At 40.4% G+C, this 127,302-nt stretch overlaps 3 protein-coding genes across 3 annotated transcripts; 2 read left to right on the forward strand and 1 right to left on the reverse strand.

Annotated features, from left to right (window-relative positions):
• The first annotated feature begins 56,111 nt into the window (after positions 1 to 56,111).
• Positions 56,112 to 65,386, forward strand: DDX18 (DEAD-box helicase 18). The gene is made up of 14 exons (XM_084208920.1): positions 56,112 to 56,273; positions 56,388 to 56,576; positions 57,549 to 57,683; positions 58,208 to 58,343; positions 58,654 to 58,754; positions 58,852 to 59,051; positions 59,139 to 59,253; positions 60,082 to 60,221; positions 60,419 to 60,580; positions 61,444 to 61,596; positions 62,256 to 62,369; positions 62,805 to 62,861; positions 63,873 to 64,050; positions 64,689 to 65,386. Exons 1-14 carry the CDS (start codon positions 56,156 to 56,158, stop codon positions 64,829 to 64,831), a joined length of 1,941 nt encoding a protein of 646 aa, XP_084065046.1. The 5' UTR covers positions 56,112 to 56,155; the 3' UTR covers positions 64,832 to 65,386.
• A 5,766-nt stretch (positions 65,387 to 71,152) lies between these two features.
• Positions 71,153 to 79,260, forward strand: LOC311156098 (5-hydroxytryptamine receptor 5B-like; the record flags this gene model as incomplete). Its single annotated transcript, XM_084209795.1, has 2 exons — positions 71,153 to 71,926; positions 78,652 to 79,260. The coding sequence occupies 2 exons, from the start codon at positions 71,153 to 71,155 to the stop codon at positions 78,982 to 78,984; spliced, it is 1,107 nt and encodes a 368-aa protein (XP_084065921.1). The 3' UTR covers positions 78,985 to 79,260.
• A 3,984-nt stretch (positions 79,261 to 83,244) lies between these two features.
• Positions 83,245 to 115,994, reverse strand: CCDC93 (CCC complex scaffolding subunit CCDC93). Its single transcript, XM_084209204.1, has 23 exons — positions 115,836 to 115,994; positions 114,714 to 114,827; positions 112,951 to 113,045; positions 110,356 to 110,467; positions 107,795 to 107,893; positions 106,669 to 106,725; positions 104,504 to 104,604; positions 103,367 to 103,406; positions 101,869 to 101,961; positions 101,351 to 101,401; positions 100,356 to 100,442; positions 97,225 to 97,341; positions 95,762 to 95,824; positions 95,516 to 95,589; positions 94,880 to 94,961; positions 94,454 to 94,525; positions 93,282 to 93,353; positions 92,904 to 93,012; positions 90,308 to 90,390; positions 87,236 to 87,273; positions 86,269 to 86,353; positions 85,493 to 85,606; positions 83,245 to 84,330 (listed from the first exon to the last, which is right to left on the reverse strand). The coding sequence occupies exons 1-23, from the start codon at positions 115,875 to 115,877 to the stop codon at positions 84,277 to 84,279; spliced, it is 1,854 nt and encodes a 617-aa protein (XP_084065330.1). The 5' UTR covers positions 115,878 to 115,994; the 3' UTR covers positions 83,245 to 84,276.
• Positions 115,995 to 127,302: the final 11,308 nt, after the last annotated feature.

The following is a 127,302-nucleotide window of genomic DNA, read 5'->3' on the forward strand; positions in this document are numbered from 1 at the left end:
CATTAACAAGCCCAATTAAGCACAAGTTATATGCCACCTCACTTTGTTCTTGTTATTACAACCAGCACCACAGAACTCCTTTATAACCCCCAGTTTTCTCTCCCCATCCTCCTACTTGAGTGTATTTCAATAAGCATTTTTCCCCAATCTCATCCTGAAAGCTGCACACACACATTCCCAGACTGTTTATAACTTTGTTCAGTGCCAACAGTACCCTTTAATTTAAGCACTCATGTCCATTTATGATGTTTTAATCATGTTCTACAAGCAGATGGGAAAATGTACAGTCAGGCACAAAGGAAAAAAAAAAACCAAACCTGGCCATTCCAGGTACAATCTTGCAGCCTGCAAACCTGACTTGGCAGTGGATGCCCAGAGCCAAATCCTGCATTGTGTTCCTGCAGAGGCCTCACCAAGCACCAGAGCATCCCAAACCCTCACAGAATCACTGGGTTGGAAGAGACCTTCAACATCACTGAGTCCAACCATGCCCCAACACCTCAACTAAACCATGGCACTGAGTGCCACATCCAGTCTTTCTTTAAACACATCCAGGGATGGTGGCTCCTTCTGTAAAAAATCTTCTCCTAATATCCAACCTATGGAAATATCTCTCCTAGCTCATCCTCCTGCTGCATTTGTCACCATCACACTGGTGTCTACTGTGTTTCTGTTAGAGCTCCCAGCTTGGACCAGCAAGTATTAACCATTCCTTCAGTAGACATGGCTTTGCCTTCTAGGCTGCTGAGTTGGATCCTGTTCTTGCTGCTCTCTACTCCAAGGTCATTCATTTCCTTTGTAGAGACCCTTTCTTGGAATTCAATCACTCCTTTTCAATATGATCTGCCAAGAAGTTTCATTAACCTAAATTTTGGGGAGTTTTGGTGGTTGCCAAGTTTATTTCATTACCAAAGGAAAATTGAAAAAGATCATGGAATGGTTTGGCTTGGAAGGCATGTTAAAGATGAATAAATTCCAATCCCTCTCCCATTGGAAGGGACACCTTTCACTAGACCAGGTTGATCAGAACCCCATCCAACCTGGCCTTGAGCACTTCCAGGCATGGAGCATCCACAGCTTCCCTGTACAACCTGTGCCAGTGCCTCACCACTCTCAGTGGGAGAATTTCTCTATAACATCTAATCTAAACCTCTTCTCTTGCAGTTTAAAGCCACTCCCCCTTGTCCCTGTGCAAACACAGATCTGATTTTGGTGTTTTGTGTAAGAATCAGCTGAGCCCTGGCTTGCTGAGAACATTTAGGCATTTATACAGACTGTTAAAATAATCCCTCTAAGTAGTACAGATGCAGCCCTTAAGTTCAAAATAAATTAAATTTACATGTAAAAAATGTAAGTAAAGACTAAACCCTGGGGTGCACCCCCACTACCTAAGAAACAAAACAGTAAGTTGTCCCTCATTTTCAGAAATCTCCTCTACACAGTATTAATAAAGGACAAATTACAAGGCGTATTTTACATGTGCTATTAAACCAGTAAGATTAAGTTTGCACAAAATGTAATTGCCTTTTGATGTGAGTAAAGCACAAAAAGCCCAGTCAGACACAGCACAATCTAATTTGTGACACAACCCCAAAATTTTTTGGTGATTGGTGCCACAACATCACAATTCTGATGTATTACAGTGTTAAGAGGTACATAGCCTTGACATAAATTATTTCACTTTTCCCTCCCGTGCATCTGAGGTGACAGACTGAAGGTAAATTTCTTCCTGACCATTTAGACAGCTCATTATTTCCCCAGAACTCTCCTGTGCCATCACTAATCTCTGCAATGTATCATCATTCATTTAAAATATCAATTTTCTGCAACCCATGTTTAACAGCACATTTTGTTTTCTAACTTTTTAATATTTTTGAGGACAACTTCCCAACTGAATTCTGCAAAGACTGACAAATGGCAACTCCCAAAACCCCGATGGCAAGACACCTTTATGAACTGGTTTCTCAGGTGACACAAGCTGTATTTTCTCTACTGCATGTGTTACATCAGGGCTTAGACTGGTTCTTGCAGTAACCAAGGGACACAAGAGCCAACTTTTATTTGGTACAAGCTTAAGGAACTATCAGTTTCTTGTTAGAAAAGGTGAAAGGTCTCTTCACCCAAAAGCATGTGCCTAATAAATGGTAATTCTTGCACCTACATTGTGAGCATCAAGTATGAGGTTCTGCAAACCAAGATGCAAATATCAACTTGCACGGCAATGGAAAAGAAAAGCCAGAGAAGAAAACAAAGCCTCAAAATAAACTATTTCTAGAAGATTTCTTCCATTTTTTCTTCTACAAGGTAATCAGTGTTGGGTGGGCTCAGATTCCATCAAAGATAACCTCATTAGTAAGTTTGTGAAGCAAAGGATGCAACAGGCAGCTGCACCCAGTGGCAAAGTTACATCATGGAAACAGGCATGGAAAAAACTTCCCCATAAGCATGACTTAAGTTATCCTATAGGTTTGCTTGATTTCACTGACAATGCAAAGAATTCATTAATTAACACAACCTGAGCAGCCTGAAGAACCATTAATTAAAAGTGAGGAGATCATATAAACTCTGTTTTACCTAAACTGCTCAGGTCTGACTGAAAATTCCTCCCTGGTAGAAAACCTTCACTCTTAGACAATAATGTTCTGTTTGAGCTAGGATTTTTGTCCTGAACAATCGCTTTAGTGGTCTACAAGGGTCTCCTTACCAGAAAGTGCCATCATAAATACATGGACTTACCCAATTCCAAATTAACAGGTGAAGCTCAGTTTTAAAAATTTATTCTACATATCAGAAATTTTTCCCATAATAACTTGATTCCATTGATATCCCTTACTCAGATGAGACTGCTCCAGCAGTGTTCTTGCAGTTACTTAGGGTTCAGATTTATTAAGTCTGAATAAACTGTCAAGTGTGTTGACTTAATCTCCACACTTGAGAGCAAAAAAAGTCATACCAAATATTCTTATTTGAATTTATTCCATAACTGCTATTTAAAAATGCAAATCTTGACTGTTTAAGAAATATCAGAATATCAAACTGATGTTAAAGCTTTAAATGGGGAGATTTATTCAATAATCAGCTGCCCAGGGTAATACATGCTACATCTTCCAGGCCAGAAACTGCTGTTGACCATTGTCATAGCAAGCTTGCTTTTAAGGAGAGTGAATTAAAATAAAGGGAAATAAACTGAAAGAAATCACATCTGGTTTGCTTCCTTGCACCGAGGAAACAGAGAAAGGTAGGCTGCAACCAAGCAGTTAGAGCTGACTTTCAATAAAGAGTAAGTTTTAAATTCAAGAAGAGCCTGGAAGAAGGAAAGCTTAGCTTACTGAGCACCAGGCACAATTTGCCAGCAGATATCAGCAAGCTCAGAGAAGCAGCAGCAGCACAGGCTCGAGGGGTTTCTCCAAGGAGCAGCAGGAACCCCCACTAGCACAGCTGGGGAACACAACACAGATAACTCACTTTAGCCATACCCCCAGGACTTTGCCAGTGAGTAAAGACCATTTAGTTCACAAAATCCTCTGTTTTCTTTCCATCAGTTGCTATATGTCCCCAAAGAATAAAAATTTGAAGTGCAGTAATCGGAAGCTGAAATTTTGCCAAGAGCGCGGCTGAGCACGAGGCAAGTCCTGGAGATCAATACTCCCCTGCAGGTGCCTTTCCCCAGCTGTCCTGCCAGGGAGAGCAAGCATCAATCTCTGCCCAGCAAACCTGCCCACAGAGATGTGCACAGAGAGTGTAATTAGACCCATGACAGCTCAAAGGGGGAAAAAAAAAAAAAGAAAGCACACAGCTCCAAAATTCAACTTCCAGCACAGTTGTTCACAATCAGGTGTTCAGCTGGGACTGAGCTGAGAGGTTTTAAATAAGCTCCCTGCAAAACTGAAAGACTTGAGCCATATTTTGAGCTACTAAAACAGGTGGGTGTTTTTTCCTTTAACAAGATACTCAGATCTGCAGGATTGAGCTTTTAAATCCAAATTTGGCACCTAATGGAGAGCAACTCCCCTGCCAAGTCAGAGACCAGCCCAGCAGCACAGATACCCCCCAGGAGTTGTCCCTTTGTGCCAGAGCAAAAGTCTGCAGGCCACACAGCAGGGAGGACCAAAGGGAAAAACACAGCACAGGCATGCAATTCTGCAAATGGATCCCCACAATTTAAAAATAAGTTTATGGCACTTCAGTGCATCCAAAGGATAGCTGCAAAACAGACCCTCAGGCAAAACAGCAATAAGAGAAGCTGATAGAGGATCCCCTAAGAAAATACCATTACCTAAAGGCAGCTTTTCATCTGGTAAGAGAGACTGCATCTCCTGAGTACATTACTATTTATGTCATATGCACACCAAGCTCACAGAGAAGAAACAGCAGTAAAAGAAATTAGAAAATAATATTTGAACCAAAAGGAGACAAAAATTCAAGAAAGATCAGAATGTGGTAACAGTATTCCTAGACAGAAGTATTAGGGAAGAAATAATGTTCAAGTCAGTGCTGAAGTTGCCAGAAAGTCACAGAAACCCAAGTTACTTGATGTTTCTTCACTAGCATCTTAGTATTTGGTACAACACAGCTACCAGTAATAGCAGCTTCCAGCATTAGCAATTTCTATTGCAATAAATCTTGGAATACCCAGTTATAAGAAAAGTCTTTAGTTAAAGCAAAGGTGAAATAGCTGTTGGGGAAAGAAAAGGGAGAAGTATGGCCTCAATTATTTTATATTTTGTACAAACAGAAGCAAGAACTCCTGTGGGAGATCACAGAGTCATAGGTAATTTAAAAAGGTGTAATATCATTTATTTTGTCCAAGAAAATAGTTTTATTAGTTTTACTATTGAGGTGAAAGGAACAAAGGAATCAATGTAATAATCCTAAAAGAAAAAAAAAAAAGTTTAATGACAAGCTGTAATGCATGAACTGCTACAAGAGAGGCCTTCAAGATGGTAGTTCTGCCCCAGCTTTTTACAAGATGTGGCTGGAAGATTATAGAGTGCATTTTACACTGGTTTCTGCTAAATGGTTACAGTAAAATTGTTCTGTTCTCCATTGTCTCTCTGGCATGCCACTACATGAAAATGGCTTTTTTATTAAAGTTACCTAATTGTGCTAAAAAAATACCATTGTACCTGCTGAAACACCAGCTCCTCCAATACTTTTAATTACAAAAACAATGACCAAAATTAATGCAAATTAAGGCAAGGCAAAACCAACAACTATTCACACAAGGAAGGTACTGGACTGAATACAATGAAACACTTTACTGTGCTGCTGCTAAGCAGGAGTCAGCAGAAGAGTTTAAGTGGTACTTTTATAGGTAAACTGATTAAAAAAAAAATCACCTTACTGCACTTATTTCCTAGCTCTGTCTTGGTCCCTTGATGTATAAACTTCCCCTTGGACTGCTGGTCAAGGCACCAGGGCAGAGACAAGCAGATGCCAGAAAAGAGAGGGGAGCCCACGCTGAGGCTCTGCCCCAAGACCATCAATTCAAAAAGCACAACAATTCACAAAGGAACTCCCCAAGCCCACTTGTTCAGATGAGGTTCAAAGATAACTTTTACCAAATCCAGACCCAGTGGCACAGCCTGGAAGCACCTCAGCCCCTGGGTCTCTTGGTTAAGTAGATTCCTTCACAACTTATTGATGCATTATGCAGTACTCAGCTGTTCCAGCACCCCTGCTAAATCCTTTCGTCCCAGCAAGTTAAACTTTGTGTCATTTGTCCCTGCTTGAGGGTGCTTGGCTCTCTTTAGATAGGCTCTGCATGCTTACAGTTCAATCGCTAACATACAACCTACTTTGTTCCACCTCTGAGCTCCAGAAATAGAACTAAACACCAAAACAGACATTTTACAAATAGACAAGGTAGCTTGTGACATCCAGCAAAAGACATATTCCTGACCTTGCAGCAGGCAGCTCAACAAGCAGCATTCTTCACACTCCTTATTAACATGGATTATTAAAAAATCACCCACAGCTCTGGGAGAGCACTGTAAATCCAGTCAAACCTCAAACACCATTGGTCTAAAGCAAATCCTTTATCCTGCACCCCTCCTTCCAAATGTCCCTTCCTGTAATGAGCCTTGGCCAGCTGCTCCATCCCACCCTCTACATGATGCAGGTGATACCCATTTTCCAAGGCAATTTGCCTTGAGGGGCTCTAGCTGTCCCTGGGGCTGGACACCAGAGACTCCTCACATGCTTTTAATCTATAGGATTATAATCTCTGCCTCATGGTTGTGCACTCAGCAGCACCGTGTCACAAACAACGGGAATCCTCATATCAGCCACACCTGAGGATACAAAGATTTGCCAGGGTGCTTAAGAGAAGTTTAAGTTTTACAGCAGGTGAAGAGCAGAAGTCCTTTGTTCTGTTCTCTGTGTACTTGGAATTGATATCACTTAATTTCACGCATTTGGGGAAGAAAACTATGCAATTATTACTCTGCACAGTTTGTATTTTGAGGTTTTAATATGCCTAGAGGAGAAGCTTTGGCTATTCTTGTTGAACAAGCACTACTCACTCAGCTATCCTGAGCAACATGCCAGGGCCACTAGCCTGAAGAATTTAGCAATCCTGAGTTGGAAGCCTCAGAACCATGAGATTTCAATTAAAAATTGCAATTTTTTACTCTTTGCTTTCTGATTTTTTTTATCATTTTCAAGGTTGAATCAATACCTACTTGCAAGTTTCCTCACAAACCCAAGAGCTTAAAAGAAGCTGAAATTCTCATATTAATTGCCAAGAACTGGAAACTGATACCTTAAGCAGGACAATAAATACTGCAACAAAGGCAGAAGTTGTGAAGTCTGAGAAATTCGTATTTCCAAAACAGGCTTATGACTAAGCTTGTGGAAGTTCTTAATTATTTACATTCAACACAGGAGACTCAAAGTTACTCCCAGGGTTATCAGAGTTGCTGCAGATTTTGAGACCCTCACTGAACATAACTGGCAATTCATATTATGACTTCAGTGGAGTTGTGTTGACTGATACCAAAAGGTGATCTCAAACTTCACCAAAAAGAGATGTTATTTTCAGTAAAACTTCTGTTCAGAATTAAAAGGAATCTTGGAGGTGCCATTTTTACCTATTAAACAATCTAAATACATCTGCACCTTGACCATGCTTGTATTGAAATATTTCAGCTTTCTTTGATGATATCAAGTTCCAGTACTTCAGAAATACGTTTATCAGTCCTTCTGGTTTTCTTCTCTGGTGACCAGCTTTTTCCTTTGATCTCCATGTAAGAGTTTTCTCCTCCATGGTCTTTGCTCCCACATTTCTGGTCTACTTCCAAGTATGAAACATTTTAGTTTTCCCATTAGCTTTTAACTTTTGTGGATTTTGCTTTATTGGAACTGGCAACATGGTGCTATTTAAACACAGCTCCATCTGTCAGAGTCGAGTCCTGCAGGTAGGGGTGTCATGTTTGATTTCATGTTATCATTTGTTGTGCAGTCAGAGCTAAAGAAAAGAAATGTTTACTATAAAACAGTTACCTTCACAAATTCCTTTGAGAATTGAATTAGGTTCATAAGGACCTACTTTTGTCCATGTGAACACAGCCCCTTCTGCACTGCCAGAGAGAAAACAGAAGGGATGTGCTCAGCTTTACTTTGCTCCTTGTGTTTCCTCCCCTCTCCTGCTTTCCATGTGTCCTAAGCATGTATGTGAATTGGAATGGCAGCATTACAGCTGATGGAAAACAATGTAGGCTTAAAAGAAAGCTGGCATTTTGGAGATTGAGTTTTCAGATTTGAAAAGGAATCTACTTTGATTGCCCAGCTTCAGAGCTGCTGCCTGGTATGAGGTTACATCTGACACTGAAAGAAGAGATATGGTTGGTTTTTATCCCAGCAGGACAACAGTTGTACTTCACAGTCAGGGCTTCCCAGCCAGAAGGGGACTGGATGGGAAGTAAAAACTTCATTTCCTGGAGCCTTTCTGACACGCATATCAAATAGGTCTGGTGAGTACCATTATTTCCTTGCAGCCTCCTAGATTGCTTCCTCTGTTCCTTTTTCTTCCCAAAAAGACATAACCTCAAAACCAGCAAAAATGTAATGTTGACTATAGTCCAGAGACACCACAGCATATCTGGGAAGCTTTGCAGCCCAATAGAGTGCTTGTCTTTTTTTTTCCACAAACAATATGTACATCTTGCATACAGGTCTCAATGATCCCACATTAAACAAAAGCCTTCATTTTGCTTTATCCTGGGCACTACACCATCATTGCCATTTTTTAAAGCCAGATAGAAGTAGCTATTCAGGTGTAAGAGCTTTCCTTTCTTTCTTTTCCCTTAAAACTTTCTTTTTTTTTTTTCCTTTCAAACAGCAGCATGACTGTTTCTAGCCTGACATTTCTGCAGGTGGACCTGCAATTCACACCATGCACAGCCTCACCAGAGCAGTGGTGCCCCAAGGCAGAGAGCGTGGCCAGCATCTCTCGGGCTCTCCCCCTTGGAGAGACACCACGGTCAAGTGCTGGCAGACAATCCATGTTCCAACAGGGAGAGAGCACTTCCCAAAGGACTGACATATGAGTCCTCCTAATATTTAGGAGGAGCTTGAGTGCTGTGAGGCTGTTCCCTTATGGGGAATCAGGCAGTAACTGGCACTAAGAGGGGTGAAGAGGGAGAGCAGCTTTCCTGCCATCAGGACCCAGCAGAGCTGAGGGGTCAGAGGGGCTGGAAGTGTAAACACAGGGAAGTGGGATGCAGGTGGAGGGCTGGGTGCAGCTCTCACAGATGGCCCTGCTGGCACAGACACCTGCCTCAGCCACAGGAGCCTGGCCTGACTCTGCACTTAGAAAAACAAACAGCTGGGGAAAGGCCATGTCTTAAACAATCAAAGCTCCTGTGCTCAGTAAATGTGAGCCATAAATCTTAGGGCTTACACTGACATCAGCACAGCTGACCCAGTGCTAGGCTGCTATCACAGGATCTGTGCTTTTAGTGCAAATAAAATACCATGTCAGGGGCAGGAATCAGCTAAGCCCTCTGCTATTTGCTCTGTTGCCATTGTAAGCACTTTTCCAGGAAGTGCTGCTGGAAGCAGCTATTTCAATTCACCCACAATTTGTTCCAAAGCAGATGGGACCAGATTCTCCAGACTGATGGAATGTAAACCATCACAGTGGATGCAGAATGTCCAGAACTGAGGATACACACACAGCCTCTCATCAAAGGTTGTAGTGAGCTGGGGATTTGGAGAGCACTGGTGTGCTGGACATTGTGCAAACAGCACAAAAAAAAATCATGTGCACTATGTAAAACTAGAAACAAAACTGCAAACAGATAGCTCTTATGTGACTTGTGCTCCAATTTAAACCAGAACAGTGCAACCCAAGCCCTGAACTAATGCATTAGAGTTACATTAACATTGCCTTTGCTGAGAAGGCTGCTGGGATTCTTGGGACTCTGTTTTCTGGTGCAGTAAATTTATCCACAGCCATCTTCCCTCTCAGTTATTTAGTGGCTGTCCTGCACACATGGGAGGAACAGGGGATAGCTGAAAAGCCCTCACCCTGCAGCAAACAGCTCCCAGAATCTCACTGCTCACAGTCTGCAAGGGCCCCAGAGCCTGAGCCTGAACCTGAGCCTCTCCTTCTAAACAACAGAGACAAGAGCAAACCCTGGATCATGTACAGCTCATGAAATAGGCCCTGAAGCTGACAGTACAACACTGGAATTAGAGATCTTTCATTTTGTTTGCCTTGTATTTACAGCTGCAAACATCAAAGGCTGGCTCACTGCACAGACCAACAAGCCCTTAAGTACCAGGCTTTGCAGAACAGCTGCTGCCTGACCAGGAGAACCACCCTTCAGGGCCACTGTCATTAACAATTCTGTAATTTATACTGATGGCAGTGCAGGGAAACAAAACCAACTGTTGTTCAGGCACCAGAAATCCTCTGCTGGACAGCCTGTCTCTCTCCAAGGGTTGTATACAGCCTGCTCCAGTTTAGGGAAGGATGGAAAAATGGAAGATGCTGCTGGTCACAGACATGTTCCAAATACCTGTCCCATCCTTGGAGCCAGCAGAGCAAAGGTGATCACCAAGGCAGACCTGGCTGCACCAGCACCAACCAGGCTCTTTTTGAGAAGAATTAGAAGTTTTAGCTCACCTGTTGCTTGCTTTTAAATAACATGGGTGACAAGCTGATTCAGGATTTCTGTGCAGTGATGTGTGAGCTTCTTGTGCCCACATCAAGCTGACATGACTGATGCCACTCAAGAAGACTGTGACACATTTGGGACCAAAAATCCTGAGCACCTTCACTACCATGATTCTGACAGCTACAGACCATGGCTTCCCCCCAGGGCTCTAAATCCCCGCAGGGATTGTACCACAGCAAGCAGAAGATTTCCCTTTAAGAGTTGCTTTCTGATTGTCATCTGTACCTTGTTTTTGTTTCTCTGTATCTCACCTTTTCCCATATTGGTATTTATAGTCTCTAATTCTCTAGATGCTTCTGTTTCCAGGCAGTGATGAGCTCCTCCTCACAAATCTCTTTTGTCTCCTCTTTGTCTGCAGCTTTTAACACTGCGCTGCTTAACCAACATGGGATTGAAATAACCAGAACTGAGACAATGATGAAATGCTGGAATCGTTTTTAAAAATAATGAGATCAATAAAGCTAAAGCCACGTGCATTTGGAACTGTGGCAAGACTCTGTGATGTGAAGCCTGAATGTGAGTGGAGAATTCCCATTACTGCAATTGTTCACTCACGTGCTCACTTCACTAACTGTGTTGCACACCCAGAAATTACACTGCCACAGGAGAAGTGCCTGCTTTAAATATTACACCCATCAATTTTACAAGTTAAAAATGACACAATTTCTCTTTCTGCACCAGGGTTTGTGCTTGGAGCAGCAATGGTTGGCTGGTAGCAAAAGGGAAGTGAGTGGGACCTGGGACAGCGGGGCAGGAGGGTGGAGGGACCTGGCTGAGCAGAAGGAGGGGCACTGAGATGGAAGTATGGGTCAGAATCCGGCCCAGAGGCACTGCTCAGGGTCTGCCTCAGTCCCACAACCAGTGGGGAAAACCAGAGGGACAAGGTTCAGGAAGCAAAGTCAAGACTGAAAGCTCTCAGGCTGTGCTACCACATTTACACCACACACTGCTCAACACTAAACCACTTAAAAACATTATCCATTTTTTAGGATTATATTAGTTTGCTATTTCAGAGGAGAATAAATTCTTAGCTAAATTTACACTGGTATTGCAAAAAAAAATTTTAAAAAGAGAAAGGAGGAATCAGCACCATACTTTGAGAGCTGTGACTGTGCTTCCCAAGTGCACTAGATAAGAGCCACGGAGCTCTTGAATATTGATATGCATCACAGATATACTAAAATAGAAAAGAGAAATCCCAGACTCCTCAAGAATCCACTGTGAGGACAATTGCCTGGGCTGTAAGAAGTCCAGGATTAACTCCCTGCTGAGCCAATCTCCCACTTCCCACAGGTAAATACCTTAGCTCAGAATGTCATGACTGCTCTAGGTCAGAAACCTCAGAAACCTTCTGCCCTGAACAAAATTACCCAAACTTTTTGTTTCAGGAAGAGCTTGCATTTCCAGATAATTTCACTTTTAATAAATCAGGGATGTTATGAGGGACAGTAGGAGACACTTTTTAAGAAATCAAACACTTCAAAAGAAAAAGATTCTGATGCAGTTCTAATTCTTACACAGCCTGAATGGGCAAGACCAATGAGAATAGTGGAAAGAATAATTATTCCTTGAGAAGAGGAAAACAGGCAAAGTTGCTTACCCAAAATAAATCTTCTGGGTAACCATTTAGTCAGCACCTTACTCAAAAGGCTATTTCAGATATTTAAAATGCATTCCTCCCACTTTCTGTCCCGTATAACAAACACCAGACAGATGCTTGTATTCTCATAAGTGTGAATCTTTAATTCTTCTTCTATCATCTGTTTTAAACAGCAGAGTCTGATCTTCCTGTGATAGAGTTGTGGAATCCCAATATATAAATCTGTTTGTGGTTTGTAAATGTCGGTACATAAGGTACTTGGGCATTTGATTACTGGCTGCCTCAAGCATACAAACTAGCATATTAAAGCCTTGGCATTCTTGTCAGAATTAACTAATCTTAATGCTTCTGAAAACAACTCTCACATGCAGAAGTAATTCCCTTCAAGGTTTTTCAAATATTCGTTCATTTAAGTTGCTCTACTTGTCCTTGTAAATGGCAGAATTTGTTTCAAAAAGACCCAGTTGATGACAAACTCACAGGGTCACATGGGCAAAGTATTGAACTCCTTTGATTTTAAGGGACAAATATGAAAGAAGCAGAAGCCTAAAAGTCTTCAAAGTAATCCCAGTCAAAGCCATACACCAGCACTGTATGCTGCTCCCACAGCTGTGACTATAAATAGGTATTCAGACCAAAGCTGTGAAGGAAAAACAAGTGAAAAAAAGGTCCCTAATTCCACCTGACAAATTTTCAAATATTCACAAAAATTGTAACAAATACCATCATTTCTCTGCTGACAAAAGAACTGATCTCTCCTCACTTATCCATTTCTGGCTCTTCTTGTCATTTAATGGAGCCCCCTCATCTTTCTTACTCAGATTCTTCTCAGTAGAATTCACTTTTGCCTTCTTGTTGCTATCACTGAATGACTTCTCTAGCAAAGCTCTTTTTGGTCCAGTACAGATGGAAAATATACATCATTTTCAGCTCCAGCTGAAATTAGAGCAACCTCCATGCTCAAAGAATGTCCCTTCAGGAGCCATGCACTGCCACAAAGAGATGCAGGGCAGCTTGAGTTTCAGTGCCAAAGACAGAGGGACAGATAAAGCACCTTCCCTCTAAAGAACCTGCTCTGCTCCATCTGTTCCAGTCTGTTCTGCCCTTACACTGCTCAAAGACATTTGTAACATTACACAGTGCAATATAATACACAGGTATGCAGTATAATGTTAAACAGAAGACTTGATTTCTCTTGTCTAATCAAGACTATTTTACATATTAGAGTTTAATCCTGTTTTTCTCCAAGCTAATTCAGTAGCATGAAGATTAAGCACTAACTGATGAAGGTGAAAACATACTTAGAACCTAAATGTTGCACTATGTCCATTAAGACAATCACTCGTGGATGATTGTAAAAGTATTATTCAAAAATTTCTATTAAAAAGCTGAAGAAAAAAAAGCCCTATAACTCCCAGGAAGTTACTCATTGTATTAGTTGGTGGGTTGGGTTTTCTCTTGTTCCTGAGCTTTAATTTTGAGCCACAGCAAAGCAACCCCATTTTCCACTTAATTTAGAAGTGGCAGCATGACACACCTCCAGAGAATCTTGCCTACTGAAAATGCTTGGATTTTATGCCAAGGGTTCATTTTTTTCTAAAAGAAAGTAAGGGATAGTTAACAGTAAAACAAAGTGTTAACCATTTGTCTAAAATTCTGCAATTTGTGGAAGCCTCACTGTGTCTCAGAAGACAATGGTAACAGTCCCTTCTATTCACTTTCAATTAAATGGAAAAGCCATAGGAATCCTACTGTTCTGACATGGGATAGTGAAAGGTTTCCATGGTCAGTGCAGCATGCAATTAGTGAAAACCATTACTTTGGAGTACATTGCCAGCACCCTGCAGGGAGAATTAGATCTTCACAGCTGCCACTAAGCCTAATTTTTCACAAGGTGCGTGGAAAGTTTCCTGCACTGAGGATTGAAGTGAACAACAAATGAGAGTGACTTAACCTGTGCATATTTTTATTCTGTTTTTCTGGTTAAATTAGAAGTAGGAATTGCAGTGAGATGCAATAATAATGAACACATCCATATAGATGTTTAACTGGCTTACAGAAGTGAGTTATTCCTTTGAAAACAAACCACAGGAACATTAAAGCAATACCTAAGGACTCAAGAGGTGCAGACATACCTGTCTGTCCAGCCATGGACTGGGTTTTCCACAGGAGGCTAAGGAATTAAATATCTATTGCAGATGGGTTTGATCCTAGCCACTTTGTGTGCCTCAGTCTGCTTCTTTAAATTGTGACATCCTCAGTCCACAAGGCCTCCTGAACATTGCAATATCTTCCTAGGGTGAAACAAAACATTCATACCCATCAGAGACCTCCAGCCACTGAGAACTCTGAACACTCCCACACCAAACTCCTGCAGTATCCCCCTCCCTCAGTTGTCACAGCAAAGGGCACCAGCTCAATTTGGACAGGCTAATTAGAAGGAGGGAGTGGGAAGCTGAGGTGTGTCAGAGGTGGCTGCTCTGAAACCTAATCCTGGAGCATTGCAAAGCCAGCCAGTAACACCAGTGATCCTGCAGGTCCCTCATGCTCACAGTCAGGGCACAGTAAGGCCAAGCTTTGCTCGCTCCCTGAAATGAGGATCTGCTGCAAGTACCCAAGCAAGAGATTTAAATTACAAAAAAATTCAGAAATAAAGCAAAGTGTCTCCAAACTCCTGCTTGCTCTCCCAAGGGATGCAGCACAGAGAGCCAGGTATGAAGTAGCTGCTGTGTGCTAAATCCCTGAGAGAAGAGAGCATTACACTGTAAGGACAAGTATTAGATATCCACAGAGACTTGGGTGCAGCTCTAGTGATGGACAGGGTTTTTGGCACCCAAAAGGAATATTGAATCTCTGTATAACAAAAAGACAAGGGCTGAGTTTCTGTAACCTAGGTGCTTTTGGCAATGCAAAACTGACTGTCTGGATCCAGCACACAGTCTTGCTCTATTTTCAAGGAAGTGCTGATGGTTTTGCTTCCCTATTTTTCTTGCTAGAGCTGGGACAAGCCCTAGAGAAAGCCACACTATGATGAAATAACTGGAGAAATTTTCTGAAATTTATAAGATTATTTAGAAACAGAAAAGTCCTCAGGTAGCATGACACACCTGAGAACTGTGAGAACTATGTTTGTCTGAAAAGTAAATAAATATGATTGAAAGCAGAGAAACACATTTCCACTTAATTACTATTTGCTCAATACCTACTTAAGACACATTTGTCTTTAGGAAATTAAATTAATTGTTCAACTCACCAGTGAAAGTCTACACTTGTGCATCCTATGATTATAGCAATCTCAAATTAATGACCCACTGATTCCTGATTATTAAAGTTTAATAGTTCTGTGATTAGCATTAAAAAATACAATGCATGAAGCTGGCTGAGGCAGCAGCACTGTTTGCTGTGCATGTGCTTGATCTACAAGTGTGAGTTATCACTTGCAACTCATCAGGAGGAGTGACACAATCAGGAATTAGCCACACACTGATGAATTAAACCATGATATTTCAGCAGGGACTTTTTAAATTGTCACAGACTTATAATACACAGATCCCTAGTTATTAAAGGTTGATGCACATTAAGCACCAAAAAAAGCTATAGACACAGCAACTCAAGAAAGGACTCATAACACAAAAATCACTGTTTAGACAAAATTTTAAATCCCTTAAAATCCCAACAGCCTCAGGAGGCTGGATCTAGTGTGCTTGTGGTGTTATGGAAAACCTGCAGTATTATCTGTTTCATGTTGCGATTTCTTTTCATTAAGGGATAACATGCACTGTGCTTCCAACAATAAATCTGGGGAATTAATCCTTGCTTCCTATGAGCTTGAATGACTGTAACTTCTTTTTAAACATCACAGAGAGTAGAATTCCCAAGAGAGAAAATATCTCTTATTTCAGTGAGGACTCAATTTCTAGGACTTCACAAATCTGTGATTCCTAATGTATGTCCTATCAATTTAGATATTTCCTTTCTACTCTCACACCATATCAAAGTAAAGTTTTTGGTGACATGTATGCCATGAACTTCCACTGGGCTCTGGAAAGATAATTTCATGATATCTATCAGCCATTTTTATGGCCAGTCAACACTAGGCAACAAATACCAGCTGTGTTTCCTACACTGGACAGAGGCTGGTTAATAGGGCACGTGGCACATTGAAAAACCCTGTAGGACTTTCAGAGAGGAACTCTAATCAAATAAAGCTCATTATTAAGGCCAGATATTTTAGATGTCATCAGTAATCCTTCTGTGTTTACATAAGACTTAACTTACCCCTTATTTGCACCGAGTCAGTAGCAGTGAGGCTCATTCACATGAAAAGTCCATTTTAACATAAATACTAGGAATATTCACAGAGATATTGATCTTTGATTTAGCCCTGCCCCCATGTGGTCTCTTATGTAGTTTTCTTTTATTAAAACTGCCACTGCCAAATACTTAGTAAAGTCAAGATATTTCTTGCCACCTTCTATTGTTATTTTTAGCTTTCTCCATCCACTTGTTCTACAATTTCATCATGATCTACCTGTGGCCTTCACTTCCCATTTTTCATTCTCTTTCAAGTCTTTCCAACTGACTGGCCATTTCTAAGTAGGTCCACACAAATCTTCCCATGATCCACACCCAGCTGTAGTGTACAACAGAGTCACTTGATGTGACTCATATTGGTTGAGCAGAGATATCTGAGCACTAAAACTCAGAGGAAACTACAATTCACAGACATTATACTGGGCAGGAAAAAGAAGAGACACAAATTCTCAGGTGTGTTTCTGTAGATGAGCTCTGATCTCAGGAATCTCTTTCCTTCCCCATAACAATACAAAGTAGTGCAACAATAATCCCATCAATCTGGGAAATTCTGAGTAATACAGTTTATTTTCATTTAAAATGAAAGGAAAGGTTGCTCTTGCAGTGGAATTTATAGCCTTTCAAGTTACAGGTGGGCATTTTCAGAAGACATGAAAGGAAATTGGGACAAGGAAGCATTATTAATAGTTAGCAACATGCTCTCTTGCTCCCAAATTTTCCCCCTTCCAGCAGCAAGTTGGCACTGTGAACTTTGTTTTATCAGAGAATGTTTTTTTCATCTTGGCAGAATGGATGGCAGGTTAGACTGAAGTTTAACAAAGAGGGATTCTGCTGATATACCCTAGTTGTGTTCTTTTCTTCACAAACTCATCTGGCAAATACTGTATGATCTTACTCAACTCCAGTTCAGTTCAGTGAAACTCCTGAAGTTCAGTACAGGTTCCCTACATTCAAAGACTGCATTCAGACTTCTCTAACCCATTTCAAAGGGTTTTGATGTCATCATCTCTGGAGACACCATCCTTGCTATAGCCCAGTCATATACCAGCTGTATCTCTAGTGGTAAAAGTTGTTCATCCAAGCAACTTTTCTTTCTCAGAATATGCAGAGCCTTTTTCCAGACACCAGCCTGGAAACACATTCCTGCCTTCTATCTTGTCCTCTTGACATCAGCTCTAAAAACACAAGCCTAGAAGTAAAAATGCTGCCTGTGAATTTTGCTGCCTTCGTACCCTGATCACCAGAAGACAATCTTTCCTTTTTGCTAGCAACATGCCCCATTTCATCAGGAATTTGAAAACTTCCTGTTGGCTTGAAACAAGCAAATCAGAAAACGCTCCCGTATGAAACAGAGCGTATTCCATTCCCCCAGGCAGTGCAATGCCCTGTGTAACCCCAGCACCAGTCAGAAATAGTTATAAATAAGTACTTATGACTACATAAGCTGACTTCTGGTGATAAACTACTTAATCATGAGCTAATGGCTCTCTTACAGTCAGTTACTCCAGTGCCAGAGTCTGCTGGCTCAAGTTGCCCTATATGCCCTTGTGTTAATTACTTTGACTAACTACAGGAGTGACTTATTAAATTTACTGATTGCCCTGTCTATAAACCAATATTTTCCAATTCTTCTGCATCTATAACCAGAGTACTGCTCTGTTTAGCACTGATAATTTTTCTTTGGCCTATGTTGCTTTTGTAGAAATTCAGTGAAATTTCCCTCTGTTTACAGGGCCAGATTCAGTGATTGTTTTGTTATAGCCCTCTCCAAGGGCAATTTTTCTTCCAACTCCAAGGTTTTAACATTTTGCAATCAGTAAAATAGACAAATATCATATGCCTTTGATATTAAGATATATGGGACCTCATTCAATTTACATCTTCTTCCAATGCTGCTGAAACATTCTTGCAATTTTCAGAGATGCTGGAGCAGTTCAGGCATTATTAGCAGAGCCATTTTCAATTTCTTTCAAGAACAAATTAATGTCATTATCATCACTATGCATCAGTGCCCCACCTGAGCTGACAATTATGAAAGGAAGAACACCACTGGAAAAAGTCAGAGACTTCCTCAGCATTACTAATTGTAATGCCAGGGTGCCTGTTAGTCTGCATATATATATCAGGCAATAAATTATTTCAGTCTACTTTTACATTTCCCATCCTCTCCCATCAGTAAATAGCATCTGAAATTCCTGCTTATTTTGGTCTTCCAAGACCAGAAATTTAAATATCTTTGCTTAGTGTGTCTTGAAGCAGACTGAAAAGGTCACCCTTCTGCTAGGTGCATTAAACTTGGCTCTCTCAGGTGCAGAGTTGGTGAGCACCTTGCTCCCCTCTCAATTAGTATAATTACTTATCACTGTACTTCACCAGTGGCAGAATCCAGAGCAGGCAGTGACACAGCATTGCCTCTGGTACTGTGGGGTAACAATGGCAAGGTCTCACATTTATTTGAGACGACCTGAAGAACAGAACTGTAATTTCTGGTGTCTCTAATGCATTACCTTCTGTACATGTAATTCCCTTCAGCTTTTCAGAGTTATCTGGATTTGGAGGTCGTGTGGCAGCACAGCAGAGGCTGCTCAGCACAGGAGAATTAAGGACTCATTAAACACCTTGGTACCACCTCCTGGAGGGAGTGCAGCTTAATTAGGATAAGGACCCAAGGCTTTCCGAGGTACAGTAGCTTCCCCAAACTGTTTTATGGCATTTCAGTATTGCCTAGAATTTCAGCAGAACAGGTTTATTTTTTTGCAATTCCCCCCATGCAGCATTCTGCATATATTGCAAAGGAATTTTCAGAAGACAGCACCTGATTATACCAAAGACAACAGACTATTTCCCTGGTCAAGTGACAGACTCCTAGGAGTCATTACCTTTATTTGGAGTAAGGAATGTAAAGAAGAGACAAACAATGTGGATTTCAGACCTTCTCTGTATAATAAAAATTTCAATACATTTTAAAAAATAGTATCATTATTTATATTAAAAATATTTATCCTGTATTCCACACATGGGAGCCATTGTAGAAAAATAAAACCAAAAAGCAATTTAATACATTTCAGGTTTGCCACTGAGCTGCTATTTTACCAGGCACTAGAATTTAATAGTTACCCTGTATCATCATGAAGCACAAAGTTTTGTGAGTCCATGCTGTTCTGGAAGTAAGCCAGGCAATGAAATAATGAGGGATTTGGACATGAGTCAGAGATAAATGACTCTGAATATTAAAGAAGGAAGGAAAAAAAAAAAGAATAAGAAATATAATTGACCACAACAGAATAAAAATCTCAGTGTTTTAGAAATCATTGGTCATTTTTCTAATGCTGCAGCCAGAAAGATAATGAAGAACCTAAACCCAAATGGCTTTCTTTTCAGAGATTCTGAGCACTCTTTCATGCAGCTGGAAGGGTTTCTGCTCAGTTTAAATGCTATTTCTTTCTAAAAGAAGTAATTTCCAATACTACTGTCTGTCACCTTTCATAGTGTTATGACTACAAGCAGTCAAAGCCTTATGGTGACACAGACTTCTGTTGAAAAAGACAATTAGTTCTAAAAAAATAATGTTTCATGGTGAAGGCTTAGATTTGCAAATTTTATAAAGCTTTTCTACTGGAAACCTGGGTCAGACTTTTCAACTTTGGAGTACATTCAACTTGGAAACATTTAAAATATTGCTCCCAAGGAACCAGAAGCATTATGAATCCCACTGTGAATCAAAGAATTTAGGGTCAAGGCAGTGCTTGGCACTTCACAGATCTAGTTTCTCTGTCACAAAATTTTGATCTTTAAAATTACCAGCCTTCTGTTCCAAGATGATGATATTAAATAAAATTCAAAAATCTCAGGCTACCCAAAACCCATATTTGCAAGTGTGTAAGATCCAATTATTCAGCAGCCCAGGTACTTTTTGCAGACTGAGGTTTCACCTAAAATGAGACAAATTACATGGCTTTGGTTCTAATCTCTTGGAGATCACAGGGAATACATTTCATTTCACAAAATGAAATCTGTCATGTGTCATCTATAAGCCTTTTTCTCATTTTTTCTGGACTGCAGCTCTGGACCTAACATAAACAAAATATATTTTTAAGTATGGGAAGTTAAGACTCACAGCCAGCTTTAGACAGTGAGATACCCAAGGACCATTTCTTTACATTTCTATAGAGCTCCTTGGGACCTCTTACTAGAATGCCTAAAATAATCATTAATATAGCAGAGCAGAGTTAGAGGGGTCCCAAGACACATGTGTAACTTGAATTGCAAAGAGTAGAAGATGAAGATTTGTGCCTTTTTATTTATTTTTTACCACAAAGACAAATCACCTTTTTATCAATCCACACTCCAAGCAGTAAATTATGTGTTATGGAAATTATTGATAAATATAAATTCATATTCCTCAAGTAAGCCCTTCCACTCAATGACACTCCAAGAATGGGGAAGAAAAAAACCCAACTTCTCTTGATACAAGGCACAAAGGATTGATGGGCTTTAGAACCAACTATGAGGAAAAAACTCAGAAAAACTGATTCCTCTTCCCCAAATCTACCTTGCTGAAAAGAATGAAAGACCCACTTCCTAAGTTCCCTTCCAGATATTCTCTAAAGCTTCCTCTACTTTACCTCCTTGACTGTTTGATCAAACCTATTTGCTAAAAATAAATAAATAAATAAATATTTTTTTTAAAAAAAGGTTATTGACTTCTAAAACCTTCTCACTACAGATGGATCAATAAAGCCTCCAATGGAAAAATCAGCTCATATCTCATTGTCCTTGCTGCATTTGCACTGAGAGTGATCAGAGACACGGGGGCCTTGCTGATCTCCTGAACTTCCCAGGATGTGTGCTAGAGGGAATAGAGTGTGTGGATGGATGGATGCCTGTACATCAGAGACTACCAAAAACACAACATAAAAAATTTAGCTAACACACATCCTACATAGGAGAAAATAACATCTTGCATGCAAATTTTGTTAAGAAGTCCTGAGGATTCTTTTCTGAAAGTGGTTTCAAATGTTATCAGTGGATTTCTCTTTTCCTGCTTCTCACTAATCAGCATTGATTGGCTGGGCTGTGTACAGTGTTGTGCATGCAAACCAGGTACAAAACTGTTGTTAGCACTGGAAAATCACCTGCCTTCAAGCTGCACCCTGTAGATGCAAATTTAGCCTGCTTATAAATGGAAAGCTTGAGAGGGGTACAGTATGCCCCTACAGCAGCTACAGCTCAGAATATTAATCAGTTTGAAATATATTTAGACTGGATGAGCTGGGATTAATAACATCTCAGAGATAATAGATCTTTCTTCTTTACATCATCAATCCAGGTTTTACTTTATTACTGTTTTATAGCAGCATGATGGCCCCTGTGAAACAAATTGGAGGTCCTGACGTTTCCGAGTGAACAGCTTTGCCCACATGTCAAGGTCTTTCATCTGAAGCAGTATTTGTGGTCCCAGTAGAAAGGTGAAAGCCTGAGTGAGCAAAAGTAGCCCAGACTGGGATTTTCAAAGGCTGGATCAGGGCACTTTGTCGGACTCAGAAAGCTCCTTTCTTCCCCTACCCACCTCAGGGTTAGAGAGCTAACCAGGGCTGGAGAGAGCTGCTCCTCATCACCACCTCAGCACTGCCAGATTCTCACTGAACACCGGCATGGCTCCAGCAGGGAAGGCTGAGAGGGAGGATTCCTCTGAAATGCAGTGGTTACAGTGCTCTCCTGGGAAGAGGAGAACACATCAAACATTCCTCTGCATCCAAAGGAGATCTGCTGAGCCACATTTCCTGGTGGGTACAGCTGGTGCATGAGGTCATAGGGCTCCTGTCCTCTCTTCTTCCTTGACAGGAAATTCAGGTCTCAGAACAAGAGGGGTCCCAGGCACTGGGTGGTACCAAACATAGTGCAGCACTGCAGCTGTTGAGTCAGGGATGGAAGGAAAGACACCAGTCTTCAGGTGGATTAGAAGGCAAAAGCCAGATAAATGAAAGTAGCAGGTCCTTTTATAATGTGACTTGCTAAGGTGAGACTTGATTGGACTCAAAGTAAAAAGCTCTCACACTATTGGTGAACTGTGAATAGCACACTCCGAAGAGCGTGCTATCTATAAACATATCTATAATCAAGGGTTACAGAAAGAGAGATAATAATTGTTTTAATTCTTTTCTCTACATTTCCCACAGCTTCTCCCAGTTTCCCAGGAAAATCCTGGGACAGCTATGTCTCTCTCTGTTCAGAGAATATGTGATTACCACACAGCACTGTAGCTGTGCTGGCTCCCATGAATAAATCCAGACTGCAGCATTCCTGTCTCAGAGTTGAAATCCAGCCCCACCATCTCCTCCTGCATTTTAGCTGTGTGCTTCTCACACACCCTGCTCTGACTGGCCTTATCCCACAGAAAGCCAGTGCACCTTCCTAAGCATAAGTGCTGTTCAGAAGACACATTGAATTAAGACATTAGCAGCCATTGAAACCCTTCCCCAAATCCTTTTTTAGGTCTGAATCTAAGACTGGAAGACACCAAATTCTGTGTCCATCTAGGTCAGGCAGCACTTGAGGCTGGTCCCCTTTTACTGTGTTGAACTCAGCATTCCTGAACCTCCTGCATGCACTGGGCTGTGTATAAGGATGTCCATATAAGCACAAGCTTTGCCATACCTGCAAATCAATACAGGTATTTTCATGGATGCCTCCCATTGTTTACAGCTGAGTCAGGAGCTTAAATATCTCTGAAAATGGGATCCTGCAAGTCTTCTTTTTCTAGCCTCAGCCCATCAGGCTTTTGTTCCCTATGCTAGGAACAATCATTTTTGGTTACAAAAGGCTTACACTCAGACCTTACTGATGACCTAAATACAGGACTTCAATTTCTGAGAAGTGATTTTGAAATTAGAGATAAATACGGCACACCTCTTCTGCACCATGGTTTCCAACTTATTTTACTGCTGAGTATCAGCCTAAAATGAGATTTTATACAACCCAACCTAAAAATGGAAGTCTATCATAGAACTGCTGATAGACTCCGTGTAATATGATATATTCCAATGCTTTTAAAATTCCTTACCTACAATTTAATTTTAAGAAAAAGAGCAGAGAAGAATGAAATCTCACCACTAATACAGTCTTTTCACTCTGAAAAGATCTTAGGGTATTCCCATGCTTTACCCAAGGGTAATTCACCTTTCAGTTGCTAGGAAAAAAATTGCCATCTCCATAAAAAGAATTGCCTCAATGAACTTGACAAAACTTGAACTATTCCATTAATGAGATTTTAATGAGTTACCCAGTAAAGATAAGGGAATTTCACAAGGATTTTTTTTCCCTGTTCCACAACTACAGTTGTATCACAATAGACTAAACACATCTCCATGAAAACATTTGTCATTCTTCCCGGTTTTACAGAAGGGCTAAATTAGACCTAATACTTCTTGTGGCAGTTCTGTAGTGCTAGTTACAAAAACACCTTTATGCTTTTCTACCAGCAGCAGAAACCTTGTTATTCCAAGCACTGAAAGTTGACCAACTGGATGCATCTCCCAGGCCACGTTTTGCTAGTCTTGGCAAAATAACCTCAATGCAGAATTTATTTCTTCTAACATTGCATTTATTTAAACACTTCAGCCTTTTGTCCCAGAAACAAAAAGGGATCAACAGTCTCATCTCAGAAATTTCAACTAATACTCATGATCTAGATTTTTCTGGTGTTACTTCAGGTCATTATCAGTATGTTGGGTATTTCCTTATGTATGAACTCCTCTGGATGTTTGTTCTGCATCATGCAGATCCCCTTTCCATAGGATCCTCTTTTCCAGTTGTATATCTGTGGCTGTCACCAGCATTTCTCTTCTCCAGCTTATTCTCTGCACCCCTGTACCCAGGAAGGAGGATGGGGTTGGACAGCTGTGGGCATTTCCCAACACAATTACACAAAGATCTTACTTGACAGCTATCACACCTCCCTTAAAAATAGAAGGGGAATCCCCACAGTCACTTCATTTGCAGTAGGGAAAGAGATAATATTTATAATATTTTTAAATCAATGGAAAAGGAGAAAGAAACATTTCTTGAATCTAAGCTATTCTTGACAGTTACAGCTTTTACATACTTTTAATTCCAGATCCTCTCATCTCCAGCAGTAACAAATTTTTTGAGCAAATAAATTACCACAGAAGTAGAAGAGTGCCACATACTAATTACACTCATAATTTGTGAGGAAATTAAATTGTTGTGATCACTGACAGGGAAAACAATACCCAATACAGTATTTGTTCAGAACAAATATAAAAATAAAAGCCAAAACCAAGCAAGAGTAACACTTCTCTTTGAACTCCTAAATTGTTTGTTTCAATTAGAAACTAACAGGCAGACACAGCAGAAGCTGACCACCTCAGAGGGATCAAAAAGGACTTCTTCAGCTCTCCCTTGAGGACATTTGCAATTGCAAATCAGGCCATGGAACAAGCCCAGAGCAGTAACAGAAAGCTCTTCCAGCCTGAATGTAATCCAGCTCTGAGACACTAGTGAAGCTAATTTATGTATCCTGGTTTAATAACCCCTTTTACGATAAAAACCACAATAAAGAAGGTTTAACTACTAATTTTTATAAAGTGTCTTAATATTAAGTTTTTGGGTAAGTTTAGAAATTGGGCTTGTGTTTTTTCCTTCATTTTACCAAAGGCTACAGCACAAGAGCAGCAGTGTCACCCCAGGTGGGTTCCAGCAGCAGAGCTGGAACAGCAGTGCTCAGCTCTGGGGTATTCAATGGTCCCCTGGTCCAGAAGGCAATCAGGAAACAGAGGCACCACTGCCCCCTGACCACCAGTTTGTCCAGAGGTGCTATTTGTACCTCTGGAAGCACTCCTGACCAGATGGTCTGGAGGGTACACAGTGAGGAAGCAGAATCAAGGATCATGTTTAAAGTTCTTATCCTGAGCACCATAAACCTCTTTCACTGTATGTCCATTTTCCCTTTACATTAATCTACAGATGCACCCTGTTCACCATTCTCCACCTCAATCAGGGCATATGCATTACTCAAAAAGTCCCAATAAAATCCAAGTGTGGTTATAATTTTTCATAAACTGTAGAAAATCAGCTCCTTTTTGAGGTGACACTTTGTTTCAGTGTTTGGTTTCTCCACTCCCACACAGGTTTCAGATTGCCTAAAATGGCACAAGGACTCTGTTGAGCATGATTTATTGCCTTGATTTATTGAACTGAGCAATGACAGAGCTCCCACTTGACAAGTTTTCGTTTCTTCATGGCAAGTAATTAGCCTTCATATTGCCAAAGGGCCCTTCAGCTGCCCTGTCAATGCTGCTCCAACCTAATGAAAATGCATCATCTTATCATGGTAAGACATTTACATTATTCACATGCTGCTTTCCAGTAGCCTCTCATTAGCTCCAGCCTGCTGGTTTATTTGTAGCAGCAAAACAAAAAATACGATGCTCAAGGAGGAAGGGAATCACCCAGCTGCAACTTTGCCTCTCTGCTGGGTTAAAATGACGTCTTCTGACACCCCCATGCCAATGATTTTGAAGAGAGAATGCGAGGATCTACACCCCAGCACACATTCCTGGCTATATATTTTCTTTTTAGCCTTCACAGAGCTGCATGCTGTCATTAGGCACAGTCACAAATAACAGGTAGTGTTATAATCCTCACTTCATCACAGTCATAATCCCTCTCCTACCTCTTCCTCCTGACAGGTGCTTTACAGCTCTCTGATCCTGATACCGACCTCATCTCCTGCCAAGCTGCCAGGGCTCCAGCAGCAAACAAAATCTATAACCACATCCCTGCTTCTTCCCTGACTGCCTGGGGGGAGGATAAATGTCAGTTCAACAACCCTGCTAACTCTTTCAGGCTGGGACCAAGCCCTGCAGGCAGGCAGTCCAGCTGGGGAGGAAGAGGAGTAGTGAGGGCATGTGCCCAAGCCACAGTGCTGCCAGGGTTATACACATGGTCTGCTGAGAAACCCCATAAAATCACACAAACAGTGATCCCCCTGGAGATTTGCAAAGTACCTCAGCACCTTAGCACACATCACACACAGACCCACCCAAAACACTTTAATACAGCCAGTGCAGCTGCCAAGAGCAATTCTATCCAGCAGCAAAATCTTTAAGGGTGTACCAGACCACCTTGGACCCCTGGCTAGGAAAACAGATTGTGCAAGAAAAATCACCAGGTGAAAGTGAACAGACAAGTTGCCACAAAATATAAATTCAGCCAGGCTCTCTTATAAACAAATCATGACAGATCTTTTCAGAACTCTTTTAGCATTCCAATCCACAGATTAGGACTTTAAGGTGCTTTCTCCACCTTGCAATTATTTTGTTCCTATTTCTGGGGCAGGGAATCTCTTCCACATCCACATAGAACTGGTCTGTCTCTTGATTGGGAGTCTGGACTGCCAGAGGGAGAAATTAGAAAGCAAGGCATAATTATTAAGAAAAACTAATTTCCTCATCTGGAATGGATGCTGAAGGAAGATGAATTTTACCTTGTAGACTTCAAAGTTTTCAGTGAATTGCCTAATCTATAGCAAGCATTTTCAGTCTGCCATCAGCACATATTAAGAGGGATGAATCCTACTAGGAGACAAGCACCTGGCAAAGGTACTTCTACAGAAAGTTGCTCTCTTTGCAGAAGATACCTAATGGCCAGTGAAGTATTTACGTAGTTTACATTTAAGAAGCCAACTTCCATCTGGACTGCCAGAGCCCTGCTTTGGTCATGCCAGAAAACTGTCTAACCCTAGGTGGATGCAAAAGAGTAAAATAGGCAATAAGGTCCCCATAGCTCTGTTAGACTGTGGCTTGTGTCTTTCCTCAGACCTTGCCTTCTCCAGAAGACATAAAAGACAGAAAAGAAAATCTCACCAGCCTCTGCTTAATCCTATCAGACAAGGAAAGGGAGGAAGAGTGAAGTACATTCACGGTCTCTGTACTCCCACTGGATTGCACACCTGAGAAATACAATTGGAAATATTCATGAACTGGGCATATTGCTCCCAGCAAGTGAGAGATAACAGATAAAACGAATGTTCTCTAAATCCCACATTCTTCCCCACAGACCCATTGGGGGATGATAAAGACATATCTAACTCCAAGTTCTGGTTTTCTGCTTCTGCCTTTTACTGTCCATAGAAGGAATGCCTCATCATCAATCTGCTACTTACTCTCTTGTTTTACTTCAACTTTCAGGACAAAAAATTCCCTGATGTAAAACAACTGTCCAGTAGAGCAAAGTCCAAAATAGATGTATTCTTCTGTTTGCTTGTGTTTATTTTTGCTGATATTGCCTTTGATACTGACAGTGTATCTTTCTTTCAACCTTCAAAGCACTTGGAACACTTTCTACTACCCACTTAAGAAATATGAGATACTCATAAAACATTACTTGGGAGTCACAAAAATTGAGATGTCCTACAGCCATGTATTCTGACCAAAAAAAAAAAAAAAGTTTGATTAAATTCATGCTATACAGTTTAAGTGTTGCTATTCCAACTGTGAGCAACTAGATACTTCATCCTGAGCTTGCTTTTCAAGGCAATGCCTTAGGAGGGTCTTTAGTCATCGTTCCCTCCTCATTTCAGAAGTTTCCCCATGCCAGTGCTATTATGCATAAACATCCTTGGAAGCTGTGGCAGAAAGCAGATATTGGGCTTCTGCTATTAAGGCCAAAGGCTGCAGATAAATAAGGTTGTGGGGACCCAAGGGAATATGCTGTATTTCTTCTAATTGCTTTTTTCATTTTCAATCTGAATGTTCAGTGACAAAAGCCTACTGAAATTTCAGGGTAGGGGAAGAAGGGTAAAAACAGAAGAATAATCACTTTTTCAAGTTTCCTTGAGCCCTGAGGAAGATTCAGTGTGAAGGCTTGAAAGTCAAAAAGTAGGTCCTGCTTTTCCATCTGAGTGATCAGAAAAAAAGAAATATGCTGAATTTGCGTGATAATTAAATCCTAAATGGAAAAATGAAAAAAAGGAGCAAAAGCTGAGAGTTGAGAGAAAACTAAAGTACATTTGTAAGGATTTTAATGACAAAAGAAAATCCACCTTCTTTTCTTTCCTTTGACCCACTTAATATCAATTTTATTGAAATCTGGCTGTGGGTCATGTAAGCTCCAATTTCTCTCCTTTAAGCAGTAGGGAGCTTTCTTGTAGGCTGAGGGCTGTATGGCAGATAAACAGGCTCCCTAAGATGTGGGGGCTTTTCAATATCATTGATCCACTTCTGTCTCCCTATTCTGCATTTCCTTATGAAGCCTTGCTATATATCTGCCAACTCTGGAATTCTTATCTATCCACCTTGTTTGTTTTTTGTTGTTGTTGTTGTTGTTTCCCACTGACACTTTTCTTTCCTTTCTCTTTTCTTTTATGAGAAATCCCCCTAATATTTCATTATTTCTTCTTTGGTCACATCTCCCTTCCTCAATTCCCTGTGGTGAGGGGATGCTGTCATTCCCCGTTGCATGTAACCCATCCAGGCAATGCTGGCATTTCCCTCCTCAAAGTACATTCCACTGCACAGCTCAAAACCAGAGAGGTTTGCATCAGCCCTGGATCTGGTTTTCTCACAGATTTCCCAAGCCCTGCTGAACTGCAAAGAGCTGTCTTCAGAGATGACAATTCACATGCGGACAGCTCATCTCTGAAAAGCTTTCTGTACTCACCTTGAGGAAGACCTGGTGAGAGCAGGGGGAAAAGCTGTGTATCAGGGATTCTTTCCTGGATTGAATATTGTTCAGTGGCTCTGAATCTACAGGCCAGTTTGCAAAGGTGGGGTGCAGCCAAGATGGGAATGCAGATACAGATGGCAGCAGGAAGGCAGTGGCAGGGCAGAAGATGATCTATTGTTAGATCTTGACAAGCTGGCACCAAGTCCTACAAGCTGCTGAGTTAATGAGTTATGAGGACAGGACTGGAATAAAGATGTCCCTCAAGATAAAACTGATGTCCTTCAGGCACTGAAGCAGAGGCCTTGGAGAGAGGCTGGGTCAAGAGCAATTACAGTTAATCAGTACCAGCTCTTCTTGCTGCAAAGCATCCACAAATCCCTTTCATTGTGAGTTACCACTCTGCCCCTCAGAGACCTTTACAATACACCTTTCTCAAGCATCCTCAAGCAAAGCAGATTCCTCCACAGAGCCCTTAACTACAATTTTCAGCTCACCAGTGTATTACAGTCCTTTGTGTAACTCATCTGAGTCAAAGTAATACAGAGATTTTGCTTGCAGCAACAAAGTAAACACTAAATCTCCTTTTTAATTCATGAAAGGCTTATGCAGAGCCAATAGGTTTTTATAGCATTGCCAAGAAACCAAATATTCTGCATTTCTCTGCTTCTCTTGGTCTTGCAGAGTTCCTCCTCTTTATGTGAATTTTGAAGACTAAACTAGACACAACTGAAGGTAAAAAAAACCACCAAGGTTTAAAACTTTTCAGCAGTGTTTTTCAACATTTTACTTTTTTTTTGTTTTGTTTAAAACTTCCAAAAGAAAAGAGTTTTTTTAAAAAAAGAGGGGTTTGGGGGTGGTGATGTCACAAGCATGATCCAAAACCTAGTGGCATAGAGACTGTTGAGATGCACACTTCTCTAGTCCATGCACCCCAGTGAAGGAGTCCCCCAAAATGCAATAGAAAGGATTTCTGCCCTCTATTGCTGCATTCTCACAGAGAGGGGGAACCCAAGAACTCTGACAAACAGAACAAAATCAGAATGGAGCATCATAAGGGCTTCAAGATATTACCTCTGATATCCTTTTCTCATCACTTTGTCACATCTAGATTAGATGTTCAGCATGTAAGAGGTTGCAGAAGCTACAAACAAGAAACATTTTTTTATCATATGAAAAGAGATAGCAGTAAAACTGCCAAATATTATATATCCAAAACACCATGCAGAAGAGTTAATAGAAAACTCACTTTAGTACACATAACTCCCTTATCTTCCTCACAGACCTGTCACAGAAAGTGTATTAGCAGAGTAAAAATGGGACTCTTGCTGGGTGACATTACTTGTAGCACTAATGTGATTATGAGAATAAGAAATTGGGGGTATAACCTACTTCTTTTTCTTTCAATATATTTGTTCAGTAACAGAAATTTCATTAGAAAATAAGAAAACTGGGGTGAGGATGCATCTCATCAATGCTTGGGTGGCAGAGTAGGAAAATGATGATAACATGACAGGTCTTTTTTAAATAATGAGATATTAGAGATGCCATCACAGAGTTTATATAAAGTGTACAAGACATAAAGTGTATAAGACATGTACAATTGCATCTAATCTGCGTGTATAATGTCCATTTAATGTATATGCCAACAGTCCCTATTTGAAATGGCTGATATGAAATCCTTACAAGAGTTAACCCAGAAGATTCCATGCCTGAAACTCCACACAGAGCGGAAATTACTCACAGTTAAAACAAAGAAGGGTGAAAGTGGAAATTACTGATCCACACACTGGACAGGATAACAGAGAGGGGACTGAAGTATCACTCTTAAAAGTTTAAAAGTTCTTCTGCAGAAGGGAAGGGCATATCCCAGTGTGCCTCTAACACTGGGACTCTAACACCTCTGGGAGGTCAGTGTTCCTCCCAGAAGCACAAAAGGCAGATAAGTGCTCCCTGGTGGACTCTGACCACCCTGATCTGTTTTGTGCAAACCCTGGCTGAGCTGTCTTTGCAGCTTTTGAAGATCCTCATATCCAACTAAGAATTTTGGCATTACAGATGCCAGCCCAACATTTAAGAGGAAAAAGATACACTAATAATACAGTACTGGATAAGAGTATTTAAAAGGGTTTTTTCGTTTCAAAAAGATCAGCTAAACTTGTTTGCACCTTCTAATGAGTTCCCTATGTATTCAAAGAATACAAATTGAACTAGAGGAGATATTATACAATTTTTATATAATTTATTAAAATAAATCATAATTAGTATAATATCATCTGTTGATTCTTGTTATTTGTTACAATTAGATGAAGGAACAAATAAAAAAAGGTATTTTAATTAGATGTTTCTTCATTTTAATATTTTTATCAGTACTCATTTCTTAACAAATGCAAGGCAACCATGTCATTTTAGGAAAAAAGCCTGGGAAATAATTACATCCTTTAATAAAATTCAAAAACTCTTTATCCTTTTCTTGTTGTTGGAAGGTGAGAAAACACATAAAAAAATGCACAAGGGTACAACTGCTCTGGTGCAACCCCAAAGACTTCTGCTTTCTGCAGGTCATGTTAACAACACATTTATGTGTCAAATCCAAACTGTCAATGCTTCAAAGTGCCAAGAGGGAAAAGGGAAGCAATACTGGAAGTAAAAAAACCAGGGCTCACAGGGACATGGCAAGTTATTATTTACAAAGCAAATTTGGGGGTTTATTCTCTGATAAGGACTTCAGTTATCAACTTTGGTGAGCCATTTTAAGAAAGGCCTCAGTTCCACAGTCCTGCCTAATTTCCATTTAAGCAATGCAAATCCAAATCACAGTCCTGAGTGAAATCATGCAGGTGACTTCTTTCCCTGTCCTGTGTGCTCTCTCCTCCACCTGCTGAGCTCTGCAAGGAAGTGCTTGACTTCCCCCACACCTTCGAGGGGGACAGTCGATGTCTGGCTTAGCTTAGGTCACAATGTCCTGGGTGAAGTGATGAGCAGTAATTTTAAAGCCAGTACAACTCAGTGGCAAAGCTAAGCTGAAGTGTGGGCCAGAACTCTTGGGACCCAGGCTTTGGGAATGAAATTCCAGGTTGATGCAAACACAGCCCCATCATTAGGGAAGGAAGAGCTGGAAACTGAACTACTACAGGAATGTGACCTCTAGAAACTGATAGGTCCTGACAACATCCACTGAGGGTAGTAAGAGAGTGATTGCTGGTGTTGTGAGGCCATTCTCCATGATCTTTGAGAAATAATGAAGGGGTCAAGAAAGAAACTGTTGCTGTTTCATTGCCACACTCCATGCAGACATTCATGACACAAACATTGCCTTATTGACTTCAGTAGCCACAGGACAGCTTAAGACACTGAAGAAAACAGTTTTAGGAAGGCAGAAGCAATGGGTCCAGAGGGAAAAAGGGTTGAAATACAATCCTCAGCTTTTGCTCAGCTACAGCTGCCCTTTCTTTTAGCTGGGCTGCAAGGTGTGTGTGAAATATTGACAGACACAGGGAGAGTGTGTGTGCATAGGCAGCTAATGTGGAAGATCTTGGCCTGTAAGACTGTGTTGATACACAATCTTCAAGGGGTGGAATGCAAAAATTCCCACTAACATAATAGGAGCAGTTAATTAAGAACAGAAAAAAGGGAAATAGTGTAGGGAAAGAAGAAAAAATTCAAAAGAAAGAATACAAGGCATATTAATCCATGCCTGGCCTGTAACAAACAGAAGGAACCCCATCAAAAAAGTTTAACTTCAGTGGGAAAAACAACCCAAAACCAACCAATTTTAAATAAAAGTTTAAAAAGGAAGAAACAGAAAAGAAATTGCAATTTCACCTTCAGATAAAAGCCACTAAGAGAAAAAGAAAGTACAGAATGTAAAAGAGCATTTTCTTTAAAGAAATATTTTACATATTTCAATTCTCATGTTTCCCTTGGGGTTTGCATATTTCAGTCACACAGTTATCCAATTAAAATGAAAACTCTGCATTATCCTTTAGGCGAGGACAGCTGCCAGCTGCTAAGTTTTATAAAGTCTTTAATCTTGTCCATAAATATTTAACAAGAATTGGTTGGTACACAAACCAAAGTAAAGTAAGAAATCAAAGGCATGAGCTCTGCAATAACCTCTGTATTGTCTGAATGGAGATGAACTACTTGAACAAAATCATGACTTTTCCCTTTTTATGTTAAAATTATTATTAAAAAGTATTCTGGCAACTTTTCTGATCATATTCCCATTTTCTCCTCCTCATGTAATGTAAAAAAGAGAAAGGAAGAACTAAACATTTCAAAATCGAGATAAATCTGTCTTTTCCAAAGAGAGATTACAGCACAGCAAAGCACCAATCTCTGCCATTTTATCCCATGTCTTTAGGTGTTAATCAGTTGTTTCTCAAGCACATCTTTCACTAAAGGGTAACATCTTCTCATGATGCAGGTGCAATGAGCCTGCAGGTGCAGCCCACTCCAGGTCTTTGCATCATCAGCACCAGCACACCCTGGCACGTGGGATGCTGTGTAAAGCCAGCAGCGCTCACAGCTTTCTCATTTCCACTGATATGCACCAGGCTGGCAGCCTTAGCCACACCCAGGAGCAAGGAGAAGCCCTGGGATCTCTGTGTTTCCATGGATCAGGTGCACAGCAATGTACCTGGGAGGAAGGAGCCTCCAAAGGCACAGGTTTGAGGAAAACAGGGATGCAGCAGCCCCATGCCAAGCCAGGCAAAACTGACAGCCCTTGCCTGGACAGAGAATATTTCAACAAGTGCTGAGCTGAGGGACTTGTACATTTACATTTTTAAGGCTGCATGCCTTACACAGCCTCATTTTCCCAAGAAGCAGAGGAATGTTCCTGTTGGCTCCAAGGAAATGGTGCCCAGTGCTCCCTGGCAGGCCCAGGCCTCCAGCCCAGTGTTCTGTCACCAAACCCCACTGCCATGGCCTGGACCATCATCCCCCCAGGATTTTACACCTATGGCACTAGGGAAAACACACAACACAAGGAACAAGGATGAAACAGCACCTTCCAAGTCCTCTCTACCAGGGATGGACAATCCATGCCCAAGACAGAGAATAACAGCTGCTGACTCACACTTGTAGACTCTTTTTCCAAATGTTTGCAAACAGAGTAACATATTTTTGTGTTACTGTTTATGTTTTATGTGTTTAAGTGGATTGAGCCTGATTTCACCTTCACCTCAGGGAATTATTGTAGTTGAATTTTTGTTTGGATAAAATATATACTGCTAAGTATAATCAAACTGAGAAAAGGTCCTTTATCACAGCCTTCAAAAAATAACCATCAGAGTGACCAATTTCTTGCCCATTCAATTATTTGGCCTATAGAAACTCAGAATTGAGAAACAGCCCTGAGAGCAGTCCGAGTTTAATAGAAAATACACAGCAGCAAGCACTGCTCCTAATACTATTGGTTTGAGAGCAGGTCTTCAAATATCACACTATTTCCATGGGAAGAATATTGAAAACTGTAAGCATAAGCTCTCCAAGCACAGGCTACTGAAGAAGAGGATCACCCAGATGACCTTATGGCTCTATCTCTGTGCCAAAAGCAGGTGTCTGTCAGCTGTACCCAGCTCAGGTGAGTCAGAGAGATGTTCTTAAACTGATTGGTTTTACTAAGGCAGCTGCAGCAGATATTAAAAAAATATTAATTTTAATTTCCATAAAGACTGCATCACTTATAAAAAAAATAAAATAGCCCTCTGTGTCAGAAAGTCACCCTTGTTGTAAACAGTTAGATATTGGAACTTCACTCAGAAAACCACAGCTGCATATGCTATAAATTGGTTATAAGGCACTCCCTGGCACAATGGAACAAAGCAGGCACTAGAGCTTAATCCTCCTGCCTTCAGAATCAATAGAAATATTCTTCTCAATTTAGCAGGACGGGATGAAAACACTAGACTCAGCTTCACAGAACTGGCAGAGTGAATTCTGAGGAACACTGGAGATGAAATTAAATGAAAGGGGTCATTGCCAGAACCTTTGTGAGTGACAGGTGCTTTTCAGAACTTTGCATTTTCAGTTTTAATCTGAAACCTGGAAATAAAGAAGCCTGACTTTTCAAAACAAGATCTTTGACCATGTTATTTAGGTGGGAGGCTGGGAAGAAGACAGGCAAAGGAAAAGGGTTCTTGTGAGATTTCTGGAAATTAAAGCCTTGATATATTCAAAATCACCAGTCATTAATGAAAAAATATGACACATTCTCCCATCTCTGTCACTGATGAATCAAGAAAGCTTGAAAAATTATGGCTGGAAGTGCAGGTGACTGCAAGTCTCTCTGAAGTTAATGAAAGCTGCAGAGACTAAGCACAGTTGGAAAAGTCAGGTTATTAATATCCCTGCACTAAAATTTCACATATTTAGAAGTAATTCTGAGGCAGTACTGCCTTACCTTCTTTGAGTAATTAAAACCAAAACATATCCATGAAAAAAATGCTTTAATTCTTCTGAAGACAGACTCAAAGTACAAAGCCTATGGCATATCCAACCCAATCTGTGATTAAAATGCTATTTGAACTTTTGAGTCCTTCACAGGACTGTGAATTATTGAACAAAAGAATTCACTGCTGTGGTCAAGGTGAACAGAACTTGATAAATATTTTCATGGAGGAACTTATCCTCATAAGAAAATTTCATAGCAGAGATTCATCTCTGACATGTATTAATTATAGATGAGGGAGCTCAATGCAAAGATAAGCTAGGTTGGGTAGGTACCAGGAAAGACTCAGAAAATTTGCACTTAGCCTATCGAGCAAACCCACTTTGGTCAATGCAGAGCTCCTCAGGCTCACAAGCCCTTAGGGCAGAGCTAATTATAAAGTTCAGACAGAGAAGCAAGAAGTGATGAGCTTGACTATTCCTCTGATAAAGAAAACAATCCAGGGGATACCCATGGAAGGATGAACATAATCAACCTGAGATGAAACGTATCAAGACTGAGGAAAGCCATATGAAAATCACTGATATCTGGGTGAAAAGAACTGGGGTAAGCAGGAGGCAGTCCCATACTTTGCAGTGAGGGACAGACAAAAGCAGGAAGTTATTTCTTTTTTTCTGTTCAATGAAAACTTTTCTCCAGCAAAAACACAGTTTGTGTGCCAAAGGGCAGTGTGACTAACTGAGCCTGAATTAGCTGTACAGAGCAATAAAACCACACAGAGCTGCACAGAGCAACCAAACTACTGTTGGGTGAAGCCATGGCTCTGACAGCAATGCTGTGAGTGGATGAAAACATGTGCAGTTCAGCTCTAGAGGCTGCCAGGAGCACAGGGTGCCTGTAAGCTGAAATGTGTCCCACAGCCACTGTGGGACAGGGAGGAGAGAGGGAGTATGTCCCCTTCAAGGTGAGGAACTGTCCAGCAGAGCAATATTTGTCTGCCAGAAGAGAGGCACAGACACCCCTCTCCCATTTTGGATCTCCCCTGTAGACACTACAGATAAGACATTGTACAAGACACAAGCAACTGGAAGTGCAGGACATATTGGAATTCTATTTTCACCTGAAGCTACATTGGAAAAGACTACAATTAGTCAAATAGGAACTTCCAAAGCAGCACCAACTCCCCTTAACTGATACTATTACTTTAACTGATTCCCTCAGCAAATAGCCAGCAATTGCCTTTATTTTCTAGGTTCCTTCCCCACAACAGTAATCGAATCCTTGTTAACAATTTTCAGGAGGAAATCTGAACAAACTAATCTCTGATAAAGTGCCTCTGCTCACAGCTGTGCAAGCTAACGTGTTTCTGAGAGAGAGACATATTAAGCCTTGAAATTCTTCCATTTGCTATCCTCATGCCAATGAGAAAATGGAACATTTTAATTGACTTTTGAAAGACTGTTTGCAAACTGCTGACCTAGAAGGAAAGCCCTGCAAATCATTTGCCATGGATTTCTTACACGAATAGCACAAAATCTGTCAGGAAGCAAAACAGCCACAGCCACAGCGAGTGAGTAGTGCATAAAGATCAAGGTAAACACTGTTTTTCATAAGCCTCAGCCAGAGCTAAATGTAGTTTTGATTCAGCAGCAACTGAAGCATTTTGCACCACAGTGTCATGCACACCATTTAAGCTTTCCTTGAAAAGGGAAAACCCAGGAAAACCCAGGGAAATAGGAAAATATAAACAGGTACAGATGATCTGGTTTATAGTGTTTGCCTCTCAGTAGAAATTCAGGTTGCTTAAGCAACTATCTGTTTGTTCTCTGATTTAGAAGGACTCTACACAAATTATCATAAAACCTAGAAACAGAGCAGATAATCTCATCTCATTCTGATAAGAATTGTTTCAGCATAATTCAACTGCCTTGAAGAGACAGTGCAGCACACCACCATTAGGCAGCACACATAGATCTGCTCTAATGTGAACCTTCTGTAATAAATTATTTGGATTTCATTCTAAAACTACATTTCTGAAAATGAAATGTGGTACTATGCTCAGGGATGCTTACAGCTGCAGAGAAACACTCATCAGAGCCACCAGTAAGGAAAAGCATGGAATGATACAAGCCACACTCTTGCACTTCCAGACCAGGGGATTACATTTTGGGTTAACTTGACAGGCTGGATTGCAATACTTCATATTTTCAGCAGAGCATTCTTGTAATGGTTCTCTTCTTCTCAGCCCTGATGAGACACATCTGGAGTCCCATGTCCAGATCTGGATTCTCCAAACAAAGCACATGTGATGCCATGAATCTGTGATATGGTGATCCAGCCAATCAACAAGGACTAAAAAGGGCTTTTAGATACAAGTAGAAGCTGAGAGAGCTGAGGCTGTTCAGGCTGGAGAAAGGAATTCTCAGGGTGACCTAAGCAATGCATAATAATACCTGATGGGAGAGTAAAGAAAACGGACTCAGACTCTTCTCAGGAGTGCCCAGTGATCAGACAAGAGGCAATGGCCACAAACTGAAATACAAATATTTGTATAAGTAACAGAAGCTTTTTCACTCAGAGGGCTCTCATGCTCTGGAACAGGTTGAGAGGCTGTAAAGTGTCCATCCTTGGAGCTATTCCAAACCTGACTGGACAGGATCCTGAGCAATCTGCTTTAGCTGCCTCTGCTTTCAGAAGGGCAACAGGATTGGATTATTTCCTGAGTTGCCTTCCACCATCAATCATTCTGGGATTATGGAATTTACCATTTTGGTTAATTGTCTACACATCTTTCAGTGAGATAGTTCAACAAAATTGTGAGAAGCCTATTATTTAATTTAAGAAATGTGTGTATGCCACCAGGCAGGACACATTTGATGCTGTGTTTGACAGCTGCAGTCAGGGAAATGGTTTTGAAGTATACTTTATACTGCAGTGCATTAGTGCGACTGCTCCTACTGTCCAGGGACTGTTATTAGACAGAAGTACCTGAAAAAATGGATGCCATTGCTTTTTCCAAAGTAATGTGTCTAGGAAAGAGTTCAGCCTCTTTGTTAATGCACAAAGAAACTGTAACTCATATTTTATATATTTTAAAGCTTCCATATTTCAAAGATACCAGCACTTACATGTTATTGATTATACTAACAGCTTCTAAGTTCTGGGACTTGTTTCTCAGAGACAAGGATCACCTTTTTTTCCCTCTAATACATCCATATTTTTCACTGAAGAGCTGCTTCACTCACAGGCAAACACTTGTATTCAGTTGCTGCTTCACAGCAACCACTGCCTCTGTTTTTCCTCTTAGCTTTAGTATGATCTCAACAGCAATTCTGTACTGATTGATCTTACTTAAATGTAGTGTATATATGTCTCAAATAGCACAAATATTGAATTAGAAAATGCCACCTACCATTCTGGTATTTCTCTGCCTTGCTTTCCTTTCTGAATCCGCTAGTCTCATCTATAAACTTTTTGGATCAAGGAGCATTTCAACTAAAGCATTCAGGTGGACAGAAACAGTAGGAAATATGAACAATAAATCTCTCTCACTGCATGCTGAAAGAAGGTCTTGGCTTCTCTCTGCATGTGCACCTTCAGAAAACAGATTGAGATGACTGAACACAGGAAGACTTTGCTATGGTGAGGAGGGAATACAATCAGGTAGGACCTGAATAAATATATTAAAAAACAAACTAAAAGGAAACAAAGTTCCATTTTCTCTAGAAAATTCAATATCATGACTAGCCTTCTCCATCGATCTCCTCCCTGTCAGAAGTATTAAATGCTGATATGGTGCCAGCTTAGCTGGTCAATAGTGAGTGGCTGGGCTTGGGCTTGGTGTGGTCTCATCAGCATTCAGTAGAACTACAGCATTCTGCAGCAAGAATGAGACAGGAAAGGGGAGGGAGAGAAGGAAAAAAGGATTAGGACAAATATTATTTCTTAAATTACACAGTAGGTTTTTGTGTGAATGGATATCCCCTTGCAGACTTCATGCTAAGTAAAGAAATTGGCTTAGAAAATACCAAAGAAACAAGCATGATTATTTTTGGTGGCTATGCTTTGGCAGGAATTTTGGCAGCTTTATTCCACACAGTATTGTAAACATATCCTTCACTCTGTAAACAAGCCTCCATTAGAGCCAGAACAACTTCTACTATTGTTCTCTTCTCTCTCTGCTCCTCAGACAACACCAGCTTTTCTTGAGCGAAGAACACAAATCCAAGGTCTTCCCAGAGCCAGACCTTTCTTTTTGGTGCTATCAGATTTTTTATATATAATTGTATTGTGTTCTTTTTGAGGATTATATGATTTTATTTTCACCCTTAAAGTTTTTTCAACAGGGCTAAAAATTTGGTAGTTTATGCCTTTAATGAAACACTAAACCTCTTGAGCAAAAATCCACCAGGCTTAGCACGGAGCCTGGGCTGTTGCCATGAACAATCCCATGTAGAGCTGTCAACCTATCTCCTTCTGCTCTTCTGGCAGTCCTATTATCTAGAGTCTTCCTAGTCCCACCCTAACCAGCTGTGCTGGCTGCTGGGGTAGGATGCAGTCACAATCCCAGTTTCATCTCCCCAGAGTCACATAAAATTTGGTAGGTGGGATTAAAAGTACAATTTCTTCTTAAGGATTTATGGGAAGTGCATTCACTGCAGCAGAAAGGAGAGAGATGGAACTGTGATGAAGATATGGGTTTAAAGTTCCAACTTGAAATTTCATAAGGTGTTACTGTGAAAAGAAAAATTATTTCCATGTAAGCCTCCTCTCTCACTAATATTGCTGCATATATCAAGAGATTTCACTTTCAGATTTTGTCACTTAGTAATTTATAGACACATCTAGAGCTGGTTCTAATTGATTACTTCTACCTGTTTCAAACACCCTACCTGAAATTTTATAAAATATGTCAGCAGTTTACTGCAGATCAATTAAAAGGCACCATAGATTTCTGATTCCCATTTGTAATGAAAATCAATACCAAGGCATAAGATAAGAGGTTTGTTATTAAAATGGAAGGTCAGGAACCCAAAAATCTAGGTTATATTTCTGGGTTGAGTCTAGGTGCCTGTGGATCTAAGTATATAATTTTACTTTTTTGTACCTAGCTGCCTTTGTAAAATGAGGAATTTAATTTGCAGAGGGCTTGCAAAGGTTATCATTTATAAAGGTCCTGAAGTCTTCAGGTGGAAGGGCAGTCTGGTGTCACCAGACTAACAATAGGCAGTTGATAAGTTGAATATAAAACAAGTGAAATGGGAAATATTAGGAACAAAGTTGGGCACAAGGCAATTAGTCAAGGCCAGTTCAGTTGCCCTCATTCTTTTCACTTTTTGAACACTGAATAAGTCAGGTACCCTGTAGAGAAATAAAATAGGATGTTATAATTGAAGACACTGGACATACAGTTAATGGTGCATGGACAACCATAAATCTGGCAATTTTCCAGATTTAAAATACTTGATTTTGCAGGTAAGCAACTGTCTTAATGAACTTCATTGCTCCAAATATAACTACATTGTTAGTACAGACAAGCATCATTTTGAAAGGTGAATAAATTTAAATAGCATAACTTATATTTAATTTTTACCTGTGCCAAACTTACATCCCCAAAGTCATTTGTTAGTCATCCTGTGGACACAGCTGCCAATCCCACAGCCCCATGCCACGGGGGTCTGCCTGTGTTTGCCTAAGTTACTTCTGATTGTAGAAGGTATCACTGAGCCCTGAAAGACTCCCAGCCCTCGGGTCAAACAAGCATTTACCAAAGAGATAAAATGGATATAACACCTCTTTACCTCCCCCACACATTCTGCTTTTGTGTCATCCCTGACTTTGCTTCCCCCTGAGAAACACCAATGCTGGCATCCACATCCTACACCACACCCCAGCCATTAGTACCTGGAAAAGTCCCAGAGAGTGCATTTAATTCTTCTTTGAACTGAACCATGCCTTTCTGTGAAAGAAGAGTCTTGCTAGGTAGAAAGACAGAGAGATCTAAAGCTTACACTGCCTTGCTCTTTCTTGTACCACCCTCTCATGGAGGGGGAGGCTGTGGAGGTGGCAGGAGGTGCCCAGTTTCACCGGTGTAACACCCTGGCTGTCAGTGTGTTTGCACAGCTGTGACTTAGCAAATGGGCCTGATGCTAGAGAGAGACAAGGAAAGGAGTGTTTTTCTTTGTGGTATTGGCTGAGCAAACCTCACAGGCACTGTGCTAACAGTGAAAAATCGTTCTGAGTGTCTCTTGTCATGCTAGCCAGGGAGTATTATATATACACTCTCTGAGTGCAGCCTTGTTGAGAAGGAAGAGACAATCATTACATAGTTACTTTTTGATCTACACTGTATTTTAAGGTAGAACTCTGTATTTGAAAGTGAGAACAACAAAGACCAGTCAGAGAAGAAATGCTGCTTCATCTGGAATGAAACCAGCAATGGCAAAAAAGACAAGACTATCATGAAATACTTCCTTTGGCAGCATGAGCAACCAGCTTCAGCACGTACTTCCCAAAGCCTTGATGGCTGACCCAGACCCTACAGAATGAACAGCAGATTTCCATACAGAATGTTCCTAGTTTCATCCTGCTGTGACTGCAGGATATATTTATACATTTCTTGCAACAGACATGGTATTTTGTACCTACTGACAATCAGCCACTGTCATTATCCAGCCTGTGGGAGGCTGACTGCCTTCCATTATACATGCAAAACACCTAGAACTAACTAGGCTGTGATCTGGCTGCTTTCACCTACTTGTTTATCCTTGTGGAAGTGCTGAATGATTGACAGCAGACAAAAAACAGTGTAGGATCCTTCCTAAGTGTGCTTTTTGCCAGGCCTCCTTATTACAATGGTGCAGCTGGACTACATATGGCCCACCAAAAAATGTATATATGAATGTCCCCACAGCTCTCCAGAATGGGATGTACCCAGCCTTGTCTCTTGGATTACTCTTAGATGTTAAAATAAGCATTTCAACTTGTTCTGGAGAGTTGCAGCAATCAGACAGGTATCCCTCCTGAAGCATCAGGAGTGAGTGGCATAAAGCCTTTTTAACCTCTGTTGGCATTATATATATATTCTTCCTGGAATAAAATGTAGAAACCAAAGAAATGGCTGGAAAAGTACAGCTGCACTGAGCAGAACAGATGGACCTTAATTTCCCACAGTTGTGCTCCCAGTCCAGCCCAGTCTCATCTCCCCAGTGTCAAGGACAAACAGCACTGGAGTTTATATCTGTAATGTGCAATTTTTGCAGTGCACCAAAGGCAGATATACAGACACAACGTGTGGAAAGATCCTACCAGCTGCTAATTCCATTCACAGATGCATTAGTAGTTTACAGAATTTTGCCTCCAAAAACCTGGCATATTTTGAAGTTGTCTCTAGAAATATAGGGGTAGAACAGAATCGCATTGAAGAAAAAAAGGTAATTTCAGCCATTAAAAAAAAGTTTGGGATTTCAAAAAGTAGATTCAGCACTAAAATGAACTGAAAATCTTTGCTACTTTTTCCATGATTTTTGCAAAAATTTACTAGTTTGTTGTTTTTTGGGGGTTTTTTTGACAAGAAGCAGTTGATATGTGCCAAAATCTCCAAGCCAATAGAAGAGGCATTTCATTTGTCATAAAATCCCCAAATCGTTATGGAGATTTTAGCTTGTGGCACTTCAATGAAACATAGTCCTTTACAATGCAAATACTGCTGTCAGATGGACACTCATCAATCAAAGCACCAACTAGCTCCTTTCTGTGGAAAGCCTGAGTCACTCCTTTTTATATCAGAACAGAGCTGCAGGAAAGTGGCTGTGTCAGCTGCCCCACTCCATGCCCCACTCCAATGTTTGATTTATTACAAAAAATACTTGAAATGATGAGAACCCACTGTCCATGACAGGTAGATGAAGGATGAAGGCACACTCTGCTGTGTCCCATGCCTTCTGACTGTACAGGAAAAATCTGTAGGGGTACTCAGGCTGCCTCTGCAAACTCTTTAGGGTCCAAGTCAAAAATCATTTCTTAAGCTTGTTTCTGCAAATACAGACAAATCTAAGGGGGGATCAACAGACTACCTGCGTGAGAAATTGTCTTTTTCCCATTTAAAAAGCAATGCATATTCAACCTAAATATGAAGCCAGAGGGGGCTCTTTTTATTTACAACATTCTGGTTAAGATTGGTTTCTATGGCAGCAGAAAGGAAGGGGTTGGGTTTTCTTTTTTTTTTTTCCCATGCACACCCTCCCAGAGGAATTATTCAACTATTGAATTTAGGAAGAATTATTTAGCTTATTAAAAATATTTTTTATTATTTGATAATATCCAAAAAGTGATAAAAGATCAGCTAGTTGTTATCATATCTCACTTTTATCATTGCCTTCAATGTGTCTGCAACTGTACTTTCTTATTGCTGTTCCATGTTTCAAAAGAGGTGCTTGGAAATACAGCAAGGGCATTTGATTATCCAGCACCAGCCCAGGTCAGAAAACCACACTGAATAATGATACTAAGCTGAGGAGAGTCACAAAATTAATTATAATTTACATCAGACCTTCAGAAGCAGATAACTGTAGGTTGATAAGAATGACATTGGGGTCTGGATAATCAGCTATATAGCTGAAGATAATTTCTCCAATTAAAGGTATATGCATTTACAATTTCTACTTTTGTGTCTGATTGCAAGAGCTATAATGACCAATTTATGTTTCAGATAAGGAAAGTTACATTCTAACATGTTCAGATCAGGTAAAAAGTTGCAGACAAAAGAAATAGAGTCCACTTTAATTTTCCACCTTACAGCCAGACATTAGTGGGCAAGTTCAAAGGCTCAGAGACTGTGATCTCTTTACATTGGAAGACCAATATATTCTCACATGGCACAATATGTAGATCCATGGCAAAAAAGAAATACAGCCTGGCAGCAGTGGTAAAGTACTACAAGGACAGGTTTAGGATAGCAGCTCAGGATTATTCACTGTTAGGCACTTGGAGATTGATCTTATTTCCACTGAAGTGAACAATTATGTTTCTCTTCACGTCCATGGTAGAGATTTGACACTTTGACTAAATAGTTTCCCAGTTGTTTGACAGTCTTTTACAATAAAATGCATCAAGCTGCACAGCTTCCCAGCACCAGAGGTGTGTCTATTTATAACCAACATCTGCTCAGACTTGTGCTCAGTCCAAACCACTACTGTGTCCACATTGTGTGGACACAATTTGGGTTTAAATCTGCATAATCCCTTGATGTGTACTGAAAGAAGGCAGTGGGAAAAGCTGGATCCCAGGTGTCCCTTAGCACAAGTCCAACTGCATCAATATTCATGATGATAGGACAGATATGCTACATTTAGGCTGTCTGCTGCCACATATCCCACTTGCTCTTGGAGCAGTGGCTGAGCTCTAGAAGACTTCTCATCTACAAGGTCTTTTCTGAGACCCTTTTGTATGCACAGGAACAAATATTGCAAGGACTCCTGCAAGTGCATGCTATATGCAACAATCTACACACAGTCCATATGTACAGCTCAATATTTACCTTCCTTTCATGGCAGAATCCCTGAAATTCACAGGAGAAGCAGCTTTGATGCAGTGAATATTATTTACGCATATTCATCCCATGCTTTGCAGGACCTCTTCCACATTCTCAGCAGCACCAGACTAACATCTGGAACAGAACAAGCAAATAAAGGTCTTGTAATATCTTTGGTGTTTTCAGGGGGATTGAGTCACATGAAAATATTAGCATCAGCATGGCCTTGAGTCAAAGAACATTATTATATGGACTTCCCACCCTGCATTCTTTGCAAACCTGGCCCTTTAAACTTCAGTTCTGATGCTGCAAATATTTACACAGATAAGGAGTTTCTGGGATAATTGAGTTTTGCTCAAAATGCACAATGCCACATTTGAAACACAGTTCAGCTGTCTATACATCTGTGTGAAAAGTGCTGCTCGATTTGGAGCACTGCCTTTATCACACCAATGTACTAAAACCATAACATTTCCTTTTATTGCAGGATGCCATATTGTTGAGACGTGTTCTGAGAAACTCTGCTGGACAAACATCCCATGAAGCCTTTCAGTTCTGCAACTGCTTTATTGCAAGGCTCTCCAGGCACAAAGAAGAGTCCCATTGACTGCACTGTGAATTATACTTCATTCCTTTTCAAGCCTCTCTCCTCCCCCTCTGAGATGGAAACTGTTCAATCTCTGCTGGAAAGAGAAGAAAAAGCCCGGATAAAAAAGGCAGCAAAGTGTATGGTGATTTGCCTTTTTCCCTGTCTACTGAGAACTGTCCCAGAAATGTTCTCCTAAAGTCAGATGAAACAGAATAATATATTTTAATATCACTTAAGGCTAAGTTTGACCTTTAAATATTAATATTTAAATATTAATGAAATAGCAGGAGAAAGCAGACTGACAGGTGTAATACAAGTCAGACAAATAGCACTGTAAAATTATTTCATGCATTGAAATTCTCATTAGTGATAATGAGAAATGCACCTATAATCCATGATCTGAAAATGTACTCCAGAAAATCCTAGTAGAATAAATGATCAGAAAATTTTGCTTGAAGTAATTATTCTTATTTTATAACTTAGGGGGAAATTCTGAAAGAGAGGAAAAGTCAGAAACCTGTACTTATCCATGTAAGTGGACTTTTTCTTTAAATTGGACCCTACTGGATTTGTTTCCTGAAATATTTTACTCAAGGGTCTATTTCCTTTCCAATAGCACAGGAGAATCTTAATCTTTCCACAGTTCTTTTTCTTTCTACATTAATTCACTTGACTGTTCTTTACTGATGAAAGTGTATCCCTCAAACACACCCTGAGTATTGCTTATATCACTAAAGCTGTCTGAGAATAACAGAAAATTACATGCTGAAATTATAAACATTTTCCCATTAAGTGCAATATAACAAGAGGGAAGCAGAATTTTAAAGCAGTATTAGTTCTTCATTCTGCACTTTTACCGTTACATAGAAAGGCAAAACCAGAGAAGTCAGAGGAAGACACTAGGAGCTTTCAAATCACACTTAAAATTGTGTGTTAATCTACTAGATGATTTGAGTATGAAACTCACAGAATCTGTCTTAAAGTCAATGAAAAAACACAATAATAATCATGGAAAGATTAACAGATCCACACCTGCTGTTTCACAGGTCTGTATCTCTGCTAAAGCTGTGCTGTTTAAAGAAAAAATAATATGATGTTGGAAAATATGTAATTAAATATTATTTACAATTAGTTTGTTTATTCTTCTTAAAGATAATTAACTATCTAGAAGGTGTAAAGTTGCAGAAGGTGTAAATGTGTAGAAGTGCACAGTGGGGCTGAGGTTTAACTTCCCTGGAAGAAGTAAATATTCTGCACTAAAGTCAGACAGGGACTGGCCAGGGAATTCAATTTGATCTATCTCCCAGTGTCTCTCAGCATCACCTCCTGTGCCAGACTTATTCAACGCCTTATCTTCTGTCAGACCAATAAAGTAAGAACATTTCTGTGGCACAAACAAAATGTCTTTACTTTAGCAGATAAATTCCTATCCAAGGTAATCAGACTCTAGAGAAGACCTCACAGTGACCAACAAATAGTTGTACAACATCAGCCAGAGTCAGAGTACTGCAAAATCATGGACATAGAATACAACTGAAAATGGTGCTTTCAAATGGGGTGTCCATTCTGAGGAGGCCAAGATCTGTCTGGGCCGTAAGTCTGAACTGCCAAAACAAATGTTGAGAGGCCAGGGGCTTAGCAGAATGACACAGGAAAGCCCTCCAGACTATGTCCCTAACAGTGTACAGGATTCCCTGCATGCCTTGGACCCCAGTCAAGGATTGATCATTTCATGGATAAGCAATCATAATGGTTACTGAACTCTATCCAAATGGTATGGGTGACACTCCAGGGCAGTACAGCCTTTCAGCTCATCCAGGTGAATCTCACCACCTACAAACCCAGAGGAGCACCCAGCATGATTTCCCAAACTTCTTGGAAGGATTACTCAGAGCCTGTTCACTCTGTACTCCCAACATCCAGTGAAGGCACCACTGTGGATCTCATGAGACACTGGAACTGCTTGGAGTGAGGGCTTTAACACAGGGTCCATGATACCGACCATGGTTACATGGCAGGAATGAGACCATGCATGATTTATTCCAATCATGCAGGATGTCTGTGGTAAAGATAGAAGCTCCACATTTTCTGAGTTCCAGTCCTACAGCCAAAATGGAAATTTGTTTATATTATTAATGTTGTTTCTTTACACCGATCATGAGGTGTATTCTCAATTTACATGAGAATGTTTTGAGCTGTCAGAGAATGGGGTAGTATAGAATCTAGTCTGTATATCATGGCTTTCTCCTTTGATTCATGCATATCCTCCAATAAAGCTCTGTAATTCTAATATCTGGTGTGCTCTTGCATACCCAGTAAATGACCTGTGTTTTACCACTATAAAGTGGAGATGGAACATCTCTCTTTGAATGACTCAATGATTTAATAATTATTAATGAGACATTATGCTTTTAAACATTTCTGGCAAATGATTAAGCTAAATGTTTGACATGGCTTTTAAAGGCCTGGAGCATGATGCTGCCTAGCAACTGAAATGTCATACACTTTTTTCTGGTATTTTGTGACGCAGATAAAATAAAAATCTTTGGTAAATACACTCAGTGTCATTCATATGTCAAGGAGTTTTGTCATACTAAAGAGTTTTACATTTTCATGTATCCAAACTTTCAGTATTCTAAACCTGTCTCCAGATACTCTTCACCATGTACACAATTCTCACCTGCAGAATCCTGGCAACTCCGGACATTTGCATTCTAGATGTGAACAGATCATCTTTCTGCACACCAAGTTAAAAATAGGGCTCTGCAGGATGTCTACAGGCATGGATGCTCAGGAAAACAGTGCCAAGACATTGAGTAATGTGCAAAACACTGAACAAGGTGAGCTGCAGGAGAAAGGTTAAGGACCTTTATACAAAAACATGACCTGGAGGTCTGTTATCACTGACTTGGAAAACCAAAACCTTTCCCTTACACTACTGACAAATATGATGAGAAAGAATTCAGCTGGACATTCGGAGCAATGTATTGTCTTCCCTCTGTTTGGTTCTGCAACAAGTTCAGGTAGCAATTAGAATTCTTAATAAACATTACCTAAGTTCTATATCTGCTCCCCTTATCTAACACTGTCTAAAAGAATGTATTCATTTTATTATTCTAATATTTTTATTAGTCAGTTTTGTGCTAAGAGAATTTGAATTATTTTTAAAGTGCAAAGCAAGAATTTTTCCCAGTGAAAGACAAAGTGTTGGTCCAAACAATGTATGAACCTGATGTTGTCATGAATAATAACTGCTCTTGGTCTTTCCACATGTGCCATTCCCATGCACCTTACTGCAGTTTAAGGGAAGCAGTGGTAATGCTGAGAGGCAGCTTTGGAAGTCTAAAGGCCATGATGACTGGGGAGATACAAGATTATTAGTTTGTTAGAATTAAATCTATCACAGGTTCTAATAAATAATTGAAGGCAGATCATGATTTTCCTAAGCTCTGTTTGAGTTGCACTGTGTCAATAAAGACAAAGACTTAATTTAAGCCACGTTTGTGCTCTCCTGTTCCACTTTCTGGTGCTTACTCTGCAGAAAAATATATAAAAAGGTGTGAAGTTTCTGTTCATGCTTGCAGCCAACAGCTCAAAAAAAAATGGTATCTAATACTGCCATGAAATATTTCTCCAGTAAGAACGGACAATCACACACCAGGACAGTGTTATGCCACTGGCTTATAAACAGATGTGACACTGTCTTTTGTCACATTACATAACAGAGATCAAAAGCACCACAGCCACTTAAAGCCATCTTGATCCCCGGAGGAGACACTGAGCAGTCCAAGAATGGTGACACATAAATTGAGGGACAAGTTATCAGCGAGACAGATTAGGTCATACAGTCTCTGGGTTACTATGCTTTTGCTGATTAAACACAGATGAACTAACTGAGTTTTGTTTCTAAACTGGTTTTCTGTGAAATGGTCTGCCTTCACATCAAGGGCAGGGTCTCAGCAAGGTTGGCCACCCACTGGCTTCTCCTCTGTGCTACCAGGGAACAGAGGACTGTATTTCAGATTTGTTGAAAGAGCCAGGTAAGAAAACTGCACTAAGGCCAAAGTGAACCACAGTTCCCCCTGGATTTATATGACAGTTCAGGATCTGACAACTGAAAAAAAAAAGCCTCTGGAAGATACCAGGGCATGAAATGGTTTCCTGTGCCAACAAGACAAAAAATGTGGCCCTTCCTTCACCTCATTTTAAATTTTTTGCCTATCCTGGGGCACAAGAACAGAAATTGTAGTCACCAACAGATTAAACCGTGATCCATTAAGAAAGACTGCCATCTCCTGGTTTCTTCCACAACAGCCTTCCTTGGGAAAAAAGTCAGTTTAGTTAAAGCTTATGGTTGATCATAAAGTCATGCTTGCTCTGAACCTTTAAGGGAAAATGTCACAGTTAATAAAGGACAGGCAAGTGAAAGCTGGAAAGGCTAATGCATTATGACTGCACGATATAGGTTAAGCCAACGTGTGCAATAATTATAACTATCACAGCTTGACACAGTTTATAAAGGACTGAACCGTAAAAGCTCAGAGCCCAGTAATACAAGCTACTTAAATATTCTCTTCTGGAGTGCTGACTCTCCAATCTTCTGCTGACTTTCAATCAGGAAAAACAATATTACATAATGGTTGATAGGAACCAATCATTCTCATTCTCAGGGATATTAAATCTCCTCTAAATGCCAATCTGAAAGGGGTCTAGGAGTAAAAGTGACTTACACTGGGTTTAAGGACGTGAAGAATTATGCAGAGCAGAAGACTACTGTAAAACTATGGATGTACATGCATAGTAATGATATTGGGCAAGGGAGGGGTGAGCCACTCCAAGAAAAATGTGAGAATGAACCCTTTGATATTTTCCTGAAAGTGTTCAAGAATGGGCTAAAATGGCATGTGGAGGTATCACAGATTATTTCACATGTTCTGTGTTCCTTATAAAGTCTTCTCCTCTCTCTATGTTGATGAGAATTTGTTCCCACTAGATGTATACTTTGCAATAATACAGTATTTTACTATCATTTGTATATTTAAATTTTAGTGGTTACGAATAACACACTTTTGTTTAATCAATATTACAATAGTGCCCAGAGCTCCCTGAGACACATGGGCCTTCTCTGTCCAACACAGACTCTGTCTCTTTAGGTCCCATGCCCACCTGGTTTAAAATAGTTCTTTCTTCAAGGCCTTGCAACCTAAACACAAGCAGTGGGAGTGAAGAAGTAAGGCTGTCCTCACCTTTCTGATAAAGATATTCCACTGTGTGGATGACACAAACAAAATGAGAACGACCCCTGAAGGTAACAGGAGCACCTACAGCTCAACAAGACATTGAGGTCTGTCCTCACAAGTCCCACACTTGGGATGTCTTCAAGGAAACAAACATTTAAGGCATAAATGTCACTTTGAACATAGACATGTTGTCTGTATTACTGAATTCAGAGGCATGAGCTCAAGGAGTTGAATTATAATTAGAAGAATGCTAATACCATTGTTTAATCAATATTTTGTTTAATTCAAGATTTTAAACCCCATCTTCATCAAAGGAAGAATTTTGTATTGATTAGAATAAAGGTAAAGGGAATTTTGAACTGTTACATACAGAAAATATTACTCTTCAGCAAAAAAAGGTTTACACATTTTAGGAAGAAATGTGACAACTCAGCTCATGATATTATTTGGAAGTTTTTCACAATAGTTACCATTCCATCCTTCTATAAGCTTTAAGACTTCCAGGTAAATGTATGAAAATTAATGTTTCTGAAGAAAACTCAGAAATATATTGCACTTCATTCTCCATCATCTCTTTCACTAACAGTTTAAGAAACTACTCAAGGAAGTAAAAACCTGATTCCAAATTTCAGAATCTACTTTTAAAAAGTAATTAAAAATTAAAAATGGCATGAGAAAATTTTCTTATAAATATTCAGCAAGGTGGAGAAAATTTTGCAGTGCAACAGTGCTCCAGGATAGGTAAATGAAGGAAGACAACACGTGATGAACACTTTAAAATAAAGAAGCAACCTCAATCTCTGATTCTCTTTCCTCTTCAGCTAAAGGCATTTGTGTGTTGGAGCTCTCTCACAGCGAGGGTGACATCTTGTGTTCATTCCAGCCACAAACTGCCATTAATCAGCCTCCATCCAGCTGCTATGCACCAGAATATCCCTCCCCTTCAAATTTTATCTTCAAAAGAGCTGCAGAGTTTTAGCTGACCCTACATATTTCCCTTACTGTATCAGCTTTCGTACTCTCTTTGAGTTTAGTCATGACTTTATATCGTTTGAACAGAGCTATTTTAAATGAAGATCTGTAAATGATAAAGCTATATAAAAGACACACTCCTTCTGAATAGGAGACAGTAATATATTTACTAGGATTCTTTAAATGAATGAGGGCACTGTAAAAGGAATGCCTTTCATGCCTGAGAAAATCATTATTCTAAGGGTTATGAACCTGTCAGTCTGTAAGTTATAAACTAGTTCCTACACCTGCAGTTTGATTAATCTGCTAATAAATCACTTGGTCCTACTTGTAGCCTTTGCAGCATATTGGGAAACCTTCACTAAGTTTTCTAAAAACAGGAAAACATTGGATCATTGTAGGTAAAAAAAGAATATTGTGAATTTACATGCTGCCTTAATAAAAGTGGCTGTAGCTTACTGTCACGTGCAAAACAGGCTAATTTTCAGCATCTGCTGAAAAAAAGGATTTGTAGAATAGGAGAAGCAAGCCTGTAAACAGCCTCCTAAAATAGAAAATTATTTCATCTGATTCAGAAAAGCAGCTTCTGAGGACCCCCAAAATATTTTGCAAGTTTAAATTGCAAACATCAGAAAAAAAAATTAAATAAAAATAAAATTAAATAGAATAGAATCTAAACTCTTCAGCTGTGTGTCATGTATAATATTTTCAGTTATCCTCATGGTACCCTCCTGCCTGCCAGTGGTACATTACAAACAGTGCACTGCTCTTGCATTATGTATTTTTTGTTCTCTCATTGCCTCTGTGAGGACAAAAATGTGTATAGCATCTTGTTTTCCTGAAGGCTTTTTGTTTGCAGTGTGTAGGTGATAAACATAAAATAATCTCTTACTGTAAGGAAGAATTCCAACATTTCCTACAAGGTGGCATTTCCTGGACTTTGGTCCTCCGTGTGACAACGAGGAGATCATGCATTAGAGCACTTGCAATGGTTTCAGTTCCAGCTGTAAAGTATGGGCCGAATGAGAAATAAAAAATTCACTGATGTGATTTGAATCCAGCTCTATTGCCATGTCCACAAAATGCTGCTGCTGTCACTTAAAACTGAGACCAGACTACCACATGGCACAATGGACACATAATCTGAAAGCGGCATTAAACCAAGCCCCTAAAAATATGTGATTGTGATAGCCTACCTTGCTTTTTCCAAACATGGATACCTTACTCTCCTAGTAAGCCATACTTTGAATTCCCTCACAGGTTCAGTGATATTCAGTGATACCCTATGAAGACATGATTTGTACCACCAATTTCTAACTCACATTAACATTGAAATGTTCTATAAATCAAGTTATCTATTCTCCATGTGATGTATCTGAATATATCTGTATCTATGCCATTTATATCAGTTCAGGTCTGGGTGACTTTTCTCTGTCAAAGTCCACATTTCAGGATGACATATCTCCACTAAATTAGAAAATGTATTATTTCTGCAGACACCTTTGTATCCATCATTTGTATATGTACACACACTGGTAAGGTAGACACATTTGAAAAAAAAAATCTAATTTTAAATCAAGTCCCTTTGTATTACTCTCTGACAGATTAATGTGTCTAACATGGAAAATAATAATCTGCTAAAAATTAAAAGACAGCTCTGAACAGTTTTCCAGTTTGTGGCTGCAAACAATAAAGGCTTTCGTTTTCTAGTTCAGAACTTTTAGCTGAACGGTGCAGATGTTCATGAATTACATCAGTGTTGATTTTCTTCATGTTTAACTTAAGACATCAGAAAAACATTTCTTCAAAAATTCTGATTTCTGAAAATAAAACTTGTCTTCTTTAATTCAGCTCTGTACCCAAAATCCTGTATTAAAAAATGACTACACACTTTTGTTTCATGACCTTTTCTAGATGGGGTTTTGGCACCTTTTGCATAAGTCACACCTCCTACTTGAAATGATACAACTGAAATCAATTACTACTTCTGTGTTACATTTTAATCAACACAAGTTAGTTTATGGTAAGTAGGCACAAATATTCTGAATTTGGCTATAAGGATGAATTAACTCTGAGAGATAAAATACTGACACTGGCAGTCCATTAAAAATATTCACCTTTATCTCATATGGAGTTATTCAGCTCATAAAGGCTTTACTCACACAAAACATGTTTCCTTACAAACCTTCCTGCAAGATCATGGGCAGAAAATTTGGGACATTTTGACAACAATTCAATAACCATCTGAAAAAATCCTATTGTTAGTAGTGATTGCCTGATAACTCAAACAATTAGGAATGAATGTATTGGACAAAAATGACACTTGTACTAGAGGGGATTCATACGCTATCTAAGAAATGCCAAAATTCAGAGAAAAACTATTAACATGACTTAGTGGTTTAAATTACTGTCTAGACTTGTCACAATAATATTATCATCATTATCTTCTGAGTCTTCTTTTTTTTTTTTTTTTTGGTGACTTTCCACAATAACAGCTTGAAGAAAAACAAATAGATGCTAAAAGAAGGAAGCTCAAAAACACATTTTGAAATTTCCAGAGAAGCACATTTGTTTGTTAACTCTAAGTAACATGTTTTATAAGATATTGAGAGAAAGCAATTTTGGAGCTCATGATAATTTGCTACCTAAAAAAAAATCTGTACTTCCTGAATTCTGATACAGAATGCCCTGACATCTGTGTACACAGATGCAAGACCATCTTTTGTCTATAAAGTTTTCCTTGTGTGCCCTGCTGATTGTAGCCAACAGAGCAGGTCAGTGTGATCTGACATAACTGCTCAGGACAGTTTATCAATGTGGGCCTTGTGCCACACTAATGCAATTTCACAAAGACTTGCCAAGTCAGCCAGAACCCAGCATGGACACTGAGGTGAGTTCTTTATATAAAGGCTTTTACCTGACCAGAATCCTTTACCAGCATTACCTTTACCAGGTTCTAATTCTTGGCAGAGCTGGGGATGTGATGACATGTGTGAAAGCAAAAAGGCACTACTGGTTAAGATGGGAACATGAAGACCATGCCAAACCCAAAACACATAACTTTGTCCTCCCTCAGTGTATTAGTGTCAGCTCCCTGCTATCCAGATCTCTATACATTTTATCTGCACAGTGACCATATTCCAGAAAGAAGCACTGCCTGGGTTAAGTCTGGATCCATATAGTAATACTGGTCACATACATATAAATCAGTACAGACCAGGAAGAGCAAACCCATGTCTACTTAAAAATTCATTCTGCAAATACAATATAAGGTAACAAGGGAGAAAACAGACACAGAACCTAAATTACACTGAGCTGAGTAAGGAACTTTCCCCTGCTTAAAATTAAGCAGGTAAAACTGAGTTCCTCCGGAGTCTGTACCAAAAGCCTTTTTTTGCTGAGGATGGATCAGTTTAGTTTCAAATGAAGATGATGGAAATAGCAATAATTCGTTCAATTTATTAAAGCAGTGGCATCCAGTCTGTGACAGCCTGGACAGGACAGCATGGTTCACAGTCTGAAGCTCTGGTAAGACAAATACTCATCGTAGTGATCCAAATTACCTATGGAAGCCAATAATTACAGATGGTGAAAAATTACTTTCGTTATTAATATAGAATTAGTTCCGCAGTTTATTCTGTGCTACAGCAAGCTATCAAGGGCTGACCCTCACTCAGTTTGTAGTCTCGGGTCTCTCAGAAGGCGCTGGTTTCTGGTTCCAGGTGGCAAAGCACATCCCTGTGCTGTCTGTGCCCTCTGCTGTCAGGAAGCAGCCGGGAATCCTCCCTGGAGGAACGGGGAGTGACCCTTTCCCTGTATTTGGCACTGGTGATGCCCCACCTCGAGTGCTGTGCCCTCAGTTCAAGGGCACCGAGGGGCTGCAGTGGGCGCAGGGTAAGGCAGCGAGGCTGGGAAGGGCTGGTGAGCGGCGTGTTCGGCATGGAAAAAAGGAGCCTCGGGGGCCCTTCGGCCCTCCGCAACCCCCGACAGGAGCGGGCAGCCGGGGGGGACGGGCTCTGCTCCCAGGGAACAGGGACGGGACAAGAGCACACGGCGTCAAGCTCCGCCAGGGAAGGTTTAGGTTGGGTATTAGAAAGAACTCCTTCACAAATTGTGATTAAACATTGGAGTGACCTGCCCAGGGAGGTGGTGGAGTCACCATCCCTGGAGGTGTTTAAGGAAAGCCTGGATATGGTGCTCAGTGCCACGGGGTGATTTTGGTCGTAGGTTGGACTCGATGATCTCCGAGTTCTTTTCCAACATGACTGATTCTTTAAATCTGTCTCTTTCTCCCATTGAACACATGTAACCATGGGTGGAGGCACCGCCACCGGGCAGCCGGGTGTTGTGAGGCTGGAGGGGGTCTGTGTGGGATACGGCGAGCCCCCTCCTCAGGGAAACCCGGGGCGTGTTCCGTGTCGGCGGCTGAGAGCGGGGCCGGGAATGGGGCGGGAATCGAGGCCGGAAGCAGGAGCGGCGATCGGTATCGCGATCTGAGCAGGGATCCGATCCGCTGCCTCCGCCGGGCCCCCAGAGGGCGCTGCCCGGTGCCCGTGAGGCCCCGCGGGCGGCGGTTCCGGCGCGTCCGGTCGCGGCCTCCCCACGTGTGCCGAGAGCGCGGGGGTCCCGCTGCCGCTGCCGCGATGTCGGTGCCGGCTGCTGCCAGCAACCTGCCCATGCGGCTGCTCCGCAGGAAGATCCACAAGCGCAACCTGAAGCTGCGGCAGCGCAACCTGAAGCTGCAGGCGGCCCAGGGGGCAGGTACGGGCGGGCGGCCCCGCGGTGCCTCTCCGGGCTGAGCGCCGGCGGAGCCGTGACTAACTTTGGGTTCTTTCCCCTCTCTGTCCTCCTTCTGTCTCTGTCTCCGCCGTGCAGTGCCCTCGCTGAGCGAGGCGGCTTCTCAGGAACCCCCGGAGGAGGAGGAGGTGGAGGAGGCGGCGGTGCCACAGGAGGGTGCAGAGGCCGAGGAGGGCGCGGAGCCTGCGGACGCAGCCGGACCCCGCAGCGGAGAAAAGAAGAAAAAAAAGAAGAAAAAGAGAAAAGCGGTGGCCAACGGAGGAGATGGTGCGTGGACTTAGCAAAGACAGCGTGTCTCCCAGGGCTGAGTTAGTCTGGGAGACTCCACAAGCGCCTCCTTAGGGTTCCCGCGGCGTCGGGGAAAGTTGAAATGCCATGTGCTGCTCAGGCGCTTTAAAGTCCCTGAGGTCTAAAGATTTACCCGTGTCATTCCAGCTGCGATATTTGTATCCTTAATTCATACTGGTACCCAAGTTATTTGTTCCGTAGGATTGTGCTTTGTAACACTGACTTATTTATTATTCAAATACATGCCCTGTGTTTCAGGGCTCTGGTAGTTAGGTGAGTGCTCTCTGTACTTGGCTGTGCAGCCAATACAGCTTTTTAGCAATATGTCCAGCCTTTGGCAACATTTATATATTATTAAACTGAAGTATACTGGAAAACTACCAAAAAACCCTCAAAAAGCACTACACAAATATTGCTATGTTTACATATGTTTTTATATGCATAGATTTATAGATACATATCCAGACATACATGAGAAATAGAAGGTTTCAGAATGTATTTGATTTTTGGGACATGCATCGTGGTTATGGCAGTAAAGAGGTGTTTTCATCTCTAAAGATTCAGGTACCCAAAATGCAACTTCTCACATATCGTCAGCACAAACGGTGTGGGAAATTTCGTGTCTGCATTGCAGACGGGAAAGAATTCTGTTACCAGTTTAAGGACAATTTATCTTGCTTCCACACAAGATGTCATATGATATATGTCAAGCTACGTTGTTTCACTGTGCAGAGTGGGCTGTGGGGAAGGAACTTGGGGAATTTTGTCTCTGTGCCTCAAAAAATTCCATAGAAACCATGACTCTCCTCCAGCCCCCTTCCACCCCAAAAATCCTGATCTTTGTATGTGGTTTACAGACTAAAGGAAATTCAGTCTGTGGAACAGCTTTTCAAGATAACCATGACCTTTGTATTTCTAACTGACTTGTTTTCTGTAAAAATAACACTCCAGATACAGAAACCAAAAAAGCAAAAACTGAAGAAGATGAATCTGCAGAGGCAGAAGATGGAGATAAGCAGGACTCTGGAGAGAAAGAAGTGGAAGAGGAGGAGGATGAAGTGCCCAGTTTGCCACTAGGTGTAACAGGTATCTTGTGTTCTCTTTTTCATGCATGGGCAAAATCCCAAGGTCTAACACTTTCCTTCCAGAGCAAGTTGCAGTTTTCAAGTGAGCTTTGTGAGTCAGGGGTTTGGATACATGATGTGACACTGGCAGCTGTACAGCTCTCACCCACCTGCTGGTTTTGGAAATTCACATTATATACACACCTCTTGGTCCTACAATTACTAGTGAAAGTGTTTTTTAAACCTATATACACATATCCTTATCTATAAAGAAAGAAGTCCATGAAAAGCAAGCTGGAGGTGTAGAACTAGTAAATCTGACAAGAAGCAGTGCATTCATCTTCATTTTTATTAACTCTGTGTAGTTTTCTTATTAACTCATTAATACAGAGTATTTTGCCAGTGTCTTTGGATTTTGTGGTAGATTGCAATAAGAAGAAGTCCTTTGATTTTTTTTGTATAGGTCAATTTGAACTGGTTAGTCACAGACAGCAGAGGAAATAGAAGAAATAAGTTTAAATATTTTTCATTTTGCCCCTCACTTAGGTGCTTTTGAAGACAATTCCTTTGCTTCCCTGTCTGGTTGTGTCAGTGAGAATACATTGAAAGGTATAAACGACATGGGCTTTACACACATGACTGAAATTCAACATAAAAGTATTAAGCCTCTTCTGGAAGGCAGGTAAGAAATAGGGCTTTTTAGTCACTCTAATGACCCCAGACGATTTGTAAATTTTGCTGGCAGGCTACATACATGAATCATAAAATCAAATCGTGCTATCATTAAGGTTGGAAAAGACCTCCATGGTCATTGAGGGGCCTTTCACTGGCTGATTGCTGTGACTGGCCTCTGCCAGCAAGCTCCTAGTACCAACTCCACTGCTCTTCTTCAAGACATGTTAGTTTTTTACATTGTTAGCATGGATCAGAGTGAGATTGCTTTTCTCTTGGTATGGTCAGCTAAATACTTCTTTTTCTATTGCTGCCTACAGGGATATTTTAGCAGCTGCAAAAACAGGCAGTGGAAAAACACTCGCATTTCTCATTCCTGCAGTAGAGCTCATCTACAAGCTGAAATTCATGCCTAGGAATGGTAAGACTCTTCATTTCACAGCTGAATTTTACTGCAAAGCAGCCATTTAGGGGGTTGGATGAGTTGTAAGTGACTCTCTGGTTGATGTATTTTTTAGGAACGGGTGTTATTATTCTTTCTCCTACCCGAGAGCTGGCTATGCAGACCTACGGAGTTCTTAAGGAACTTATGAATCATCACGTTCATACCTATGGTCTGATAATGGGGGGCAGCAACAGATCAGCAGAAGCACAGAAGCTTGGAAATGGAATCAACATCATTGTAGCTACACCAGGGAGACTGCTGGATCATATGCAGGTAGATACAATATTGATGTCTAATCTGGTTGTTAAAACATAATAAAACTCCTTTCCCTGTCTGACTGTGAATTTGTTAATCTTCTAGAACACTCCAGGTTTCATGTACAAGAACTTGCAGTGTTTGGTAATTGATGAGGCAGATCGAATCTTGGAGGTTGGATTTGAAGAAGAAATGAAACAGATCATAAAACTTTTACCAAGTAAGAAAAAAAAATCTCTCTTTCCTGGAAATCACTTGACTAACATTATGTCTTCTTTCTGAGTCTATTATTATAGGAGAAATTATTAATTTTTATAGTTCTGTAAATGAACTTCATAGTGGTTTTCTTACTCTATCCTTTTTTTCTGCTAGCCAGTATATATTACTTATTCAGCATCATTTATCTGAAGAATAGAGTTTTCAAATGCTCTTCAGAGATATAATTCTGTTCATATAAAATCCTTTTAGTTTAATGTTTCCATTTTCTCATTCATCTTCCTCTGCCTGTTTATTTCCTGCAATTCATTATTTCCTAATAAGGTTTAAATTCAAGGAAAAAGAGCTTCTGACTTGCAGTTCCATCTTTTTTGATAGCTCCAAGACCAGTATCTTGAAGAAGTTTAAGTATTTACCTTAAATTTTTCTTTTCCTAATTTTTCATGTAGCTATTCCTTGTAATTGATATATTAAACACAATTTGAATTGTTTTTTTTAAAACAAAAATATTGTAGCATTCCTGGAAATTATTTTAGAAGATTAATCTTGGTTTTGTTTTGTGTCTGAATTGAATTGCAAATGATTACTAACATTTTTACAGAGAAAGAACACTGTGTTTTGATAGCAGTTAGGATTTTGGGGGTGGGGACTGCTGAAATAAGCATGGTGTACACCCCATAATACAACTACACCTCTTTCTTTGTCAGTAGCAGTATGTTTGATTTAGAATTTAATTGGAAAGTTTGCACAGGGAAGTTTGCAGTTAGATTTTATGGAATCACTATTTGAATTCTTCTTTAAAATATGAAGCTGCCTTTCAAATATTTTCCAGAGCGCAGACAGACGATGCTTTTCTCTGCCACACAAACCAGAAAGGTGGAAGATCTGGCCAAGATCTCTCTGAAAAAAGAGCCACTGTATGTTGGGGTTGATGATAACAAGGAGACAGCAACTGTAGATGGTCTGGAACAGGTAATACAAACATTAGTGGGAGGGTTGAGATCTCTGAACACACGAGCCTTGTGCTTTTTTTACCTGGGATGCTTCAGATGTATAACTGTTTGGTGAGGTTTTTTTCACAAAGTAGCCTTTCACTGATGTAGTTGTGTTCCTAAAACACAAGTTTGCTCCCTACTACTTTTATTTAACAACATTTAAAATTTTTGCAGGGTTACGTGGTCTGTCCATCTGAAAAAAGATTCCTTTTGCTCTTCACATTCCTCAAGAAGAACCGGAAGAAGAAACTGATGGTATTTTTTTCTTCATGTATGTCAGTGAAGTACCACTATGAATTACTCAACTACATTGATCTGCCTGTTTTGGCCATTCATGTAAGTATCTTATTCATCTATTTATTTTGGATTATTCTGGTAACATCTGTAAGCTTTACATTTTTGCCTGGTTTGTTTCAGACAGCCTGCTCATAAAACTGATGATGGTCTTGATGGGTCTATAGAGGAAGGAGATAAAGCAAAGATTATATAATAACACTTCAATAATCAAACTTGCTATTTTTTTAAACAGTGCTGAACACTGATAATAATTTATGCACTCTGTGTAGCAACATTTCTGTTTTCTTCCAAGAACTTACCTTTCACAAATACTAAAATTGAATATATGGAGTGAATTTCTTGTCAGAGAAAAAGAGTCTGATGCCTGACGTGTTTGATGCTTTTCCTAAGACCTGGTGGTGTTTGGATTTAGTATGCCAATTCTTCCCATTTGAATGAGCACAGTAAATTTTTTCAAAACCACAAAATGCACGGTTTAGAAGAAAGAGTTGACTGAAAGTCTATGAAACAGTTGCAACTAATCTCAAATGTCCTTTTTTGTTTTGTTTTAGGGGGAAATGTCTTGCTATTCTTTGATAGAATTGTGACAAGTATTGGTTTTGTTTAGTTGTTTGCTTTTATAACCTGTAATCTGTCTAACATATTGCCAGTCTTGCAAATGTCCTTTTTCTGGACTTGAAACATTCAGCATGTTGTGCTGAATGTTTATGCAGTTTTTAAAATTTTGGGAGATACATTGTAATCTCTGAGGGATGCCACTTCTTGTAACCCTGTGTGGTTTATCTTTGTGTCTTCACTTCAGAATGGTCCTGCTTGGTCTGTACAAAACCATGATTTGGAAAGATGCCTCAAATTACTTTTTTAGTTGATATTTCATCCCTAGTGTGTTTGTTTCCTTTCAGGGCAAGCAGAAGCAGACCAAACGTACTACAACATTTTTCCAGTTCTGTAACGCAGAGTCTGGGATACTGCTGTGCACTGATGTGGCTGCCAGAGGATTGGACATTCCTGAGGTTGACTGGATTGTCCAGTATGACCCTCCAGACGATCCAAAGGTAAGTTAAGGAAATAGACAAGTGTCACAGCAAGAAATCAAATTCTGACTACAAACTTAGTTGCAGAGAAGGGCTGAAACTGCTGCTTGACAGAGGGCAGGATGCAGCCATGGTCATATCCTACTGCTGGTTTCTTTCACTGGCCTTCACCAGCTCCTAGGAAATGCTGCTCCTAGCCAAGACCTTGGTTGCCTTCTTAAGAATTACATTTTAAGATATTGTTTGTGCTGTGAAATTAAAATCTAATCAGCTAAACAGCCAAACACTTCTCAAGAGGAGGATGAGTTTATGTATGCATCCCTGAGCTTTTCCAGTTGAAATTTGCTTTTTGTTTTAAGATAGTATTCTTACTTGAATAAAAGTCTACTGTAAACAAAGGAAATTTAAAAGTCTCTAAAATCAAGGTTTAATTTTCAGTTACTATGGACTAGATTTTTTCCCTTCAGTAAAAGATAAAATGCTTTCATCAGGGGCTCTGTCTCAGCCTAATATTGCTTTGCACCTTCAGCATTTGTTTTCCCTTATCCATGTGTCAGTGCCAAGAAGAAGTCTTACCAAATAGTGAATGATGAATTACATTATATTGAGGTCAACTCTTGTGTATTTTTTGTTGATGATTGAGACTGCCTGACCTAGTTGTCTGTTATTCTTTCCCAAAGGAATATATCCATCGTGTTGGTAGGACTGCCAGAGGAATAAACGGTAGAGGACATGCTCTGCTCATCTTACGACCAGAAGAACTGGGCTTCCTTCGTTACCTGAAACAAGCCAGGGTAAACTTCTGTCCAGTTTGTAAAGGCAAAACTTGATGCTTTGCTTTGGTTTGGTTTGGTTTTTCAGCGATCAGTTTCATTGTGTTTAATTCCAAAAGAACAGTCTTCTTTTAAAGGTAATCATTTTAACAGAACTGCACAGAGCTGCTTGGTTGCTTTCCTTTTGGACTTGTTTTGTGACTTTAATTAAAGTGATTTAACTTCTAAAGCAAAAGTGGTAAAAAATGGTGTCATACTGAGTGTCTCTATTACTCTGGCTTAAAGGAAGTGATAATACTGTCATATTGATGTAAAGGCACTTTACAGATACAGCTATGGTATTAAAAAAAATCCGTTATCTAGCAGATTGTTTTCTATTTGTCCTTGGTCTTAAACACATTCACTATATTTTCACAGTGAAAATAATGTTGATACTTCATTTCTTCTGTTTTTAAGGTACCACTAAGTGAATTTGAATTTTCTTGGTCAAAAATCTCAGACATCCAGTCTCAGGTATGACATGTTTTTACACTTCAACTACTTTGAATATCTTTGTTATAATTTGCATGGAGAATGTTGCAGTCTATAATGACTGCAAATCAAAAATGCGTGTGCTTCTTTAGGAATGTTAGTATATAAGCCCATATACATTTTTAATTATCTGGTGTTAATAAAGGCCAACATCAGCTAAAATTCTTTTGTGCTCCTGTGCTACAAAAATAGCCAAGGAACACAGAGTTGAGGGGAATAGCATAGATAATTCTGAAGATGTGAGTTTCTGTTGACTACTTCTGTGAATCATTCTTTTGATAAGAGTTCTGTAAAATTTCTTTACAGTAACTTGAATTTAAAGTAGCAAGTACAGGAAGCAGTGAAGACAGTCCTCACAGAGAGAGATTTCTAATTAAGCATAATCAGGAAGAAGTGGTGCCTATTATTTCTTCTTTTTAGAATGCTGAGTTAATGTACTTTAAACATCAAATGAAACACTGGGATCTAGTGAGTGAGTGATTGGGAACTTGACCCACATCAAATAAAATGATAGTTTACCCTGGTGTATCTTCATTTTTGGTTTAGAATTAATATTGCTGATTTCACAATGCATTGGCACCATGGTAGACCAGACTGTGCACAGAATTGCATGGCATCACACAGTTCAGATGTCAGGCTGGCAGTTCTCATACACATGGTTTCGTGGTGTGGCTGCAGGTGTATTGTCCTTGATTAACTTGTTTGGGACAACCCAGTGTAATATTTCTGTAAATTTTCGTATTGCTGAGGCTTTGTTTGTACTGTAAGACAGCTTCAGGATTTTTTGTCTCTCTACTTGCTTATAAAAGCAATTTTACACCTGAATGTGCACTTTGATGTCACAGAACAGTTTTGCTGAAGTGAGGAGTGAATGTCATTGGCACTCATACAATAAAAAAAAGTCTGAATATAATGTATAATGTTGAATATAATGTTAACTTTTAACAGCTATAATTGTTTATGTCTCTTACGGTTTTATTTTTCCCTCACCAGCTGGAAAAACTGATAGAGAAGAACTACTTCCTTCACAAGTCAGCCCAGGAGGCTTACAAAGCTTACATCAGAGCTTATGACTCCCATTCTCTGAAGCAGATCTATGATGTCAATAATTTGGACCTTCCCAAAGTCTGCCTTTCGTTTGGTTTTAAAGTTCCTCCGTTTGTTGACCTCAGTATCCTTTTACTGCAGTGTTTCAAAGCTGAAGTTCTGCATTATAAATGTTCGGTGCAACTTGCTGAATTCTTGTGGTACCTAAAGTTCTGCTGTTTTGTTGTTGGGGTTGGAGTTTTTCTGCGAATTACCATAAAAATGCATCATGCTCCAACAGTACTTTATCAAAGAAAATGTAAATATTAACTGCAGAAATGCCTACAAACATCTCTTTTAGCACGTGTCCATGCTGTACAGGCCTCAGTTGCTGTTGGGCAGATTCTGAAATGCATCCATGTTCTCCTCCATGCAAAATTATTTTCATTGAATTGTACTTGCTTAAGTTTCACAGTCATGAAATATTAGCATAGAGGGGCAAGAGCAGGAACTAGAAGACTATCTAAATTACTGTCAAAGCTGTCAGTGGATGGAATTTGAAGCAGTAGTGCCTTGGGAGGAGTATTTAGAGTATTAGTATTTAGGAGTATTTAGTTTAATGGAAGGAGTATTTAGAACCACAGGCACAAAGTTCTGGATTTCTCTGTAATTAGGCAGCTCAACTTTTTCTCTGTTTTTTCTCACATCAATAACCCTTAGTAAACCCAAAATGCAGTATTTCAAATTACTCCTTTTAAAATTCTTTAACCAATGAAATTTCAGATGTGAACAGCAACCGTGGCAGAAGACTACAGAAGAGAGGTGGAGGTGGGGGATTTGGCTACCAGAAATCAAAGAGCGTCCACAAAGCAAAAATCTTCAAACACATCAGCAAGAAATCTGACAATCGGCAATTTTCTCGTTAATTCTGGCCATTGAAATGCCTTGGAGTAGCCTACTTTGATCAAAACCATCTGGCAGTTACTTCTAATTTAAACAGCTCCTTTCCCATTTTTAGGTCTCTTTAAGGATTTTTTTCTTTTCTGGGAACGTCTTTTATTTTTCACTTCAGGAAGACTCTTCAGAGCTGTGGCTAAAGGAGAATATGGCCAGGGAATTTTGCCATACTGGTTGGAAGGAAGAAGATTATTTTAATTACCTGAAGTCAATACTACAGAGATTTTTTTAAAGAAAGAGAGAATACCTTTAGGTTTTATAGAAGAATTTGCTTTACATTTACCCTTCTTTGTATGCATACCTCTGGAAATTGTTAGAGTGGACAACAAAAGAACATGGTAAGATAAAAAGGTTTTGCTCACATGAATCATTGCAAGGGATTTTAATGCTACAGAACTCTGCTTTGGCCATCAAATATGCTGAAGAATATAAGAAGATTCCTTTAGAACTGAACCATGGATGAATAATTAAGGCTGTATAAGCTTGTGAATAATTTCAGACATGGTATCTGTATAACAAGTACAGTGTCCAAAATAAAACAAATATCTTACATCTGTTCTGGTACATGATTAATACTGGTTTAATGTGATATAATGGTAACACTATACTGAAAAACTTGGTTTTCCTTCATGTTTAAATCTGAATTTATTAATCTGGGGACACCTAGTGTACTCTGCAAAGAATTAAGGAAAGCAGATTACATAAATTAAAGCACTCAAACCAGGTATTTTTTAAAGATGCTTCATAACCTTGACGCAGTGAGAAGTTCTGCAGTTGTATCTTAAAATTACAAAAGTGAATTGCTTTCAAGTCCTAGTATATCAGATCAGCAATGAGCAAAGTCAAAGATACTGCCACAGGACTGGGGGGATGGAGACTCAATAAGTGAAAAAGTGAAATGGCTTATAAATATACTAGAAGGGGATTTTGAAGGAGGAATATAAAAAACTGAAATGGAAGAGGGTGGAATACACATTGCAGACAGGAAAAAGTGTGGAAGGTTCAGTAGAAGAATATGTAAGTTGGGTAAAAGAGTAATTGTTTTACACATATTACTTCCATCTCTCTGCCATTGTAGCAGTAGGCAACTGCTCTTACAGGCTACAGTGGTCATGGTAAGTGTTTAAAAAGTGTTCATGCGTCAAGGAAGGACTAAAGTGTCACAAAAATCGAGAAATGTGGGCCATCTGTGATTACTGTAAAACAGCTTGTAATGACATTTAGAATGTAACCCAGGAACAGTTACAAATACAAAAGCATAAGTAGTTATTCCAATATAAAGTGGACTGTTATTTTTTAGGGCTTCAGACGTAGCATGTCATATTTAAATTTGATACATGCATTGAAGTATTTTTTTTAAAATCAGCAGACTTTCTTTTCATCCTTGGGGAAAGTGGATGGGGAGAAATATTGGGACCATTCTGTTTCTAGTGCTTCCACCATTCAGAGCATTGTCTGGTTTTCCTTCTTTTGAAATGACTGACTTTAGACCCTAGTGGCCTTTTAAGATTTTAAATGTCTTGTGCTTCTAAGCTTGCAATGAAATAGCAAAATCTTCTCTGAAGTGCAAGCAGTGCTAATTATGATGCCTGTCTCATTGAGTTCTAATCTTTGATTCTGGGTTTTCTTACAAATTTATAAATAATAGATGTCAAAGCAATTTTCATGTCTTTATTAATAGCACATCTTAGGAGTTCTCTCTGAGATCTACATCATCATATAGTTTAAGACTTCTGTTTATACCTGCCAGCTGTGCAGTTACTGTATGGGAATTATCTTTCATTAAAGCAAAAGAAATGCTGGGGCACTCATTAGATGAACTGCAAAATTAATTACTGGGAAAGAGATGTAAGCAAAGCTGCAGTAAACCACTGTGAAGATCAGTGTGTTTATGTGGGTGCAAGCAGTGGCTGCAGTAGTGGGGAGTATTGGTTTGGAACAGGAAAAACTTGGGATATGGTGTCAGCGATCACCTGTCTGACCACGTGTTCATGGCCAGAACTGGTTGGGCTTAAAAGTGCATCAAAATTCCTACCACTTCTGAAGTCTGATACATGGAAAACTGACAGAGAGCCTGCACAACTCCTCCCTGTGATACTTGGGTTGTATTTTCCTAATTTTCTAATACAAAGAAATCTTTGAAACAAACTTCCGTAGGAGATGGAAGGACTGGATGTTACTGCTCTTGAGTAATAGTAGCTTACACTGAAGGAGAAAAAAGTTAACACTCTTACTTGAACATAGAGGTGTAATGGCTCCACAGTGCCTGTAGTAGCTACAAAGTCAACTCTAATTTTCTGATTAAGCAGAACAGAAATTCATGAGCTGAGACTAAGTGGGAATCAAAAGCTTCCTGTCTTGTGCAGATGCAATTACCTTTTGCTTTGCTTATGAAATTGTAAATGACAATTTCTGACAAAATATCTGTGTATTGGGCAGCATCTATTCCACCATGGTATTGCAAGAAGTGCAAAAGATTGTCAAACTGGAATTCTGAGGTTTCCTTTGCAGCTTCCCCTGCTATCAATCTTGGGAGCAGTTAATAGACCTCAGCCATCAGGCTCTCAAGGTTTGTCTCAGAGCAGTGACCAATCGCTTGGGGACTAATATCGTGTGCCTTGAGAAATTGCTTTCTTCCTCTGAGAACCTTGACAAAGAAATTGGGCTCTTTAAACCACTTAAGGAGGTGATCAAAACTGTCCTGCTTGGACTGGAAGATGTTTTTGACAGTTCCTGGAACAGGCCCATAAAGGAGCACTCTGCCCCCAAGTTACTGCTCATAATTGTGAAAAATCTTGTCATGGTCCAAGTTTCCTGTGCCATAAAGCTGCAGAGTTACAGACAAGCACAACACTGGTCAGAAGGTATTGCCATCAAATTTTTCAGGATGAGTGTCACAGGTAGAAGGCACCTTTATTGACACTGTAGAGCAAGAGTAGTTGAGAACTGAGTAAGATATTATCTGCTGAGGTCTGCTGTAAATAAGACCTTTCTATTTTGGCAGTAATCAGCCTTTTTGATTGATGTATGACTTGATGACTCAATTTAAGTCACCAAAGCTCTGATGATTTGCTTTCAAGCCAGTGACTTGAGGCTCAGGGAAAGCAACTCACAGGAAGGGGGAAAAGGGCTATGTGATTTAAAAAAATAATATTCTATTGGAGGTCCTACTGGGAAGGAAGACATGGTGCTAACAGGATACTGCACAGGTCTGTAACTTTTGGTTTTAGTTCTACCACTGTCCTGCTTAGGAGATCATTGTCCAGTCACTTCAAGTGCCCAAAACTTAGAAAGGATTTTACAGAACCCTGAAAACAGCCAGAAAAGATCCAGTTATTAACCCTTGAAAGGTGGGTTTGTTGTTGGGTTTACGTTTTAAAATTTTTTTCAAATTAAAGTAATGCTGAAAGAAGCCTATAATCAAGGGGCTAAGCATAAGAATAAAGTCTATCACTGCTCCTGGCTTTTGCTCTATTAGCTTGATTTTCTCAGGATTTTCGCTGACAGGAGAATTCATGCAATGCTTACTGAGGCTTTTGTTTGTCCAATGCTTTTAGATTTATAGAAGGTGTTGCACCCTGACAATAAGAATCCAGCCTCTTGAGCTGGAATGCTCTTAGCTGCTAAAAAATCTGCTGGCTTGCATCAAAGCCATAAATACCATGATGTTGCTTCTGTCAAATCTCTTTATTGCACGGCCACATGGGGAAGAGATTACTTTTGGTTTTTGCTCTTAGCCACCACGATAAACTTGATATGGAGTTGTGAGGAGAGGTGGAGGAAAGATGCCATTAGGAGAAGGGAAGACAAATGGAAAATCAGGGTCCTGTCTAGAAGCACATTCACTTTGCTATATGGGTGTCATCCAGCTTAAGAACTGCATTCACTTTTCACAAAAAAAAAACCCCAAACCTTAGCATACTCCTCAACAGCAGTCCATCTTCCCAGACACTTTTGTAAGCTGCAACACTGAAAAACATAACCATCTACTATTTTTTCCCAGCTGGTCAGAATTTAAAGAAAAAAGAAAAAAGGGAAAATTGTAGGCTCTGCAAAATCCTGTATAACAGTTACAAAACTTCCAAACTCTCCTCTCTATTCTGGCTGTCAGCTAAAGATATTGAGACACACAGGGCTTTCTGGGCTCCTCTATGAGTGGTTGCAATCACCTGTGAATGTTTTTATTACTAATCAAATCAATACTAGCTGGCATCCATGTGACACCTAGGTTCTTCATCACATTTTCAATTGTAAAAGTATGGAAACAACTGTCAAAGGACTTTGGAAGGTTTGTTTTTTTGTCTTGAGCTGAAATTTTCTGTATATTTCTCAAATCAATTGCAGGATTTATGTAACTGACTCTTCTTAAAAATACTTTAGAAAGGAGGCTGATTTTCTACTAAAGAGGATAGAATAAAAGTGCATCTGCTAGAACCTTTTTTAGCACTTTTGAATCTAAAACAAAAAATGGAAAATATGTAAAGAGTGGAGTTCAGTGTAGTCCCTTTATAATGGTCTAAAAATAATCTGCCTGTAATGGATAAAAAAAAAACTTCTGGAAAATGTAACATTAAATTTTATATATTTGCTATAAAAATACTGCATCACTTCACAAAATGGGCTGGAATTCTGTTATCTCTGGATGAATCATCACCCTCCAGAGCTGTTACTAAGCTGCATGCTGTCCTTGGACGTGCTTGGAAATGGTGCTGTGACAATGCTGGCCTGAGCAGCTGCTCCCTGGGGAGGACAGACACCTCCTCAGCACAGCTGAGCACAGGGAGGGGAACATGGACACGAATTACAAGGATGCAGGGAGGGTTAAGCCAAGAAGAATTTTCAGACTGGCAGAAAGAAATAGCATGACAAGACTGAGTCCAAAAAGATTCAGTTAGAGAGTCCTGAAGTGATGAAGACTAGTAAGTATGTTTTGCAATTCCTCCCCTCCGTCACAAGTCCTTTTCTCCTCAATTCTCAGGTCAACAGGGAAAAGTGAGAACAGATGCAAAAGAAGATGTGAAGTATTTAGACTTACAAGAGATTGCTATTTTCCACCCTTTTGTGTTTTGCATCCCTCAGACTTCTCAAAAGCACCACAAAGCACCAAACATCCAGATGGAAAGATGACATTCCCTTGTATTCACTGTTGATCCTATTGTCCATCTCTAAGCCCTTGGTCACATATTTGATAGCTTATTTTAAGAGCAATGAAATGGTTGGTGGGAGCTCTGAGGGAACACAGCAGGAAAAGGCTGTGAAGAGAAGAGGCTGTCCTGTAGCCTCATGGGGTCCATGGGGAGAAGGGGTATCTCGTCACCAGCCGGGTGTGTGGGGACACAGACTATTGCTGTCGGCTTGGTCCTGGTGAGACCACATCTGAGCACGGCGTCCAAATCGGGGCTCCTCCATACAAGAAAGACAAGGAGCTACTGGAGAGGGTCCAGCAGAGGCCACAAAGGTCATGGCGGGTCTGGAGCATCTCTCTTCTGAGGAGAGACTGCAAGAGCTGAGCCTGTTTAGTCTGGAGGAGACAGGACAGAGGGGATCTCATTGATGCACCTTAAGATCTCAAAGGCAGGTGCCAAGAGGATGGTGCCAGACTCTTTTCAGTGGTGCCCAGCGACACCACTGAAAAACTAAAGCACAAGAAGTTAAACCTCAACATGAGGAAGAACTTCTTTACACTGAGGGTGGCCGCGCATTGAAAGCTGCCCAGGGAGGGCGTGGAGTCTCGCTCTCCGGAGATTCCAAACTCACCCGGACGTGTTCCTGTGACACCTGCCCGAGGCGACCCTGCCTGGGCAGGGCGGTGGGACGGGGTGATCTCCAAAGGTCCCTTCCAGCCCCGGCAGCTCAGAGATCCCGGCAGCAGCGGGTATCTCGCCCCTCAGGGCCCGCGGGCAGCCGCCGGGGAGGCGCCGCCTCCCGCCCCCCACGGCCCGGCCGCGCCGCCGCCCTCGAGGCGGCCGCTGGGGCGGGGCGGCAGCGCCGGTGCCGCCCGCTCGTCCTCGCTGCCCGTGCCGGAGCCTCGCCGCGGTCCCGCCGCGCCTCCCTCCCTTCTCCAGCCTCCTTCCCTTCTCCAGCCTGCCTCCCTTCTCCAGCCGCCCGGGATAGGCGTGCGGAGCGACGGGCGGGAGGCGCGGGCAGCGCTGGGGCGGCGGCACATGTGGGGCGGCCGCTGAGCGGAGGCGCGTCCGGTGTGGGGCTCCCGGTCGCCGGCAGCGGGGTTGGGGACGGTGCCGGCGGCCTGGGAAGGGGCAGCGGTGAAGGGTCGAGCCCTGGTCCCGGGCATGGCGGAGACCCTGAGCCCCTGCTCCCCACGGGGCCAGTGCCAGCCCAGCATGGGCACCAATACCTCGTCTGCCAACGTGGACGCCAACGCCTCCTCCTCGGTGGTGGGCGGCAGCGCGTGGAGGGGCCGGGAGCCCTTCTCCGTCTTCACCGTCCTCATCCTCACCCTGCTGGTGCTCCTGACCGTGGCCACCTTCCTCTGGAACCTGCTGGTGCTGGCGACCATCCTGCGGGTGAAGGCCTTCCACCGGGTGCCCCACAACCTGGTGGCCTCCACGGCGGTGTCGGACGTGCTGGTGGCGGCCCTGGTGATGCCGCTGAGCCTGGTGAAGGAGCTGTCGGCCGGACGGCGGTGGCGGCTGGGCCGGGAGCTGTGCCTCGTGTGGGTGTGCTTCGACATGCTGTGCTGCACGGCCAGCATCTGGAACGTGACGGCCATCGCCCTGGACCGCTACTGGTCCATCACCCGGCAGCTGCAGTACACGCTGCTCGCCCGCCGCCGCATCTCCAACGTGATGATCGCTCTCACCTGGCTGCTGTCCGCCGCCATCTCCCTCGCCCCGCTGCTGGGCTGGGGGGAGACCTACAGCCCCGAGCAGGAGCGCTGCCAGCTCAGCCAGGAGCCGTCCTACACCATCGTCTCCACGGGCGGGGCCTTCTACCTGCCCCTCTGCGTGGTGCTCTTCGTCTACTGGAAGATCTACAAGGCGTCCAAGTTCCACATGGGGGCCCGCAGGAGGAACGCCGTGGTGCCCCTGCCCGAGGCTGCCCAGGTAAGGCCGGGCAAGGGGAGGGAGCCCTCGCTGCTCCCCCGGGCGCTGCCGTCCTGCTTCTCCTCCGCTCCGGCCCTCGGTGGGCTCGGCACAGCGAGAAGGCTGCCAGGTGCCCTGGGGCTCCCGTGTGTTTGACTTTGTCGCAGACTGGACGTGAGCAGTAATTAGCCAGTCAAAAAGTGCAGCTCCTGGAGAAGAGCTTTATTCTCATTTTTTCCTTGTGTTGTAAGAGTAAGGGACAGGTGCACTCACTGCCAGTCGGGAGAGATATTTGAAAATTGTCTCTTTGTTGTTAATTTGCCATTCCTTGGGTTTTGTTGTTTTGTTGATTTTTTTTTTCCTATTAATATATTTTATAGCCTTAGTGGGGTAAAAAAAGACATAAACAGATCCCTAGGTCCTGTACTGAGATAAATGCACATTTATTTACCAGCACAGACTTTGTGTGTCTGAATACATTCTGGTAAGCAAATTAAGCACTATTCACAATATAAACTTATATATTTTGATGCACTTGGGCTATTTTTCCTTGAATGGTGCTCACTACATAGTGTTGAAGCAATGAGCCATCGTTTCTGGTTTAAAATTACCTGCTGGCTTCAAAACCATGTTCTCCTTATCCCAAAGATTGTCTGTAATCCTGCAGTGCCCTAGCCATTTGGGAGGTCTCATTCATTTTGAGGGTATACTTTGCTGACAGGAAAGCTGTGTCCCTTCAGAGGGGTTGGCTCCATGTGCTCCATAAGTCAGGCTCCCTGCATGATGCTGCTGTCACCCATTCCATGCCTCCACTGTGCTTGGCTGTGCTCTCTGTAAACTTTCCCTGCTTTCTGTCACATACTCTTGCTCTCACTCCTGCCAGTCCTTATGTTTTTGTGATTACATGTTGCACTTCCTAAGCCCAGTCCCTTCCCAGTAGCCAAAGATGAGCTGTGTGGATGTTAGAGGTACCTACAGAGAACATTTCTGTTCCATTGGGGTTAATCCTGCAGAGCCTCATTCCCTGCAAAATCCTATCTTTGATTTGGAGGCAAGGAAGCTCATTATGATGGTCACAAGTAAGAGTCTGTAGGTTGTGTTCCCAGATAATTGCATAATTGCTCTGGCAATAATTGCATAATACACTGGCAATTATGTGTGATTAGACTCGCAGATTTGGATCATAATGTCTTGAAGCTACTTCTAATATATATTGATTTATGAAGGTATGAAAAAGCAAAATATTTGTTAGAAAAGTAGAGAATGTCTCTACTAGTGGCATTTTTTTTCCTATGATTTTCAGCCCCTAGGTTGCACCAGATTTCTTCCAAATTGTTTTAAATACGATGAAAGTACTGCTTGGAGTTAAAGCATAATCCCTTCAAGCACAAAAGCCAGCTGATTATTTGTAGTGTTTTTGCATGCTCTATCTTTTACCTACACACATACCCGTACAGGACTAGTTGTCTGGAATCTAAAATTCCTGGAAGTGAATGAGCTGAGGCATTGCTGCTCGAGCCAGTGGAGAGACACATCACATGACAGTTTCAGCAAGACTGAGTCTGGCTGCAAAATGTCATAGTTCTGTCTGCAGGAGGCCCTGTGTGGGCCCAGCATGGCTGCCAGGTGAGTGCTTTTTGTGATGCAAAGTCTGGGGGCTGGTTTAGGCTGCACTGACAAAGGGGCTCTGTCACAGCGAGCTACACACCCAATTTGGAGGGGTTATTGCAATGCCAGTAAATGCTCAAGCCAGCAGGTCTTCTTTCTCAGTGGTGTGATTGACATATTAGCTGTGATTGACTTCTCCTGACAGGGATTCTTGAGTCTGCACTTGGTGTGTAGTGGCAACTTCCTCTGTTGTCCCAGCAGCTCCATTTGCTGATGTAAATTAGAAGACTTCTGTGATTCAGATGCAAACTTTACTCCTCACCTGAAGGAAGAGCTGATGCTGCACACGTGTACATTAAATGAACTCGTGGATCAAGCAAGCTGGCATTCAGGATGCATTTCTTATTTTCTTGCTAAATTAAGATACTGAGATTTACTCACTGGGTGTTATCCTGATCCTTTTTAAGCTTTTGGTAGTAGGATCTATCACTTTCACAGGAAGAGTAGCAGTTCCCCAGTGAATTTTGGAGGGGAATCTTCATACACATCACTACTGTTCTTTGGCAAAACCCTGCTGGTTTTTTAACATGCAAACACAAAGGCAACATTGCCAAGCTTTGCTTCTCTGCATGCAGGGGTGATCAGGCTGTCAGCATCAGCTCTGTCTTCTCTGATGGGGCAAACTCTTTTCTGCTTCTCATGGCTTGCCCATCAGCTCATTCTGATTTTCCCATTCTTTCTCCCTTGATGTCTCTCCTCCCTCTACTTTCTTCCATCTCTGTTCTCAGAGAATGCTCACCTGTCATGCTCACCCTGGCAACGTTTTCCTTCTGTCACTGTGACTCTGGATGTGAATTCCCCTCTGCATCTATGTCAGTCCTCACTCCAGGTTGCCCTGCACCAGTTGATCTGAGGAATATTAGCAGGGTTTTTTTGGCAGACAGTGCCAAAGGCTGGCAGTGCTTCCCAGTCTGGAGGTGAGCAATAACAGCAGGGATCCCTGCTGGGAGAGACGTCTGTGTTGCACTCAGGAATGAGCTGTCAGGTGGTGCTGGACTGGAACTGCACAGCAGGGCTGCACTTGGTGGCCTGAGGTACAACCAGCTGGTTAATTCTGGCAAGTCTAAGGACAGAAAAGGTCTGAATTCATAGCACTTGGAAAAAACAGTGCACCAGTGGAGCAGTGAGGGTGATACCTTGATGTTTGTCAGCCAGCAGAGTCAGGCACCTAAGTGCTTTGCAGGTTGCCTATATATATATATATATATATGTATATAATGGTTTGGGGTTTTTTCATAGAGAAAGGGCATTCCTTTCAAAGTGGGAGTTGGCATACATGCCTTAGGTTCTTAAAGAGCTGCAGAATAGAATAGGTACAAAATAACTATTCTGAGTCATACTTTGGTTAAAATTTTACTTTGAAAAAATTCAGGTGAGGGAGATGGATGTGAAACATCTGAGATGCTTCTGGTTTTAATGAGAGTTGGTTTTTGCTTCTCTTTGGAATAAATTAATTGCCAAATTGGGATCCTAAATTAAGCTGGTGCTTTTATAATTTTTTGTTTGCCAATTATGAGACTCCCTGAAAAGTGAATTCTGCAGGCTACACTGATGTGGGTGACCCTCATTAAAAACCTAGTGACATATCATCACTGACAGAGAGCTATGCTCTGTCACACCTGGTTGACAGCAGGCAATAATTCTCTCTCTAAACAGTCCAATTGAAATAAATGAGACTGCTTGAAAACCAGCAGATACTGCTGGATAGTGCCCTTTTAAATCAATGAAATCACTTGTAGCATAGGGATAGCCCAGCAAAACCAAGGATGATGGGATCTGAATGTCTGCATTACTTACATTTAGCAATTGCAAAATCAGACTTAAATTTTCATGTGAAGAGATAAAAATCAAGTTCTGTTGATGATTGGTGGAGGTTTTGTTGGGGTTTTTTTGTTGTTGTTGTTTTTTTTTAATTTTTTTTTTATTTCTCCCCTCTCAAAGTGGTTTTGTAGTGTATAAAAGCATTAGGCATGAGCCATACCTTAGAGTTTTATGAGAGTCCTTCCCCCTTCGGATAACATCAGGCCCCAGAGCTCCAGAGGTGCTGTGTTGTTCTGCATCTTGGCCCATTCAGCTTCTCCAATTCACTTAACCAGTCAGGACAGTGAGGGAGAAAAAAAACCAGATTCTCCTTTTCTGAAGGGGTCACGGGCCTTTTATTTTTTAATTTGTGCCTCTGTACAAGTAGAAGAGATGTGTCAGGAAACAAAAGTTCCGCTGTCCAGAAGAGGTGCAAAAAATGTCCAGAAAAGAGTGAGTCAGGAAGCAAAGTGAGTCAAGGGTGGGTAGTTATTTCATAGCAGAAATACAGTTAGTCCTGCTTACAGCAGAAGAAATTCCTGTGAGAGAAAGCAGGTTTTCTTCTCCCTGTCAAATGAGCTGTTTGTCATGTTGGTAGAGCATCCAAGACAGTGTAGGCCTTTCTTTGTTTTGATCCTTTGTTGTGCATTTAGCTCCCTGTGCTCTTGTTCAAAGAGCAAGGAGTGTGCCAGGACTGCACTGAGGCAGTAATGACCTTTGCTGAACCACACTGTGATAGGCAAAGCTCTAAATTTGTGGTACTAAGCCTGATTTGATTGATGTGTATCATTACTGTTGTTTTGTTATTGCAGGCCCTGCAGGTACAGGACGGACACACACAGAGCACCTGCCACAAAGGACCAGTAAAAACAATCATTAAAGCTGTAAGGAGCATTTTAAATCAAGGAATTTTGTCAGAAGCTCCTTGGTGGCATGTTTTCTATGACATTCTAGGAACACAGGAATTGGGAACATACAGCTCTGGGAACATGTATCCATTTAGGAGCAGTAATTTACTGGGGACAGACAAACAAGAGAATAGGCATTGAACTGTAATTGCTGATCAGTGTACAGAAGAATAAATTCTGGAATTAAAACCAAACTCCTTTGTGACTGTAGAAGGATTTGCACTTGAGCTCATTTCCTTCATTCACTTTTTATTAGTCTCACAGAACAGCAGTTATCTCTGCAGTTCTCACAGCCCATTGTCCTGGAAATAGCTGATTTCATGAGTTCAGAACCAAATTGTGGCCTCAGAGGAGCAGTCTTTTCATGCCAGCTATTTCCCCAGTGCTCCTGGAGCAGAGCCTGGGCAGATGGAAGGAAATCTGTGCCCGAGGCAGAGTGTGCTGCTAGACACTGAGTGAGAACAGTGTGCAGCACTGCAGAGGTGGCTCCAGCATAACCCAAGGCATCTCCATGGACTGCTGTAATTTACAGTCTGTGACCACCTCTTCTGCTGTCACAGCCTGCTTGCTAGTGCTCATCAGTATGCCCAAAATGGGGGCAAAGGTTCTATACTTGTCCTTTGTTCTGTGTGGTATGGGGATAGAGGTCAGCTGTTGTGACTTACATTGGAAAGGGGAGTCATGAGAAGCTTCTGGGGCTGGCACTGGGAACTGCAGATTTGATACAGTTAGAGCTGCATTTAGTTCTAGCAAGTAATTTACAAAACATACCATGATCTAGTCTGACTTGCTGTTTTGTTTTCAGAGGCCTGACCTAACAACTAGGAAAGTTTATAAAAACTCCTCACACTTCAGTAGGAGCTTGACCAGGCTGTAAATGCAGGCTTCATTGTGAAAAACACCTGAGGACTAAGGTATCTTCTAGTAAAGGAAATGAAATAACCTTTTCTTAAGTGATAAAAGGGTCAGTGCTAGGAAATTCTGTAGTGAGAAGTAGCGAGAAGGCTCTGATTTGATTTTGTGATTTGATGATGGCACACAGCAAGCTCTATCTTCTGAGCAAGAGTTGAAGGTTAAATACAAACCAAGCTGTGCCTGGTGCTCATGAGGAAGTCCTTTTTATGGCTGTTCCCAAGAGGCACTTACGTAACTGTTCCTCAGGGCTAAGACATAATCTTTCAGGGTTGCTTGTCACAGATTTGTCCTCATGTCATACATTCATCCCTTTTTTGCAGAGTGTGATTAAGGATGTGCAGAGCAAGTCCTTCTGCAGACAAATGGTGTGATCCTTGCTACATGAGGGGTGTCCCATTTTAATTGTCAGAACAGATGTGATTTTCATTTTCTTCCATTATTTGCCTGTGCCCATAATCTGCTGCTCTTACGTTCTGCAGCCTTGGCTCGTGTCTGAGGGTGCAGACAGGGATATCCATCCTGAAGAGTGATTGTTCAGTCACTGCCAGTGCTTCATTGTCTGAATTGCTGTGCTCATACTCAGTACAGGCCCTCCTTCTATTACAAAGGTAGCACATGAATGTGCAATATGTAGCTAATTTAACAGCGGCCCATATTTGGAGTGCCTGTGAATTACCACTCAGGCAAATTTCACAGCCTTAAGCTGGTTGCTTTTATTGCTCTCTCTTCATAACTGTAGTGCCTAGGAGAACTTTAATATCACAGACACTTCCATCTTCAGATTAAAATCTCTAGGGATTGTCTTCATCTGATCAGACTCAAAGCACACAAATAACTTTTGCCCAGAAGCTGTTTGCCCTCAGTGAGAGGAAACAAGAAGCACTGTCGACAGCCTGGAGTAGCTGAAATTTTTTCCTCTCTTGTATAACCTCTGCTGAAGCCAGAGTTTGAACTGAAGGTCAGTTGAAATGGTGTTTTTCTAGCAATGGTGTACTTTTTGAGAAAGTACAGAATCACAGAATGGTTGGACTTGGAAGGGACCTCTGGAGATGATCTAGTCCAAGCCCTGCTGAAGCAGTTCACCTGGAGCGGGTCTGAAGGCCATGTAGCAGCATGAGTCTGGTGCAGGGATAGGCAGCAGACACAGGCTTTGTTAGGCTGCCTTACCCTCATTTCCCCCTAGGTTTGAAGGCATCCAGTACAATGAACAGAAAAAGAGTCCCTCAACACACATGGTACCAGGTACTCTTTATTTAGCTCTGTTTGTCAGTTACACTTGGCAGCTTTTCCAGTGTAATGAGTTTGGCACTCTGGGGCATTTTCTTTCTTTTAGCATGGAAGGAATGAAGTTCAGGCCTTTTGTGGTAGGTGCACAGATGTTGTGCTGTCATTTGAAAGTAATACTTCACTCAAACAAACTGTCTTGGTAAGAAACTGTGTTTGCTTTTGTTTGAGGTGAAGGAAGCTTCGCAGGAACCACAGATGGTGTTTACAGCTCGTCGTGCAGCTATCACTTTCCAGACAGATGGAGAAACATGGAGAGAACAGAAAGAGAAAAAGGCAGCTCTGATGGTTGGCATCTTAATTGGAGTTTTTGTACTGTGCTGGATCCCTTTCTTCATCACAGAGTTAATAAGTCCCCTCTGTTCCTGCAACATCCCGCCCATCTGGAAAAGCATCTTTCTTTGGCTTGGCTACTCAAATTCTTTCTTTAATCCTCTCATTTATACAGCATTTAACAAAAATTACAACAATGCCTTCAAGAACCTTTTTGCAAAGCAAAGATAAAAGGGGACACAGAGGAGAAAACGATTATTGCATAATAGAGAGATTTCTTGAGGGAGACATGCCTGTGATACAAACAGTTTCCATGCACAAGAGCTACTTGAGGGCATTTAGCAGCAGCGAAGAAGAAGATGGAAGATGTCTGGATATAAACCTACTGAGAGTTTACAGGCCCCCCTTAGAAATACAGATGTGCTACGCCAGTGTTTGGCAAAGAAGGTGGAAGCAGGGAATGCCTCCCGTCTGCTCTTCAAAAATCACAGGCTGAGGTGTGTCCAGTGCCGCGGCTGTCACACCCAACACGGCTGATCCCGCCCAGCCAGCCCCGGCGCCCTGCTGGAGCTCTCCTCATTAGCAAAGGCACCGGTGGGAGCTGCTAATTGAGCAGTCCTGACTTGTTTGGGATATGAACAGGATGCTGGCTTCGGGTTTGAGATTTATTTGGATGGGAATAAACATGCTGCAGTCAATCAGTCCTTGAGTTGATGTGGAATTAAAGTGGATGACCAAGCAGCTCAGAAACACAGCCTGCCAGGACTGAGGGGCTGTGAGCTCGGCGAGCAGCAGGGCTTGATGGGCAGGCTTGGTCAGACAGGGGTCAGCTGTGTCCCCTGGGGTTAAGTAAACTTAAGAGCCAAGCCTAGAATTATTCAGAGCCCCTGAGAATGTGTTCTCACTGCTTGCACAGGAGGATCTAGTGAGGATTTTTCACTTGTGTAGTCCTCTCTCACTCTGCCAGGCTCAGACTCTCCCTGTTTTATGAAACCCCGGTGAGCTCAAGACACCAACACCTCCAAGTGAATGGGGACTGTGTGAATGGTTACTTCATGCAACCATAAAACTGAGCAGGCATGTGTGTTACAAACACCAAACAGGATGCTGAGTCACACCAGGTGTGCTGGCAGCAGCATGTGGCTGCTTGGCAGTGGTAGGTGAGTGCCTGCACCGTGTCTGGGGCCCTTGCACCATAAATGTGCTCAGCACCCAGCCTGGGTGAAGTCCATAATTTGTCAGGTGGCATCAACTTCCTCCTACTGTATCAAAGATGTTGATGACACCAGGTTTAAGAGACTCAAACCCAAGCCTTAAATCATTTTCTCAAGATCTGACAACATCCCTGACCCAACAATATATACATAAATAATCTATTTCCTTGCATACTGCCACATCCATTTTGCTCCATGTTTGTTTTCGGGTGGGTTTTACCTCCTCCCCTGCTCTGAGTGGGAGAGCTGACAACATCTCTGAGTCTTTCTAGCATGGCACAGAGTCCCAGGAAGCTTAAGGGAGCTTGGCTGCATCTCAAGAGCACAGTGTATGGTGAGGTCAGGCACTGCTGTGACAGTCCAGTGTGACCTGCTGTGCCCACAGCCACCTGTGTGTCTTGCATTCCTGCAGAGGATGCTTCTCTCAATTTCAGTGGGAATTCAGAAGTTTTAATTACCTAGAATTTCAAAGAGTTGTTAGACAGTGACTCAGACTTAAATGCTGATTTAAATAACTTTCCCTTGTGACTCTCAACTTGCCTGCATATGGAATAGCTACCATTCAAACCAGTGTTTGGAGGCTTAATGAAACCAGAAGGAAGGCACATATGTAAGAGACTGAATGTTACTAAAACCTGCAGCCTCATTCAGAACCACTGACAAATTTTTCAAGTCAATTGATTTTTTTCATGTAAGAGAGTCACTGCTCTAAAACCTTTAAAATCCAAACAGATGACATGGAAGGAGGAAATGCAGAGGTCATCTTGAGCTGATGCTGAAAAGCACACAAATCTTCTGTATGTGGCACTCCGGAAATGTCTAGTAATCATGTTTTGGACAAATTTTAGTGCCTGCACTCCCTGAGCCTGGTAAGCCAAGCCATTACTGTCACACAAATCCAATGCCAACACTGGTGCCCCGGCCCATCCCAGTCTGGCTGCAGGAGCTGCAGTGATCTCCAGATGCACATTCCAACTGACTGGAGCAGCACCCGTCTCCAGTTCCAGAAGCAACACAGGCTGTGCAAGCATCTTCTTGGCACCATGGCTTGGCCTCTGGAACTTGGGAGGACACCACAGACTGCAAGGCCCCTGTGCAGTTCCTGCAGTCACACACGTGCAGGGCACTGCTGCAGACACTGACCTGCAGCACAAGCAGGGGAGCAGCAGCAGGGCACTGACAGCTCTCCTCCTCCTCCTCAAGGATGAATTCAACTCCCTTAGGAGGCGAGGCTGGGCCTCTGGAATTTTGCTGTGAGGAGTTCTGAAGCTAAGCAGCCAGTGCTCTGCCCACCCGAGCATCTGTGCCAGCAGTGTGTTACAGTGGCGGGCTCACACAGCCGGCCTCAGAACACACCCAGAGGCAGTGAGAGGCAAGCAGAGCTTTCATTTCATTGCAGTGGCTTTAGAAAGCTCTCAACAAAATCAGCTTCCCACACTGGCTCTAAATGCGGACTGCATTTAGAAGAGTGGCAGCACAGATTCGGGATTTAAAATTCTGGTTTTTAATCACAGCTTGCTGTGGGGCAAAGAAAATATGTATCAGTGGTTGCTGCCTAACCTGCTGGATGCTCCCACATGAACTAAGATTAATGACACAGTATCTTGACTATCCAAACAGCAAAAAAAAAAAAAAATATTATAAAGGGACATTTGGCACAGCTTAGGTGTTGCGTATTTATTTCCCCAATAGAAGCTGCCAATTTGGAGTACAGCAATCATCTCTGCTTGTAAGCAATGGACTACTACTTATACACTTTATTTCCTGACACTGAATTTGCTCCTAGAAAAATTTACTGAAGCCTATTGCTCAGCAGAAGGGCAGATTTGCATCCTGGAGCAAGGCTCCGAGAATCCTGCAGCAGCTGCACTGTGGGAGCCCAGAATGTGCAGAAATGAAAGGGCTTTGGAAGATGAATGTGAGCAGACTATGCTAATAAACCTAATAAAGAAATTAGGTTTTGCTGCAAGTCCCATTAATGTTACTTTACAAGCCTTACAAGGTAACACCAAATGAGTTCAGGGCAAGACCTTTCTCTTTCAACAAGGAAATCCAGCAATACTGAAGAAAAATTCTGAGAATTCCTTGCTTGCAATCATCTGAGTTGGAGAGTTAAGGCAGATTCTCCTTGCTGTCGGTTCCTCCCCAGCTCTGAGGAGAAATGGCACCCAACACCCAGAGCTTGTGCCAGAAAGCAAGAACAGCTGATGGAACTGTTTTCACACCCTCACCAGCTCCTTTCTTCTCCTTTTCACACAGGCCTCACACCAAAGGTCGGGCCCATCTGCTCTGGGCTCCATCTACAGCAGACACTGAGTTATGATCTGGACTCTGATTTATCCTTTGTAAGCAACAACTGGATTTTCACAAACCTCAGCTTTATATCTTAGTCAAAATCACACAAATCCTAGTCAGAACAATGGATCTCACATTTTTATATTCCTTGTGAAAGCTTCCAGGTTACTGTGTTTATAGCATGTAAGCATAAATTTTAACATTATACTGAACAAATAATCTCATAATTTATTCTACATGCAAGTTCATTATTTACTCTACTATTTACCATACCTAGGAAATTTTCCTTGATGCCAAAAAGCAATTGTGATTAAAATGATAAATCCCCAATTGAAATGCCCATTCAAGTTACTTTTTTAGAGTTGCATGGTATACAAACACAGCACAGCTTCATTTCCCAAGCAGGGCTCCTTGGTGCCAAAGTTGAGTTTTTCAATTCACAAACTGGAAAGAGCCTTACATAGTTTTTATAGAGGGCAAAGTTTGTAGACAGAAATAATGCCTCCTATAGCAAAGCTGACTGCAGAAAGCCTGCAAGCATTGCAAGCCTGCAATGCAGGTTTCCTTCTTTAAAGGAATGCTGAATGTAAATTTTTCCTTCTTTGAAGGGACCTGGAATCTGATTTTGCCTTCATTATTTTGCTAGCCCTGGGCAAGACTGACTGTTTGAACAGATTCAAGAGGAGCAGCCCAGATCTATTCCCTCACTAACCAGTGTGGGGGAGCAAGGTCCCAGCTGGCTCAGTGGGAAGGTTTCCTTTCTGTTTGTGCTGAAGGAATAGGACATCACAAAAACAGTGACTCAACTGTGGACACGATTCATCTTTTAATGCACTTGTAATTCAGGAGCCTGGGAAAGCTTCTGAAAGCTTCTGAGGCAAGTTCCACCTTAAAAACACAATATCAGAATGTCACTGGATTCCAAACATCCTTTATTTTATATCTGCTGCCACAGACAGTCATTGAACAGCGCTGTCAAAAAGGCAAAAAGGAACATGGGTCTTCTTCTCCTGAAGATGTCATGTACATTAAGAAGTCAGTCCAAAATCCTGGAGTTAAGTACAAAAACCAACTGTTTGAATTATAAAATACTGTATATACAGATATAAAAATGTCTCAGAAAGTGTCCCACAAAGTTTCTGAACTTTCAAGAGCAAATCTTCAGCAGGGTAAGTAGGTTGTTGTCTTCAAAGGTGAGCATCAGTTCATTAGAGCAGAATGTCTCAATCTTTATCTTCCTATATTACAGGTGACAGACTCTGATTTTCATCCCAACCAGGGATAACGTGGTGATCCTAGTATTAAAGTGTTCTTTTCCTGGAGCTATTAATTTAACAAGCACACTCTCTATATATAAAAATGAAATTTCAAAGAAATTTATACAACAGCTAGACTTTATAAAAATATAGATCTATAATTTTACACCAGGAATTATCCAAGGTAAGTTTTCATTTCCTTAGCCATTAGAAATTAATTGTTATCCTCTGGAATCCTATATATGGCTAGAGTATAAACTAAAATAATGTGAAGTTATGGAAAAGTAAGTTTGAAGAATCTTATTTTGTGGGGTTTTTTGGGCCAAAATTAACAAACTACTGCATTCTGCAGTGCTCATCCTGTGGGGTGGTGGACATACTACACAGTATATGTAAACTTATTCCAGAATTTTCACCTAATTCAGTGTTAAAACCCAAATAAAAAACCATTCCCACTGTCCTTACTGTAGGAAAAAAAACCCCAAACCCAAATAAATAAAATTAGACCGTATTTCTATTTTTCTGTACTGTGTTAACTCTTTACTGTGTAGTGGAGGCAATAATGAATAATACAGCCATGTGATGAGGGAATGTAAACTGAACACATACTGGAAAAACCAGACTTTTACAGCTGTGTGTATATATATTTTTTATATATATCTATATATATACATCTACATTGCAGTTATAACTGTCACCTCACAAAAGAGATTCAATGGACTGAACAATCTTCTATAAATTTCCCCAGCTGGAGTTCTTCAGGAAGAACTGGCTTTCAGCTTGGACAGCAGCATTTCATTCTTACGGCATTCCTGTTAACAGAGAGCAAACGAGTCAGGAGGAATTGCTCTTAACTCTGCAACCTGTATCTCCACATCAACAGAACCAAACCCTTTCTTTCATTTTGAAACATCTCCACAGTCCAAAGCAGCTTGGAGTGAGTGATGAGTTGAAGATAATTCTGATTCATCCATAATGTTATTCCAATGGCAATACTCATTAAACTTTATGACATTCAAGCCAAAAGGAACACTGCCTGACCACCCATCTGAAGTTTTTGCTGAAGCAAATTTAGCTTTTTACTTATAAGTAGAACAAATCTGAAATGGACATCACTTGTAGATGATCTGGAACTTCTCAGGACAGTTTGCAAAAGAGTCAGTGCTCAGGGAATAACTCTTGGTCAGGAAATGTATTTACACAAGTACACCTATGTTCAGTACCAGAACCATGACTTTTTTATTTTTAAGGATAGCAGAGTTGGGCAGAAATTCCCTCACATAGCAATGGAAGAAAAATAGGTAAAACACCAAACAATAAATCTACCTAAATTCTGCAAGTAGGATGTAAAATTCTGCATGTCAGACAAGCAGCTGAACAGCCCCTGTCATTCTGCCAGAGTACGCTGTCTGAAACAGGAAGGAACTGTCTCAGAACAAAGCAGGAATAATTACACAAAGATGTTTTTCCTTGAACATATGAAACCAAATGACAATTTTGCCTGCAGCATTCCTATTCATTCATTCATTCTCATGGAGACAGCAAGTAAAAGAAGCCCATGATGATTAAAAGCTTGGGAAAGGCTAAATCAATGAAGTGTTATACAGTGCTTTCACAATCATTAGGCAACAAGGCTGATTCCTGAAGATTAATGACCAAGATCCTGCATTTCCACACCCCTCTCTGCTCCAAAAACTAACTGCTCACAGACCTTAGAGATTCCACTTGAAAACCTAAATACACCACTTGCTTGATAACCTCTCCCTGTAACATGGAGAGGTGCCAATCTAGCAGTGAAAGAACTCCCAGAATCACATTCAGAGTCCAAGATTCACATGGAGAAAACGACCAAGATACATCATGAACATGGTGTGATAAGCATCATATCAGGAAATCTTGTGGATATGTTAATGCACAAGTACATCAAAATAGGTCACAGAACACTACAGCTGAACATAGCAAAAGTGTTCTTACCTCTTTAAATTCTTTCACTGTTTTGAAGTAAAGCCTCTGTTTCTCTAGAAGCTCCAAGTATTCATCATTCAATTGGTCTCTTCTCATTTTGTTTTCTTGCTTCTTCTTTTCCATCTATTGTTATGCAGGAAGGGTAAGAGATCATATGTATGGGATACACATGGACACACTGCATAAGGAACAGCTATCTTTAACACACTAGAGGAGACAGATACTTCATAAATGATACCCCCAGCTCGTGCTTGAAATGTAATGAACATTTAGGTCAGCTCTTAAAAATTAAGAGCCTAATGCTGAAGTCTTGGTACCAGTGGCACTGCAGGTGCAAGTGGGACAAGGGCACATGATGCTTGGGACTGTGAGGTGCTGCTGACCCTCTTCAGCAGCAGAAAACTTCAGTCAGCTCCCACAGTCTGAGAAACCATGCCTGAGGTGCAGCAGGTCTGACTGCACCCACACAGTCCAAATGGAAGAGTTCTCACTGATTTCAGTGGCATTCACTTGTCTCAGGCATTTAAATCACTACACTGCCAGTAATGAAGTTGAGGGGTATAAGATTTCTGTCAGGACAGAGGTGTTACAACACCTCTGTCACACTCTATTCATTGACATTTAGTGGTGAGAAGTTTCTGATGAATGTGAAAAGAAATAATCCTTTTTAGTTGCTTGCCTAATTTGCAGCTCATGTAATGGATAATAATTGTGCATAGAAAGATCTAAGAGGCTTTGCTGAGATAGTTCCCAGGTTCTAGCAAAGAAAGTGAGGAGAGTCAGACCTTCATTCGATTCTGTTTGATGCCTTCTACAATCTGCTCCATCTGCCGCAAAAACTGCTCCCGAGATCCGGACGATGCCATGGCTCTGGAAAGAAAAAAATGGAACACTTGAGAGGGATGTGGGACACTGTCTCAGCTGCTGCTGTCTTGCACATCCACCCATGTCCAAAGTTCTCATTGCTTAGTGCTCTGTGTAAAAATTCATCCTTTTAATCACTGATACCACTGACAGTGCAGCTCTTCAGCTACAAAAGAGATGGGCACAGAGAGCTCAGAGCCCGTCACAGGTGTGCTCCCTGTCAGCTCAAGTCTGTTCCTTGCTCTCATGTCCTGTACAGAAATCAACTGCTAATAACTAAATAAAACCATAGTTTTTAAAGAAAAGCCTCTGCTGTGAATAGTAAGAAGGTGACTAGAGGTCTAGGAGAACAGCAAATGTTGTACAATTTCACACTGTAATAGGGAAAACCTAGAAGTCATTTTAGACCTCGAAATCATTAGAGGAAAATAAACACTGGCTGATTAACACACTGATCTTTGACCAGGAACTTCCAAGGGAACCACAATTTTACACAGACTCCACAATATATCAAAATTTTCAAATACAGAGGTAGTTTATTATAAACATGTCTGAGATATGTCCCAGTCTAATGTTTTGTACATAATGTAATAACCACTACTCCACAAAAAGGAGGAAAATACTTAGTTTAAGTCCAAGAAAATTATGAATTTCCACATCTAAAGAGTCAGATATTAAAAACATGTGTTGGCTATAAAAGTTAAGTAATTCCAAGTCTGTGATTCCCCAAACTGGCTTAAACAGAGTTAATAAACTATTCTATAAATCAGTTTATGACTATAAAATCTTCTAAGAAATTTTTAGTCTCCATAACGGTGCCCACTCTCATTTGTCCAACCAACTCTGCCACTCTTTGCAACTATTATGAGATAATGAACCATAACTTACTGGTGGAAGTTGTCATGGATAGAATTCAGTAAGTTAACCTGTGAGTTGGAAAAAAAAATACACATTTGTCTTTTCTGGTATGAGTTTTCACAGACAATAAGATGAATTTTATTTTAAAAAAAAGTTACTATATAGATAATGCCCTCAAAAGCAGACAAATCTACAAAAATCACCATGAGTTTTCTTTCAGAAGATAAACCACAATCCTTTTGATTTAGTAAAATCTATCCTACTAGTTGAATGACAGAAGTGTTGGACCACAACATATTTTTAATTTTACTGTCACTCAGTTATAGCACTGAAAGTTTTCCAGCATGATGCCTTCCCACACTAAAGCAATAAAGTAAAATGGCCTGTACATGTGTTCAGCATGTGTTGGAATTTGACATAAAAGCAGATGCTGGTCCAGTGTTCAGCAGTGACTGTTGACATGTGCACAAGCACATCACAAATAAACAGGAAAAAACCACTTTTGCCTTTGAGATGGGAACCACTCAACATATTCTATTTCCACACAGGGCTCTGAAGAATCTCCAAGCAGTGCAGGAGCAGCAGGTGAATTCCTGCACTGCTTCATTGTGCAGATGAGGTTTACAGATTCCCTACCAGCCATGCATCATTACTCTCTTTGCTTATGTGTATTTTACTGGGTGCTAAAAGGTGAACTCAAAAAGTACAGAAAGGCATTTCAGAGGTGTGGCCTCTCTTACAAGGCAGTAGCATTGCACTGAATGAAGACAAAAAAAGACATTTATAACATTTATTCCCAGGAATATTTTGCTGCTTGTATGAATTCCCCCAACTAATAAAACTGTATGGAATACATCCTATCTAACTGCCTTTGATTTTTTTTCCTGTTTTTTACATATTGCCTAGAGCATTAAAATTCAACAACTGGAAATTAATGTGGTCCTTTCTCTCAGCTTTGAATACAACTTGCAAGTCTCCTGTGGTTAAGCCTTCCAAGCAGTTCCTCCTTTTGATGAGAACTGGAAGAGTTCTGCACTAAGCAAGCCCAAGAGCTGCAAACAGAATCACCTGTCCCACTGCCACAGAAAACTGAACTCATCTCCTAAATCTAAAATCCTCCACCTGAACGAGATAGCAATGAGCAGGAATGGCAGAATCTGCAGGTGTTCCTGATCTTCCCTTGGATAAATTCAAACAAATTCTGAACAGACTCCCAAGCAGCCAAGGTGCTTAAGAATTCCTGTAATTTACAGCAGTGAAAATATTGCATTACTTGTTAATATTTGCCATGTCCACAGCCCTACCTGAAGATACTTCACTAAGCCAGTGCTTGAGAACATAATTACAGTTTATACAGATATATATATATACACACACACATTCAAGCCAGGAAAAGTAGCTCTGCACAGCAGTGCTGCACAACCATGGCATAGGAAGAGTCTGGATGTGTCAGACTACAGTGAAATCAGCATACACACCCCAAAATTGAAAGACATTATGAAAAAAAATTATTTTTAATGCCTTTTTTAAAAAAAAGCATCTTTTTCAAAATATGAGCCATGATCACAGATACCTTTCATGCCAGGACTAAAACCCTGATAGCCAAAATTCAACTGTACAACAATTCTTACTATTGTTGTTTTAAAGCAATGATGTTCAGTGTGTTTTACAAAAGGGCTGGTTTGGAGAGGAAAAAGGGGTAAAAGATCTCCCCAAAACCCAGGAACAAGACAAAGTGCAAGTATATTCCAGAAATCTTTGTGAGGCTCAGATGCCAAAGACGTTTTATACACTATTAGACAATATTTACTTGCTGAAACCTTGGGTCTAATATTAAATGCATCTCAAGGAAATCTCAATGATATTATACATTTAACTAAGTTATGATGGCATCAGAAGACATTCAGAATTCCCCCTGTGAATCCCCCAAAGACATTGAATTATTTTGGCAAGAGTACTCCCAGTTTATACAACAGTGAAGTAAATCTGTTCTGTTTCTATATTCTCTATAATCTGCTTTTTATGTCCCATTTCAAAACGAGTCTCTCTATAATTTTAAAATTTTCAGGTTTGCCCTCAAAAAAAAACCAAACAAAAAATATAACAAAATCCTCAACAAATAAATCTGTATTAAATACTAATGTAGGGGAGGAGTTAATATTAAGTAATATAGCTTGTACTTCATGCATTTTTAAAAATATGGTATATGACTTTTTCTGAATGGAAAAAATGAAAACTACCTAATGTGGATTAGAATCAGCTGCTTAAGGGAAGGAAATGGTTGCTCATGATCTCCAAAACAGGATGTGAAAGGACACTGAAAAAGTGTCTACATAATCAGAAATTTGACCACTGCTTGTCTGACAAACTAAAGAAATATATCAATAAATATAAATAATGCAAAACTCACTAATCTGTTCTTATTTTATTAGAATAAACAGAGAAACCTGAGGTATCAAAATATTTTGTATTTTAAAAGCAAAGTCGTAATTTTTATTTCCTCTTGTTCCCTCCTATTTCTCCATCTTTACTGAAGTCAGACACTTGTCATTGCAAAAAAAGAAGACTGAAATCACTCAGTTATGCCCAAGAAAGAAGTGAACACTACATAGATGGGAAAGAGGAGGGGAAAAAAACCATTCTTCCATGAAAACTACTCTTCTGACCCAGTAAAATCACCAGCAAATAAAGTATAGCAGCTCAGACCCTGAGAACTAAATTTGATGCTGCTGACAGCAGCTTAAATTTGCTCTCTGAAGTTACTGACTGTGGTCTGGGTTCATAATATAAGTATTGACTAGAAAGAGAGAAAAGGGTATTTTGGTGCTATGATTACAGAGCTATTTGCTGATCAAATGTTACTCATGTTTTCAGAGCACAGTGAGTGTTTAAACATGCTGGACTAACAGCAATTCTTTTACAACACAGACCATTGCCCCTCCAAGATTACAAATATTCTTATGATTCTGTTGTTCCATTTTTGTTTACAAAGACCAGTAAGTTTGCTCTAACAGGACTGAATATGGTGAAAGCCAAGCAAAAACTTTTTATTTCCTTCCCCACAGACTGAATTCTTAGAAAATAGTAGTACCATTTTCTTACCTCCTTTTCCAAATATACTTTCTTATCATCCAGTGTATTATAAAGGGTAAAAAACTGTTTCGTTTCTTTGTGAGTTGCTGAGACTGCAAACAAAAAAAGGGGGTAGAATAATAAAAGAATATGAGGTAAAATGGAATCTGTAAAAATACTCTGTAGGCTTTACATAACATATCTTCCACTATCAATAATGGAACACAGTCACTAATGTACATGCAGAGGGAACATCCTCCCAGAGTTTCTCTCAGCAGGGTTCCAGCTATCATCTCTTATAAGAACAACACAGCTCAGTGTCTAAATTAATCCCCAGCTGCTGACAGGTCTTTCTGCCAACCCATGCTGGCACCATCAGCTGCCTGTTGGTGCTTCCTTCCCAAGCTTTACCCTGACACCACCCAGGCAGCTGTGCCGCTCACAGGGGCCTTGCCTGGGTTGTTGGAGGGGCACAGGCTCAGCAGGGACAGGGAAGAGCAGATAATCTGGGTAGCACTGTGTGGAAAAAAAATGCATTAGACTATAAATGTCAAGCTACACATGTGCAAGATGCCCAACAAAGCTTTTGCTGTTTTAAAGTATTTTTATCTTCTTATAATTTATGTGTGGCAATAGAATTAAATAATACTTTCTGGTTTAGGTGGTTACAGCAGATGTTGGTCAGAGCTCAGCTGGGAAGGCAAGGCTCAGACATGCCTTCCCTTTGGGCCTACAAGATGATACTCAAATCTGCTGAGTCTTACTCTAGTCTTTGGTTCATCAATGCCTAAGGAAATCCAATCTATTTGTGACTCACAAGGAAAGAGTTCAACAGGCAGGAGAAGTAATTCAGGCTAGAAACCACAAGCTGGAAAAAATGTATGGGTTCAAAATGATGAATCTTGCTCATTAGTCTGGGATTTGCAGAACTGCTGCCAAATGAAAGAGGCCTTTCCCAAACCATTTCCTTCATGCAACTCCTTCTGCTCTTCCAGCAGCTCTGGTAGTCACAAGTCTTTCATGAGTGGATTCCACAAAACAACTCAGAAAACCTTTCAAGACTTCACCTGTGATGGAAAGTTGTGCCAACTTATGGAGCCTTATGGGCAACCACCAGAACCCATGCAGGGTAAAACAAAGGGGGAAGAGGAAACCAATTGGCTCATTGATTCTCTGAAACATTTTCAATGGAAGAGGCTCAGTTAGGTCAAAACCAAACACTGAATATAACTGAAAAGGGTTCTGGTACAAAAATCACAAAATCACTAAGGTTTGAGGTTAGTGCTGAAGATTGTCCAGTCTAACCCCTTGAAGCAAAGTTAAAAAAAAACATGATTTGGCAACTGAAGGTCACCTGAATCTGGCTAAATGAAAAGCCTCTAAGTACCTCTAAAAATACAACAACTCACAGAAAAACTGGCTAGAGGTTTCCAGCTCATTTCTGTAGAAGTTTAGCCTGTGCAAAGCAGGTTCCCAACCATGACTGAGCAGCGTGCTATCCTGAGATACTACTCACACTTTGTACTTTAGAAAACAAAGTCCCATAAAATCCAAAGCTTAAATCTACACCCAAAGTGCCCAAGTCTCTTTGATGCTAATCTCTCTGTACTTCAGACATAAAGAAAGCTCCATCTTTTGAACAGGTAGGTCTGACCAGACATGACAGAGAATTAGACATGACAGAGAATGTGCAGAAAATTTAAGGAAAAACAACAAAGCTCTTTATAGCTGGACTGGACTAAATAAACTGCATGGCACAGCAAAGGGGAGGAAGAAGCCTGTGACTTGTACTTACATCTATTCCATGTATTTGGACAATACCCGTGGAGGACAGCACAGAACTGTGCCACTGGAGATGCCTCACCAAGGCAGGGGATTTGGATCCCACTCAGATAACAAGTTTGGAACTGCTCACCCTTCCAGAGCTTGCTTCACACATATATTTAATAAATGCAGAATACCACTGAATCATTTGCTAGGTTTTCTTATGCTAACACACAAGTTAGTTAAATATACACCAGTAAGCATACTGGTCTGCTATCAGTTTAATGGAACAACTTTGAAATTTTATTCCATTTGCACCTTTTCCAATTTTATAATTTCTGATCATAACAGTTCAAGACAATTTGCATTCTGCTCCTACCAAGATATAGCAGGATTGTGTTAATTAAAAATGAAAGAAACCAATCCCCTCAAGAGACTGTTTTTACTTTGTAGTTCTTGACACAGTTTGGTTCAGAACCAGTTATGCCATGTCAGTGGAAACAATAAAAGCAATCTAATGGTAAGGCAAATTAATTAAACGTGATTCAAACTCACAGCAATCTCATTTGTAAATGGTGAATTAAGGACTTTCAGAACATACTGGCCATTAACCTAAACGATAGAACCTGCTGCAGATAAAATTTCGTCCAGAGATCTTGTGCATTGAGTTTCACCTTCAGGAGGATTCTTAAAGCCCAGCTTACAAAACCTCAAAAATATGACGTGTAACATGAATACCAAAAACCTTTAAAATACCACCAAACTAGTAGGTGCTGTTGTTACATGCCATATGCTTCAAATGCAACTGCCCTCCTTTCAGGGCTTTAGCCTTCAGCAGGATGGCCCTGCTTGATATACATACCCTGACTGTACAGTTCAATAAATCTCTTCTGATACTGTGTGAGCTCAGCTCGGCTGGGTACTTCATCAATCTTGCGCTGTAAAATGGCTATTTCTCTGTTTCTTCGAGCCTGAATAGAAAGTTAGGAGGGGAGAAAACAAAGCCTCTTCTTGTTCTCTTCTTAAAATGGATGAAGCCCCCCCAGCAATACTTTGTTATTAAATAATTGACTTTAAAAACAAAAAGCTTTGGCTGAGGATCAATTTTTTTTTTTTTTTGCAATTGATTTGTGATAGAAACACTTGTTAAAATTAGAACAACAAGACAAAGTATTAGAAATTCCAAGATAAGACAAACATCAAAAATTTTGTACAAGTAAGGACACAAAGAGGAGCTCACCAGTAGCAGGCGGATCTTTTGAAGTTTCTCTTTCTCAGCTTTGTACTGCTGTTCTATAATCTTATTTGGCTCCTGGAAGTTGAGAACCCAAAATAATTGTGCATTACAGTAGCATACGAGAGCTGCAGTGCAAAAATGGGCAGATTTCGTTTATTTTCTGGTTTTGCCTACCTTTGGCTCCCACAATAACACCACCATTCATTGTTTGGGGTTTTTTTAGAATAATAATTTGTTATCTGTATTAAAAGCCTGACATCATTTACTCTAAAAAAGGACATTTAGATGGTTTTTAACTTTTGATATTTTAGTTTTTAAAAGCTATCAGTAGCTTTTGCACTGCTTTACAACAGTCACACTTTAAATGAAGATACAAATACAAAGATTGTCAGTACTCCTTGTCTGAGTGCTTATACTTTGATTCAGTGGTGGGGTTAAGGATAAACAAGGCACCTGAACAGAATATAAATCCTCTGACATTTGTTCTAAACTTCCTGCAGTGTGAACTTCAAGCTAAATTTTTCTTGCTGAAAAATTTAAGATTTCAGTTTGCACTTTAATTTTTTTCATGCTGTGTTGAGGAGGACAGCAGCATCATGGAAGTTGTAATCTGCCTTGTTCCAGAGGCATGAATGCATCAAATGTTTACCCACTGAAAATAAAGTCATTGAAGCTTTTCCTTTTCTGTTCATTCATTATTCATTGCCATCAGTCTGGATGCACTTGTGTTAAAGTCTAACTTCTGACAGCTGCTCACTGCATGCAGTGCACCGAGCCACTGAAAGCTCGTGCTTTCATCCTTCAGATAACCCCACTTCCAAGAAAAAAACAACCAAACCAGACACTCTTTCTGAGGAAGACATGTTTCTGTCAGAGACATGCACAGTTTTTAGCACAACAACCAGAGATTCTTCTCTGGTACTACAAAGAAAGAAGTAAAAGGCACAAAAGCATCCATGAGCAGAGTCCCATGGATTCTGCAAAAAAACTAGATAATGTGTTGCTGTTTGCACACCCCTGTATTTCTAGGATTATTAGCCTGAACTGTGGCTTTACAGAGCTTTTTAAATATTCCAGCAGATACTTTAGGGCTTACAAGAATATCCCAGAAGTCAGAAAGACATAAACATTCGAAAATGCAATTTGAAAATAAGAACTTAGGCTTTTGCTATTACCTGTTCCTCCCCATTTTCCGCTGCTTCGGCTTTCAGAGTCTCAATATTTTGTTGTAGTCTCTCCATTTCTTCCTTTAAAACAAACAAAAGTTGATTTTTTTTTAACTGAGACCTCTTAAGAGGGGAGGAAAGAATCTTGACACCACAACTTCTAACAAAATTTCAGAGCTAACCATACACATAGTATTTAAATTTGGAAGATTAAACAGCATTCCCTACTTAAGGGTATTAAGGAAGGCCACAGCAGCTCAGATCCTTCCTCACTCCTCCCTGCTCCAGGGGTGCTAATCAATATAAACCTGGAGTCAGCAGTACCTGGAGGTGTGGGACAGATGCCAGACAGGCACACACAGCACAACAACACACCAGGAAAGTGCTTATTTACCAAGCTTTAAAAGAATCCTTCTAGGAGACACTGGAACTTACCCTACAGTGTGCTTTGAACTCTTGCTCCTGGCTCTTTAGGTTTTCATTCATGGCCACCAGTGCTCTCAGACTCTGTAATATGCTAAATTTGAAGATCCAGTAAACTATGTTAGATTTTTAGTTTCTAATTTAAACAGATTGAGAATTAGCATATATGAAAACAAGCTTTGTTCTAAATAAATTTATAATAAAACCTGGGTATATTAAAACCCCAAATATCAGGACTGATCTACCAAGGTCAAAATAAAGATGGAGTGTTACACTGAATATTCTGATGGCTTTGTTATGTTTTAACCTCATTACTGTGAAAGTTTTGAGAGACTTCTATTTAATTTATGTGAGATGAAGGCTTCAAATATGAACAAAATAAATCAAGAAGGCCTCATCTACTTGTCAGATATGTCTAGGGTTCTTCTGCTTTAAACACCTACAATTATTTTGAACTACAGACTGACACTTTTCATTCTGACTGAATCCTATTGCAATGTTTCCCTGTCTCTGGAAAGCAAGCTGGAGAATAATTTAATTTTTAAATTTTAGTCATTTGTTAAGGTTGACAAACCAAGAAACACTGAATGATTCATTTTAAAACCATTATTTTTCAGAATTTCAAAGGTAACAAAGGAAGAAACTTACCTAGAATCTGCTTGGGATTCTATTGTTTCTAAGGCTGCCAATTCCTTGTCCAGCTTTTCACTGTAACTCTTAACCTAAGGGTTACAATTAATAATAAATTGATACTAAATTGATTAATAATAAATTGACTTTCCCACACCATGAGATCAGTGAACTAAGCTGGCAAACACAGTTTAATACATCCCTTCACAAACAGAATTTCTCAAAGTTTCAGCTACATACAGCACAGAAAAAACCAAAGATTACCTCTGTTAATGTCTTTTTTGCTTTGGTACATTTTGCCTGCAGATCAGCACATTTAGCTTGCAACTGTTACAAAAGAGAGAAAAAAAAAAGAGTTGGATTCTATATTCATACTAATTACACCTGTAATGGAGAACAGAGACTATTTGAGCTGTTCATAATGCTTGTCTGTCAAGCAGCAGGCCAAGCATAACAAACACTGTCTTTTCTTGTCAGCTACTCCTGCAACTGATTGCAAGAATTCTGACTGAATATTTAATTACTAATAGCAAACATTTACCACCTGATCCTTTAGGTCCATAAAGTCCCAGAATAAACATCAGCTTTTCCAAAATAGAGGCCAACAGAATGGTGACTTATTGGACAGAATCTCTGTTAAACTGCTCAAACTTTTCTAGCCTGGCTGTACTGGCCTAGTTTCACACCAAGCTAAGAATGAGCCCTATTTTACACTTCTCCAAATAAGTCAGGGCAATTCAAGACTTGCACAGAAGCACCATGGCAGCAAACCACAGACACTTCCACACCAAATAACCAAGCTGCTTTATGGTTTCCTTCTGTGTGACTATGAGAAGTCTAACAAGGCAGTGAGCAAAATATGTATTATAAACAAATATTAGATATTACACTTGTCAATTAATTTACAGAAGCTAATTTTAGAAGAACATACTTCTTTAAATTCCCTATGATTTAAGATAACATTGCAAATAGCAACAGCAAAAAGTGAGCAAACAAAAAATGCACATGCAGCTCAGTTCCACTTCCTTTCATGCTATTTTAATGTGCTGTCACAACACAGAGCTGTGACTTAATGCTCCAGTCTTCCCTTTCCAAATTTATAAAAATAAAGCTTTTTCATTGTTTTTCATAATTTTTTACCAATAGTTCACCAACAAATTTCATTCTAACTAAAAAAAAATTAAGTCTGCAGTCCACATCTCATGAAAACTGACATGAATTGCTAGTTTTGAGAAATCTTGCCAAAACTTACTGCAGTATGGAAGCCAGAACTCCATAAATATTTCTTAAAAGACAGGGTTCTTGACTGTCACTGATTTCAAAAGCTGCTTTTGGCAACTGGTAAATGAAATTCAGCCAGGAAATTCTTAGTTTAGTAAAGTGATAAAAGGATTATATTTGGCTTACAGCTGTCAGTACATTTTTTCCCCATATAAAAACAGCACTGAGATTGTTATGTACTGGAAACAAGCTGCACAGAATTAAAGGGCCCTCAACTGTTAAAATCATGGTCCTTCCCAAAATTAAGGCTGAGCTAACTGCCCCCAGGAACACAACCTGTTCTCACAATCCAAGGGCAATGCAAGCAAAACATTCAGAGAAATCAGTGTTCAGCATGACAAATTGCTGGTGCAGGAGACAGCTTGCAGGTATTTTCTGTATGTAAAAACTTTGTGATCAACCACTTTTATCAACGTTTTCTTCTTTACTACACACACAATACTCACCTCTTCGAGGAGTTTGGTTTTCTGCAAGATCTGCTTGTTGAGAGATGCCACCTTCCTTCTGTGTTGCTGGGCAGCTCCAAGCCTTTCTGGTCGCTCCTCAGCAGAAAGCTCTGATTGCTGAAAAACCGATAACAACAGCCTGTTGGACCTCACAGCACCGTTATCTGCTTCTTCAGAACCTCAGGAAACACCAAAGTGGGATACAGCTGTGATATCCCTTATCAGGAACTGTGTCCCACTATCCAAAAGAATGACTTACTAATTTACCTCACATCAAAATAAGGAAGCAGCTGAACAACTGAATTATATTCCAAAATTTGCAAGTAAGCTAAAAAAGTCAGTTACCCTGGGACAGGTGGAAAGTACTACAGTGTACTAGAAGACAGATTTTTTTGGGTTTTTTTTTGCATCAGTATTATGGTTAAACCTGGTAGAGTTCTTCAATGGAAAAAATACAAACATACTGAAAAACATCTTAAGCCATGGTATTCACTGAACTTGTTGAATCAGAGATGTTCCACATTCCAGCTCCACAATTTTTAGAAGCCTTGAACAATAGTGTATTCTGAAATAGAGGCTTGGATGGATCTCCATGCTGAATGACAATGACATGCTCAGTGTGGGAGATGCATTTACCACTCTGGGGTTTTTTTGTGTGTGCATGTGTACTGCTGACACCAGCCTTTGAGAACTACTCCATCCAGCATGCTTTGCCAAGAGTGTCTCATAAATGCATAACAGAGACAGCAATCTGGATCCAGCCTCCTCTTCTCTCTGAATTGTGAAAGCAAAGCTGACAGAAACATTCTTTATAAAAAATAACATTTAGAACAGAAATTGTATATTTGCAGTAGACAAAAGTATCATTAAAAACCAGTGATATCTTGATCTCTAAGGGATTATTTGCCTAAAAATTATTTGTACCTTTTGAAAGTCTTTCCTTTGATACTTACATCCATCTGTTTTTGTAATTTGCTTCATGCACTCAGACTTCTTTTTTTCACTTAATCCATTTTCCAATATTTCACTAGAAAACCAGTTAATTTTCAAGTACCTCAAGTGCTAATTTATAGTCTGTCAAAGATTTCAATACTAAGTGCTTTTTGAATAATTACCCAGTGTTGACAACTGCTACAATGCATAATCAGCTAAAATGCTACAAGGAATGTGATATACTCTCCACTCATATTTGCTGCTGGTTCCACTCCAGGCATATGGGTAAGCAGCTTAATTTTAAATGAAAATAAGAAGCAAAGCCTGTCTTCCTCATCTACATGTTCTATGTAATTCATATTGAAGAGCAGCTTAATGATCTGTTATGTTTTTACATCCACAGCAAGAAAAGCCCAATTCTGATGGCTTAGCCCAACAATTCAGAGGCTTTCTTTGCTTTTGTTGTTAGGAAAGGAAGAAATGCCTCTAAGCAACACCTGTGACCTTGAACTACTCAACAAATATATACTCAGTCTTACTTATTCCTCTCATTATTTAGTCAAATCACATTCCTTCATCATCTTATGCATTTCAAAACCTTACCCTTCTCACCACATTTAGCCTCTCACATGCTAAAGATATTAATGGAGAAAAATGGAAATGCAAGAGAAACAGACACGAGCTACTAGTCTGAGACTGATGTTTGCAGAAACAGTAAAAATTCATGTAGTACAGCTTTGCCATTAAAAAAAGTGGTGATAATTCAAGAAGTGAACTCTACAGATTGCTTTTTGAAAATGGGAAAGAACCATCAGTAATGTCTCTGGCTGTTTAAAGATGATCAATTTGCTACTCATTAATGATTTTCTGCCAATATTTTCAGAAGGTGAGGAATGACACTACAATCCTTCCTCCAGTTCACTCTGCAGGTTAACATGGCAGCAGAATGGAGGGGCAAATGCAGGAAATTCTAAACACTGATCTTGTGCAAAAATGCCTCTTGTAAGAAAGGCCCTGGCATCAGGACCTCATACCTCGAATTTGGCTTGTCAGGTATCTTTACAGGGCTTGTGGATTCTGTTAAGATTCTGGTAAACAAATAAGCACTGCTCTGTTTCTCAGGCTATGTACAGTTACCAAGGGCTAAGACTATTAGAATTACATCCAAACATTGCTGATGCTTCAATAAACTCTTTGATAACATCCTTAATTCTTTTCCTGGTGCATGGATACGTGCACAGAAATTCTATTTTTTTATCACATCCCATAGATTTGAAAAGTGATCTATTTTTGGTTTGACTTGAATCAGTTCTTACTTTTCAGAGTATTAATCATTGCCCTACTATAATAGTCAAGGTCCTGCTCCCTTCTCTCAGAACAGAAGAACTGTAACATTGAAATATGACCCTTGGGCTTCTGTTCTTCCAATCTTTTATAATAAAGAAAGGCCAAGAATTTGCTGTTGAGCTATAGGGTTTATCTCCAAAATGGGAAAGCTCCATACCTCAAATGTGTCAACAAAAAGGAAGAAATATGAGAAGACTATTGGACAAGTAAGAACGGCCTATAACTCTTATCTGGCAGTGATGTATTGGATGCATTAATTGCTTGAAGAGCCAGATTTTCTTTTCACATTACTGCAAAAAACAATCACAGCTGAACACAGTAACTGGAGCAAACACACACATTTAATTGCTTTGACTTCTCAAAGCAACCAAGGTTTGGGTTTGATGAGATGAGATTCAAAACTTGAGATCCAGGGCATGACTGAGAACTGGAGTCCAGCACAAACATCTGGAAATCTGAGTGCAGGAGGCCTAGACTTTTCTCTGAGAGGCCCACAGAAATGTATTTCTGTGCTTTACACACTGAACATTTTAAAGCATATCAAGAATTTAGGCCTCTAGTTTGAATAGATACAACTCAGGCCTCTCTTCATCCATGAAAGCCTTCAGGCAGGTGCTTAAACCCAAATTAGTCACAAACACAATTCAGGGACGTGTACTATCTCACCAAAAGCCTGGCTATGTTTAAGTCTTCTCAGAGTACTTTCTTGAACTCTGGCTGTGCTGCTGCCCACAGCATGTATTAAAAAGTGTGTTTCAAGAGAATCATGGCAATGAAGTTGGCAGCTTAAAGCCTAAATTAAAACGCTATCAAATACCATGTGGTTAAACCCACTCAGGTAACACACTTACCTTCTCAGCATATTCAGACACAATTTGCTTGATCTCATCTGACTGGAGTCCAACAATCTGGCCAACTGTGCTTGCTGTCAGTTTGCCCTGAAATTGTATCAAGAAAATGCCTGGAGCTTTGGAACTGCCTGTACTTATACATGATAATTTCCAAAAAGTTCTAATTTTAAACAGAAATTTGCACAATAAGTAAAAGTCTCTAATCATAAGAAAAGTCCAGGAAACATTCCACCTTCTAAACATAATTTTGCTGATAGAAATTTCTCACTTAAATCTTTTTAGCAAATCATTCTTTTTACTGAATTTTGCATTTGCTTAACAAGCAGGCATGTGCAAGAATTCACCTTTAAACTGCATGCATGTATAAAACCAGTTTTCCAACAGAACTGAATTCTACAATGGATTTCAGTAGAAATCATGTCAGTCAACTCTGAGACTAGACTAATTGTTACCTTTTCTTTCACGACTCCAGCATAAACAGAAACATTGTTTAACAGCTGAAATTATTTCCAGTCCTTTCACCCAGAAATCAAAGAACAGACTACAAGTCCCACTATATATCATTGAAAACAACAAATTAAGAAAAGAAGATGCATATCCAGTATTTTCTGTGTCTTAGTCTAATCTGTATTTTTAAGTGCTTTGAAAAGAACCTTGAAAGGCACAGTTTTCCAGCACTCTCCCCAGTAATCTTCTGAATAATTTCACAAGATGAATAAAGTAAGGTAGTGCATCTTGGGTAGCTGCAGAGTGATATCTTTGCCCTGAAATTCATGTAGAAACCATTTGAAACAGGTATTTATTTATATTGTCATTATCATTTCAAGGCAAATGATGAACTAATTAGCCTTGTAAAATTTACTGTCTTCCTAATTGAAAATTTAAACACAGTCATTCCATGACTTCAGACCCAAATCAGCAGCCTAATTTTAAGAATAATTACCACAATCTACCATAATTTAAAGAAAGCTGTATTAGTTTTAAATGCTACTGACCTCTTCTGTTGCCATTGCAGCCATTCCAGTCATCAAAGTTTTAATGCGAAGCTACAGCAAAATATAAAGAATTATACATAACAATTTAACTTCTATTATTTAGCTATTTTTCTGCCAGGGACACATACATAAAATTAGTATCATATAATGTGTATTTTAAAACATGCAACGGGGCTCTAAGTCTGTGAAAAGAAGAGGTGGCTAAAGTTACCAAATGTAAGGAAAAATTCTTGTAACAGTAAACTTTCACTCAGACTATTCACCTCCCACTGTCAAACAAAAATCAACCTTTTTAAAAATGCTGAGATTCAAGAAATAAAAAAGAGGTTTTGGGTGTTGAACATCAACAAGCATTTATTTTGTAGATCAATTTCAGGCTCTGTATTCTCCTGTGGGATGCAACTCTCACTTCAAATAACCATGGAAATTTTCCTTCTTTTGGAGAATGACTGGGCAGTGAAAGTTGATGCTCTCCCCCCAGGTTAGTAACTCCCATGCCTGCTGTGTCTGGGGCTCACCTCTTCAGCAGCCTGAAGGTCATCTTCATCACAAGGCTCAGCTTTCCCTGCTGCTGCAAGCCCTGAAGGTAGCACTGCTTTTTTACCCTCAGCCTTTTAAAGAAAAATAAAGACATTATTATATCTAGCTCCAATATCCTAAAGTGTTAAGAAAGACATCAAGGAGAAAACTGGAATGTAGCTGTTCTGTTTGTATGAATACATTTGAGCTACTGGTACATCCTCACCCTCCAAATCATGCCAACTGAAATGTAAGCCTTCCTGATTTCTCACAAGTATTCCAACTGTGTCTCTGGCTTCCTATGCACTTATCTGGTTTGAAGATTCCTTATTCCACAGCCTTCTGAGAGCTGCCAACCTCAGGACACAACCCAGAATATGATGCCTACTACACAGGACAAGACTGAATTTTTTTTTTAAATAAATCGGTTTTGCAACTTAATATTGGTGTAACAAACATACAACATAAAAATTGCAAACATGCCTGGTTCAGTTAGAAGAATTTGTACCACTGAAGTAAAGAGAACTGGGGACAGCCAGACTCAATTTCTAGGTCACCCTACCACACCACTAACATATTTCACTGTCCACTTCTGCCTTACTGGAGGCTCAACTTCCACAAGAACCATGATGAACAACTTATATACAATAACCCAAAGGCAACAGAATTTTGAAAGAAACAAAATGAACTCTATAACCATGACTAGAGGTGACTCTGAAGGGAAAACAGGCATGCCTAGATGGAGAAATATCTGCATTTATAAAAACATAAATGTGACATTTGCATGTGGAATAATGAGATAATGAAGAAGAGCAACTTTAATCTGCTCAATGTATTGTTGGGTCCATGAAGTGTTTAATGCATTACCTTCATTATCTCTGTAATAAAGACTTGTAGCCAAATTAATATCTGCACTGAAATCACAAAACTGCAGACACCCTGCATTTTATGGACATTTTAAGATGCCATAATTGTCAAAAGCACAGCAAGGATGCTAATTTTCAAGAAGGACAATTATTTGTTTACCATTTTATTGATGCATAGGTTTCTTTATCACATTAAACAAAGTGTTTTGTAATAAATGTTTACAATATTTCTTACCAAGTTGAATGGTTCTTTAAAAAAAAAGACCCTTTAATGATCACATTACGGAACACTCAGTTGAAAAATATAAACAGACAAAATATGGAATTACCTAATAATAAAAGTCAAACCAAAACAAACCCAAAGCCCAAACCCTCTTTCTTCAAAACAAAAAAAGCAGTTTGCAAATGTGATCTGTGAGCAGAGATGAAGGAAACCCTTTAAAAGGGGTAATCAATTACACCTTTCATGGCATGCACATTTTTAATTGCAGTTAGCTATTTTTAAAATCTGTTAATAGTAGAAGTTATACTGTCTATTCTGCTGTATTCTTTTAGGATTTAACAGTAACCAACACTTCAACAATGAAGTTCTTCTCACAATTTGAGCATTTTAAATTAGTATATTTTTTACCTGTTCTGTTTTTCCTGCTTGTCTGCTAAATCCATATCTCCTAAAAGAACAATAGTAACATGAAGGAAAAATACTGTTGTTTATGACTTCCACAAATACATTAAATTTTTATCGATTTTCAACATAAGATATGCACTAAGAGCCAGGATCAAATTAGTTTTGGAATGTTTTGAGTAAACTAAATAAGCAGGTACTGGAGCATATTTACAGAATGGTTTCAGAGCCATTATCTGAATATTCCATATCCCATCAAGATTTACAAATCTTCACTTTCCATAAAATATTATCATGTAAAGCTCATGAGAGGAAAAGGTAATGCTCTCTTCCCATTTGAAAGTTAATCCTGAGCTATTACACTACAGTCCATGTTACTGTTAAAAGGAAAGTACTCAAAACAGTGAGACAAAAAAAATCAAAAAATCTATGGCTATGGGGTAAAGAAGACCCAGAAGATACAAAATGGAATTCAGACGTAATCTGCACTTGTTAAGTATTAAGAGCACAGACAGCAGACAAGATGTCCTTACCACTAAATTGTGAAAAGAAAACTGGAAATAGAAACTCGAAATATAAGCTCTGTGACTTCATTTTTATGTGTTTGGAGAGCTCTCAGTAAACCAGAGGGTCTTTCAGAGATAATGGAAAATTGAAAGCCTTGGTAACTTTGTCTCTGAATGAAAGTTTGCAGGAAAGTGAGAAGACAAAACATTCAACCATGATTCAGCCTCCATGCAGCAGCCACATGAGAACGAGGAAAAGAAGCAACAGCAACTGCAGGTCCTTTTCTACCAAATTTTCAGTGGATTGCTTGCAAAAACCTAATATTGATTGACACACACTATCTGGAAGGATGATGTATTTAAGCTGTTTTTATAAAAACAGGTATGTTAAAAAACACACCCTAGAAGGAGCATAAAACCTGGTCTCCAATTGTACAAAATATGGTTCACAAATATGAGCACTGTCCAGTCCCCAGAGAACTTACAGGGTAAGGAAACAAAATCTGAAACCAAACTGGAGTAAATCTGAAATAGCTCAATTCTGAAGTAGTAGGAAAACCCTACCACAATCCAAATTTTATCTGTACTGCTTGTAATACACACTATAAAACCCAGAGAGCTAAATGAAGCCTTTCACCTGCCATATTCCAGAAGTGTAGCATGAACCTTTGATTCCTCATCCAGCAGTTCCTCAGCTCCTGTCTGACGTTTGTATTTTCTCTGGGGTTTGTAAACCTCCTGCAAGACAGTGAATGAGTTCATTGCTTGTAAAAGGGTTTTTTATGAAAAAATAAATGAGGAATTGTCATCTAAAGTGTTATACACACTGTTTGCTTTCCAACTCAATATACTTACCCAAATAAACATCCTTCACATCTTTCTGAAATTACCTTATAAAACTTTACTGAATTAATTTCTAAGCAATTTGCCACAGAAATTTTCTAAGTTTAAAAAAACTTAGGAAAAAAAACTTGCTTAACATGAAACAATGTCTCAACCATCTCCTCTGTCATGTCTGGAAGAAGAATAAAAAGTAACACAACACTCAACAGCTGTTAAAATGATTTGGCTAATGCCAGTGTCTAGAAAGGTTACCTTCTTTGTGAGTTAATTCTATTTTTAAACTCTGATTAGATAATTAAGTGCAATTATTATTTATGATCATGGGTTACAATGGAATTAAAGCAAATTTTATTACAATTTAAGGGAAAAAAAGTCTCAAGAAGTTGGGAGTAAAATGACTTTAATCTCCTGCTATCCAAGTGTAATCCAATAGTTCAACAACAGCCCATCAAATAAAACAAGAATTCCCAATTACTATTTTGTACTGATAGAGCTGCTTCCAATTTAAAAACAAAAGGGAGAACATTTCTTTTTAAAGCTGGCTTTCCATACCACACAAACTATTATTTTCAACAAACAATTCCTACACCATAACACTGCTGAAATGGCTTTCTATCTTTTTCAAAGGTGTAATCCAAAAGTGGAGATTTCAAACAAGTACAAATTGACAGAGGGTGAGCTAACATGTAAAACAGAATACATGTCTCACTGGAAAGGCAAGTGTTTCTAGTTGGAGTACAAGACTCAGTGTAAGCCTGCCAATAATTAAAAAACCCAATCAAAACATGGGTAACAACACTTCAGAAACTAATTGAAATTTCCAAAGCAAGAACAATTATTCAAATAGATTAACAAAGGAGCTAAATTGGTCAGCACCTGGAGACTTTCATTGCAATGTCATTCTACAAACACATGCTGTAATTCAACCAGCTGTATTACACTCAGCAGCACTCAGCTCATTTGTACAGAAAAACAACTACCTCCCTCCAAAAGCTGACAAAAGAGTAAGGTGACTTGTCTGGCCCATTACACAGCCTCTCATGTGGCTCCTTACATCAGCACTGAGCACCTCCATCTATGCATGAAGAGCTCAGGGCGCCTGGCTAGAGCTGTCTGAAAAAACAGTGATTTTCTCAGGAGAGCAGGGTTTCACTTTCTGTTGAAGAGCCTTGAAAATGTCCCATTCAAAGCAAACCCAGATTTCTCCTCTCTTGTCAAATACTGTCCTGGAATTTATCAAGATGGTCCAAAAAACCCCCAAAGCAGTAGCAAACTACTGTGAGTCAGAAATGGTGAATTGATGGTCCCAAGCAAAGAGGGAAATTAGAAAGCAAGGACAGAAACTCCAGTTGCCAGCCAGACAGCTGAATTCAGGTATGACAGTGAGAGCCTAGGTATTTTACTACTTTACCTCTCTGTAGCATTCATGAACAAGCTTTCAAAAAATATATACAAACAGTTAATCCAAGAGTTAGAAGATTTGCATGTGAAAAGAGAGAACACAGGTGAGACCATCTTTCCCAGCCAACATCTGCTACTTGAAGAAAACAGCCCTGAAGGAGGGTGTTGACTTTCATTGCTAATTACAAGAAGTGAAAAAGTCAAGTTCTGAAATACAGATAATTGAGATCATCACTATAATAACTAATTTCAAGACAAATAGCACAACTGCTGATAGCTTCAAACACACATTTAAGTCTGCTGAGGGTTTAATAGTCTGTAGGCTACCCTGTGACTTTTGTTTGATAGTGTGGGACTCCACACAGCATCTCCTCATACAGTGCTCACCTATCAATGTGACATATTGGCATTTGAGACCTGTCTTAAGGATGAAGATCAATATGAAACTGAATTGGGATCTTCTCATGATAAAACCCAGTTAACCCAGAATTAACTACCTCCATTTCAGCATTAAAACCACTCATTTGGCTATAAAAAAAAGAAATCTAACATACTTACAAAGATATCAGTGACCGTTTTGAGAGCCTTCTCTTTTCTTTGCATGAATTCATCATCCTGAAAGACATTAGTGGAGGTAATTAAAATACCAGGGATGGACACTAAATCTCAAACATTCTAATGATTCTGTGAAACAAAGCTGTCAAACAGTTTCTGAGTTGCCCAATGATTTGGTGAAATGTTAGTGATTTTCTGTAACAAGAAAAGTACTTGCTTCTGCCTTCGGATGGGAGCTAGGTCATCAAAACTGTGTCCAGATCAGCAGCCTGGCTGCTCTCTGCTCAGGCAGTACCTGACATAAAAGCAGTCCCAGCCCACTACTGGGATCTCCAATCTTTAATACACTATTAAGAAATTAAGCTGAGATAGACTTGATGTGGAAAAGAGAGGTTTCCTTTACTGTTTAATTTCTAAGCATTAAAGATAAAAATAAAAAAAAAAATCAAAACCACCAAGTTAATTAAATCTGTCTATCCCAATACTAGGGACTTTAACCCTGCTAGTAACAGGCCTTTAATCCTGTTATTAAGGGAAAAAACTTGGGTTCTAGATGTTAAAAATGGTATTGCCTTGTGATATGTAAGAACAGAACTGATGGCTTTGCACCACAGGCACATAACCAAGCTCATTCAATCTCTCCTCCTCTACCAAGGAAACTTCATCTCACTGCTGAAGAACAGTTCAGTTATTGAATGAAGTTTTTTTACAAATCTAGTTTTCAAAACCAGATTTTGGGGTTTAGATACAGAAAGATGAGAGCTGCCTTTCAGCACTCTGAAAGAAACCCCAAATTACAAAGTATTAACAGCATATTAGTTCTCTATTAGCTCCATTAGCCTCCCCACAGCATGCTGGGTGTTTCTGAACAGTTAGAATGACACAAAAATACCAAATACTGCAGAAAAACTAAGGCAATCACTGGACAAAAGTTAACCAGAATCTACAAAGTTTCTGTCACAATTATGCTTCAATTTTTTTCCAGATAAATTTGTAGGGGATTCCTTTAACACTCACTCACAAAACAATGGCACTTTACTCTGGTGAAGTGTGCAGATTTCAGAGCTATGAGGCTGGTACTGCAACTGAACATCTGACATAACAGAAACAAGAACTGCCTTGATCTTACCTCTGGCAGCCTGTGAGTTTTTTGAAACTGTGATATAGAGTAAGAACGGACATAATCTCCCATTTCTTCCCTTGTTTCTATTGCACGTTTCACCAGCCACTGGAAAAAAAAACTGTATTAGCTGAAAACAAACGAATAATAGCAGCAAGCACCAAACTGTTGCCTAATTGTTTAACACATGATAAAAGCCAAAAGCACATTTTTAAGCATGGAAACAAGAGCATGTGATTTATTTGTAAACATGGCAACTCTTTGGCCTAACCCTAACAAAATGTGTCAATATTTGCTACTTTATAAACATTTCCTTTTGTTTTGTGCATATGTTTCTTGTATTAAATTCTCCAACTGTAGATCACTCCACTCACTGGTTTAACAGACTACAGCTCCACCATGAACAGACATCTTCAAGCCTAGAAGTGCTCATGAAGAACCACATGCCTGTGCAAGAAAAAAGGCTTCTTCTGACATTTATAAGACCACACAAAAAGCCACAAAATACTGAAGTACATTTTAAACAATGTTGGAGAAGATAAATCTTGCAGACTGTTGACAGCCTGTGCAGGAGGTCACAGAAGAGATGAGATCAGTTGTGGGATCCAAGTTTGAACCAACAACTGTTTCCTGTGCTATAACCATGAACCCCTGGAAAGTGAAGGGAACATGATGACAGCAAGAGATGAAAATGAAGAATATTAATTACCAAGAAGATCTCAACACAAGACTGTGTAGATACTTTTGCCTGTGATCATATGCAGAATTTATTAGGAAGAACAATGATGTTTCTGCCCCATGGAATATTTGTAAGATTTTTTAGATTTTTTTTAAAGTTCTGCTACACTCTATGGCAGTGAGCCAACTCAGCCTAATTTCTTCCTGTAGGGAGGGATCCATCTAAATTCTTGCACAGTGTAAGAGCTAATGGGACAGAATGCCAGACTTAAGAGCAAGCATTTGTAGTATTTGAAAACTGATTTGAGATTTACAGATAGCAAGTGGAATCTTGATTTTAACAGGGCGTTGAATAAAGTTCCATTACCAAATACATAATTCCTACTTGGTGCATTCAGCATTTTATATTTTGCATGGTCTTTTTCAGAACACAGTATTCTGGTGACACCAACAAGTTTTCTTGAAAGTCTGTCTTGGCTGGGATGAAATGAGGAACCTGCAGTATGTGGAGCAAGCAGAAGTTCACAGGGACCTGACAGAAAGCCACATTTTTTAAACAAAGTTCCTCTCCATACCATCAGAAAAGTCTTGTATGTGTCAGCTATACCACCTACTGGCCAGCTACAAATCCTGAGAGTCACTGCTCTCAGAGAAACCCAGAACTAGATTTCCTCCCTGTTTAGAATCAATAGCTCTCCTTTCCAGAAGTAATATCCCACATCAGGATTTGGGATAAAGTAGGTGAGAGAAAAGAATACCTAGTGCTATTGTTTTTACAGAAGGAGGAATATATTTCCTATGAAAGAAGCCTAGTATTTGATAAATGTAACCATTCATTGCCATCCAGTGACCAGGGCAAGAAACTCACCTGGGTTGAATTTTATTTTTTTTTTTTTCTGTGTAAGAAATAAGGGTTCAGAAGCAAAAACTCACATTAGCAAGATACAAACTTTACACCTTAAGCAGCATGATCACAGCCTGAAAGCTGTGTAAGAGCAGCACACACCACAGAATGTTTTGTGGGGAGTGCAGATAAGTGTGGTTTTCCTCAAGAGCTTCCATCTGGAACACAAGAGGAAAGAGCACCAGGAAGTTTTCCCCACTTCTTACAGACTGAAATTTAGATTCTTCTTACTTGCTAAATTCCTTCACAGACATGAGGTAAGGAGATATTAAATGGAAAAGAAGCTTGCTTAACAGTCTTCATTTTCCCTATCTGTCAAAGATACCTTTCTGTGTGCAGATGAAAGGAAAATCAAAAAATGCCAAGGATTCTCAGAATACCACATGTAACTGGAACACATCAAGTGTTAGCTTAAATCTTAATAAACTTGAGAACGGGGCACATGGTGAGTTAGTGGGGCTCAACAAATACACAGTAAGAGGATCACTTGTCAGAACTCAGTTTTAAGTGATAGGAAATAAGGATGAATTATGCTTAAAGGAATGACCCCAGTGACGTTTGCCTTATTCATATCCTTCTGACTCAAGGTTTATCTGTATAACTTACTCCATAAGCTTAAACAAAGACTGGAAGGAATTCATTCTATTTCCTAATCTAACAAAGCAGACTATCAGATTCCACAACAAGATTAAACTTCAGTTTCTTTAAGCAGACATTCCACAATAGGCAAAATCTGACTCCTCCACGGCAAAGAATTCAGAGAGTTTGTTTTGTTTACTTTCTAAATGTGGATCAAACAATACTTTAAAATTCTATCTTCCATAATGTCACTTCATTCTTTAAAAACATTAATTCAAACTACTTCTCTGTGCTTATTTATTCCAAAGTTAAATAAAGAGCCAAACAATAATTCAAAGCTTTGTTCTATTTTTTATGCAAGTTTTACAACTTTTTTCAGCAAAATACCAATAAACCATGAAATTATTACCTGTACAACAGGAAATATATGAATGAAATCCAGCCCCTGGATCTGATGTGGTTCCAAACGATGTGGACACTTCATTTTTGGTAATACTGACACGATTTTTTCAGTTAAGGCACTATTATAAAAACAACAAAAAGACAGATGTATATATGCTACAATTTTCTTTTGTAAATTACAGATTATTTTTGCAAACACAGTAGATCAAAGATTCCCTTAAGCAACTTCCACTATATATAATGAAAAGCAATCAAACTCATTTACAAAACAGCTTTTACAGGCACTATTTATATCATCAGTAAGTGAAGAGGTGATTAAACCCCATTTACAGGCTCCTACCTTGGAAATTCATTTAACTACTACAGAAAATTTCAAGATCCGCATGTCTGGACAGATAAAATATCCATATAAAATACAGCACCACAAACACCTTTGCATGTTATAGGGTACACCCAACATGAAGAGACAGTAGCTTTAAGAACAGTTACATTAAGTAAGAGATGTACACTCCAATGAAGTCCAGAAAAAAATGTAAGGACTTAAAACTTTATTTAGCAGAACTCTCAAAATAAATATTGATGTTACACCTGAAACTTTCTGAATTTAAATACATACTTCACTTAAAAGCTAAATACACAGTGCACTTCACATACTTTTCAAGTGACTAAAATTGAATTTGCTGGCAGCAATCTCTTTCTAGAGCTCAGTAAGAGCTGGTTAAGGGAAAGGATTACCCTGCCACAAGGGATCCATCTGCAAGAAATTCATCCTGTTTCCACTGAATACCTAATTTTAGGGCAAGAATTTTTTTTTTTGCTGTCAATGTTGGCAAGTGCATTTTTAAAGCAGGTGTAACCACTGAGAGAGAAAACTTTACTTGGAAAACCAAAGCTATTTTCCCATGAAGGAAAAAAAATGAACTGGTCCAGTACTGACCTCACTGATATTTAGTACTGCCCAAATGGACAACTAAGGTCCTGGAAGAACAAAAGGGGATCAAGAGATATGAGACAGTTACCAAAATCTGGGAATAGAGCCTGAAACACTTTACATCCTAAAAGGAAGTGAAACACAATCAAAACAGATGCAATTAAAACAAAAAGCTATTTATCCAATAGATGCAAGATCCTCTCCTAATGTATGTTTCCATCTTTATTTCAGCCCAGCATCACAATGGTGTGACACCATCACTTTGGAATAATACTGAGAAAACACAGTTTAACTTTTCTTTATCTTGAAAACACCACAGAAGCCCTGAGCCTCTACCAACACAAACATTACACTGACATCAAAACAGCCTATGCTCCTATGTTCTGAACACTTTAGATTTACAAATAAATCATTGTTGCTGATTTGGGAGAGGCCTGGTTTTTGTTTTGCCAGTTTTGCATCCAGCTGGAAAAATAACAGAACATTTTGAGAGCAACTTAACCACTTCCTACCCTGGTGTTCCTAAGGATAGCAAAGACAAAAAACTATCACTACCATTTTCATTTCCTAGTCTCTACTTAATTTTTTGTACTCTGCAATGCTTTATGTAGTTAGTTATATATGATGATTTGAATGTCTCCAAATGCAATTGCAATACCCACAAATATTTATTTTGAAAACCCTTGCCAATGCTCTATGATTTTCAAGAAAACACAGGAAGATGCTCTTTTTAACTACACTGAGTAAATAAGTCTCCTAATAAGCCACTGTAACTTATCAGGCTAAACTTATTTCCTGCAAATTTTAATTATGCCTCTTTTATCACAGATATACATAAAGAAATAATGGAGTTTAGAATGTGTTCCCTTTCCCAGCATAAACAATGTCTATAAGCTCCCTGGCACAGGAATTAGCTGGCTTATGAGCAAATTCCATGCATAAGAAATGAATCAAAACAAAATGTTCTCATTGGGTCGCCCTGAGGAAGGAAATCCTCCTCAGTATGGGGCAGGTAACTATTGTGGCAACAGTGACATACTTTAAATTCTGTTTGCTGATGCCTACAATTCTAACCCAGAACCATAAAAGGGAGTCAGAGGTTATTTACACAGCAGAATGCAGACACAGGGAACTCAGGGAAGGCCTTCTAATGTTGCACTCCAGCTTCCAGCAGCATGGTCTCCCTCTGCCCTTTGCTTTGGCCTCTGCATCATCCCCTTGTGCCAGCACAAGCATCTGTACAGCTGCACAGAGAACGGGATCCAAGAATTCATTCATGTTAAAACTATTTTCTTTTTTTTTTCTTTTGGGTTTTGGTTTTTCAGTTTTTGTTGGTAGGTTTTAATTTGGATCAGTTCCCAATTCAGTTCAGTGTGGAGCCACATAAATGCCTTCAGTGCTTAGTAGGGATATAAGAACATGGCAGCCCAAAGGGAACAGCCCTGCCTTTTTTGAAATAAGCTTCTTTCTGGATTTAGAATTTGTGAAACTACAGTCTGAGAAACCGAAAACCTGTGCAATGCTTTGTAAACAGGCAGTCCTCAAAAGCAGGAAATGTGAACTAAAACTCTTTCTTAGAAATAGAGCAGGTAACTCCCCCTTCCCCACCCACTTTTTATATTTAAGAAGAAGAAGAAAAAAAATCCCCCCCTTGCCATTTAATCAACTTACATTTTTTGACCAATAGTAGAGTTTTCCTGAAATAATAAATCCACGTCGATATCAAAGCTGCAGGTAGTGATACACCACGTCATGCCTCCCACCACCTGGCAAAGGAGCAACAGCATGGTCAGGGCCATTTTCAACTGAAGAGGTAAACCCAAATACATCTTTGAGGCTTTATTTATTTTAGGAACTACATCTCAGTAATCTCACCATCCTCAGTATCCTCTCTGCTCTAAGACAGACTCAGATAACATAACCATACCAACTTCATACAATACTATAGAAGACAGAAACCAACCCAGCAGTTATTGACAATCTAAATCCCTCTCTGAGCTTTATATATTAGTTTTGAAACAGCTCTCAGATTGAAAAGAGAAAACCAACCAACCAAAAGGATAAAACACAACAGTATGTTAAATGTCATGACCTCTAAAAAGTGACCATATCAAAGTTTTATCAAGAATCATAATTACTGCAGTCTTATATTCACCTTTTTATATACATCTTTGCTACTATTATTTATTGCTTGCTGACACATGCAACACAAAGTGCTAGACACAGCATCAGCACAGCAATGGAAATCCCCAGCTCTGCAGAAATCTCTATTTCAGGCCCTATTCTGACATGGGCATATTTAAACTTCTGAGCCGTTTCATCAAATTTACATAAATATTTAAAGACAACCTTGCATAAACATGTGCAAGATAACCTAAATGCATGCAAAGGCAAAGAAGAGAAAAAGGGATTTGAATGTGGAATAACTTGCCATTATCACCCAGCAAATTAGGAACCTTGGTTTCTAACAAGGTTTCTGACATATTCCCCCCCCCTCTGTGATAACCTACACATCCCTTTTGCATTAGCAGTGTGATCATTTTCAGTAGCAAATTTTGGTGAGGTTGGGCACTATAATGGACTGGTAACTTTGCAATTGTATTTAAGTACCTATAAGTGATTTCTACACATAAATGCAACAATGTTACATCCTAAGGCAGTCTCCTTGAAACTTCTCTGTCTGTGAGCACAGACTCCTGAGCAGCGACTGTTAGCAATACCAAGGAGTTGAATAAAATAAAATTGCAAAGTGAGGCTGTGCTATGATCAGAGACAGAGCAGAAAACAGAAGAATCCATTTCAAGGCTGTTGTAGTTCTGTGTTTTCAAACCTTGATTCAGGAATTTCTCACAGAGTCAGCATTAAAGCAATTCAGAAATCTCTCTTCAACCTGAACTTTGCTCACTGTTAGCATCACACACTTCCTGTCTAGAACAATGAAAGGTTAACAAATATGACATTCTAAAGATATGTAAAAACAGCCCCAAAATAATCTCACCAAGCTAACTGTTCCTTTCTTACACAGATACTTCCTCATTTCTCATCAATGTTGTTTTTAAAATTACCATGCTATCTCCAAATATTTAAAGACTCCAAGTATCCAAAGACTAGCTATTCTAACTGCTGTTGTGAGAGAGAGGAAAATTCCCTGCACAAAACTCTAGCATAGGCTATAGCACCCAAAAAAAGCAGACAGGAGTAAGTTTGCATCCAATTGTCTCCTCTAAAACAGGCCTTGCTGCACAGAATTGTCTTTCAAGACTGAGGAGGTCCTGTCTGTCTGAAACTAGGTAATTTGCAGAATTATTCACACAGGGAAGCCTCATAGGTTGTAACTTATTTTATAAAGTCACCCAGAATTGCTAAGCAAACCAGCAAAATGTGTAAGTCTCTTATACTTAAAAGAAGTATTTGAAATATTGTCATGGCCTCACCTTGTCAAAGGGTGATAACCCCTTGATTCTTGCTCGAAAATACCCAGCAGCCACCAACAGTTCCAAGATTTCAGTCAACTTGATGTTTTGTTCCTCATCTTCTCTCGTTTCAACCTGACAAACAACAAAACACTAATTCAGTTTTTCTCATTCATTTGAAGAATGAGCATTTTCCAAGCCTTGGCACAGACCGCATACCAGAGGAAGTCTGCCTTCCATTAGCAACTTGGTTGTTAATTTGAAAGACATTAAAGAAACAGGTAACACATTTCTACATGGGCTTAACATCACATATTTTCACCCAGTTAAATACTTTAATCTGCTTTTGCTGTTCAAACTGCTGGTCCACTGCTTGCCTCTAGCTACTAAGATTGTCCTATTGCCATAAGCCAGTTAACTTATTCTCCATTTCACACATTTCTTTCAATTTCAGGGTTCATAAACTCATACACCTCAATTTAAGCTCTATCCCAGCCGAAACCAGGACATGCTTCTCTAATCCTTCTACAAGAACAGGAGGAGACGCTCACACGGAATTCCACTTTTTGGGCGATGCAATTTCAAAGCACGGCACTAACAAAAGTAAACTGTGACGGGCAGCCGGGACAGCCTCAATGCTCCGAAGCCTCACCAGCACCGCCAGCCCGTCCCAGGGTTTTTGTCCCCCCTTCCAGGATGAAACCCCCCAGCTCCGGGGATACACGTGATTTCCTAGAGGCACAGAGCTCCCCAGCACCTCGGCCCTAGGCCGGAGAGCCGCTCACAGGGCTCCAGGGGCTGCACGGACCCACCTGCACACCCTTCCCACCTCCACCCCTCTGGGCACCCTCCTCCCCTCCGCTCCGTGCCACGGGAACCCGGCCAGCCGGGCTTGCAGCGGGGACACGGCAAGGCGACGGTGCACCGAAGGTGACCCGCACAGCGCTGCCGGCAGCCCCGCAGGCCTCCCCGCGCCCAGCGCGCTGCGCGGCACCGACCCCCGCGCTGCCGGCGAGGGCCGGGAACCAGGGCAGGAGCAGGCGGGGATCCCGGGGACGCCGGTGCAGCGGGGCCGGAGGAACAGCGGCCGCGCCTCGGCAGCGCCCGGGGGACGGGGGGCTGGGAGAGACGCGGCTCCGGTACCTCCTGCGGGGCCTGGCGCTCCTGTCCCCGCGGGACCCCCATCGCCCTCCGCCGCCGGCCGCGCCGCTGTCACGTCCGCTCCCCGCTGCCGCAGCGCCCCGGCGAAGGGGTGTTCCCGGCCGGCGGCTGCCGGGTTCCCCCGCCCCCGCTCAATGGTTCGCCCGCACTCTCCTTGCGTACAAGCGCATCCGGGCCGTGCCATTCGCGGCCGAGGGGTGCCGGGGAAGGAGGGCGGCGGCTCATGTGACTGACTGGCTGCGCGGAGCGCAACGGCCGCGGCCCCGCCCGCGGGGTGCGCCCTTGGGGGCGCCCCCGGGTGCCCCCGTGCCCGCGGCCCCTCAGAGCGCGGCTCCGCCCCGCGGGCCCCGGGCGCTTCCCCTGCGCGGCGCTGCCCTTCGCCCGCCGCGCTTTTCTCCTTTTTTTCCTTTCGCAAGGGGTCCTGAGGCCTCCCGCAGCATGGAGGACAAGTTACCGAGCGCTCTGACTGCGAGGCGCCTCACGGCCGCTCATGCCCCGCTGAGCACTGACACTTCTCATTGCCAGCCGTGTTTCCTTTGGTGACTTAAGAGCTGGAGCGGGGTTTAAATCTGTTTTTTCTCCCTTGCACACAGGTCACGGAATCACTGAATCCATTAGGTTGGAAAAGACCTCTGAGATCAGCAGGTCCAACATCGAACATGTCAACTGGACCTTGGCATCAAGAGACATTTCCAGGCTTTCCTTGAACACTTCCAGGGGCGGTGGCTCCACCACTTCCCTAAGCACGTTCAGTTCATGAATAAAATCACACCAAAGCACAAGGATTCGATGGGCTGAACAGCTGGAGAAAACCATGGCAGCATTTCATGGGTACCATTCTTGTTGGTGATGGCTTAGGAAATACCTGACAGGGGTGTCTTTTCAAGTCTCTCACAGGTGTCCTTCTTGTGTTTCCAGTCTCTTCGCCACACACAGAATATTAAAAAAAAAATAACCTTGCACTCAGCTGTGTCTGGAAGCATCTCAATAAGGTGAAGGAACAGGAGTGCAGCATTTCCATCCTTTGGAGGGCAGCAGAGCATGCATGAGCCAGTCCATTCTGACCGCTGTTCTGATGGAGTAGTAGTAGTAGTAGTAGTAGTAGTAATAATAATAATAATAATAATAATAATAATAATAATAATAATAATAATAATAATAATAATAATAATAATAATAATAGAAAAACAGGCCAGACCAGCTCAGGCCATGTGGCCATGTACTGGTGTAAGCCCAGGCCACATCTTAAACAGAGCTGCAGAACACCGTTCCACAGCCCCAGAGGCTAATGTGGTCACCACAGCAATATGGGCTTTCTGTGTTTTGTCTGGCTTCTCCTCAAAGAGAACTGTATGGCTCTAATTTGACTGCCATGCAGAGGAAGATGAAGCCTACAGACAGCAAAGACAAGGGTTGAAACAGGAGAGTGTTAGGGAGGGACGTAGATGACCTTCAGACGCAGCAGCAAGTGCAGAAATAAACAAAAATGATAAATAAGAAGCCAAAGGTATTATGAACTAGGGGCTTAAGTAGTAACTGAGTATCAGACAAGGGAGGGAACTAACCTACCCTGGGAAATGGAACTGTTTGTCTGACTTTTTAAAGCACAGTAAGGCAAGGGAGGGAGACAGGGCTAATTAACTGCTATGAACTTTAAAACTTATGCATCTGACCCCCAAAGTCAAAAAGCTGGCTTGAAATTATGTACTTACAGAAATGTAATAGGTTCTTTTAATTTGCTTTATGCCTATGAGACAACAAAGACTGGAAACATTTTTCTCCTTTATAGGCTGGCATTTTCCTTCATCTGATATGTAGTTAGGAAAGAAAAGAGTAAAGCATGAAAGTACAAAAATCTATGGTTATTACAACTCATCCTGGATCACTTAAACCTCAATAAAATACTTTGTGAAAGCACTGCTTCCCAACACCTAATTGTGATGCAAATTCACTCAGTTACTCAGACAGAGCTGTTGTCCCCTATGACATTTGGATAATCAATCTTCTAAATACCAGTTAGTTTTAAAAGGAGTCCCAAGAGGGGTACCATCAAAAAAAGAAAAAACCTCCTTTCCTTCAGATTTTTAGATTTTGTGCTTCCAAATCTCCAGCAGTTTCAATTTAGGCTTAGATTTCCCTTTTCCTACTTTATTTTGATCTGTGAAGGTAAGTGAGGTCTGGTTCTTGGTGCAGCTGCTTTCAGCAATCCTGTCTTGATTTTTCTATTTCACTAATTTTGATCCCACAAAGCTGAGCTAAAGAGCTTCCTCATTTTTTGTATAGCCATGTGATTCATTTTGCTGCTCAGCCTGGACTTGTGACAACATTAAACTCCGTCACCACTGAAAATGTAGCACTAGATCTCACTGTATCTTTTAGCACATATTTGTTTCTTCTTGTAATAAAAATAAAAGCATAAATTTGAGTCCTGACAGCAACAGCAAGGGCTCCACTGTTTTAGAGCAGACACAGTTAGGTAAACTTAAGTAACTTAAGTAACTTTCCAATGTTCTCTATTCTGAGCAGGCCTAAAAGAGATTTATTTCCATTTGCATGATAGATAACATAAAGTATGTATAACTTCCTGTGCAATGGTCCTTTGGACAGCATTTCTTGTTAGGGTGCAGCGTTCTTGTAAGGATACCATAAAACAAAGTGTGACAGACCAATCTCAGAGTAAATTGACAGGATCTCAGTGGTTGCATCAGGCCATGAGCATCAGTGCTGCCATGACTGCATCTTCCCAGTTGAATTCCTACTTACAGGAGGAGCTGAAGCCACTTGTAAGGTACTAGGCCCAAGACTTCCAACCTCACTATCAGATTTTGCATTGTTTTCTGTGGCTCATATCTTGGGTGGGCTCTTTTTTCAACCCATGTTGTTGCCTGGCAGCCCCAGCACAGAGATCACTTCCATCCTGCTCCCTAATGAAATGATTCCTGTGATAAAGATTTTCATCCAGATTTCTGGAATCAGCAGTACTGTTTGCTACAAGTGTCTTCCTCTGCATGCATTTACTCTTTTAATTTGTTGTCTTGGTTGTATCCCATCTCCTTACAGTTACCCAGTTCCCCTTCATCTCTTTCCTGAGATGTAGTAGGCATAGAGAACCATTCAGTGGGCAGTTGCAAATTCCCAACTATTGTCAGTGAAAGTGAGTCTGTGCACTGTGAAATGAAAAAGTCACAGACCTGTTACAGTGGCCACTGTGTTAGGGGCTGCAGCAGACCATTGCATCCCATCAGACCAGCTGATATTCTTGGCAAGGTATTGTGCCCTTTCAGCACTCACAAATAACAGGAAAGAGTGGTGTTTTAAACAGGCTCACTGTTGTACCCATGAGTGACATTTAGAAGGTCCAGTCCAGCCAAGGTTCTTTTCAGTCTCTCTGAACAATTCCTATTTTCAGCACTTAATAGTTTAAAACATACAGGCAGATAAGAAGACATCTTTTTCTTGAAAATTATGTTTGTGTCATTTTTAATATTATTTTGTAAGATTGGCAATATGAACACAAACATTTTTAGCTCACTTACTTGGCAGAGGAAAGATTTTGTGACCTGTGGAATTTGTAGAGGAAAAGGTAATCTGATAGTGGAAATATTGAGATTCTAGTAAGAAAAAAAATCACAGCTCCCTCATAGTCTACATGACAGAACTTGACAGAATTGGTGGCCAGTCCTCTCTACAATTTCATCTGTGCCAGATCTAGAAGTCTTCTGGAGAGAAATGAGTAACTAAGTATGTGAATATAAAGTTTTTACCAGACTTCTCTTTCTGCAGTGTCATGATTTTGATTGCATGACTCAAAGACTGTAGTCACCATATGCAAGTTGCCAATCCTTTTGGGTATTTCAATTTTTGAGAGGCTGGGTTTTTCCGAGAGTGTTACTGTGCTCTCTTTGAAAACCAGGCTGCTGAGGAGTTTCTCAGTTTCTACATGAGTGTGCATAACAAAGTCCAGGCAAGGACAGGCACAGCACACCTTGACACAGAGGAGTCACCCACAGAGAGCTTTGTTTGGGACAGTGCCTTTGCACATCTTTTCTGAAAGTCTCAGGTCATCTGTAGCTGTTGTGCTCAAAATAAATTAATCTCCGGGAGAATGACATGGGTCTTTCTAACTCACATATCATCCATGGAACAACTAATTAAATCTGATTCACTGAGCCTCAACTCGAGAAGGAACAAACAAAATAAGAACCTTTGCACTGCAAGTGCATCACAGACTCCTTGATTTGGGCCAGGATATTAAATTTCAGATCACAGCTCTGTGAAAAAATGTTTTCCTTCATTTTTATATTGAGACTGAGCAAATCTGATATGGAATTTTTGGAAAATAAAATGCCCAGGAATTTATATTTGTGAAAGGTAAAACTTCTCCAAACAGAATCACTAGTAAGATTTACTTGAAGTTCAAAGAATAAGAGACTACAGGTCATTGGATTACTGATTTACAAATCCTTACAAAGAGGCAGAGAGGTGTATATTTTCACTGTGGCATTCTTAGGCAAAATATATGGATTTAGACTTTACCTTCTACATGCCATAATACTATGACACATCCTTCACTTAAAATAGTTGTAAGAATGAACAGTTAATTTCCCAATGGAGTGAGAGAGTCTGAAACAGTAACAGACTTCTCACAGGTACACCTCACTCCCAAGAGAATGATGATCTAAGATGGAGGAGTTTTTTCAGCTTTTCTTCTTCCATGTTGATTTTTTGAAAGAGAGTTGAAAAGGCAGATGAGTGGTAAGAGAAGCAAGATAAAATATCAGTGATGTAGAGATGAAAAAGACAGAACTGTAGAGATTTGAAGTGAGCATTGTAAGTGTAGCCTTGGACAGAACTAAGCAAAAAGGAAAATAGCCTGCAGGAAAAAAAATGGCTGTGTACCATCTGGATAGACATCCAGTTTAACATCAGTAATTTATACATGTGTGCATTTTGAAATGAAACAGTCCTACCAAGCAATGTTTTTAGGAATTTTAGCCTGACTGCAACTTAACCCTAAGTGAAAATCAAACTTTGCTGCCATTCACTACCACTCCCTCCATCTTCAGACTGCTTGTAAGCAGGGCATTCTGGCGTATTCCAAAACTGCCAGTAGAATCAGGCGTCCTTTTAAGAATCAAATCTTGCTTCCACTCAGGCAGCCCCTGTGACAAACGGTGGGAGAGCCCCCTCTGGTGACTGCAGGCACACGCTGTGCTCTGCTGCCCGCAGGAAATGCGTTCCCGCAGCACGGGCGGTGCTCCTGGATGTGCCTTATTTAGTGGGTTTTAATTCATTATTCGGTTATACATAGGGAGTACCAGAGTGAACGTCCTGAAAACAAATCAGGGATGACAGTGACCTTACTTCTGCCTCTTAAATCACCGAGTTCTTGTAATTTGAATCAAACATTTTCTGAATTGTTCTGAGACATTTTTTAGGAGGTTTTGGAGCAGGTTTTATGGGCACCATGAAATGCAGTCCCAAGTTTTATTGCACTGGACAGTTCAAGGCTTTTCAGAGTGTGATCCAAGTGTTTTCTTACAGTGTTCAAGAAACTTGGCTGAGCTGTCTTTTCAAAGATTTTCTTTTTCCACAGAAGCAATTATTAATAAAAATGAATTACCTTTTGCTGTTCTAGCTATTCAGAAGCAAGGAAAAAGGATGGATCTTAACCTAACTACTATTTGCAAATCATACCTCAATTCAGCACAAATAGAAGCCAAATATGCTAACAAATAAAATAAATGATTTTTCTGAATGGATTCTTCATCTCAATGCTGATGGCACTCATTTCATGAAAATCCAAGGGCAAGCTAATATGAGCTTCATCAGGAGTTAATAAAAGCAGTTAGTGTTTATAATAAGTTTAGGAAACACTTTCAGGAATTTTAGTCTGCAAAGGACGGATTTTCTAAGGCTGGGCTTTGTGCAGACTGATTCTCTCACGCTTCAAAAGCTGTGCAAAGCCCCTAAACATCAGGGAACCTTGCCAAAAACTAGGTAAAGGTAAAAAATGTTGAAACCATTGAAGTTCTTAATTGTAATTCAGTATGTGATTCATGAAAAAATGGTCACGTGATTACCAAATTATTTTTTAATTTATCATACTAATCTGGTCCACATAATAGTAACTTAATCTTTTATTTAGTAAGATAATACAGCATTACATCTCCAAAGTGTAAAGATAATCCTCAGAATGTCACCTAGCATAAAACTGAATAGCATGTCTGAATAAATCAGCAGAGTATCTCATGATTACCATGAAAGAAAAGTGATATGTTGTGCTTCCTCCCAGCATCTCACAACAGTGAGTGGAAAAATTGAGGAAAACCTTTGTTTCTTGATTAAAACAGAGACTTTCACCTAATCCCTTGATTCTGGGAGCTGGGCTATAAACAAACATCAAATATTGCAAGGCTCATAATAAAAATAAGAATTGTCAATGCCTTATTATGCAACTTCACATCCTTTATGCCAGGCCACTCAGGAGAAAGATTTCCCTCTAAGATTGTCAGCATTTTCCTTATCAGTCACCTCAAAAGCAGCAGCATGGCTGACTCCAGTGACTGTGTTGGATTATTTTACAGTTCAAGGCTAATGAAGTCTTTTGTTGTGGAATTCTCCGAGCAATTCCTCCACTGTCTCCAGCAGTTCATATCCTCGTGATTTTGAAAGGCTGCGAGTAATACATTTGGAGTTACACTGCTTATCTCCAAGGCATGCCCTCTTATCAGGAACTATGCCTTCTAGAAACAAGGTGGAAAAGGATACCTTGTAATTTCCATGACTTTTGAAATTAGGAGGAAAGTTCCTGCAGGTACACACACACTTGGAGCACACCTGGACACAGCACCATGTGGTGCCCAGCACAGTTTGTTTGGAATGGCTGTTAAAGCCACAGCTCAGTCACAAGGCACAAACTCCTGCAAGCTCTGCTGCCCACTGCTGCTGCCTTCGTTCTTGGGATCCCTGTTAGTTTTACTCACTGTAAGAAATAGACATGAAGCTACATCCTGGTTCCTAAATCTGTCTCTGTGAAGGAATATAACCTCTGCCAGCTCCCCATCTCTTGGCCTTGCTCTGACAACTTACCATACTCCAGGCTGGGATGTCCTGCAGTTGTAGAGATGTGTTGCTTCTCTTACTCAGACTTTTTGCAAACTAAAAAGCCATTCCAAACTCTTCATTTCCTACAGATGGACTCAGCAGAAATTACTTCCTTCCACTTTGGGAAGCCTGGGGCTGGTGGGAAGCTGAGCAGTGAGCACAGAGCAGTGCCATAACTGGAGCCATGGGGAGCAGAAATGACTGAATCCAGGGACTGCTTCTAGGGAGCAGATGAAGTCACTCCCATTAATTCAGGGACTACCACTTCCACCAAAGGAATAATTAACCTTTTACCTTGCCTACTGTTATACTGAGCTTAAAGCCATTTCTCTGTCTTCATCTCTTCTGCTGAAACTACCTCCCAGTTCCCTTTTTACTGCAGATTTAAAGAAAAATCTGACAGTGCATTTTCTTTTTTGCCAGTCTTTGCTTCCCTAACTGGCTGTCATCTAGTCAATCCATTGACTATACTCTTCCCTTTGTATTGCAAAAAAAAAAAAAAAAAAAAAATCCTGCAATTTTTTGATTTAGAAAGTAGGATGAATTGAGTGCATATGCTCTATCAGAACATCACATCAGGATTCACCTGCCTTTATTTCTGGAAGTGTGTATGAAGTGAAGCAGCATGTTTCACAGTGGCTCAGAGAAAACAGGTCTGTGCTGGTCTGTAAGAGACAGAACAGCCAAGCCTGCTTTCAGGAGGACAAAGGAAACTGGGAGCTCCAAAGTGAGAAGGACAGCAGTGGCTCTTGTGCCATGCAGTAAGCCAGAACTATCAAGTAGCAGTACTTTTCCATGAACTTGCCAACACACAGAATTTCAAATGCTGAGCCAGTTCTGAAGAGATTTAGCTCATGAATTCTGCCTCCACATATGCTGGGTGGTTGTGCAGAAGAGTGGATGCTCTCAGCAGAGAATCCATTTGTTTCATAGGAGAAACTGAGGAAACAAAGAAATGCATTGGAAAGGGTTAGGTTCAGAACAAGTATTTAATATATTTTATGGAGAAATAAAGCATAAAGGGGGAAAAAAGCAACATGTCTGGCCTTACACCACCGTGAACTCTAGCCCAACTTTTTTGCCGTGTTTTCTTTAACCCTTTCATTTTCAGAGTCTTTTGTTCCACGTTTCATACCGAGGTTTTTCAGGAGATCTGGACATGAGTTTGACTGTCACTGCATTCTGCCCACCAGAACACACTCCTGTGCTAACAGTTACCAAATGCTGGACAAGACCTTTTCACATACATCTTGTTTCCCTGAGGGATGTTCTTCTGCTAAGAAACCAACACATTTGTGTACTATTCTGATGCATCTTCACTGAACTCCATATCAAACTTAGCCAATTAATAAAGCAGAATAAAATTTTCTAACTGCCTGGTCTGCACTTAACATAGTGTCTGAAAATTGAGCTACATTTTTTCATTTCATAACTTAGCTTTGATAGTGACAGATATTCTGAGATCAGGTCTGAAATGCAATTTTATTGTTTGGACTTAAGAGGACATACACTATATCTTGCTTTTTCTATATCTGTACTGATCATCATCCCTTTTAGTAATTAAAAAAAGAAAATCAGAAAAGTAAGGAGATTGAAAGCATTGCCATGAGGAAAGATTTAACACCAGAGTAGTAAACTGCCACTGACAAGAGCCTATTCTTGACATTGCAGAATAAAAATATACTGTTTGTAATAAATGTGCATAACTGTAATATCATTTACCTTTCAAGGCCATTGGGTTAACTATCTGAACACAATGTTTATGTTAATCTTCAAATATCACTTTATCTTCCACTGTAATTTTGCTAGCAGTCTCAGCCAAAGCCTGCTGTGGTCACAAGAAAGTTTTGTTGTTTTCTATTGAATCAGACCAAAGAATTAAGTCATTGAGTCAAAGCTGGAAACATGTATATAGGAAGCAATAGAAAATGTCATGCTTTTACAGACTTCCTGTCTCTAACTGCACCCATCAGTAGCAGAATATATTCCACATTTGCCATCTTTTTCCATAAGCAGACTATTTTTCCAATTCATAGCCTAAATATACATTTATATTTCTGGGGTTTTTTTTGAGTGGGTGCTGTTCAGTTGGCTGAGTCTTTTTTTTTTTTTTTTTCTGGATGCAACCCATTATCCACACTAAGTGTTATTTTTTAGATGCAGTGAAAATTCCAGGATGAAGTGACTAGACTGGAAGGAACTTCCTGACATACAGAATGACAGGAGCTGATGATCCATCTGCTCCAGCACTCTCTGCCTGATAAACTGATGGTGCTTCCATTGCACAAAATGAGAGATGGCATAATTACTGATTACTTTTCAAGCCCTTATTCTATTTACTTTTATGCTGGGTAGAAAAGATGGGATTTCCCAGGATCTGTTTGAAGGAGCATAGGGCAATAGTGCTGTCAAAAAGAACATGAGCAAAAGTGGGAGGAAGATGCAGAAGGAAAACGTGCCCAAAGAATGGTGGCATGACTTAGCTTGGTGCTGCTGGAGTATTCACAAGGTGTGACAGGGATTGAACACTCTGTGGGATGAGGTAAGGAAGTACAGGACACAAACCTTATGAACAACTGTTTACTCCCTGCCTTTACAGCACAGTAAAATTGGGTAAGAGTTGGAAGTGCTTTGGCAAGACAAACCTGGGCACATCACAGCTATTTCCCAGGCCTGCAGGCCAGGTTCTCTTCCTTAACAGCAGATGGCAGTGAAGTTAAACAAATGAGTGGAAATAAATCGAGAAAATATGTTTTGCCTGGTGGCTGGTGTTGCTGCAGGTAGCTCAGAGAGCTCTGGGCATATTCAGACAGTGCAAGGTTGATTTCCAATGCAGAGATCTCCTGTAGCACATTCAGGAGGCAGAAATATTAATTCACCCATATCAGTTTGTAGTCCAAGTCGTTTATTTTGTTTGTGATGTCTTTGGTGGCAGTAGAACAGAGAGAATCTGTTATAGTTTCTTTCTTACATCCCTCTTCCCTACATTTAAAATCTATGCATAGCTGAACATATGAGGATGAAGCTCAGTTTCAAGTGAGTAAATTTCTACTCTTTATCTTGACTTGTGCTTCCTTTGAGACAATGAAGATACAGCGCAATGGGTTGCTTTAAAACTTTTATATTGCCAATTATTTTTTGCTGCCAAAAAAATGTGTGAAAGGGTTATCAAGGCCACAAGAACAGAAATGGAGAGTAAACTTTGTTTTCAGTCTTGCCTTACACTTTAATTTAGTCTCATTTCTGGCGGCAGAATGGGAGAGGGGATTGTTTGTTTTCCAATTTCCATCAGGCAAATGATGGAACTGTCAGTACAGATATTTGATTGCAGCTTCTAAGTTCCTTGCCTAAAGTGAAAAAGGGATGAAAAGATATCAGGGATATCTACATAATGTCATTAATAGCTTAGTTCCATGGCAGTGTCATGAAAAAAAGGTGTTTGTGTGGTCTGTGATTTCCAGTCAGATGCTAGACCACCAAACAAATAGAGCATCTATTTCCCTTATTTACTGCTCAGTGCTCAATCCACCTAAGGAAACCCAGGAGGACTCTTCCCTCCTCACATACCAAGGTAATCCCTCAGTCCTGTAGGATCATGCAGAGCACCGAGAAGTGCCATGAATATGTACCTCAAAGACCCAGAACTTCATTTCCAAACTCCTTCAAGACAAAGCCAGCTCTGGGTGAAGCCTTGGCTGTTCTCAGTGCTGACCTGAGTGTCACTCCTGGGACAGCAGGAGGAGTGGAACCAGAGGAATCTTTCTTGCCCTGCTCTTTTTGATCACTAATGCTCTGCAACACGGACTTGCACTCTGCAGTCCTGTTCTTAAGAGAGGTGCCAGGCCAGTGGGACTGCTCAGAGAAGAGAGGACTGCGCCCAGGAGTTGGATGGTGTGATGCCTTATTGTGGCATCCACAGCATATATCCTCTTTTCAAGCTCATATTCACACATCCAATAGTCTCAATATGCTTTTAATCTTCTGTTGTATTTAAACTTCTAGTTAAAAATTCACATGACACCCCAGCAGACATATTTATAACAAGCAAGGGCACAGGCCTCAATCACTTGTGAAGAAGCAGCCCTTCATAATCTGTCTGTCAATCCATGCACAAAATGCACACAGCATCAATTTTTTTTAGGTTATTCACTGTGACTTCTGTATCTGCCAATAAATCTCAAATACAGGTCAAAGAATATGTAGCTCAAGTAAATCTATAAATGTAGCAGAAAAGCTTCACTAACTACCTCAGATTGCCAAAGCTGAGGTCATTTCCTTGTTGTGAAAAATACAGAGTCCATAAATTATTTTTATCACCTCTGGGGCAATGCAAACAGTTTCC

This window comes from Fringilla coelebs (assembly GCF_963513975.1).
Source record: "Fringilla coelebs genome assembly, chromosome: 7".
In the NCBI taxonomy this organism is placed as follows: domain Eukaryota; kingdom Metazoa; phylum Chordata; class Aves; order Passeriformes; family Fringillidae; genus Fringilla; species Fringilla coelebs.

Excerpts from the sequence above, each read along its gene's own strand:
- DDX18 (XM_084208920.1), top strand. The coding sequence starts at position 56,156 with ATGTCGGTGCCGGCTGCTGCCAGCAACCTGCCCATGCGGCTGCTCCGC. Across the intron at positions 56,577-57,548 it reads GGTGGCCAACGGAGGAGATG|ATACAGAAACCAAAAAAGCA; the intron begins GTGCGTGGACTT and ends ATAACACTCCAG. Across the intron at positions 59,254-60,081 it reads GATCATAAAACTTTTACCAA|AGCGCAGACAGACGATGCTT; the intron begins GTAAGAAAAAAA and ends AATATTTTCCAG.
- CCDC93 (XM_084209204.1), bottom strand. The coding sequence starts at position 115,877 with ATGGGGGTCCCGCGGGGACAGGAGCGCCAGGCCCCGCAGGAG. Across the intron at positions 94,962-95,515 it reads GAATCCCAAGCAGATTCTAG|CATATTACAGAGTCTGAGAG; the intron begins GTAAGTTTCTTC and ends CTTCAAATTTAG. Across the intron at positions 84,331-85,492 it reads CAGTGAAAGAATTTAAAGAG|GAATGCCGTAAGAATGAAAT; the intron begins GTAAGAACACTT and ends CTCTGTTAACAG.